Here is a 137706-nt window from a genome sequence, read left to right as displayed (position 1 = left end):
GGAGCTAATATTATTGGTAGAGGACCTAAATGCATGGAATCTGTTTCCGTGGGGTCGTATATATGGAAAGCTACCTGGACTAAGTTGTCGTCTGCCTTTGATGACCGCAAAAGTTTGCGGGGCGATGGGTCGAAATACACTTTGTCAGGCTTTGTTTGGGCCTTTAAGGTAAGAATTTCTATATAATGTTTTCAAAATTATAATTAATTATTTAACAATTACTAATGTTTGTTTTATATTGTTTGTAGATTTGGATATTCGAGGCCTTTCCCGCCATGAAGACATATGCAATAAAAACTTCAAATGATATTCCAGGGCTTCCTGGAAGAGGAAATGTCTGTTGGATTGGGAAGACTTAATACCATATGCGACAATAAATAATGTAAGTTAACAAAACTATCATATATAAACAAGTTATTAATAGTAGACGTTTAACTTTGTTTGAGTTTTTTATATTTTTAGGAGGCCAACATTTCCATTAATGAGACTGACACCCACGGAGGCTGAGCTTGCCACTGATTGGTGACAAGCTAGTCAGCATTTTCTTGATGGCACAAATGATGAGCAACCTCCACTTCCTCCACTTCGAGAGCCATCACCTCACCTAGAGCCATCACCTGATCGACCCGACTATACACCTCTACAACGAGAGCCATCCCTATCCCGTCACATCATCGAGCCTCTTCCCCCATCACCTCATGATAGGCGATAGGCAAAGATGCACGACTTCTATCTCCCTATTCTCCACCTCCACGGGATGAGTCAAGGGAGTTACGTGATGAGGTCAATGCCTTGCATGAGGAGATCGGTACTCTACTTGATAACGATGGTGCATGGCGTGTGGAGTGTCTACTTAGTGGTGAGGTTGCCGCTCTACGTGAGATGGTAGTATCGTTGCAGAATGAGGTTCATACTCTACGCAACGAGGTAAGTTTAAGATTTTCCATATTTAACTTGATGATAAATTTACTCGTAATTTCACTTAAATTAACCATTTCACTTAGATTGCTTAGTAATTTATTCGGTTGCTGCCAAAACTGCTAAACTTTTACTTTAACACTGTGAAGTTAGTATTTGTCTTTGTTTTGTCTTTGGTTGAAAGTTTGAAATATATTTATCTTTGTTTTCACTGTTTAAATATCATGTCTGTTTATTTACTGATATTTGTATTTAATTATTTAGCGGACCGATAAGGTGGATGCTTTACGTCGGGTTTTTCTTGCACGACAGAGTTCACGCATCAGACGGCGTGCACGTGCTATAAGTCTCCGTATACCCCAATAGTGCGAATACACCGCAAGAAGAAGCCCGACTCGCCTGTCATCCCTCAAGAGTCCACTCCTATCGTTGAAGAGGCCCCTATTCCTCGAGAGTCCCCTCCACCGTTCAAGAGGCCATTGTTATCGTTGAAGAGGTCCCCCCACCATTCAAGAGCCCAATTCACATGGCGTCATATGTAGGATTCTTGAGAAACCCTCTGATGTGCCGGACATGAGGATTCAAGTTGGCTCTCGTATGAGTTACCGGCCAGTACCATACCGGTATCTGAAGAGGAGAGGAAACAACTACCGGACATAATTCTGGATAACACCCTTTGGGCTAAGACTGCAGTTGATTTTTTATCTACATGAGCGAAGCCAGGGTGTTTCATGACATATGCAAGCTCAATGATGATATCTATTTGTTGCTTGATCGGTCTTGGTGGGGCGTATTATTAGGGGTCGAAGACAATGGCTATTCGATGGAGGGGTAAGTCTTATATTTTCTTATATTTTCATTTGAATTTTTTGTAAATTATGTAAGTTACTAATATATGTCTTTTTTTGTAAAACAGCATATCGATGTGTGGGTGTCACGTCTTCTAATTAGGAAACTTAAGGAAAATAAAAGAAATACACGATATACAATTATGCCGACGTTTTAACGCCGTCACTTGAAGAATCAACGAGATGAATCATTTGCGTTGGGCAATGGACAAGCTAAACTTTATCCTGCATTGTGGGAGGTCGATAAGGTTAGTGTTATTTTAGATGAGTTTAAAGGTATTCATAAATAAGTGCGCAAATGAATGAATTATTACTTATGATTGCAGGTGTTTATCCCTGTTTTGGAACGTAACCATTGGCTTCTCGTCGAGCTTCAGATCCCATCCCTTAAGGCAATAGTATATGACAGCATGATAAATTACATATCATTGGCTGATTTAAGAGATATTATTAAGGGATGGAGCTCTTATTTGGCTAAATACTTGGATGCGATAAATTATTGGACTCGTTCTGGAAACAAGAAGCCAAAGAAGCTCATATTACAGTTAGCAGAGACGAGACCGCACCACAACAAACGAAAGGACCCAGAGGGGATTGTGGTCCTCTCGTATGCTTGGCGTTGGACCGTTTGATCACATGAAGTATAAAGTATCTACCTCCCACCGATATAGATAGAGCTGCAGTAGGCTTGTGGTTTCGACATTATATGGCTAGATCGATATATACGAGACGCTGCCTACCTGCATCCGCGTTATAAAAATGTCCATAAACAATTGGTATGTTTATAGGATTGTGGTTTGAAAATGTTTGGTTAAGTACCTAGAATTCAATAATTTGTTGTTTGTAGGTTTTAGATGTGTAGAAAGTGTTGTTTGAGCAAATTGGTTTATGCAGGTTAATCTCAGAAGTGAGCTGCGTGAAAATGATGTATGGCTGCAAAAGTTGATTCAATAGTAGAAGTGTTATTTTCTCTAATAATTATTGCTTATTTTTTATTGTTTAATTGATTTGTAAAAGATGATTTGTAAAGTTGATTTGTTTAATTGATGTTAACATAATTCTTATTTGTGCTTGTTTAATTGATTGAAATATAATGGTTGATTTTGTGATTTCAATCTGCATTATGTTGAAGGCAAAAAGTACTATCGCAATGCGAAATGAAAATCGCAACGAGAGAATCGCAACGCGAAAATGAAAATCGCAACGCGAATTAAATTCGCGTTGCGATTTTCATTTCGCATTGCGATTCCCTCGTTGCGATTTTTATTTCGCATTGCGAAATTAGCGTTGTGATTTTCATTTCGCATTGCGATTCTCTCGTTGCGATTTTCATTTCGCATTGGGATAGTAATTTCCGCGTTGCGATAGACATTAAGATGATTGCCTATTAAGTGATAACTGGAACAAATCATAGCAATTTTCAAACTCAAGTTACTAATACAGCCTAACTGAAAATGTTAAAAGTTCACACATAAATCTACATAATACAACGTTTGCATTTAAAATCACCTAAGTTAACAGTCCCAAAAGGTGAAGCCAGTTGTGATTGGGATTTTAAAGATGATTGCGATTTTGATTGCCTTTTTCTTGACACCATATGAGCTTTGGATTTTGATGATGATCCATATTTTGGTAGAGGAAAAGATGATTGTGATGGCACTGGTGATCCACATGTCAACCTTGTATGACCACTTTTCTTGCACCGACTACATGTCGATCTCTTCTCTTCACCCTTAGACGGTATACGATCGTGACTTTTTGGTCGGCCAGGTAGCCTTCTGTCCATGGCTGGTGGAAAAACTGTTTGTAAGTCATCTGGTATGTCCCACTCAGAAGGATGTGAAATAGGGTAGACAATCTCGGCATAAGTCTGTCGATATACTTCTGTAGTGTAGCAATCCATAGCGTATGTGCTTGAATCATCTTGGTTTAGATGAAGAGCAACTTTTATAACATGACCACATGGATAACCAGATGTTTGTCATTTCATACAACTACACGTCCTTGCATTTAGATCGACAAGCCCATTTAAGTTATATCCAGTACTTCAAACAAAGTGTTTGAACATGGTTCAACTCTCCATGACGTTGACTTCACAACACGTTTCGTTATCTTTTTTTCAGTCCATGGTGTAACACGATGTTCTAATGTTCCTGTAAATTTAAATAAATAATACTTAGTAAAATATATAATAAGTTACGAATTCAAAGAAATAATACCTGCATGGTTTCTTTTCTTGTAGTACCACTGTTGAATAGAGGCTCGAAAAAACTCCATTAACATAGTAATGGGTAATTTCCGGGAATGACGACTTAGAGCGTTAATTGATTATGCACTATTAGACGTCATGAAACCATATCTTGCTCCAAGTTGATGTACTCTTGACCATCTTTCAAACCCGACATCTTCTAGTGTTGAGCACACTGAGGCAAAACACGTCTTAAACAGTTTATATGCTTATTGAAATCCACTTCCTGATAAGCCTTTACAGCCTTCTAGTATGTCCATTTGTGCTTTTTTATACTAGCAGACCTTGATTTTAGATTTCTATACAAATGAACACCACAAAGTCCATGAAAAGCATCTGGGAAACCTTCTAACAGCGTTGTCAATTGAGTTGCCCTATCGGATATGATTTTCAGATTGCTAATAGGACCTATGCAATCCCTAAGATGCCGATAAAACCATATCCATGAATCAGAGGTTTCAGATTTGCCACCCCGTAAGCTATTGGCAATATCCCATTGTTAGCATCCATAGCTACTGCTAATAAGTTTACTCCAAGGTATCGACATTTCAAATGTGCTCCATCAACTAATAAACTGGGCGCATGCAAGTAATAACGAACGAATCTACAAAATAATTATACACAAGAAATATAATCATTTAAATGTGAAATGCATGTAACTAACAGAAATGAGTCAACATAATTATATTGATTTACTAACCGCAGCACCAATGGCGATAAACAGCAACTCAAAGCGTCCATCTCTATCTGTTTTGATATGAGTTACTGACCCAGGATTTTTTAGCTTTAAATTGTGACAATAAGCCGGCAGTTGGGCAAACGATGCTTCTAGCGACCCCCTCAACAATTCCAAGGCAAACATTTGGCTCTCCAAGCTTGAGAATATTGATATACTAATCTTGAACCGAGCATTCATGTCAGTCATAATTTCATGTCCCCGATATACCCTGCCATTCAAAAACATTAACTCAGCCAGAAAACCACCCAACACCTTTTTGTTTGGCTGTCTATGGTGAGGAAAAACTTGGGTTCTTGAACATGTATGTTTATCAATAAAAGTCCTAACTTGAAATATTGCGCAATCTTTTATCCTCTTTGCAATCATACGCCACGTACAGTTTTTGTCAATCGTACACCTTGTTTCGAAACGATCTTTGCTTGATTTGTTAATTTTTAGTTGATAGCCATCTTCCACACATTTCGTATACAAAGCTATCTTCAAGTCTTCCTTTGTATCAAAACAATCATATTTCTTGATACGAATAATTTTGTGTAACAATCAACTGCTTTCTTTGCTAACTCTTCCGGTAACTGAAGTAATTCTGGCATATTCCAGTTATACTCCCGTGGCATTTTCTTTTCTTCGGGGACTTTTTCTTCTTTAGGATTATATGAATTACAGAATGGATGTTCAACATGTTCATTCAGTTGTAACTTCCTCATTATCATCAACAACATCTTCCTCGGCAACGGTGTTTCATCATCAAAATTCGGGTATTGAATATCAAAATCATTACACGCAGGGTCTGTTTCTTCTTCTGAAACATCATCAAAATCCGTGTATTGACCAATATCAAAGTCCGGGTATTGACCAAGATCAAATTCGAATACTGACTAGTACTCACAATTTTTTCTCTTGGCTCATCATCGTCTAATTGGTCAATACGAAAACCGGAATTTGGTGCTGAAAGTTGATTTGGATTTGGATTAGAGAAGGCTGTGGGTTTTGAGACCCACTTAGTTGATTACTACCCGCTACTGACCCAACAATACTACTTCTAGGTTCAACAACATACAATGTAACATCATCACTTGAAACATTAATGTATGCAATGAATCGTTCAACATCTTCATTGTCGGTAACAAATAAACTTTACCATTTCTCTGATAAGATAGCCTAAATCCACTTAGGGCTCTAAATTCAATTTCTTTGAAACACGTAACATTAGGGTTTCATAAGTTAACTTCTTTAATGACAGTTTTAGTTGAAGATTCATGGGTAAAGGCATATATTGTAAAACACCATGAACATTCTCCCATGACCCTCCAAAACACAAATCTATCCAAACATGATCAACATTAGATGATTTCATGGTTGTAACTAAACAAACGAGATGTGAAACTAAGACCTGTTGCGGATGGGGAAGGATGTCGTTGGATATAGGAACGGATGTCGCCGGAGAGAGTGATAGATGGAGATGGAATGAGTTGCGATTTAGGGATTTAGGTTATGAGTTGTTGTTGCTGCGTATATATATACACAAAAAATTTGGCTTACGAAACTAAAACCTGTTGCGAACTTTGAAACTCGCATTGCGATTCTTTATTATCTCGTTGCGAAAGTCAGAATCGCGTTGCGAAAGGCAATCATTTGACCATCGCAATGCGAATGCAAATCGCAACGATAGAATCGCAATGCGAAATGAAAAAGGCAACGAGGATTAACATGCATAAACTTTTAACAATTATGAATTTAGGTACTTAACCAAACATTTCAAACCAAAGGAGTATATATGTTAACAAAACTTGCATTATGTGTTTTATGTGTGCACTTTTAACATTTTCAGTTAGGCATGTATTAGTAACTTGAGTTGAACATTGCTATGATGTTCAGTTGTTATCTTATTAGACATTCATTTGACTATCGCAACGCGAAAATGCTATCGCAACGAGAAAATCGCAATGCGAAATGAAAATCGCATTGCGATTTTCTCGTTGCGATTTTCATTTCGCATTGCGATTTTCATTTCGCATTGCGATTTTCTCGTTGCGATAGCCATTTCGCGTTGCGATAGTCTGTTTTGCCTTCAACATAAAGCAGATTGAAATCAACAAATCAACTATTACATTTCAACACAATTATGTACATATCAATTAAACAAATCAAACATTTACAAATCATCTTTTACAAATCAATTAAACAATCAAAAAATAATAATAATTCTTATTTCTTCATCAATTATTGAATCAATGAATAAACAACTTTGTGACCCCGTACATCCATTTCACGCAGCTCACTTAAGGATTAACCTGCAAAAACCAAACATTTGCTCAAACAAGACTTCCTACACATCTAAAACCTACAAACAGCAAATTTTTGAATTCTAGGTACTTAACCAAACATTTTCAAACCAAAAGGAGTATATATGTTAACAAAACTTGCATTTGACTTACCAATTAACAATGGACACTTTCATAACGCGGATGCAGGTAGGCAGCGTCTCGAATATATTGCTCTAGCCATATAATGCCGAAACCACAAGCCTACTGCAGCTCTATCTCTATCGGTGGGAGGTAAAACTCTGTGCTTCCCGTCGTCAAACGCGCCAAGCAAAGGCATACGAGAGGACCACAATCCCCTCTGGCTCCCGGCGATTGCTGTGGCGCGGTCTCGTCTCTGACAACTGTGACATTGAACTTCTTTGGCTTCTTGTGTCCAGAATGACTCCAATACTTAATCCCATCCAAGAATTTAGCCAAATGAGAGCTCCATCCCTTGAAAATATCTCTCAAATCAGACAGTGATATGTAATTGATCATGCTGTCATACACTATTATCTTCAGGGATGGGAGCTGAAGTTGGACGAGAAGCCAGTGACGACGTTCCAAACAGGGATAAACACCTGCGATCATAAGTAATAATTCATTTATTTGCGCACTTATTTATGAACACCTTTAAAAAAATTAAAAATAAACACTAACCTTATCGACCTCCCACCATGCAGGATAAAGTTTAGCTTGTCCATTGCCCAACAAAAATGATTCATCTCGTTGATTCTTCAAGTGAACTGCGTGAAAAGCCGTCGGCATTATTGTATATAGCGAATTTTTTTTATTTTCCCTAAGCTTCCTTATTATTAGTAGACGTGACCCCACGCATCGATATGCTGTTTTACAAAAAAATACATATATTAGTGAATTACATTAATTTTTAAACAAATTAATCAAAATCATATATAAGACAAATATAAGACTTACCTCCCCATCCAAATAGCCACTGTCTTCAACCCCTAATAGCACACCCCACCAAGACCGATCAAGCAACAAAAATATTTCATCGTTGAGTTTGTTGATGTCAGTGTAACACCCTTGGCTCCGCTCATGTAGATAAAAATCAACTACGGTCTTAGCCTAAAGGGTATTATCCACAATTATTTCCGGTAGTTGTCTCCTCTCCACTTCAGATACTGGAAGGGTACTAGGTAACTCATACGAGAGCCAACTCTCATCCATCATGTCCAGAACCGGTGGGGGTTTCTCAATACTTCGATATATTACCCCATGTGAATCGGGCTCTGGAATGGTGGGAGGGACCTCTTCAACGATGATAGTGGCCTCTTGAACGGTGGGGGGGAATCTTGAGGGAGAATAGGGGCCTCTTGAACGATTGGAGGGGACTCTTGAGGGATGACCGGTGAGTCGGGCTTCTTCTTGCGGAGTCTTCGCACCATTGGGGTGAACGGAGACGTAATAGCACGTCCACGCCGTCTGATGCGTGAACTCCTTCGTGCAAGCAAAACCCGACGTAAAGCATCCACCTTATCGGGCCGCTAAAAAAATTAATACATAAATCAGTAAATAAACAGACATGATATTAAACAAAGACAAATATGTTTCAAACTAGCATTGTATTCACCCAAATCATTATTCTATCATAGTTCACAAAATGCTCAGATAACATTCCAGAAGTAAGCACTTATATAAACATTTAAAAGGACAACATATATAAACATTCCAGAAGAAGAATAGTTTACTTTCGCAACACGAAACTTAAAATCGCAACGCGAAATGACTATCGCAACGCGGAAATGGCTATCGCAATGCGAAATGAAAATCGCAACGACAAAATCGCAACGCGAAATGAAATCGCAACGACAAAATCGCAACGCGAAACACAAATCGCATTGCGATTTTCATTTCGCATTGCGATAGCCATTTCCGCGTTGTGATAGTCATTTTCGTGTTGCAAAAGTAAACTATTCTTCTTCTGCAAATTGAAACTTGAATGGATTGCATTACTTCAACCAAAGACAAAAACAAAACCAAAACAAATACTAACAAAAATAGTTTAGCAGTATTGGCAGCAACCGAATGAATTACGAGTTTGAAAAATCTTAAACTTACCTCGTTGCGTAGAGTATGAACCTCATTCTGCAACGATGCTACCATCTCACGTAGAGTGGCTACCTCACCGCGTAATGTAGACACCTCAACACGCCATGCACCATCGTCTTGCGTAAAGTACCGACCTCCTCACGCAAGGCATTGACCTCATCACGTAACTCCCCTAACTCATCCCGTTGAGGTGGAGTTGGAGAACAGGGAGATAAACGTCGTGGTATCTTTGCCGGTCGTCTATCTTGCGGTGATAGTGGAGAAGAGGCTCGATGATGTGACAGAATAGGTAATGGCTGTTGTTGTGGAGGTGTATAGCCGGGTCGATCAGATGATGGCTCTGGGTGAGGTGATAGCTCTGGGCGAGGTGATGGCTCCCGAAGTGGAGGCTGTTCATCAACCGTTCCATCAAAAAAACGCTTACTAGCTTGCCACCAATCAGTGGCAAGCTCAGCTTCCGTGGGTGTCAGCCTCTGTAGAGGAGTGTTGGCCTCCTAACAATATAAAAGCTCAAACAAAGTTAAACGTGTACTAGTAATAACTTGTTATAACATATGGTAGTATTTATGTTAACTTACATTATTTATTGTCGTATACCGTAGTAAATCTTCCCATTGCAAGGTCTGTTTCCTCTTCCAGGAAATAGCCCTGGGAATATCATTTGAAGTTTTTATTGCATATGTCTTCATGGAGGGAAAGGCCTCAAATATCCAAATCTACAAACAATATAATAACAAACATTAGTAATTGTTAAATAATTACTTATAATTTTGGAAACATCATATAAAAATTCTTACCTTAAAGGCCCAAATAAAGCCTGTCAAAGTGTATTTGGAACCATCGCCATGCAAACTTTTTCGATCATCCAAGGCAGACGATAACTTATTCCATGTAGTTTTCCATAAATACGAGCCCCACGGAAACAGGTTCCACGTATTTAGGTCTTCTACCAATTTGATTAGATCATTTGGAATAGGTTGTCTGGCCTTTCTGCCTAAAAAGCCGGCATGCAAAAGAATTAGAAGGCATACTCGGACAACGTCGACGTCATCCATCCGAGTAAAACCATCTTTATTATTCAAAAATCTTGTCAGGTCTTCTACGTGTAGACTCGGCCTCTCCAGCTCAGGAAAAACTCGGGATAGCCATGATGGGCGGGTAATGTGTCTAGTGTACCGACCTACATCATCGTGTCCGAAGCGTAGACCGGTGATTAAGCAAAACTCCTCCCGCCCAAAACACGTATACGCTGGTGGAAAATCAAACCATATCTCTTCATCACGACGTTGTATAGTCTCTGGTAGATCGCTAGTCATGGTTTGAAGAAACAGGTGTGTCAACATCGCATCTCCACCGGGATGTTGTACTTTCAGCCATGGCCCGAAGCATGTATCCTCAAACATTTTTCTTTGTGCAGGTGAAAGCTTCGACGCAATTGTTTGGCCAGGCTGACTTTATTTCTCAAGGTCAATTGAGCCGAATAAAAGTTCTACAAAAACAATAAACATACTAAATTAGATATACCAAAAACTACATGAAGATATACCAAAAACAATAATAAACATAAAGAGTAGTAGTTTATTCTTCAAACTTAAATTTGCAACACTGTGAATTTCGTATTTGTCTTTGTTTTTTGGTTGAAGTAATGCAATTCATTCAAGTTTCAATTTGCAGAAGAAGAATAGTTTCTGAAAATGAAAATCGCAACACGAAAATGACTATCGCAACGCGAATTCGACTATCGCAACGAGAGAATCGCAACGCGAAACTAAAATCGCGTTGCGATTTGCATTTCTCGTTGCGATTCTCGGTTGATTTAATAAGCAATCTAAGTGAAATGGTTAATCTATTATTGAAATTACCAGTAAACTTATCATCAATTTCAATATGAAAAACCTAATAATAATGCAAAAATTTCAAAAAGAAAATAATTAAAAAAACTAACCCTCGTTGGTTGATTTGGTTGATTTTCCATTTCTGATTGTGGGTGGCTCTGAGAGATGGAGATAGACGGATTTCGCCGGAGATGGGGACGGATTCGTCGGAGATGGGTGAGAGAGTGAGAGATGGAGATGGGACTGAGTTGTGATTTTAGGTTTTAGGTTATGAGTTGCGATTACGGGATATACTGTGGACAGTTCAGTGTTCCAATATATTAATATTCGTGTTTGGAATTTAAAAATAAAATACTTGGCCAGGATACTAATGGCGCTTTGAAAATCGCATTGCGATGTATTATCGCGTTGCGAAAGTCAGAATCGCGTTGCGAAAGTCAGTATCGCGTTGCGAAAGTAAGTATCTCGTTGCGATTTTGTATTATCGCATTGCGATAGTCAGTATCGCATTGCGATTTTCCCAATTCGCGTTGCGATTTACTTATTCGCATTGCGATTTTCCCAATTCGCGTTGCGATTTACTTATTCGCATTGCGAATTGGGAAAATCGCAACGACACTGTAGACCACCGCAATGCGTTTTCAACTATCGCATTGCGAAAATGCAACGCGAATTTGCGATAATGGAGATCGCGTTGCGAATTAGCGATCGCATTGCGATTTTGTTGGTCATTTTGGCAAATCCGGAAAAATTTGGTTAAAATCATATATTATATGGGATTTTTGGTCACTGAGGTTATTTTCTCTTATTTTTTTCTTACGCTAGTTTTTTCAGAAATATGTAGTGTTCTTTTTCTTTTTAATTTGATAAGCCCAATAGTTGAGTTTTTTGTTCCACAATTCAAAGTAACAATAACCAAATCCATACAAAATTATTTTATTGCCAAACTAATTAGTAGTTTTAGTTTCACAAAAGTTAAATATCTATGTTTGAGGACCAAAGTGAACTAAAAAAAATTATGAACCAAATTGAAAAGTTTTATCAAATTTAAGGAATAAAAAGTACTCTATCCCTTTCCTTTTCTGTATTGCATTTTGAGTGACTACTATCACAAGAGTAGGGGTGTAAACGAGCCGAGTCGAGCTCGACTCGAACTCAAAAACTTCAAATATAAGCTCAACTCGACTCGAAAATTCGCGAGCCTAAAATTTTCAAGTTCGACTCGAACTCGAAAGAAAATATTGAAACTCAACTCGAAAAGGCTCGAATTCAAAAAAAAAATCAGAAGCTAGATTGAAACTCGAGACTCGAGCTCGATTGAAGCTCGATTTTGAGCTCGAACTCAAACTCGAATTTGAGCTCGGTTCAAGCTCGATTCAAGCTCGAACTCAAACTCGAAATCGAAATTGAACATATCAGCTCTGGCCTTATCTTCAAACTACTATAGAAATCGGGTAACATTAAAACAACCAAAAAATAATAAAAAATTTGATGAAGAATTGGTGATTCAAAACAACCGCAGTCTCCACAAATTCAAGTCTTGATTAGAAAATTTGGATACCTTTCAGAAATGACAAAATTAAGAACATAATAGCTAGCTACTTGCAACAAAATAGAGACATCTGTTCAACGAAGTCTCCTGGCTTCCCTCTCGGACTCGAGCAAGGTGAGAATATCTCCCTCCCTGACCGGTCCCTTAACATTCCTCATAATGAAACGGTTCTGATCATCCAAAAACTTGACTCTCACTTGAGTCACCTGACGTCTGGACCCTGTTCTACCTATTTTTCACCACTACAGCAAACTTGATTTGGGAATCCATCTCTAAATTTAGTTTGATACGTATAAGGGGAGTGGATGTTGCTTCTCTTCTGATTTTCAGAGCGAGGGAAAATAAAATTTAAAAAAAAATACCTTATCCAATACGTGTTCTGATACTCTTTCAGATAAAAAATTATCCATCACAATAATAAAAAAATATTATCCATCACAAACCGTTCATTTGTAACACGACAAAAACATTCAATGGCTGAAGCTAACATTTATACCTTAAATAACAAACAAACATGGCAAACCAAATCCAACTGAAAAATGATAAAAGAGATAATACTTTAATGAGCTTGGATCGAAACTTTAAAGAGACTACTAAGAAAACTCTCTTATTATAAAAGAGACTGCTAAACAAAGGATTCAATTTTCAATCTGGGTTATTGATTTTGTTGCGAGAAAAAGAAAGAAAACTAGCAGTGGCCAGAGAACAGTAGTAAAACCTTACATTCTCGTCGATAGGAGCTAGCCTTTGTCGCCCAGAGTCTTGGGGGATCGTTTAGGCCACGGTGGCTGTGCGTTTCTGCTAGGGCTGTGTGAGTGGACGAGGTTGAAAAGAGAACGACGAGGGGGGAAGTTTTAGCCAGGGAATGTTTGAGGAGGAAATGAATTAGGGTAAAAGTTTTTACCCTAGATATCTTGTTTTAGTGTTCATTCAATTTGTGCTTGTTTTCAATTGTGTCTTGTAATTTTAATTTTTTGACATTGTAATCCCTTAATTGGCTTGTTTAATTATAACCCAAAAACTATAAACTATAAACCCTAAACCATGAATCATAAACCCTAAACCCTATCAAATATTAAGGATGAGATGTCTTAGTTGTATTATAGAATTTTTAATATATTTTTAAAATTTTATAATTATCAATAATGTATTTTTAATAATGTAATTTTAAAAAATCTAAAATTATATAACATTATTTTTGAGCTACTCGAATATCGAGTAGCTCGTTCGGCTCGTTAAGAAATCGAGTCGAGCTCGAGTCGAGTCCATTCGATCCGAGTATTTATCGAGCCTTGATTAAGTCGATCTCGAGTAGCTCGCGATCTGTCTCGTCATTTAAAGCTCTACACAAGAGTACGCTCGTTCTTTATTTTTCTTTGGGTAAATTACAACAATCATCATTGAACTTTACTCTCTCTTGTTTCACTCATTGTACTTTAAATGCGTTCAATTTTCTCACTGAATTTAACACAATTAGCATTTTTGGTCACTTAGTCGTTTTCTCACTAAACGACATTATAAATGAGCTGTTATATAGATACAAGACGACATCGTTTTGGGTGAAAATTTTATTTTTCTAAAACGGCGTCAATTTGACGCCGTTAAATATTTAACGGTTGAGTGACCAAAAATGTTAATTGTGTTAAATTCAGTAAAAAATTGAACAAATTTAAAATTAGTGAATGAAATAGGAGAGAGAGTAAAGTTCATTTTGATGGTTGTAATTTACCCGTTTTATTTTCATATGCTATCATAGCAGATGAGCTAAATTCTAGAAGATTCCCTAGTGATTTAGTAATCAAATATTACATTCAACCAACCAAAATTGACAGTGTACTTAATTGAGCTGTCTATGGGTGACAATCGGTTTTAAAACAATTCTTTAAATCTAGGCTGGTGTTCGGCCAACTCCATGGCCTGTTTTGATTAAATATTTAAAGGTATATTTTGTTAAAATCTGTATCGATTGGGCTTATCCAACTGGATAAATCAGTCAGCTCAGGGATAAGCAAATCATCAGATTCCAGGCAAGAATTAACAGTTCATGTATCCATATTATGTTATAATCATGTTTAATATGATTATCAAAATGCCTCCAAATAATTGAATATTCAAAGTCAACTTTGGTTTGATAAGAATTATGTTTGAATTATATACAAAAATTTTAGATACACGTATGCTTATTACAGGTGATAGTATCTTTTCTAAAAATCTTTAACCATTTGACAATGAACGTTTAAATACCATGCAATCTTTAGCGCCTGAATCTGGGAACTCCAAGAATAACAATTATTCCTTTAATCACTGAAGTAACTTGTTCGTGCCTTGCATGAAAATCTTAGATTTAAAGTGTTAGAAGAAACATATATTACCATTAAAGTTTAGGATAATTATCTTTACTACATTTCAAATTTATATGTTTCACGTTTGATCTGAACTAACATTTAGCATCCAAGTTGATGATAGCTAAGGTAACAACATAATAATCTACATTGTACGATAACAATAATTTGGACATAAATTAGAATGTTTGTATAGTTTATGGACTAATGTAAAATATAGAACGAAGTTTGGCAACATTTAACGGAATTAAACCTAAATCTTTTAAGAAATTCATAAGCACTACGTCAGGGTGACATTTCAGGATTGTGAAAATATAAGTGGAAACGAACAAGCTAGAAAATAATAGAGACGGCTATAAATATAAACATATGCGTGTCCATATGTATCAAAGAAGGATAGTTTCTCAGCTAACGAACTTTCTTTTGGTGTTAATGGCAGAACCCGCCGCCACTCTCACCACCACCGCCACCGCCATGCCTCAGCCACCCAAATCAATGAGCCGAAGGTTCATTGGAGTGAGGCAAAGAGCCTCGGGACAATGGGTGGCCGAAATAAAGGACTCGTCTCGGCGTGTTCGACTATATTGGACATCATGAGCATGGTCCAGTGAGTAAGAGGTTTAAGGTTTATTCTTCAGTGGTGGTTCATCCAACCTTTAGTGGCTACATACACGATGGTAGGGACAATTAAGGGTACATGAACCCGTTTGTTGTTCTTAAATGCTTAAACTATATGCAGCATGTGATATGCTATATATATAGTATATATAAATTAAGCCTTTCTTTCCAAGAAGTGTGTTGTACAAAATAAGTTCCGTAAAAGCATTGCATTGCATTTGCACACTCCTCATTTATGCAATTTCTTTTTATACTTCAAAGTGTTATAATTAGAATCCCTAAAAAAAACTTTATTTATCATTCTTGAAGTTTTTAGAGGTTTCTAAAGTTTCATATCCTCTAAATAGTTACAGTTTTTTGACTTGATTGATATCAATCTCATCACCGATAGACTCTTATATTTAATGATTGAGTCAACTCACTTCATGATCTTAAACTTGACACCTACATGGACTAAGGGTCAATATATAAATCACTGATTATAATTCTTTATTCAATTAAAAAATATGAGTCATTACCATCGGTGCAACCCGAATTTCATTATTAACGGATATGATCTCGTTTTAAAATTTCCTCTTGGTTTGATTGCTATAGTTAATGTAAAGCTGAAGGACACAAAGTACAGCAATTGATAATTAGTTCAAGAAGCTGGAAATTAAAAGCAACTCAGAACAAGGGTATTTTGTGATGCAATGCAATTGATGTGGAAGAACCTAACCTAGAATGATGAGGTTGGAGCCCACAGTTAGTTAATCTTTAATGACATTTGATGTAAAGATGCATGCATGCAGGGTGCCTCAGCTATTTCGTGACAGGTTTCAATATAATAAATCGAATTCCTGGGTTTAATGAGCTTAATTAATTTAAGTCGTATGAAAAGTTGTAGGATAGCTTTTCTTCATACCAATCCAATGCATGTTCCTCTCGGGGTTTGACCTCAGTAGCTTTTCTCGGCTTTAATTTGTCAAAAGACCTTGAGTGAGCAAAATGAATTCTACTAGAAAAATTAATTTTTTTAATTTCGAGTTAGCTTAAGTTATAAATTCGAGTTATTCAAAAAATCAAATATTTGACTAGGTATTTGGATAGTTTTATGATTTAGTCTCTGATTCCATTATTCCTTCAATTTCTCCTTCATTTTAAGTTTATTTTTTCACAAAATTTGAAGTACGTATTCCTAAACAATCGTAGAATACATATGTATTTTCAGTTTCACTTTTTAATAACATTTTTATTTTCAATTTAATCCCTCAATTTTTTTCATTATTTCTTCAACCCATTATTTATTTTAAGTATGTTTTTTTACTAAATTTAAACCACATGTTCATATTACACAATAGAACACATGTAACTTCAATTCTTGTTTTTTTTATACTAAAAATGTATTCTTTTTTATTTAGTCTCTTAACATTTTACTCAATTTGATAATTTAACTGCAATTGTTTACAAAATTTTCTTCCGTTAAAGAGACAATCGTTCTCACCCACTCCGTATAAGTCCATATCTGACTCGGATAGTGTAACGTTGGGGCTAGGGATGTAAACGAGCCGAGTCGAGCTCGAGTATTACTGAGCTCGACTCGACTCGAAAATTTTGAAATGAAGCTCGAATCGACTCAAAAACTCGCGAGCTTAAAATTTTCAAGCTCTACTCGAACTTGAAATCCTGAACTGAAGCTCGTGAGCAACTCAAAAAGGCTCGAAATAAAAAAAAAAATCTTAAACTTTAACTCGATTGAAGCTTGAAACTCAAACTCGAACATGAATCTTAAATACATGAAAAATTTACTATATTTAAAAAAAATCAAAGCATAAATGTTAATATTATTAATAATTTATTTTTAAAAAAATAAAATCTTAATATATTATATTTTCGAGCTACTCAAGAATTTTTCGAGTCGAATATCAAGTAGCTCGTTTCGGCTCGTTAAGAACTCGAGTCGAGTCCATTCGATCTGAGTATTTATCAAACCTTGATCGAATCAATCTCAAATAACTCACGATCTGTCTTATCTCATTTACAATCTTAATATGGGCAAATGTTAACTCTTATCGTTAATCAAAACCACGGTAGCCAGTGTTCAATGTGCGCCATCGGGAAGCTGCAAATTTCTTGTCGGAAGGAGATGACTATAGTATTATATTACAATTATTATCTTTTTTGCACTTTTCCATATATTTCAAATGACCCATCATGATTTTAGTTAATTGTTTTTATTAATAATGTATTAAATAATGATTATAAATTAGCAATTTAATATCTTAAATTTTATCACATGGAAACGGGGCATTGGAGTTCTAGAGTGATCCATGATATTTTTTTGTCGGTTGAAGAAGTAGGTTAGGTATGGTGTCAATTTAAAACATTGTTCCGTTCCCTTTCCTATCCGTTTCGTCAATTTTATTTATTAATGACAATATCTTGACACCAAGTAAACCATCAAAGATGCGTCGCCCTCACTGTAGATGTTAATCTTCGGGTGACCTTAAATTTATTTATATTTTACTCGACTAAAAATATATTTGATAAAATAATGTTTTGTTAAATTTATCTTGTATTAAAAATTATAAAATAGTCTCCTAATTATAAAATATTGGTTTGTCAAATTTTCGGTTATTAAAAGTTATAAAAATTATTATTCGACTATTCACATACTCTAAACTCGTCATTTTTCGTTAAAAAATTAATGGGTGTTTAAGCTTAATGTTAATATGTTGATCAGAATATGATAAAATCGTATTTTTAATGATGTCTAGTGGCACCAACATTGTTTTCGAACACTAGCTTAAAGATAATGTTTCAAGCACTAATTTGATGATAAAAAAAAAAAGACTCGATTCTTCAAGTGCAGCTCAAACAATTTTGAGATTATATTTTATCATAGACGAGTGAACATGTTAATGTCCAACTCAGACGGCTACCGATTTTTTAACAAAAAATGACGAGTTGTAACATATGAATAATCTTTGATTATTTTGTAACTTTTAATAGTTGAGATACAACAAAATATCGTCTTATAATTTGATAATTATTTGATAATTTAGCTTTTTTAAAAAACAAATATGATATTTCTTCTGATTAATAAACTTGACTCGTTTAAATTGCATTTTACGTTTGGGAAATTATTCGATATACAATGGCGGAAATTCTAAAGTTTATAAATATGTAAATTCCAATGTTATTTATTATATTAAAATAGATGTATATTTTAAAATTAAATCTTTAACTTTAAAATTTAAAACTAATAATTTAAAGTTTTAAATAAAATAGACTTCATAAATTTTTTATAGAATTTATCATATATAAAATAATAATTATTTTATGTTTTTGATAATTTATATAAATCAATATTATTTATTTTAAATAAATATAACTTAAATAATTTGAATGGTTGTAATATAGTATTTATAAAAAATCATTAATAATGCACATATAATATATAAATACAACTGCTCGAATTTGAATTCTCTAAAGAAAATAAATTTTATTTTATTATTGATGACTCTTAATGGTTCATTTTGAATGTTTACTTAAATTTTAAATTGTTTGTTTAAATTTATATTATAATAAAATATTTTAAACTTATATAATAATTAAATTTCATCTGTCTTCATATCTATGTAGCCAATAATAACATATTTTTTGTAAAATTACAGATATCGTTCATAATATATTTTTTTCTTTATTACTGAAGCAAAACTGTCTAATTGTAATTCTAAAATTAGTAATGGAAATTTATTGGAGTAATTTGTGTGATTTCATTTGCGTTTATTAAAAATTATCTAATTAGAAGTTAGAACACCTCGGTCGATCAATCATAACAAAATTTCCATAAAAAAAATATCTCTTCACCTTGTCCTCTACTTTGAGGAAAAATTATCTAACATTTTAAATTACGTATAAATAACAAATTGGGTGATTCTTATTTATTTAAAGTTTAATATTAATTAATAATTGATATTTTTTAAATTTAATAGTATCTAAAATCTTATATTTTTATAAAAGATATATTGTGGCTTATGAATTTATTCTATATCAATATAATTTTTAGATTTAGAATAAAATTAATGTGAACTTTTGATCAAACAAAAAATGTCATTGATCGTTACAGTACAGTCAATATTAATATAATAATATACGTTACTAACATAGCAATATACATTATTCGTATGTATATTAATAATATAATAATATACATTGTTGATATAATATATATAGCAATATACATTATTCGTATGTATATTAATAATACAATAATATACATGTTGATAATATATATAGCAATATACATGGATAATGACGTGATAAATGAATTTAATTCATTCTTTTAAAAAGTTCGATGTTGAATTGTTTTTTTTTTTAAATTTGAGTGGTTGTTTAATTTAAAAGATAAAATTATTTAAATTATTAAATGTTTAAAAATATTAAGTATAAAAAATAATATAAAAAGTATATTATTAAAAATAAAAGATAAATATATTATAAAATATAAATATAAATAGGTTAAAAATAAAAAAAAATATTTATAAATTATTAAAAAATTAGACACTTCATCATAAAAGTTGTTGTTGTTGTTGTATTCATTAAACATATATATTTTAGCTGAATAAGTAAAATAAAAAATATTTATTCTCAAAAGTATTTTCGAGAGTTTTTTTTATTGCTTTAAAGTGCAAGCACTCAATTTTTTCAATTGATTTTCTTTTTCATTATTTAAGTTGTTAAGATGAAACATTCTTATAAAATTAAAGGTTGTTACCAGCGTACATTTTATTTAAAGATTAGTCGGTTTAAAAGGTGATGTCAGCATATTTAATTAAAAATATTTTGCTTTATCAACCTAAATATTAAATAAGAAGAGTTTAATTTGTTGTAACGCAATCAGATAATCATTCTTCTAGCAGAAATAAGATGGAAAATCGGAAAAAAGAAACTCAGAGAAAAATTATTTGTTATTTTAGTAATTCGGCTGAAAATATGTTCAGTGAATAATAATAGACTCAAACTGACGTCAGATAATAATTTTTTTTATAAATGATAAATATTTTTTATTATTATTTTGAAGCAACTTATGGAGAACTCTGCATAAAAGGATCACAATTTATAATAGACTGACAAAAATATTATTTTAATTTTAACTGATATCAAATTTGAAATGCGATTTTAGTTAATGGTCTTCCGCTTGTAATAATAATGGATAAACCGACACTCACTTTCCCCATAATCTGTGCTCGTACACGTTGCATCAATATCCAGCATAAACTTCTTTTTCAAAATGGCTCTAACCGTCCCCATATCACACGTGGGAAGAAAAAACTCCACATTGGCCCATCCGTAACGTTAACAAAATACAAGAAAAGAAGATAAATTTACACCGTTCACAATTCAATTAGCTTCTCATTCTTATTATAATAATCGAATTTTGATTCTTTTAATTTAATCATTAATTCTTTTAATTCAGTTATTTTCTTAATGCAAACTCTAACCCTTATTTCAAACCCCACAAAGCATGTAGATCAACCCCATAAGCCTTACACATGAGCCATATTACTATTCCTGACTCCCAAATAACATCTAGTCAAGTATTAGTAAAAAATTAAAAAAAATGGAAGAACAATCAATATCTCAAAAATTTGTATTCTGTTAAGGGTTTTACTTAAACTGCAACATGTGATAGCAATGCATGTAGGGATGGATTAAGGGGTGGATAGGAGCATTCATCCTCCTAAAATTTTAGAGAGTAATTTAAATAGAGATAATTCGAAAGTTTAGTGATTAAATTAAAAATATATACTTTAATAATTAAAATAAGAAAGGAGAAGGTAGTTCAGTATGAATAGTGTAATTTATCCAAGTAAAACCAAATTCAAAATTACATCCAAATTCCAAAATCCCGTCCTAAACCAGATTCACAACCGCACGATCCCCAAAGCTGCTCTGCATTTAAACGCTCCTTGTCTGAAATAAACAACAGCACTCTTGTCCTTCCCTCAACAATACCCCACTATAAACCAGAAAAAAACCCCTCTAAAAAATGCAAAGACCCAGAGAGAGAGAGAGAGAGGAGAAGGTTTGATTTTTGAATCTGATTGTGATCGTTGCTATAGTGTATTTAATATCTTTTATTTGTCTGTTTCCGGCATTGTTTGAGATTGGACTACTTTTAATAAACTTCTTTTTGTCTTTGAGTTTTCAAACTTGAGCTGAGCTGCTGCTTGTGTTCATAGTTTTGGTAACAAAAAGATGGGATTTCTGTTTTTTTTTTTAACTTATAGAAAAATATGCTGATTTTGTAAGTAACACTGCCTTGCAGGTTTCCAATTTACAGTAATTTTTTTCTTTCTCTTTTTGAAATCTGTGGTTTGTTTGGATCCTGATAAACATTAAACATTTCATGTGGATTAAGCTACTGGTATGCTTTGGTGCCTGTGAACGGTTGAGTGCTTTGATCTTCAAGGAAAGCCAAAGCAATTTCAGGTATTCTTCCGGAGCTTTAAATTTCCTTAATATATGTTTGTTTGTGTTCCACCCTTCTGCTAGGAAAATTCTTGACCCTTTGCCTTTTTACATCAAATCATGATATCAAAGATCTTTACCATGATTTTTTCATGGATAAAAGTAAAGTTGGTGTTGATTTTCTTTTTCTTTTTTTTTTTTTTTAATTTTCCAGTCACTTACCAATTTAGTCCCCAAATTTCAGTCCTGTAGAATCCAATTCCACTTGGTTTGCAAAAAGGGTATTCTGGTACTTTCGTGAAATTCATGACTGCTCTTGATTAGGCTGCGATTTATTTAGTAATTAAATAAAAGTAGATTCTTTTTAAGATAATGTATTCTTTTTAAGACTCTTGTCGGGCATCTTTAGGTGCTTCAAGCTTTGTATCTGTTTCCTCACTTATTCATTTTATGAATTTCACTTGATACAGCTGAAGTGATCATTTTGATCAAAATTCATACCAAAAATCATGGGAGAAGGTTCTGGAAATGGCGTTCCGGCTGAGAGTCGGTCGGCCGAGGATTGGTTATCGCACGCCCAAGAGCTTGTTCCGATGGCGCTTGATAAGGCAAGGGAAGTGAAGCTGTTTCCCGGTAGGTGGAAGATGATTATTTCGAAATTGGAGCAAATCCCTTCGTGCTTATCGGACTTGTCGAGCCATCCTTTCTTCTCGAAAAATGCTCTTTGTAAGGAGCAATTGCAGGCTGTTTCTAAGACAGCGAAGGAAGCGATTGAATTGTCGGATTTATGTCTGAAGGAGAAGTATGAGGGGAAGCTTAAGATGCAGAGTGATCTCGATGCATTATCGGGGAAGTTGGATCTGAATTTACGTGATTGCGGACTTTTGATCAAGACCGGTGTGCTCGGCGAAGCTACTTTGCCTTTATCTTTTGTCGGCTCTTCATCGGAATCCGAGACGGCGTCATATGGCCATCTAAAGGAGCTGCTTGCACGGCTTCAGATCGGGCATTTGGAAGCGAAGCACAAAGCTCTTGACAGCCTTGTTGAGGCCATGAAGGAGGATGAAAAGAGTGTACTGTCCGTCATGGGACGGAGTAATGTCGCCGCTTTAGTCCGGTTGTTAACCGCGACTTCTCCCAGTGTCCGGCAAAAGACCGTGACTGTTATCTGTTCACTTGCGGAATCCGGGAGTTGCGAGAGTTGGCTCGTGTCGGAAGGTGTGTTGCCGCCTCTCATAAGGCTTGTTGAATCTGGCAACACGGTTGGTAAAGAGAAGGCAACGATTTCACTGCAGAGGTTATCGATGACTGCCGAAACGGCCCGAGCAATCGTCGGACACGGTGGGGTTCCGCCACTGATTGAAATCTGCCAGACCGGAGACTCGGTTTCACAGGCTGCAGCAGCTAGTACATTGAAAAACATATCGGCTGTCCCTGAGGTTCGACAAATACTAGCCGAGGAAGGAATTATAAAGGTTATGATGGATCTCCTCGAACACGGAATCTTGTTGGGATCTAAAGAATACGCTGCGGAGTGCTTGCAGAATCTCACTGCCGGCAACGAGAGTCTGAGGAGATCCGTTATCACCGAAGGCGGAATTAAAAGCTTATTGGCATACCTCGATGGTCCTTTGCCCCAGGAATCTGCAGTCGGAGCCCTGAGGAATTTGGTTGGATCAGTTTCAATCGAAGTTCTGATATCACTCGGTTTCCTCCCTCGATTAGTCCATGTGCTTAAATCCGGATCGCTCGGCGCACAACAGGCTGCTTCATCCGCCATCTGCAGAGTTTGCAATTCCGTGGAAATGAAGAAACTAGTGGGTGAAGCAGGGTGCATCAGCCTTCTTATTAGAATGCTCGAGGCTAAATCAAACAATGCTCGAGAGGCGGCTTCTCAAGCACTCTCGAGCTTGCTGTCTATCTCTCCGAATCGTCGAGAAGTAAAAAAGGACGATAAAAGTGTGCCAAATCTAGTCCAGTTGCTGGACTCAAGTCCCCAAAATACTGCAAAAAAATATGCAGTTTCCTGCCTTGCATCGCTCTCGACCTGTAAGAAATGCAAGAAGCTTATGGTATCGTATGGAGCAATCGGGTATCTGAAGAAGCTGTCGGAGATGGAAATTCCCGGTGCAAAGAAGCTCCTGGAGAGGTTACAGAGAGGGAAGCTTAGGAGTTTGTTCAGCCGGAAGTAGAGGAAGAAGCTTCTTTTGGTATGGTGTTATGTTTCATTGTCTGAATGAAACCAAGTAGTTAATGGTATGAAACCAAGGTGCTCAATAATTGTTGTATGCTATCAATGTATCAATGGTATGAAACCAAGTAGTCTTCTGGAAAACTATAATAATAATAACTATTATTCGGTAAAATATGAAATAAAATTAAAAAGTTTATATGTATAAGCTTATATTAGTAAAAGTTCTCTTAACACTCTGATCATAGTATTCAATTTGTTAATTTTAATTTTAATTTTAAAATTTTAACTCAAATTTTATATGGTAAACATTTCCAATCCAAACTTAAAATTAATTTAATTTTTCTTAAAAAATTTTAAGTTAAAACTTAAAAATCTCGATATTCAAAAATAAAATTTTAAATTGGGAGTTTCATACGACCATAAAAAATTCTAAACGATTTCAATCCAAACTAAAAACTAATTCAAATCTTTACAAATTTAAGTTAAATTTTTTTTGATCTCAAAATAATTCAAATATATAATAATTAGATATCTCAATATTTAAATCCGTAAACTCTTAAAACAAATTAAACATAAAATAACATAAACTCAAAATAATTAAAACCTTAAATAGTTTATTATTTAAAAATTAAAAATAAATAAATAAATATTTTTTCGATATTTCAATATATTTATAATAAATTATTTTTTACTGATTATATATTTGATAATAATCCATTTTGTAATGCGTCCTTCCATATACGCACTCAAATATTACACTAACCGCCAAAAGAACGGTCAAAGGTTGGTCAAAGATCCGCCGAATATCTCTAATGCAGTCTCTTTTTGAGCCCCTGTAATTGCTTGTAAGATATATAGGCCTTTGTCGTCCTGAAATTCTTCATTGAAGCACATTTTTCAAAACTATTCTTTCATCGAACCGTCTTTCCCGACTATGAGTTCTTATCCAAGGCATGCATTTGTAGTATGTAAAAGTTATTTCTGAAAAAACTCTTTTATATGCAAGAATACTCTGTATTACACCATTTGCAGCCACTGTTTCCTGGTGAAAGTGGTGTCGATCAGCTAGTGGAAATTATTAAGGTGTACGTCGATGGCTCCTTCATTACTCTTTTTTACTTTTCGTTCTGTGTTTCTTTCTTCTTAATATTTTTGCTTTATGCTATCAGAAACTGGGAACACCAACTAGAGAAGTGTCGCAACCGTCTTTCGGTTGTGCCCCGGAATTGGGCTTCGACTTAAAAAATATAGATTGGAGTCGCCACCGATTATTTATTTAAAATAAATAGGTTAATCGGATACCTTATACCTTACCTGATCTGCGTCTTACCAAAGATATGTCAGATTCGGGAGTCGGTTACAGCTAAGGAAGGATTAGCACCCTTGAACTGCCCTTTCGGTACTATATAATTTCCAGTTGTCTTTAATTAAGAAAGTTGTAAATTTAAATTAAAATGTAAAATGCCGATCCAAATTACTTACCTTAGATTGCTTAAATTGTACCCTTAGAAAATCAAGACACATATTAGATAAAGAATGCAAATAAAAACACCTAAGGTAAAATGGAAAACAAATAAGATGAGGAAAATACAGAGTATAAAAATAATGTATATGGTGGTAATAACGATAAAGATATAAACAATGGGAAAAATAAAAAGATATATATATAATAAATAAATAAAACTAAAAACTAAAATAAATCACCATAACCAAATATGTACATGTAAAATAATAAAAAAAATAATGAAAATAAAATAAGAAAATATATATATATAACAATAATAGAAAAAAAAATTGTAACATAATAGCGTATAAAGTAAAACACATAAAGTTAATACAAACATATAATAACATTAATACCATTTATATAATAGCTAAATATAAGAGGGAGGAAAAAATATAATAATAATAGAAAAAAAATAAATAATGTAAATAAATATGATAATAAAGAAGTAAAAAATAGGGTAAAATACAAATGTGTACATATATACATATATATATATATATATATATATATAATATAACACATAAATGAAATAATACTATACTAATAATAAATGTATACGAATGTATAAAAAACTAATAATAGTATAAAATATATATAAATATTATAATGTAATATAAAAAGGTAATTAAAACTAATGTAAATAAATATAATAATAAAGAAGTAAACAAATAGGGTAAAATACAAAATGTGTACATATATACATATATATATAATATAACATATAAGTGAAATAATACTATACTAATAATAATATATACGAATGTGTAAAAAAAAAACTAATAATATAAAATATATATAAATATTATAATGTAATATAAAAAGATAATTAAAACTAAAATCCCGAGAAAGGACTAAAATGAAAGAACTGCAGGCTAGAGGTCAAAATTCAAAGCAATATCAGGGTCAAGATAAATCTTTAGAAGCTGCGAGGGACCAAAAGGGTAGTTTACCCTAATTTATTGCAAAACGCGGATCTGATATAAACGGATCAAATGTTTTTTTTTCATTTCATTTTCTCTTCTTCTCTCGCCCGAGAGCAACCCCATCTCTTCTTTTCTCTGCCTTGTTCTTCAGAAATGAAGAACACAGGCAACATTTTCCAGAAACCAACCGTTGGCCTCCTCGCGCCGCCTCGCCGACCGCCTCTGATCGGCGCCGGCTGCCAGTCATCGGCGGCAAAACCCAAAAAAATTTTACTTTTCCAAAAGCTTTTTGAATTCCCTCTTCAAAAACCGAAAGATTTTTTTAAAAATAGGCCTACCGGGGTGTAGATCTCGAAAACAAGTCTCGAAAAAAAAAACCCATATGGTCCTCGGCCGTTCGTCTTTTTGGTCGTTTCCAAGCGAAAAACCCAGCAACAAATCAACATGCAACGATGAAGCACAAACCAAGGTAAAAAAACGATACCTTTTTATTATCTTTTTCGAAAATATTGACAAGTGCTTGAACTTTCTTGGCTATTGTGTGTGAGTAGTTGTTACACAGTGATTTCGTGTGTGAATCCAGTGTCAGATCTCCCCTCAAATAGTTTTGATTACATGTATTTATAGGGTTCGAATGCCTCTCTTTTTTGTTTGATTCCTAGTAGAACATTAATGCTAACAAATTTGTTGTTCATGGTTGAGAATCTTGCGCCGGAGAACTCGGATTGACCGAAAAAAGCTGCATGAGGCGCGCGAGATGGGGTTTTTTGAGGCAACACTGGAGTGAGAGTCTGCTAAGGTTTGGGAAAACAATCCCTAATTCGCGTCTTGGGCCCCTGTTGAGTCACGTGTCCTTTGCAAAACGGGCTGCTGTAATAATTGTGGGCCTGTAACCAAAAATTAATATGTATAAGATATAGCATAGTACATACATATTATATAGTATATATATACTATAAGTTATAAATGATAGCATGTGTAAATGCCATATGCTCGGACAAAATATGTGTCGACAGCTGCCCCTCTTTGCTCGTTATCGTGCAACGAAAATATAGCAAAGATTAAAAGACGCAAATTTTGTTCATATCGAATGTCCTCTAGTATGGAGTGGAAATCCGACATTTAACTGATTCGTCACTTTGAACTGCAATATGAAATGGCTCCCTCATCATGAGGTTGAGTTGAACTTGCATTGTCTGGAGTCCAATATCCTTCGTTGTGAAGTTGAAATTGGCTCTGAAATTGAGAAATGTTTGTTGACAAGCAGCGGTCCCTTCGTCGTGAAGTTGAACTTGCGTTGTCTGGAGTCCAATATCCTTCGTTGTGAAGTTGAAATTGGCTCTGAAATTGAGAAATGTTTGTTGACAAGCAGCGGTCCCTTCGTCGTGAAGTTGAACTTGCGTTGTCTGGAGTCCAATATCCTTCGTTGTGAAGTTGAAATTGGCTCTGAAATTGAGAAATGTTTGTTGACAAGCAGCGGTCCCTTCGTCGTGAAGTTGAACTTGCGTTGTCTGGAGTCCAATATCCTTCGTTGTGAAGTTGAAATTGGCTCTGAAATTGAGAAATGTTTGTTGACAAGCAGCGGTCCCTTCGTCGTGAAGTTGAACTTGCGTTGTCTGGAGTCCAATATCCTTCGTTGTGAAGTTGAAATTGGCTCTGAAATTGGGAAATGTTTGTTGACAACCAGCGGTCCCTTCGTCGTGAAGTTGAATTTGCGTTGTCTGGAGTCCAATATCCTTCGTTGTGAAGTTGAAATTGGCTCTGGGTAAAACCTGCAAAGATATGCATATATGTGATGTTATGGATGTCATGGTCTTAGGTATGCCTAAAATGTATATGCAACATATGTTATTCTGAGCTCTGGAGAGTTCTCCGGTGGCATGTCGTTGTTGACTCTTGAGCTTGAAGTTCCGATCTCTGATCTTGAATTCTTCAAATGTTTGATGATTTTTTTTTTTTTTTCGAAGACGCTCCTCAACCATCTCAAGCATGTGCATGGGCCTTGATCGGCTTCTGGGTACCTGTACTTTTCAATGAATCTTTGTACAGTAATATGCGATTACCTTTCATAAAAATAAATAAACCATTAGGTTTAAATCTAATTCAAGATGCTCAAAAGGAATTGGAGGAAAGATGGTCTTTATTCATAAGGGAGGAGAATAACAAATAATACATGGCAAACATTCTAGAAAACGAATACACAATGATGTGTAAATGAATGTCTTAGATCTCGATAACGTGGGCACTTCTGAGCTGAAAGCCGTTTGGTGACTTTGAATGCAGCCTTTGCCAAAGGATCTTTGAAAATGCGACAACGTTTGGGAGAGTACAACATTTCTTCGATTTGTTGAGTTCGTAGAAGATTCATGTGCCGGGATGTTTCCACCGTTAATATCCAAATCGCCCTTTCCGGGTTTTCAACTTGGACCCATCCTTGGTTGCAAGACGCCCTTTGCGGGTTTTCATCTTGAACCCACCTTATCTTCTTTCTTCTTTTTCTTTTTTGATTTAGGGCGCCCTTTCGGGTTTTCACCCTAAACATTTTTCTTTTTTTTTTTTTTTTTTTTTCAACTTAAGACGCCCTCTCGGGTTTTCATCCTAAGCGAAGTATTTCTTGACTGCGTCCGAGTTAATGGGATGTGGCAGCTCAGGTCCGTCCATTTCAGCCAGGATAAGGGCTCCTCCGGAGAAAGCCTTCTTCACGACATAAGGTCCTTCCCAATTTGGCGTCCATTTTCCTCGGAAATCTTTCTGGACTGGCCAAATTCTTTTTAGCACTAGATCCCCTTCACGGAATATTCTCGGGCGCACCTTTTTGTCGTGTGCTCGGATCATTCGTTTCTGATAGATTTGACCATGATGCATGGCTTTCAGTCTTTTTTCATCTATCAGATTAAGCTGATCATATCTGGATTGTGCCCACTCTGCATCATCTAGTTTGACTTCTGACAAGACCCTGAGAGACGGAATCTCGACTTCAATGGGTAGCACTGCTTCCATTCCATAGGCTAGTGAAAATGGAGTTGCCCCAGTCGATGTACGTACCGAGGTTCGATAAGCGAACAAAGCAAAAGGCAACTTCTCGTGCCAGTCTTTGTAGGTTTCAGTTGTTTTCTCCACTATCTTCTTAATATTTTTGTTTGCTGCTTCTACTGCTCCGTTCATCTTTGGTCTGTAAGCAGTGGAATTGTGATGTTTTATGTTGAACTGTTCGCAGGCAGCACTCATCATCTTGTTGTTCAAGTTTGTTGCGTTATCGGTGATAATCCTTTCAGGTAGACCATACCGACATATAATTTCTTTCTTCAGAAACTTGCAAATAGTGGATTGAGTGACACTGGCGTATGACGCAGCCTCTACCCATTTCGTGAAATAGTCAATTGCTACGAGAATGAAACGGTGACCATTCGAAGCCTTCGGATGGATTTGCCCGATAACGTCCATGCCCCACACGGAAAAAGGCCATGGTGACGTCATTACATGAAGTGGATGGGGTGGAACATTTATCTTGTCTCCATAAATCTGACATTTATGACATCTCCTAGCATAGTTGATGCAATCACTTTCCAGTGTGGACCAAAAATATCCGCATCTCATTATTTGTCTTGACATCATATGCCCATTTGCATGTGCTCCACAAACCCCATCATGTACTTCTTCCACTATCATTTTTGCCTCTTCAGCATCGACGCACCTTAACAGAACTTGGTTATGGCTTTTCTTGTATAAAACCTCTCTGTCAAGGACGTATCCAGCTGCCAACTTTCTAAGGGTTCTCTTATCGGTTTCGGTGGCTTTCTCTGGATAACTCCGATGCTTGATATACTGCAGAATGTCGAAGTACCAAGGCTTAGTATCTTTCACTTCTTCAATTTGGTAACAATGAGCTGGGTACTCATACGACTGCATGTTAATTGGCATCATTTCAGACTCCCCGCCAGCCTTGAATGTGGCAGCCAAGGTAGCTAAAGCGTCAGCCATTTGATTTTCTTCTCTAGGCACGTAGTGGAAGGTGACTTCGTCGAACTCTTCGAGCAGATCCAACACTAGTTTTCGGTAATCTAACAGCTTTATATCCTTGGTTTCCCACTCTCCTCGGAGCTGATAGATTACTAAGGCTGAGTCTCCATACACCCGCAAAGTCTTTATATTTTGTCCCAGTGCAGCCCGAATTCCCAAGACACAGGCTTCATATTCTGCCATGTTATTGGTACAATCAAAGTTCAGTCTGCTGGTAAATGGGTAGTGACTCCCTTCTGGGGAGACTAGAATTGCCCCGACGCCATGTCCTAGTGCATTTGATGCCCCATCGAAGTGCATTCTCCAGGAACCGTCCGTTGAAATGCTTGCTTCCTCTAAAGATATGGCCATTAAGTCCTCGTCCGGGAAATCAAAGTCCAGCGGCTCATAGCTCTCATCAGTTCTGCTTGCCAAAAAAATCGGATATGGCGCTGCCTTTTACCGCTTTCTGGCTCACGTATTCGATGTCAAATTCAGACAAAAGCATCTGCCATCGAGCTAACCTTCCGGATAGAGCAGGTACACCCATCATGTATTTTAATGGGTCTAACTTGGAAATCAGCCAAGTGGTGTGATACAACATGTATTGTCGAAGTCTTTTTGTAGCCCATATCAGGGCACAACAAACCTTCTCAATAGGAGGATATCGGACCTCGCCATCGGTGAACTTCTTGCTTAAGTAGTAGATGGCTCTTTCCTTCTTCCCAGACTCATCGTGTTGACCCAGAACACACCCCATGGAGTTCTCGAATATGGAGAGATACAAAAACAGAGGTTTTCCTGGGATAGGGGACATCAGGACAGGAGTGTGAGACAAGTACTCTTTTACCTTCTCAAATGCAATCTGACAATTTTTATCCCATGCTCCAGGGCTATTTTTCCGGAGGAGACGAAAGATGGGGTCACATTTGTCGGTTAACTGAGAGATGAACCGAGCTATGTAGTTTAGTCTGCCCAGAAAACCTCGGACTTCTTTTTGGGTTCGTGGTGGAGGTAGATTCTGGATAGCCTTAACCTTATCAGGATCGACCTGTATGCCTCTCCTGCTGACTATAAAGCCTAATAGTTTTCCAGATGTTACCCCGAAGGTACACTTGCTAGGGTTTAGTCTCAGTTGGAACTTTCTCAATCTCTGGAAGAGCTTCCTCAGATTCTTGATATGTTCATTCTCGGTTTGTGCCTTGACAATCATGTCGTCGACATAAACCTCGATTTCTTTGTGCATCATGTCATGGAACAGGGTCACCATAGCTCTCTGATATGTTGCCCCAGCATTCTTTAATCCGAAAGGCATCACTTTGTAACAGAAAGTTCCCCACATTGTGACGAAAGTGGTCTTCTCCATGTCTTCGGGATGCATCTTGATCTGATTGTACCTCGAAAATCCATCCATGAATGAAAAGTAGGCGTTCCCGGCTGTATTGTCCACCAGAGTGTCTATGTGTGGCAGAGGAAAGTTGTCCTTGGGACTGGCCTTATTAAGGTCCCGGTAATCGACACACATGCGTACTTTCCCGTCCTTTTTCAGCACAGGCACTATGTTGGCCACCCACTCAGGGTATTTGGCCACTTGGAGAAAACCGGCATCAAATTGCTTCTTGACTTCTTCCTTGATCTTAAGGAGCATTTCTGGTCGCATTCTTCTCAGTTTTTGCTGCACTGGTTTGAATTCTGGTTTGATTGGCAGTTTGTGAACTACCATATCTGTGTCTAGTCCCGGCATGTCTTGATACGACCAAGCAAACACATCTTCGTACTCCTGAAGTAAGGCTATCAGGTTTTTTCTTGCTTCAGTCGAAAGAGTTGTGCCGATTTTAACCTCCTTTCGATCTTCCTCAGTGCCCAAATTTAAGATTTCGATCGCCTCCTCATGTGGCAGTATTTGCTTTTCTTCTTTTTCTATCATTCTCAACAATTCGGTAGGCAAGTTGTACCCTTCTTCATTATCGCATTCTTCAAATTCCCCAAGACAAATGGTCGATTCAAAATCCACCTCCGGATCAGGGTCATTAGTGCCCACATTATCATTATCTGGGAACCTGAAAGGAGGAAGATGTGTATGTGTGAGAGGATAATATCCCACACGGAATGGTAAAAAACTAACTTTGAGAGTAACTGGAAATGAAGTACTGGAATGAAGGAGATAGAGAATGAATTCAAACATAAAAGAAAAATTTGTTTGCCATGAAAAAAATGCATCTTTTATTAAACTTAAACAAAACATTTATTCACCCTTACAAAAGATCACCTATTGCCCCGGGTATAGGCAAATAGGGATAGTTCGAATATTACTCTGAAAGATTCTTGTAAACCACAGGTAGTTCTTCCACCGACCAACTGCTAGGCACGAACCCATGTGGCGGAAGGCATATCCCGGATCTATCTCCGTTGTCAACCTCTTCTGTGGTCACGACATTAACGCTCAGATCTTCCAGAGCCGTTTCTAACTCGGATGTGGTGGTCTCAAACACATAACCACCTGACTTGAATGTTCTGAAAAGCGGCGGGAATGTCATGGGCTTCCTTTGAAATTCGTTCCCAGTCAATCTGGCCAATCTTCTCTCCCGGTTCTTTTGGATCTCCTTTCTCTTTTCATGATAACTGGGCTGAAAACCGAGCCCAAATTGGTCTAATTTTGTGATAGGAATGACAGGATTGATCACCCCTTGCAAATATTTCCCAAAACCTCTCCCGGTTCTGGCGCCTCGGCCTAGAGTTTGCTTGATCTCCATCCTTGTGCATTTGGAGAGTCGAGGTCTTGGGATTCTTTTTCCTTCTGCCACAAATGTGGCATTCACAAACTCCAAGGAGCGGAACGAACATTCTACCGCTTCCTCGTCTACTTCGATGTATGGAGCCTCCGTGGTCACGCTTGCCACGATATCTTCCTCAGCGTTGATAATTACCAAGGCCCCGTTAATGACAAATTTAACTTTCTGGTGCAACGTGGAGGGTACTGCACCTGCTTGATGAATCCATGGCCTTCCCAAAAGACAGCTATAGGACGGCATGATATCCATCACAAGGAACTCAACATCATAGGTGGCTGGTCCGATGGTCAATGGTACCTCAATCTTTCCGATTACCTCTCTTTTGGTCCCATCAAATGCTCGGACCACATTCTGACAAGCTCTCATATGAGAGGTATCTATTGGCAGCCTCTTCAATGTAATCAAAGGCATCACGTTCAAGGCTGAACCATTATCGATTAAGACACTTGGTAAAGCGTGCCCCTTACAGTAGGTAGTAATGTGTAATGCCTTCGTTCGGCCTCTTCCTCCTGATGGAATCTCATCATCTGAAAACGAGATGAGATTATCAGCTTGAATATTGTTTACCAGTCGATCCATCTTGCTGACTGGTATGTCTTGTGGCACGAACGTTTGATTAAGGACATTCAACAACGCTTCTCGGTGTGCTTCCGAGCTTAAAAATAGTGCTAGCATTGAAGTACGTGTAGGTAAGTTGTGGAGCTGTTCTACAATGTTGTACTCGCTGTGTTTCAAGATCTTGAGGAACTCTTTAGCTTCTTCCTCCTTTATAGGTTCATTGACAACTAGCACATCTTCCTTGAACGGTTCCAGTGGTCTTTGCCCCACTTTACTATTACCTCCTCCGGAAGTACTCACCTGACATTCGTACTTCCATGGCACTTGCCGATTGTCCTTATATTGAAAAGGCCGCGGTGCGGAGATTACCACCTTGGCTGGTGTTGTCACTGTCATACTTGCCTTAGGGGTAATTATCAAAGGGCTACCCCTACCAAATTTTCTATCTGATGATTCTCCGGTGGCACAAACATCTGCTTCCCAAGAATCTTGAATTTCTTCGTAAAATTCCAACTCCTTTCGATCCATCATGAGCTGGACTAACAATCTAAACTCTGGGCAATCTTGCACTTTATGCCCTTCTTTGTTGTGGTAACAACAATGGTTACCATCTTCGTTTTCTATCGTGTCTGAATATGGTGCAAGAAATCCTGCCTTTACCATTTGGCTCCATACCCAAGCCAAAGGAGATTTAACCTCTGAAACACTCAATTTAATTTTCCTGCCCCCTTCGGTAGTAACGGCATTGATTCCTGTCTCTTGATGATTGGGCAAGGGATTCTGGGCGACATTTGGTGCTCCGGAGTTGAAAGTGATCCAATTCTTGTTTCTCATCCGTTGCACAAGTCTCTTGAATGCGAGACAACTTTCAATCGAATGCCCCTGCACACCGCCATGATATTCGCAGTGAGCGCTCTCATCATACCATTTCGGGTAAGGGGGATTTATTGGATTCATAGGATAAGGCGACACTGCATGGGTGTCGAAGAGCTGTTGGTATAATTCTTTATACGTCATGGGAATGGGGTCAAACTGCTCCCTTTCCCTTTCTCTTCTCGGTTCTCTCTGGTTCTGTCTAGAAGTATCGGAGGGTACAGCTGCTGTGGAATTTGAGCTTGAGATCGTAACCCCCTTGTTGACGTTGTAGGTGTTCACATTGTTGATCTCTCGCTCCTTGTTTTTCGTGGAAGGCTTTTTACTGGAGTCTCCTCCCTCAATCTTTCCTTGTTTAATGGCCAACTCGATCATTTCGCCGGCCATGACTAAATCTGAAAAACTCCCCGACGTGATTGCTACCAAATGCCCGAAGTAAGGTGCCCTCAGGGTCTGTACAAACAGCTTTCTAGTTTCCTTTTCATCCAAAGGTGGATGAACTTGCACAGATAAATCCCTCCATCTATGTGTGTATTGTCGGAAACTCTCATTGTGTTTCTTCTCCAGGCTTTGTAACATGACCCGGTCTGGTCTCATATCGTTGATATGCTTATACTGCTCCAGGAAAGACTTGGCTAAGTCTTTCCACGTCTTGATATGAGTTCGGCTAAGCTGGTTGTACCACCGAATAGCTGAACCGGACAGGCTCTCCTGAAAACAATGGATCAGGAGTTGATCATTCCCTCCATATCCTGTCATCTTTCGACAGAACATAGTGATATGGGCTGAAGGGCAGCTATTCCCGTCGAACTTCTCAAACTCAGGAATTTTAAACTTTGGTGGAAGCACCAAGTCTGGAACTAGGCTTAGCTCCAATGCGTCCACTCCATAATAATCATGGTCTCCCTGGACCATCTTTATTTGATCTTCTAATATTTTTATCTTTTCTTCCATCTTTTGGCTTTATCTTCCTCGTCAAAGTCTGGGACATTATAATCATCCGGATGATCATCAGGGATGATTGTAGAAGTTTGTATCTTCACAGCAGGTGCAACTTTTGCTTTGGTAGCGAATGAGTCCCCGGGTAGTGCTGCTTTCCCTTTAGTAGCAGATGCGTCCCCGGGTAATATTCCGGGTGAGAGAACCACTTGCGGGGTTGGTGGTATGGCCACCCCCTCGGAAGAGATGCCCCCTGACGCACTAGCTTGCTGTAGACCTGACAACTTGGCTACGATTTGGTCGACCAAGGACTCCTGATTTTTCTTGATGGACTCAAGAGTACTTTCACTGTTCTGAGCCATCTTATCTTCTAGCTCCTTTTGAAGTCTTGCCATGTGTTCTTCGATCTTCTCTATTCTGGCTTCCATTTGTCTCTTTTTTGCTCGAGTATTGTGCGGGTGATGTGTGTCTGATGCTTGCGGTGGTAAGCTCGGTGTCTGAGACATGTTCTGTTAGTTAATATGAATGTAAAAACATGGAAAATATAAAATAAACAAACATGAAATATAAAATGCAAGAAATGCAATGTATGATGTATGCAATTGGAGGCATTGATCCAGAAAAGTGTTCATTATTATAAATAATCCTTATTCAGACAAAAATGTTTTATCTTTTTAGAGACATAAAAACAGATTAAAGATACATTCGGACTAAATCCTCTAGACCCCGAACAGCTTCCAGTAGGTTGACAAGTCTTCTGCCTTCATCTGTCACTGGTTGAATGCCTTATCGAACCACACCAGCTTCCCTTGCTAGGCCTTGAAGATGACGGGCTGCTTTTTGCACTTGATCCAGGAAATCTCGGATGGTTGCGTCTCGGGCCCTCACCCTACGTTGTGCTTGTTCCCAACGGAAACGCCATTGTAGTCCTCCGTCGAAGGGCACCATCTGAAGCTCGTTTGCTTGCCTGTTGAACCCATCTATAATAGCTTCTAACTCAGCTATCGTCTTGCCATCTTTCTCATGCTGTTTCTCTAAGTTAGCTACCCGAACTCTCAAGTGTTGGTTCTGATATTGACTATCTGCCAAGCGTCTTTGGGCAGTCTTTGTTTGTTCTTTCCAAGCTCTCTCATCAGGCCCCTCGAACTTCCTTTTCAGGCTATGAGCTTCGTCTTTCCAGTATTCAGAGGTTACCTTTAACTTGGAGTTATCCTTGACCTTATCTTGATACCCCTTTCTCAAGTCTTCGAGCTCAAAACGGACTCTTTTTTGTTCTTTTTCCAGTTTTTCTGCCCGATCTTTCTGAGAGTCAGCATCAAGCTTCCACTGATAACGTTCAGCTTCAAGTTCCTTTATCCTTTGCTTCAGCTCATTATTCACGGCTTCAAACTCGGTCTTGGCTATCTCGAGTTCAGAAGGGACATGCCTGAGATGTTCCTCCATGGTCCGGGTGTCATCACAGTCTGGCACAGGGATATTGTCATTCTTTCTCAATCTTCGCCACTCCACATAATCCGGAGTGAGCATACTTCTGGCAGCTACAACATCCATCCGGAATACTTTCCTCCACGAATCGGCTACTTCTTTGATCATCTTCTTATAGCTGTCGCCGTGATACTCAAACTCTGATCTAGCTAACCCGCATGTTGCTGGGACAAACTGACGTGCTCCATATTGTCTAAGTGCTAATAGCGGAGCATACCCGACTGCTCCCCAAAGTCCAAGTAAGGTCACAGTGTCGGAGTCACCACATCGAAAAAGAACATCACTGAGGAATAACCAAGGGGCTCTCCAAACAATATCTCGGTCTTGAAGATGCGTAAAGACCTTCATCCATTTTTCTTTCGAGGCGCCTTCATGCCATTTTAAGGTAATAAATTCACCTAGAGGTGAATAGGTGGTGCTGAAACGGCGGTAGGCAACCCCGTCAGTCTTCCAGAAGTGGCTGTGAATCCAGACTTGAAGGAGCTGAATGCACCCGGTGAATCTTCCTCCGCCAGTTCTCCGGCAATGATTGAGAGATCGAAAGGTCTCAGCCAAGATGGCTGGTGCTGGATTGACTCTTCTCGAGAGTTGTTCGAATAGCTCCACTACGGTGGCATCGATGTATCCCAAGGTCTTTGGGAATAAAATTAGACCATACAGACCTAATGCAAACAGGTCTATTGTCTTCCACTCATCAGGATGGTGCTTCATTAGTTGTTTGATATGAAGCCAAGCGATTCCTTCTCCACTACCCTTACATCGAGCTCGGTCAGTTACCCATTTTTCATCAACTCCGGCAACCTTAGCTAGTGTATTTTTGAAAGGTTGACTTTTAATGTGCTTAAGGTAGGCCCGCTCGAGTTTGATGTTTTCACAATGCAGCAGTGTAGTGTACTCTTCTATGGTGGGCACCATGTCTTCCCGGTTAAAGGTGAAGCAACTGTATCCCGGGTTCCAGAATTGAACCAAGGCTCTAATTAAGGGCTCATCAATCTTAACATGAAGCAAAAGTGCAACATCACCGTACCGTTGACTGAACTTCTGTTTCACCTCATTCTTCCAACTATCCCAGATATCCCGGAGCTCTTGTACGTCATTCTGTTTTAGGCTGATCGAGGCGTAGCTAACCAGCTCTGACACATAGCTGTCTTGAAGACTGTCTCCCTTTTCCTTCTGAGTCTTCTCGGACCATAGTCGTACCTCAGGGTTTTTAATCTCTTGTATTACAACACCTTTATCCATTAATTCAGATTATTTTGTGTGTAATGAACGTCTTTTTAGGGATCAATGGCCTCTTGTTATGATGCAAATGCTAAAAACAAACACAAAGGCAAATGGTTAGTAAAATAAAAATAAATGGAAATAAATAAAAACAACAAGAAATAAATGGCAATAAAAACATAAGAAAAAACAAATGATTAGGAAACAATTGTCCTAGGTTTTGGAATGTGGTTTTGGGGTAGGCTCTATTTCTTCGAAGTCTCCTGGTTTAGGTTCTAAAAACGGTACCCGAGTTCTCCTTGCTGGTGCCCCCTTGGGCTTACCAGACCCTTAGTCCTAAACCCATCACAGGCTTGTGTGGACTAAGTTAAACTCGAGGGGACACATTCCCTTATGTCTATGCGGAGAATAAATTCACACGAAGACATAAGGTATATGAATCCCGAAGGCTACTCGCTAGGCATATGCGGTGAATAAATTCACACGAATGCGTCGCTTTCACCCCCACTTAAAGGGTTCGGAGCTCGGGTATAGAGCCTTTGGATGAAAAAAGTTTGGAAAACTGAAATCATTAGAAAACGGTCAGTCCAACTATTTACTCGAAAAAATATAACCAAAAGTAAGTAATAAGGATCGAAATGTTACCTTAAAGTTCAAACTTACCCTTTTCATTAAAAAGACAACTGGAAATTACCTTAGCCTGACCCACTTACCTGTGTCCCCAGTGGAGTCGCCAAGCTGTCGCAACCGTCTTTCGGTTGTGCCCCGGAATTGGGCTTCGACTTAAAAAATATGGATTGGAGTCGCCACCGATTATTTATTTAAAATAAATAGGTTAATCGGATACCTTATACCTTACCTGATCTGCGTCTTACCAAAGATATGTCAGATTCGGGAGTCGGTTACAGCTAAGAAAGGATTAGCACCCTTGAACTGCCCTTTCGGTACTATATAATTTCCAGTTGTCTTTAATTAAGAAAGTTGTAAATTTAAATTAAAATGTAAAATGCCGATCCAAATTACTTACCTTAGATTGCTTAAATTGTACCCTTAGAAAATCAAGACACATATTAGATAAAGAATGCAAATAAAAACACCTAAGGTAAAATGGAAAACAAATAAGATGAGGAAAATACAGAGTATAAAAATAATGTATATGGTGGTAATAACGATAAAGATATAAACAATGGGAAAAATAAAAAGATATATATAATAGTAATAAATAAATAAAACTAAAATAAATCACCATAATCAAATATGTACATGTAAAATAATAATAAAAAAAATAATGAAAATAAAATAAGAAAATATATATATATATAACAATAATAGAAAAAAAATTGTAACATAATAGCGTATAAAGTAAAACACATAAAGTTAATACAAACATATAATAACATTAATACCATTTATATAATAGCTAAATATAAGAGGGAGGAAAAAATATAATAATAATAGAAAAAAAATAAATAATGTAAATAAATATGATAATAAAGAAGTAAAAAAATAGGGTAAAATACAAAATGTGTACATATATACATATATATATATATAATATAACACATAAATGAAATAATACTATACTAATAATAAATGTATACGAATGTATAAAAAACTAATAATAGTATAAAATATATATAAATATTATAATGTAATATAAAAAGGTAATTAAAACTAATGTAAATAAATATAATAATAAAGAAGTAAACAAATAGGGTAAAATACAAAATGTGTACATATATACATATATATATATAATATAACATATAAGTGAAATAATACTATACTAATAATAAATATATACGAATGTGTAAAAAAAAAACTAATAATAATATAAAATATATATAAATATTATAATGTAATATAAAAAGATAATTAAAACTAAAATCCCGAGAAAGGACTAAAATGAAAGAACTGCAGGCTAGAGGTCAAAATTCAAAGCAATATCAGGGTCAAGATAAATCTTTAGAAGCTGCGAGGGACCAAAAGGGTAGTTTACCCTAATTTATTGCAAAACGCGGATCTGATATAAACGGATCAAATGTTTTTTTTTCATTTCATTTTCTCTTCTTCTCTCGCCCGAGAGCAACCCCATCTCTTCTTTTCTCTGCCTTGTTCTTCAGAAATGAAGAACACAGGCAACATTTTCCAGAAACCAACCGTTGGCCTCCTCGCGCCGCCTCGCCGACCGCCTCTGATCGGCGCCGGCTGCCAGTCATCGGCGGCAAAACCCAAAAAAATTTTACTTTTCCAAAAGCTTTTTGAATTCCCTCTTCAAAAACCGAAAGATTTTTTTAAAAATAGGCCTACCGGGGTGTAGATCTCGAAAACAAGTCTCGAAAAAAAAAACCCATATGGTCCTCGGCCGTTCGTCTTTTTGGTCGTTTCCAAGCGAAAAACCCAGCAACAAATCAACATGCAACGATGAAGCACAAACCAAGGTAAAAAAACGATACCTTTTTATTATCTTTTTCGAAAATATTGACAAGTGCTTGAACTTTCTTGGCTATTGTGTGTGAGTAGTTGTTACACAGTGATTTCGTGTGTGAATCCAGTGTCAGATCTCCCCTCAAATAGTTTTGATTACATGTATTTATAGGGTTCGAATGCCTCTCTTTTTTGTGTTTGATTCCTAGTAGAACATTAATGCTAACAGATTTGTTGTTCATGGTTGAGAATCTTGCGCCGGAGAACTCGGATTGACCGAAAAAAGCTGCATTAGGCGCGCGAGATGGGGTTTTTTGAGGCAACACTGGAGTGAGAGTCTGCTAAGGTTTGGGAAAACAATCCCTAATTCGCGTCTTGGGCCCCTGTTGAGTCACGTGTCCTTTGCAAAACGGGCTGCTGTAATAATTGTGGGCCTGTAACCAAAAATTAATATGTATAAGATATAGCATAGTACATACATATTATATAGTATATATATACTATAAGTTATAAATGATAGCATGTGTAAATGCCATATGCTCGGACAAAATATGTGTCGACAAGAAGAAATCAAATGTATGAATCCAAAATATACCGAATTCAAATTCCCTCGGATCAAAGCAATTCCATGGCATAAGGTATGCTTATCCGATCATCTTCTAATTACCTTATACGTGCACACGTGTTGTAAGAAAAACGGAAATCTTACTCAAAGCAATAATTGGAGATTTTTAACCGGAGAATACCCCCTGAAGCAGTGGATCTCATATCAAGGCTGCTCCAGTATTTGCCAAACCTACGTTGCTCTCCTGTGAGTATTTCACCTTATAGTATTGCTGTTTTCAGCTGCATGCATTTATGCTTATTGGCACTTTGAAATGGCAGCAATTGACTAGCAATGTTGTTCACAAAGTTTCACCTGTGTGTTTGTTTCCCGGCTTTCAGTAGGAGGCTTGCGTACATCCCTTCTTCAATGAAGAGACCCGACTGCATGCTTACTGAACGGCCGAGCTCTACCTCCTTTATTCAATTTCACAGATCAAGGCAAGCTAATCTTGTTTACTTTTTTATCTTTTCATCTTCTTACACATTTCGACTGCAGAACTGGCTGGTGCATCAGATGATCTACGTCAACGTCTTATTCCGGAACTGGCAAGGACATAATGATCGAATGAGACGGCATTTATAGGCATATTGTAAATTGGTTTTGGATGATTAGTTGCCATCACACCACCCGATTTCCTGTTTATTCGAAGTTGACAATGAAGCCAATCACCTATGTATATGTATATATATATCCACATACACTATAAACGAATATGGTGATGAGTGTTGGGGGAAACGGGTTATTTCCCATACGAACGTAGTTTTAAAATTGACCTAAAATGTCAAGATTAAAACCATCAAAGGTTACACAGCGGATAAACCTATCAAACAATTGAATATTGAAACACAATGGAAAAGAACCGAATAAAAAACAATAAAGGAGAGAACACACCAAATTTACGAGGTTCGACGAGAATATCGTCTATTCCTCGGGCACCACACCGAATGATAACTTCACTATATCGCCAATATTACAACAAATGTAATTCTTTGGAATTCCCAAAGTGGGAGAATGAAGAATACAAGAGGAAGAGAGAACTTGTTTTTGGGATGATTTCTAATGGAAATACTTAGGCCTATTTATAGTTGAGTTTCAAGAACAATATGTTCAAAGTTTGGCCACCTACCAAAGAATTTTCCAATGTGTACAAGTTAGCCACCAAATATGAAATTCACATGTTCAAAGTTTGGCCACCAACCAAGATGAAATTTCCAATAAGTTGGCCACCAACCAAGATGAAATTTCCAACTTGTCAACTTAAGTTCTAGACAAATCTAAAAAATCTCCACCTTGGCTTGAAATTACCAAGCCTACTCAACTTCTCCAACTCCCCAAATTTGTAGTGCCTCTAATTGCGCTCACAAGCGCCACACACCCGAAGGTGTTCATACTTTCAGGATGTTAATCAAGTTCAAACAATGATTGAACTTGATTACTGTTACCACCTTGGTCATCATATCTGCAGGATTTTCTGATGTCGCAATTTTCTGAAGTAGAATCTTTCCTTCTTCAAAGATCTCCCGCATAAAGTGATACCTCACGTCGATATGCTTAGTCCTTGAATGGTAGACTTGATTTTTCGCTAAGTGAATATCGCTCTGACTGTCACAATAGAGACTAATGTGACTTTGAACAACTCCCAAGTCTTCCATCAACCCGTTAAGCCAAATTGCTTCCTTTACAGCCTCTGAAACTGCCATGTATTCTGCCTCTGTAGTAGACAATGCCACCGTAGATTGCAATGTAGACTTCCAACTTACTAGGGCTTTAGCAAGAGTAAACAAATACCCAGTAGTTTATCGACGCTTATCCAAATCACCAGCATAATCGGAATCAACATATCCAACAATACACTGACCAAGTGCTTCATCCTGTTCAAAAACTAAACCAACATCCACGGTTTGTTGGAGATACCGTAGAATCCATTTCACAGCTTGCCAATGTCCTTCTCTAGGATCATGCATGTACCTACTCACAACTCCAACTGCTTGTGAAATGTCAGGACATATACACACCATTGCATACATCAAGCTCCCAACTGCATTAGCATATGGAACTTTTGTCATATACACTCGTTCTTCGTTAGTTTTAGGAGATAATTGAGAACTAAGTTTCAAATGAGAAGCCAATGGGATACTTACATATTTGGTATTTTCATTCATGCCAAAACATTGTAATACCTTTCTCAGATACTGCTTCTGTGTTAAACAAAGCTTCCCTCTCTGTCTATCTCTGTTTATCTCCATACCAAGAATCTTCTTGGCTTCACCTAGATCTTTCATCTCAAACTCTTGATTCAACTGAGCCTTTAATTTGTCTATCTCCTTTTGACTCTTCGAAGCGATCAACATATCGTCAACGTACAAGAGAAGATAAATGAAAGATCCATCTTTGAGCTTTTGCAAATACACACAATGATCATATTTGCTTATAGTATACTTTTGCCTCCTCATAAAGCTATCAAATCGCTTGTACCACTGCCTCGGAGATTGCTTCAATCCATATAGCTATTTGTTTAGCTTACAAACCCATTTCTCACAACCACCATCTTTGTATCCTTCTGGCTGTGTCATATAGATCTCCTCTTCTAAATCACCGTGCAAGAAAGCCGTCTTTACATCAAGTTGAGCTAGCTCCAAATTCAACTGTGCTACTAAGGCCAACAATATTCTAATGAAGGAATGCTTCACAACAGGGGAAAATACTTCATTGTAGTCGATTCCCTTCTTTTGAGCGTAGCCTTTAGCTACCAACCGTGCCTTGTAGCGAACATCTTTCTTGTTATGAGATCCATCTTTCTTTACAAATACCCACTTGCATCCAATGGCTCTTTTACCTTTCGGTAATTGTGCCAGTTTCCAAGTGTCGTTCTTTTGGAGAGATTGCATTTCTTCATCCATGGCACTTTTCCACTTATCACTTTTCAAGCTTTGTATTGCTTCTTGGTAAGTGATAGGGATATCATCATCAACAACTGGAAGAGCATAGGCCACCATATCAACAAATAGAGCAGGTCTACGAATTTCTCTCCTTGGCCTTGTAACTGCAAGTGTTTCTGGTGTCTCCAATGGTTCTTAGGTTTGAACCTCTTCATCTTCTGATTCTTCTATTGGAGTTGAAGAATCAGCTACATCAACTTTTGGGATCATCATCTGCTGAAACTCCACCTGTTTTGGAGTATGCTCCACCTGCTGCGGAGTACTACTTGTCTGGACAGCTTCACTTGTTACCTTCTTTACTAGGGCAGATTCATCAAAGGTAACATCTCTGCTACAAATTACCTTCTTGGTGTCTAAACACCAAAGGTGGAATCCCTTCACTCCATGGGTGATTCCCATAAAGAGAGCCTTCTTTGCTCTCGGATCAAGCTTGGATTCCTTCACATGATAATAAGCAGTGGATCCAAATACATGTAAGGAATCATAATCAGTAGCAGGTTTTCCAGACCATACCTCCAATGATATTTTTTCTCCTATCGCTGATGACAGCAGACGATTAATGAGATGGCCATCATATGTCACAACCTCAGCCCAAAATGCCTTGCCTAACCCAGCATTAGACAACATACATCAAACTTTCTCCAATAGTGTTCGATTCATACGCTCTGCCACCCCATTCTGTTGTGGTGTATGTCTAACAGTGAAGTGTCGAACAATACCATACTCATGGCAAACGTCAAAGAATGGGTCACTTTTATATTCCCCTCCATTGTCTGTCCTAAGACGTTTGATCTTTCTACCAGTCTGGTTCTCGATCATATTTTTCCATTTCAGGAAATTTTGAAGCACTTCATCTTTAGACTTCATCGGATACACCCAAACTCTTCTGGAAAAGTCATCTACAAAAGTTACAAAATAATAGTTTCCTCCCAAAGACAATGTCTTTGAAGGACCCCATACATCTGAGTGAATATAATCTATAATACCTTTTGTATTATGTATAGTGGTGCCAAACTTCACTCTCTTCTGCTTTCCCAGAACACAATGCTCGCAAAAGTTCAATTTGCAAGCCTTTGCACCTTTCAACAATCCTTTCTTTGCCAGAATTTGCAAGGATTTCTCTCCAGCATGTCCCAACCGCATATGCCACAACTGGGTTGCGTCCAAATCATCACCTCCGGAAGCTGCTGTAACTGCTCTAATAATTGTACTACCTTGGTAGTAATACAAATTATTTTTCTTGATGCCCTTCATCATCACAAGTGCGCCATATGTGACTTTTAAAACTCCATCTCTCATAGTGACTACTGAGCCTTTGGATTCTAAGGTTCCCAACGAGATGAGATTTTTCTTCAAACTGGGCACGTATCGGACATCCGTCAGAACTCTGGTTGATCCATCTTGATTCTTCAATCGAATTGAACATATCCCAATAGTTTAACAGGCATTGTCATTGCCCATATAAATAACTCATGCATTTAGTTCCACTATATCGGAGAACCACTCCCGATTAGGGGACATATGATAGGTGCAACCCGAATCTAATATCCACTCATCGGAATGGAATGTTGTTGATGAATCAACCAATGATATGTCAGAGTCATATGCATCATGCTCTGTAACACATGCATCTGGAGCAGCTTTTCCTTTCTTCTTCAGCTTCGGACAATCTTTCTTCCAATGGCCTTTCTCATGACAAAAGGCACATTCATCTTTTCCCAGTCTGGACTTCGACTTTGATCTCCCTCTCCACTTTGGCTTTTGACTTTTCGAGCGACCTCTTGCCACCATGGCCTCTGCTGCTTCGTACTTGCTCTCCTTCTTGGTTTTCTTCCTGAGTTCATAACTATACAAAGCAGCAGTTACATCTTTAAGGGTAACATTATCCTTACCATGAAGTAACGTTGTCTCAAGGTGCTCAAATTCATCTGGAAGATATGACAACAACATCAAAGACAAATCTTCATCTTTGAATGTTTCATCCATGCCCAATAAGTCTTCCACTAGCTCATTGAACGCAGTGATGTGTTCATTCATACTGGTGCCTGGTTGATAATCAAATCTAAACAATCTTTTCTTCATGTGGAGACGATTCTGAGAGCTTTTCTTCAGGAATTTTTCCTCCAAAGCTTTCCACATCTTACTTGCAGAAGTCTCATTCTTGTAGTCATACTTCTGCTCCCTGAAAAGACAAGATCGAATCGTGCTACACGCCAAACGAATTATTGTTCCCCATTCTTTCTCCTTCATATATTCGGGCTTTTCTTCCTCAATGGCGATGTCTAGACCTTGTTGGAATAAAGCGTCTAACACCTCGCCTTGCCACATGCCAAAATGACCGGATCCATCGAACTACTCCACCAAGAAATTTGCATTTGACATCACCCTCCTCACCGGTCCAGATGAAGAGCTTGATGTCTCAACTGATCCGTATTTTGGCATTTTAATTCTAACGAACAATATTCAATATCACGAACTGTATCTTTTCAGCAACGGAACCACCAGGATAACCTCAACCGAAGCTCTGATGCCAATTGTTGGGGAAAACGGGTTATTTCCCACACGAACGTAGTTTTAAAATTAACCTAAAATGTCAAGATTAAAACCACCAAAGGTTGCACAGCGGATAAACCTGTCAAACTATTGAATATTGAAACACAATGGAAAAGAACCGAATAAAAAATAATAAAGGAGAGAAAACACCAAATTTACGAGGTTCGACGAGAATATTGTCTACTCATCGGGCACCACACCGGATGATAACTTCACTATATCGCCAATATTACAACAAATGGAATTCTTTGGAATTCCCAAAGTGGGAGAATGAAGAATACAAGAGGAAGAGAGAACTTATTTTTGGGATAATTTCTAATGGAAATACTTAGGCCTATTTATAGTTAAGTTTCAAGAACAATATGTTCAAAGTTTGGCCACCTACCAAAGAATTTTCCAATGTGTACAAGTTAGCCACCAAATATGAAATTCACATGTTTAAAGTTTGGCCACCAACCAAGATGAAATTTCCAATAAGTTGGCCACCAACCAAGATGAAATTTTCAACTTGTCAACTTAATTTCTAGACAAATCTAACAATGAGGTATGCTAGCCAAATAGGTTTTTGGGTCCTTTTCTCATGTATATATACGTGCTCTGGCTGTCGTATATAGTTATCTTAGTAGCACTCATTATTCATAAACCCAGAATTTTCAAACAGAAGATTTAGAACTTCTTACATTGTATAAATTTCATACTACCATTACTTCAGAGATATAAAATTTCCATGAAATCTGCTGCTAACTTGTGTACTCTAGAGAACATAAAATATTTGTTTTTAAAAAATAGTGGTTGAATTTTCTCTGCTTTTTTCGGAGAAATCTCTATAAAAATATGAAGAGCTTGAAGAAGATGAAGGAAAATGAATACTCGACCTGCCACGGATAGAGGAAGATTTATTCAATTATATAGTTTGGTGTCCTAAGATATGGCACCCATGGAATTTTCTGTTTGATTGCATTGAAAGGCTCAACGTAAAAGAAGTACTAGCAAAGAACTGTTGTTATTCTTTAAGTTCTTAGATTTAAGGATTAGAAATGTCAGATATTCGATACCAAACCGTTGAGAGTTATATATTCAATGCATTCGGTTATTGTTCAATCATCGTAATAAATAAGAACAGTGATGAGAAATACTCCTATATAAAAGCATAAGGAAAATCTCATAGAACCCTGGGATCTATTAGTCTACCATTTTTATTTTCCATTCTCACTATTTAAGAAGTTCAGTTTCATCTTTCGTGACTTCCGATAACCTTCATTTGTTCTTTCATAGAATCCAAATAAATGTTTTCTGTTATCAACTGATTTTTTGTTTTGCATCCCCTAACTTGAACGTAGATCAAATAACAGCCTCTGCAGATCGTTGTTCTTGACCTGCAATTTCTCTTAGGTAGCCCAATCATCAAATATCCCTTCCCCTTTTCGCTCATTTATTGTTATTGTTATTCTTTTCTTTCCATTATGGTGTACTTTTTTTAGTTCTTTATTAGATCTAATTACTTTTGTGGTCAGAGATTCAATCCATCGATCGATTAAATTTGGGCAAAAAAATGGGAGGGGGAGAGCATGGGCAAGGGCATGGACCATGGAGCTGAGGATTTCAGGAAGAAGGTGTGGAGCATGTCCGGAGGTCCATACTGCCTCCCCAAGCACTGGCGTCGCAACACTGCCTTTGCCATGTTCGGCGTCTTCCTCATCTGCATCCCTATTGCCGTGAAATCAACCGAGCTCGAGGTTTATTAATCCTACCTCCCCCGCTGTTCTATCTTTATTACTGTTTTTAATCGCTATTTAGAAATAAAACCTCTGTTAGCACTAACTAATTGAAATTGTTGGCTCTAAGTTTAAAGCATTTTGAGATGATTCGAACTTTTATAAAGTGTTCATGCTAAGTCTTTGGTTATGGATGTGGTCAATCATGTAGTCAGGGACGAAGCCAGGAAAAAATGCCCGGGGGGGGGGGAATTAAAAAAAAATTCAAAGACCAAAATACATTTTTAACATTGTATTAATTTAGTTTTACCGTTTTTGAATGGATTAAATTCTAGGGTTATCATTTTAGTGGGGGGATATAATTTTACCATATAATACTTTAAAAAGTTACAATTTTGAAGGGACTAAATAACAACTCTACCGGTTATGGTTGATATAAAATTTAGGTAAAAGCTTGAGATTTGATATGTAAACAACGATAGAAGTGGATATGAAGGTCAATCATGATAATCCCTTTTGAATAAGGCTATCAGTTATCTGTGTGATCGTTCAAACATTTAGTTGACTGTTTTTGTTAAATTTTGTCTTGAAAAATAGTTTTGATGTTCATTAAATTTTCTCTCGGTTTCATCATAACCCATAAATGATGTCGAGAAGCTCGAGTTTTTCTCGTAGCTGCTAGATTGACAATTATTCTTGAATGAATAGCAATAGACCTAATGCTTCCCGGTTTTATATGATTATATGATTTATGGCTTCGTGTTGTCTCATCCGATATCCACAAGTCGGCTTCCTCAATGACATTTACTCTGCATGCTTGTATGTTAGAAGTAGACTATATCTACGCCTTCCAAGATGATCAATTTGTCATTGGCAGAATGTTATGTTGTTTCTTCATCAAATTATTGAATGAAATGCCCATATTCATATTGCTTTAGTATGCACTTTTTATCTCCTTAAGTGGTCCTATGGTCTCAGCTGATCAAACTAGTTTGTGTAGAAATTAGATGTATAGAGCAATGAGTCGCTTTGAAACTTTAACTAAATCGGGTGATTTCTTCTGAACATGCATGTCTTTATTTATCCCCATACCTTGTATTACCATATCAATATGTCATTTTTGTTGCAGCAACGGCCTCATGAGCCTGTTCGTCCGATTTCTTCACAGCTCTGGTGCAAGAACTTCGGGAACAAAGATTATTGAAGTTTGGCTGGGGCCGTTGATGAAAGTACCAATGGCGCTTCAAACCAGCATGAGTTTGGCCCAGTTTAGCAAACATGTACTTGTTTATTTGCAGTGGATTTGATAACTTTATCAATAAGTTGTGTTGAGCTTGTTTTGGTTTCACTGTGATATCGACAAATCTTGAAGTTAGCTGATTGTAAGTTCTGATGTTTTTGTTAATATCATTACAATCACGTTTCAGTTGTTTTTGGATTATTTGGTCCCGTCAAGATTCCCAGAAGTTACAGATTAAATAAAATGAGTTGGGATTACCAGAAGTTCTCACATCAGAGAGAACATTTTATTTATTTATTCGTCACATCTTAAAGCATCCACTTTGTCGATGCAGATGCACATCTCACACTACTGTCTCTTATTGTTTTGCATTGATTAGTTAGCTCGTGTCGAAGAAATTTGATCTTTAGTCTTGTTGAGTTGTTCCTTTGCATCTAAAATATTCAAAGATACGCATGAACATTAAAAAAAACAAAAATCAGGAAAACTGAAATAACCATTCTACTAGTAGACTAATGGATCATTTTTCGAAGGATAAATTATGAATGCTGCGCATATATCTTAAGAGAGGGGGTAGGATCCATTTCATGACTAATTTTTTTTACTCTACATCTTTTCAGATAGTTGAATGAATAGAAATAAATGAATAGTATCGTTTAGACGATTATTAGTATACCGTTTCTATTATTATATATGCATGCCCATCTCGTCCAAAGCTTCAATTTATTTTTGAATGGTGCCATACTTCTTGTCATAGGGCCTGCAATTAAACCTGGAACCAAGTGGAAAAGCTAAATATTAATGGCATAATGCAGAAAGCCAAAAATGTGTCTTACTCATCCAAACATTGAATAAGCTCTGTTTGTCCATACCATATAATAGAATCAGTGAAAACAAATTTTCTTTAAAAGAACGTACTTGTAATTTTTGATAAGTATTCAGCGAATAAAAAACCATTACACTAGATAACAAACATTAAATTTCATTTAAGCAGAGTAGAGTAGACGCATTACTTGAACTACAGTTTACCTTAAAAATCATTAGAACTGGAATTGGGTGGGGTGCGCCAGGCCTAAGCAATAGTGCAACACTTGGGCAACGCTCGAGGGCACCAGTAGCAAGCTACTGTAGTGAGCCCTCCCCCTCAAAAAATAAATTTAATATCGTGTGGGCCATTGACCCACGTATCAGATATTAAACTGATAAGAACAGATACTACACTTGATCTTAGCCAAAAGGCCGAGAAAGGTATGAGTTCTCCAGTCCAACCCGGCTTCTTTTAAATGCACCTTCTGGCCTCGTTTCTTTATATTCTAAAGATGTGGGATAGGACAATACAATATATTCAGCGCCCTCGTTGTAAGTGAATTGCTCCCGGGAACTAAAGGCTGAACGGAACAGAACACCTTTGATTTTACAGGCAATTCATTGGAGATGATCTTTCTCCTTCTATTCATCCCCCCACAAATCTCCGTCTTCCATTTCTGGTTTCATCTTTTTTCTTCATGTCTATATGATCTTAAAAATAACAGCTAAAAACACAATATTTGAAATCGATCTCTTTGCTTTTAAGATTCACAGTTTAACTTAAACATGAGATTCGATATTAAAGATGTATGCCTGTGCTTTTGTTTCACTGTTTTAACTCGAGATTTCCGATATCCCGTCAAAAAATCCCAGTCAGAAAATTTCAGTTTATCCCCACCTTTTCTCTGGTTCTAAATTTCCATTTCTTATCATAAGAGTGTGGCTTTTATGTTTTTCAATTTTAAAGCTTTGTAATTTTGATGGCAGGAGGAGGAAAATTAATAAACTTCAATGGCTGTCAGAAAACCTGGTTTGATTGCTTTATTTGATGTTGATGGAACTCTTACAGCTCCAAGAAAGGTACTTAATCTCCTCCTTAATCCCCTAAATTTTGGTGATATGATTTTTGGGTTTTTGAATTTAAGTGGAGCTCTTGGCATTGTATTTTCTTCATTTCTTCTTTACCGTTGAGTGTATCATTGATTTGGAATGGTAAATAGGTGGCTACTCCCAAGATGTTAGAGTTCATGAAGGAACTGAAGAAGGTAAATATTGTAATTTTAGAAAGAAAAAAAAAAGACATTTTTGGAAGGGAATTTATCATGTTTTATTTCAATTGTAGGCTGTTACTGTTGGAGTAGTGGGTGGATCTGACCTCGCTAAAATATCTGAGCAACTCGGGGAATCAGGTTTTCTTCAGCTCTAGACATTGTACTTGTAACTATGAAATGTTGTTCTTTCATTGTTTCTCTATGTTTGTTAACCATAGTTTACATTTTCGATGTAGTTGTTGTTAATGACTATGATTATGTATTTTCTGAAAATGGGCTTGTTGCTCATAAAGATGGAAAACTCATCGGCACCGAAGTATAACTCACAGCATGCAATGTCTCGGTCCATTTAAGGTGATCTACATTTCTCTAACGAGTCTCTTTTTCCGGTTTCCAGAGCTTGAAATCGTTCTTGGGAGAAGAAAAGCTTAAGATTAGATTTCCCCCCTTCTTAGATGTGATCATATCCTATTGAAGATCTATAAAGGATTGCATAATGAAAAATCTCAGGATATACTGTTGTTAGGATGCCATTGACTTCTATTAGCAATTTATGATTAGTGCTTCTGATGTCTACCTAAATGTCCGATTAACGATGATATCGAGAACCCCTTCTATCTTTATGCTCTTCTTTATCAAAATTGAATGTGGGATGACTAGAGTATCCGATTTTCACATAGTTCAAGTGCTGTTTGAATGATAGGTCAAAATACTGCATCTGCAGAGAATATATTGACGTATGTTCTCAAGTATTTGCTCATAGATTGCAAATGATTGTGCAGGAATTTATAAACTTTACACTGCATTATATTGCTGACTTGCATATCCCAATAAAAAGGCGAGGAAGAACGAAGTTCATATCTAAGTCTAGTTGAACTCCATGCATTTTCTTTTTATCATTTGTGCTAAATAACACCAGCCCTTTATCAACTTTTTGTTTAGGGGCACATTCATAGAATTCCGAAGTGGGATGCTTAATGTATCTCCAATTGGGCGAAAATGCAGCCAAGAGGAAAGGGATGAATTTGAAATGTATGACAAGGTAAATATACCGTATGGAACTTGTAGTTTTATAGTGTAGATCTTATAGATGTATGCTTACACAAATACAAACGCTTTGCTTCCAGGTTCACAACATCCACCCGAAAATGGTTTCGGTGCTTAGAGATAAGTTTTCTCACCTCAACTTGACATTCTCAATTGGGGGACAAATAAGCTTTGACGTGAGCAACACATACGATTTGCAGTTAAACATATTTGAGTACTGGTTCATTGAATTGATCATTGCTGCGTTTTTCTCATAACAGGTTTTCCTACTGAGTTGGGACAAAACATACTGCTTGAGATACCTTGAAGAATTTAAAGAGATTCATTTCTTTGGTGACAAAACTTACAAGGTTGGTTTCTTATTCGATTCAAATCTTACGATCACCATGCTCTGCAGTTCAGACCACATAGATATACTGTCATCACCCTTTGGTCATCGGCTTTCTTTCAATCTATACCTTAATTATGTTCACATAAGTTTATGTGCTTTCATGTGGCCTAACGATATTGCCTCGGTGTTTTGTGATCAGGGGGGAACGATCATGAAATTTATGAATCAGATAGAACAGTAGGACACACAGGCCAGTTATGCATTGAAAGTCCACATTACTCTAAAACACAGCAAAATTTTCCAAAACATTTATGCCAATGAAAGCTTCAGGCTTATTATTACTATTTTTGCAGTTGCCAACCCTGTGGATACAGCGGAGCAGTGCAAAGCACTCTTTATGAGCAACCCTTGAACAGCTGAAACTTTGCTCTTTGATATACCCATTTTCCGTACCCTGTGTTGGCTATCAATGTATGTGATTTCATGAGTCACGGTTAAAGTTTGCAAGGAATTACCAACGAGGTTGGTTCAAGTGATAAGTAATTTGATATTGCTTAAGTAAATTCTCGAGTTCGAGCCTTTGTGTATACAGCAAATCGACTCACCCATTAAAATCAAGTATGCAACCTGGGTCGGTCTAAATTAATCAAAGTGAAACCTTAGAACCGGAGGATAACAAAAAAAAGAAAAGTTTGCAAGGAATTGTTTTATCGCCATTCTTTTACTACAAATAAAATCTTTGAGGGAGCCATATTTACTTTTGGGTTTCTGCGATTTAATAATTTATTTACCAAAAGACGAACCATAAAAATGAAGGAATTTTTTTTACTGATGAATTCGGAAAATAGTAATGAATGGTACATTTATATTTGTTTTATTACATAAATTATATTTTCTTTAAAATTGAAATTTTTATACGCAATTGCAACCAAAGAAAGGTTCGTTAAAAAAAACAAAGTTTAAATGCCCCATTGCCTCCTTACTATATTATTTGTAAGTATTTTTGGGACGTTTTGCCTCCTAAAGTTTAAAGCGTTATCTCGTTTGTCATAAATTGTTAATTTCGTCAAAAACATCATGGGTAAAATACATATTCAGTCACTCAATTATTTTTATGGTTCTGTTTCCGTCACTTAATTATTTTTTCTTTCAAAATAATCATTAAACTTAAGTTTCTATTCCATTTTAGCCACCTAATTTAATTGCACGTCTTCTTCTTCTTCTCTCTTTCTGGTTTTTCCCCTTTTGTTTAATCTAAACAAGGTTTAGATTACTTCAAACTCCGAAAAAAAAAACTAGCGGCCACTGCATAAGTTTCAAAACCTGAAGTTGAATGTTTACGGAACAGGTGGATGAAGAAATGAAATTTGGTAAAATAGACTTCTTTTATGATAGGGGAGAAGTGAGAACTGCTTGCAGGCCTCTTGAAAGGTTCCGCCATTGATGATACCTCCGCCATGGAAGCAGTTTCAAAGTGTCCAAAAATCTTGAGGAAGACAGGCTAGAATTTTCCCCAGAATTCTTCAACTTTTACATGAAATAAATACCCTTTGGGTTTTCCTCTTTGTTCATTCATTTGCAGATTGCTTGTTTTTATTTTATTTGAATATGTATGTTGCTTAAATAAGCAAGTTCCATTGGCTTGAAACAAAAGCTTCTTTTTATGTTGTGTTTAAATGAATCCATTCAACTAAAAAATAACGAAGAAATAATTTTACACCAGTGAGTGTCTTCAAGTAAAGCCTGCAAGCACCATATCATCGATATAGACGAGGATAATAATTAACTCATCAACAGATCCTTTGGTAAATAACTAATCAACCTGAGAAGAGAACGTTCAAGAAATTTAGCTTCAGAGGCGTTGATTTGGATGCTCTCCTTGATATGTCCACCGATGAGCTTGTCAAGCTCTTCCCCCCTGCTCGTGCTCGTAGAAGGTTCCAAAGGGGTCTCAAGAGAAAACCGATGGCTTTAATTAAGAAACTCCGGAAGGCGAAAAGGGATGCCCCAGCAGGTGAGAAACTAGAACCAGTGAGAACCCACTTGCGGAACATGGTAATTATACCCAAAATGATTGGAAGCATAACTGGTGTGTACAATGGAAAGACATTTAACCAGGTTGAAGTCAAGCCTAAAATGATTAGCCATTACCTTGCGGAATTTTCCATTTCGTACAAGCCAGTTAAGCATGGTAAACCTGGTATCGCTTTAGATTAGTAATTTTTAAGTATGTCTTTCATTAATTTTTAGTGTTTAAACGTGTCAAGATCAAATATTACGTTTTCTTTAATAAATTCTTATATCTTAAAAATTTTAAAAATAAATTAGAATTGAATTTGATGACTAAAATGGTATAAAAACTTAAGTTTAGTGATGATTATGAAAAATAAAATAGTTGGACGACTAAAATAGGATCGTGAGAATAGTTGAGTGACTAAATATATAATTTACCCATGATATTTTTAACATAGTTAACGGTTTAGGGCAAACGGGATAACGATTTAAAATTCAAGGGGCAAAACATCCTGAAAAATACTTTAAGGGACAATTCGGTACAAATGATGTAGCTCAGGGGGCAATGGAGCACTTAAGCCTTAAAAAAGTTCTAATGTTTGATTAACTAGTTATTTTTGTTGGTAATACAAAGATATTTATATTGGGTATGAACCATTTGGCGTTGTCTCATTCGATTCATATGTATTTTTTTTAAACAAGACCTTCCTGATAAAATATTATTTATCAGAGTTTATTTTACCATTTATAGCCGTTACAAAATATTTAATATATTTTATGGCCATTAAAATAATATTTATGACAATTAATTATTTTGTATCTGCTATTTGGTATTTTACCATTTACCCCTATATTGAATCATAAATGGATGTGGATGTTTAATTTTTTTTATTTCGTATGCAGTTCAAGAAAAATCATCCTTAAACAAATTGTTTGTTTTAGAAACACCCTTCTTGGTTTTTATAAACCTATTCAGAGTATCTTTTTGAGTTTTGAGAGAAGAGTAATACCATTAAGTCCACTCCATCTTTCGGGTGCACGAAATTTGGAGAGTCATGCTAACTTCAGGAGGTCATTCGTCCATTATAAAGATTACACACATCGAGACGAATTCGCTTCTAAGGCAGTGATTAATACCATAATACGGTTAACCGGTTCTTTGTTTAAATTATTTTATTTAATATTTTACCATTTTGAAGGGACTAAATAACAATTCTACTGATTATGGTTGATACTCTTACTCAAGTCTGAATAACATAAGCTTTAAAATTTCGGTAAAAGATTGAAATTTGATATGTAAACAATGATAGAAGTTGATATGAAGGTCAGTCATGATAATCCCTTTTGAATAAGGCTATCAGCTATCTGCGTGATCGTTCAAACATTTAGTTGACTGTTTTTGTTAAATTTTGTCTTGAAACATAGTTTTGATGTTCATTAAATTTTCTCTCGGTTTCATCATAACCCATAGATGATGCTGAGTTTTTCTCGTAGCTGCTACTAGATTGACAATTATTCTTGAATGAATAGCAATAGACCTAATGCTTCCCGGTTTACATGATTATATGATTTATGGCTTCGTATTGTCTCATCCGATATCCACAAGTTGGCTTCCTCAATGACATTTACTCTGCGTGCTTCTATGTTAGAAGTTAAACTATCTCAATGCCTTCCGAGATGATCAATTTGTCATTGGCAGAATGTTATGCTGTTTCTTCATCAAATTATTGAATGAAATGCCCATATTCATATTGCTTTAATATGCACTTTTTATCTCCTTCAGGGGTCCTCTGGTCTCAGCTGAAATAACCATTCTACTAGTGGACTAATGGATCATTTTTCAAAGGATAAATCATGAATGCTGCGGATATATCTTAAGAGAGAGGGGGTAGGATCCATTTCATGACTAAATTTTTTTAGTCTACATCTTTTCAGATCATTGAATGAATAATTTATTCTACATCTTTTCAATGAATAGAAATAAATAAATAGTATAGTTTAGTCAATCTATATCTTTTCAGATCGTTAAATGAATAATTTATTCATCTTTTCAATGGAAAAAAAATGAATAGTTTAGTCGATCATATCGTTGAAAGAAATAGACGATTTTATAAGTATACCGTTTCTATTATTATATTGCATATGCCCATCTCGTCCAAAGCTTCAATTTATTTTTGTATGGTGCCATACTTCTTGTCATAGGGCCTGGCAATTAAACCTGGAACCGAGAGAAAAAGCTAAATATTAATGGCAAAATGCAGAAAGCAAAAATGTTTCGCTCCTTATTCAATCAAACTTTGAATAAGCTCTCTTAATGTCCATGCCTTGGATAATAGAACCAGTTACATGAAACAATGAACAACAAAATTTCTTTAAATGAATGTATATTAAATTTCATTAAAGTTTAACTCAAAAAGCATTTGAACTGTAATTGGGTAGGGTGCGCCAGGCCCGAGCAATAGTGCAACACTTGGGCGACGCTCGAGAACCCTAGTAGCAAGCTACTGTGATGGGTTCTCCCCCTCAAAAAATAAATTTAATATCGTGTGAGCCATTGGCCCACGTATCAGATATTAAACTGATAAGAACAGATACTACACTTGATCTTAGCCAAAAGGCCGAGAAAGGTATGAGCTTTCCAATCCAACCCGGCCTCTTTTAAATGCACCTTCTGGCCTCGTTTCTTTATATTCTAAAGATGTGGGATAGGACAATACAATATATTTAGCACCCTCGTTGTTAGTGAATTGCTCCCGGGAACAGAACAGAATACCTTTGATTTTACAGGCAATTCATCGGAGATAATCTTTCTCCTTGTATTCATCCCCCCATAAATCTCCGTCTTCCATTTCTGGTTTCATCTTTTTTTCATGGCTATATGATCTTAAAAATAACAGATACAAACACAAGATTTGAAATCGATCTCGTTGCTTTTAAGATTCACACTTTAACTTAAACATGAGATTCGATATTAAAGATGTATGACTGTGCTTTTGTTTCACTGTTTTAACTCGAGATTTCCGATATCCCGTCAAAAAATCCAAGTCAGAAAATTTCAGTTAATCCCCACCTTTTCTCTGGTTCTAAATTTCCATTTCTTATCATAAGAGTGTGGCTTTTATGTTTTTCAATTTTAAAGCTTTGTAATTTTGATGGCAGGAGGAAAATTAATAAACTTCAATGGCTGTCAGAAAACCTGGTTTGATTGCTTTATTTGATGTTGATGGAACTCTTACAGCTCCAAGAAAGGTACTTAGTCCCTTAAATTTTGGTGATATGATTTTTGGGTTTTTGAATTTAAGTGGAGCTCTTGGCATTGTATTTTCTTCACCGTTGAGTGTATCATTGATTTGGAATGGTAAATAGGTGGCTACTCCCAAGATGTCAGAGTTCATGAAGGAACTGAAGAAGGTAAATTTTGTAATTTTAGAAAAAAAAATGACAATTTTGGAAGGGAATTTATCATGTTTTATTTGCAATTGTAGGTTGTTACTGTTGGAGTAGTGGGTGGATCTGACCTCACTAAAATATCTGAGCAACTTGGGAAATCAGGTTTGCTTCAGCTCTAGACATTGTACTTGTAACCATGAAATGTTGTTCTTTTCATTGTCTCTCTATGTTTGTTAACCATGGTTTACATTTTCGATGTAGTTGTCGAAGTGTTATCGAAGAAATAATTTTACATCAGTGAGTGTCTTGAAGTAAAGCCTGCAAGCACTATATCATCGATATAGACGGGGGGAAAAAGAATCGGCCATTTTAGATTTAGCCAACTTCCAGTCAACAAGAACACAGCATCAAATAACTTCTCCTCATCCATCGCACAGTTATTAAATATAATAACATTCCTGTTCAATCAAATAGACCAGATAAATCCAAAAAAACTCATAATCCAAATCGGTTTTACCTCCGTTTTAAGCGACTGCAGATGCCAGCATAACATTAGGGATTTAACGGATCCCTCTAAACAATCAAACAATGACAGAACAAATGATTGATGGATTCAACTTCACTAGAGCAGTAGGCACAAAAAATGTAATTTGAAACCTGTACCCCTCGTTTCGATAGTTCCCGCACAGTCGGAATTCGTTGTTGGATTACCTTCCAATCAAAGGCTTCTATTTTATATGGAGCAAGATTCGACCATACTAACTTACAAATCGGATCCATGGCTGCACCTTCACTTGCTACGACCAGACAGAACTCTTTGGATGAGTAGGAACCACTAGCCGCCCCTGCCCAATTTAGATGATCCTGTCCATTCTCACCCTCCACAGCACAGTTTAGAACATTCATAAAATTATCCATGATAGTCATTTCTCACTCGAAAAGAGGGGTCTTCTAAGCTCAATGTTCCAAGACCACGCACCACTTCTTATCGAACCAAACTCCTTAACTTTACCACTCTTCTTAATGACAACTCCAAAAATTCTTGGAAACGCTAATCTCAGGGAGGGGAACTCAGTCCAAGCATCCTCCCAAAAATCGACTCTACTGCCATCACCCACCACGCAATATAATTTGCTAGAAAAGGTATCGTCTCTTTTTAACAGGGGCGGATATATTTCTCCATATCTACGATAACTTGTGTTTTTGGATAGGTCTCCGCATCATCAGATTTGAATCAAAATCATATTTTGCATCGATCACATTTCTCCACAGACAAGAAGACTCATCACCGTATCTCCATAACCATTTATTTAGAAGAGCGCGATTCTCTATTCTTACATCACAAATACCCAGTCCTCCTAAGGCTTTAGGTTTGGTAATAGTATCCCATTTCACCCAATGAATTGACCTCTTTTTCGCAGCTCCCCAAATAAAGTTTGCCATACACTTGTTTAATGAATCCGCTACTGCTTCTGGTAAAAGGAAAAGGGAGAGATAATAGACTATTTTCTGAAACGTGAACTTCTAATGGGACTATACGAGAAGGGTTTTGAAAGACCATCTCCTATTCAGGAAGAGAGTATTCCCATTGCTTTATCTGGAAGTGATATTCTTGCTAGAGCCAAAAATGGAATTGGGAAGACTAGCATTTTGCATTCCTGCATTGGGAAAAATTGACTAAGATAACAATGTTATTCAAGGTTAGATACAATCCACGAATTTTTGTTTTTTAGAAAATTGTGTGCTTCTTTATCATCAACTATAGGCATAGCTAAATGGTAGTGGGTACTGCAAGTAGGATTTTTTTTCTATTTCAATTGTCTATTGCTCTTCTAGTTGCTTGATTCTTGTCAATCCAATATTGATTAGTCCTAGTGCCATTTTTTCATCAGTGCAATAATAAATTTTCTCATCTCTCTTAGTTTGTGATACGAGTCAATTTTACATCTCACTGTGTTTATTTCATGATTTTGCTTTCGCTAAAGAAGTTATCAGTGCCTAACTTGGTTTATGATTTTACACTAATTATCTGCTCGTTTTCTTGTTTGAACCGAATGCGTTTTATTTGCATAGTTGTTATACTTGTTCCAGCACGGGAACTTGCTCGTCAGACATCGCAAGTTTGCAAGGGGCTCGGGAAGCATTTACAAATTCAAGTCATGGTCACAACAGGAGGTACCAGTCTAAAGGATGATATTATGTGATTATATCGGCCAGTCCATTTACTGGTTGGAACCCCTGGAAGAATTCTAGACCTTACTAAAAGGGCGTTTGCATTTTGAAAAATTGTTCAATGCTTTCATGGATGAGGTAATTATTTGGTAGTTTCTCTCCGTATGTTGTTAAAAAGGGTATTGCGTGTAATAATTCTTACAAGTGTATTACAAAAGAAAACAAGATACTTGTGGATTGTTGAAAATATTTGAATCTATTCCTTGTCCTTTTTATCTTGATTTTAACTTTATAATCTGCCAAATCTGATTGTGTTTTTCATTTCTTTCAGGTAGATAAACTTTTTTCTCCGGAGTTCCAACCTTCTATAGAGCAACTGATACAATTTCTTCCCCCATATCGTCAAATTTTGATGTTTTCTGCTACATTTCCCGTTACTGTTAAGGACTTCAAAGACAGATACCTAAAATCACCTTATATTATAAATCTTATGGATGAGCTGACCCTGAAGGGTATTATTCAGTATTATGCAATGTCAAATTTTGGCATTGTACTTGTAACTATGAAATGTTGTTCTTTCATTGTTTCTCTTTGTTTGTTAACCATAGTTTACATTTTCGATGTAGTTGTTGTTAATGACTATGATTATGTATTTTCTGAAAATGGGCTTGTTGCTCATAAAGATGGAAAACTCATCGGCACCGAAGTATAACTCACAGCATGCAATGTCTCGGTCCATTTAAGGTGATCTACATTTCTCTAACGAGTCTCTTTTTCCGGTTTCCAGAGCTTGAAATCGTTCCTGGGAGAAGAAAAGCTTAAGATTAGATTTCCCCCTTCTTAGATGTGAGCATATCCTATTGAAGATCTATAAAGGATTGCATAATGAAAAATCTCAGGCTATACTGTTGTTATGATTAGTGCTTCTGATGTCTACCTAAATGTCCGATTAAGGATGATATTGAGAATCCCTTCTATCTTTATGCTCTTCTTTATCAAAATTGAATGTGGGATGACTAGAGTATCCGATTTGCACATAGTTCAAGTGCTGCTTGAATGATAGGTCAAAATACTGCATCTGAAGAGAATATATTGACGTATGTTCTCAAGTATTTGCTCATAGATTGCAAATGATTTTGCAGGAATTTATAAACTTTACACTGCATTATATTGCTGACTTGGTAAATTACATAATCAGTCACTCAATTTTGTTATGGTTCTATTTTCTTCACTTAATTATATTTTCTTTCAAATTAATCACTAAACTTAAGTTTCTATTCCATTTTTAGCCACCTAATTTAATTGTATGTCTTCTTCTTCTTCTTCTTCTTCTTCTCTCTTTCTGTTTTTTTTCCTTTTGTTTAATCTAAACAAGGTTTAGTTTACTTCAACCTCTGGAAAAAAAACCTAGCGGCCACTGCATAAGTTTCAAAACCTGAAGTTGAATGCTTACGGAACAGGTGGATGAAGAAATGAAAATTGGTAAAATATACTTCTTTTATGATAGGGGAGAACTGTTGCGGAAGACGCTATCGGATAGAGCAAAATCGCAACTGATAATTTGAGAAAATAAAAATGAAGATAAAAGAGACACAAAATTTACGTGGAAACCCCCTAAATAATATAAGGTAAAAACCACAGACAACGGTAGAAGAATTTCACTATGAGAAAATAGGAATTACAACTTCTCTCGATCTACCAAGGAGAAAACAATGATAATTCTCTCTTGATAAAAAGGAGAAAACAACTCTCAAGAAACTCTCTAAATTCTCTCTACTATTGGAAAAAAGCTAGAATGCTTTGGGATGGTTTTGAAGCTAAATGAGCTAGGGTATTTATAGTTGAAGCTTAAGGACTAATTTGTAAATACCCTAAATTACAATGACTAAAATTGAGATTTTACCATTCAACTTTTTCAACCAAACTTTCGGTGGAATTAAATGTTTTGTTTTTTTTCTTCAATTATCCACCGAAAGTGGCCATCAATTTGGCCACTTGATTTTTGTATTTTCAACAATCTCCCACTTGAAGATTTGATTGGAACAAACATATCTTCACACCATTCTTTGTACCTTGTACCTTCATGTTGCTTATGTCTCTGACAGGCCACAAGAGGATCGACACCAGGTAAATTTATCAACATTTATCGCATTTGTCATGAAATTTGCTATGTTGTCTTTGGTATGGATCTTCTGCATATCTACCGTTCCTTCTTCCACCTTTTCACGAATGAAATGGTATTGAACTCGTATGTGCTTTATCCTTGAATAAAATGATGGATTCCTTGCAAAATGCAAGGCGCTTTGACTGTCACAAAACAGAGAAACATACTCTTGATTGTTCCCAAGCTCCTTCAATAGCATCTTCAACCAAATTGCTTCTTTACTGGCTTGTGTAGCTGCTACATATTCTGCCTCTATTGTGGATGTAGCCACAACTGACTGCAATTTTGAAACCCAGCTTACAACTCCACCAGCAACTTTGAACACATATCCTGTTGTAGATTTGCTTTTATCCAAATCCCCTGCATAGTCAGAATCTACATAACCATTGATTAGTAAGTTTGATCCTCCGTAACATAATGCAACATTTGAGGTCCCTTTGATGTATCTAAGGATCCTCTTTACTGTATTCCAATGCTCTTTGCCTGGATTCGCCATGTATCAACTAACCACTCCCACTGCTGATGCATACGGTACTCGAGACATCTTCATCCTCTCTTCTTCACTACTAGGACTCATACTGGAGGATAATTTGAAGTTAATAGGAAGAGGGGTAGAAATTGGCTTACAATCTTGCATGTTGAATCGTGACAAGATCTTCTTCAAGTAATTCTTTTGTGAAAGCCAAAATTTCCTATTACTTCTGTCTCGGTGAATTTGCATCCCTAGAATCTTGTTTGTTGATCCCAAGTCCTTCATTTCAAATTCCCTAGCCAGTTGTGCCTTCAATTCTTCAATATGATCTTTGTTGGGTCCTGCAACCAACATGTCATCCACATACAACAGTAATATAACAAAATCGTTATCACCAGACCTCTTGAAATAAGCACAAGGGTCTGCATTAAGTCTGTTGTATCCAAGGCACATAATGAATGAATCAAATCTCTTATACCAATACCTCGGTGCCTGCTCTAGACCGTACAGAGATTTGTTCAACCTATAAACCAAGTTTTTCTTTTCTTTTTCTTCAAAACCTTCAGGCTGGAGCATGTAAATCTCTTCTTCAAGATTTCCATGAAGAAAAGCTGTTTTAACATCTAGCTGCTCTAGATGTAAGTTCAATGTAGCACACATTGCCAAAACTACTCGAACTGTTGTTAGTCGAACCACAAGAGAAAATATTTCTTTGAAATCAATACCTTCTTTTTGAGCATATCCTTTGACCACCAGTCTTGCACGATACCTCTCAACTTGATCATCACCATTTCGCTTGATTTTGAAGACCCATTTGTTACCAATTGGCTTCCTTCCTTGTGGTATTGGCACAAGGTCTCATGTATTATTTTTATGAAGGGCTTCAATTTTTTCTTGCATCGCCATCATCCACAATGAAGCATCTGAATTGTTTATTGCCTCCTCGTATGTTGATGGCTCACCGTCCTCTGTTAAAAGGCAGTATGCCATATTTCCTTCTATAACATAATCTGAGTGCCAATTGGGACATCTTCTCACACGATCTGATTGACGAGTTGTTGGAGCTTCAGAACTCTTTGGTTCTTGTTCATCATGTGCTTGTTCTGCTTCAGAAGAATCTCCTTTTTCAACCTCCTTTTCCAAATGTATCTATGTAGTCTCTGACTTTTCAGTGTTATCATCGTCTTCTGTTGAAAACATTTTTGATATTTCGATATAACAAATTAAGTTAAATGAATTTTAAGATTTTACAAATGATTTTACAAATTTATATTCGATTTAATTAACCGAGTATCAAATTATTACTCCAAGTTTTTCAAGATCAATTTTAATCCTTACTAAATGTGTAAAATTGTGATTTGTACTTAAACTATTTTTGAAACAATTTTCACAAAGTATTTTGAACCAAAAACAAGCCTTAAATCAATTATTCAAAGGCATGCACCGATGCATAAGTCCATGCATCGATGCATCGATGAATTAATTGAACATCGAATGCATTCCATGCACCGATGCACTCTCCATGCATCGATGTACTCTGAATATTTTCAAAACATCGAATGCATTTGATGCATCGATGCACAAGCCATGCATCAATGCACCAGGCTATTTTTCAAACATCGAATGCATTTCATGCATCGATGCACACTTGGTGCACCGATGCATCAAGTGTTCCAGCGGTCAAAATATTTGAATTTTACACTGATGCACCGATGCATTCTCCATCATGCATCGATGCATGAGACGCTCCACCCAGAAAATTAATTGTTTTCACACAATAACGGCTCTATTGACTCCACTAATTATCACCAACGTTCAGAATTAATTCAAGGAGTATTTAAACAAGTTTAGAAGCCATTGATCAACAACAAGAAACATCAAGCAACTAGAATCAAGAGAGAATCAAAGAAAAAGCATCAAACCTCAAGTTTGAGCATTTCAAGCCTATTTTTCATCCAATATTCATTTGCTTTCAAGAACACTTTTATACTCAATTGTATTTATCTTTGAGTGTTCTTTTCTTTGTTCTAGAATTGTGCAAACATCTTACCTTGTGAGGTTTTCTTGTAAGTTTGCAAATTTGTAATCTTCTCTTTGGGAAAAAGAGTGTTCTCAAGAGTTGGGGTATACTCTTGAGGGATTTTGTAAGGTTATCTCTTTGGCCTCAAAAGAAAGAATAAATTAGTGAATTTGTTGGAAAATCCTTAGTGTGGATAGCTAAGGTAGTGGACGTAGACTTTGATTGAGAAAGTCGAACCACTCTAAATCGCTGTGCAAATCTTTTCAATTTTCTGCAAAAGCTTCCACGAAATTTTTAATTGCCAATTCACCCCCTCTTGGCTAATTCCGTCGATCGATTAACTCAACAATTGGTATCAGAGCCTAACTCATTTGAAGGTTTAATCGCCTCTTGAGTCGATTCGGGAAGAGTTATATCGATTATCAAAGTCATCAATGGCCTCCGCTTCAAACTTCGACTCCGGTCTCGATTCGATGCCCGTCAACAAGCCTCCTTTCTTCAATGGGGCTAATTATGCATATTGGAAGAATAGAATGATGTACTTCATTCAAGCAAGTGACAGGGAGCATGGAATGCCGTAGAAGAAGGATACATCAAGCCTCTCACTCATCCAAGGTTGTGGAGTGAAGGAGACACAAGAATGTTCTAGCTCAACTCCAAAGCCATCCATATTATTTTTTGTGCTCTTGGACCAGATGAATACGGAAGAGTTTCATCGTGTACAACCGCCAAAGAAATATGGGACAAGTTTCAAGTCACACATGAAGGTACATATGAGGTAAAGAAATCAAAAATTAGTATTCTAACACATAGCTATGAAAATTTCAAGATGAAACCAAATGAAGACATCAAAGCTATGACGGATAGATTTTCAACGATTGTCAATGGTCTTAAATCGTATGGAGAGATCATCTCAAATGAAAAGCTTGTGAGGAAGTTAGTCTACTCCCTCCCAAAATCATGGCAATCAAAGAAGACGGCAATCATCGAGTCTAAAGACCTATCATCCTTAACTCTTGAAGAACTTATCGGTTCACTCCTAACTCATGAGATGATGCTTGAAGATGAGGTGGACCTTGATAAAGTTGAAGAGACACCAAAGGAGAAGGAGAAGAAGAAAAACATTGGAGTTGCTCTTAAATCCACAAAAGATGAGAGTGATTCTAATAATGATGATGATGACGAGGAAATGGCATTATTTGCCAAACGGTTCACAAAAATGATGAGACCTTACCGAGGAAGAAAAATCAAACGAAACGAAGGCCTCAAAATGAACCAAAAGAGAAGGACCCAATCATTTGCTATGAATGCAAAAAGCCGGGGCATGTCAAATATGATTGCCCACAATTGAAGAAAAAGGGTCAATCAAAGAATAAGCAAAAGGCTCATGTGGCTACATGGAGCGATGAAGAAAGTTCCGATGAAGAGGAACAAGAAGTAGCAAACTTGTGCTTGATGGCATTCGGGGAAGATTCTAAGGTAACCTCTAACTCATCCGATTTTGATGATTTATCTTATGATGAGTTATTTGAGGAGTACAATGGGTTGGCTTCGGATTATGAGAAATTGTTTTTAAAATATAAAAATGATGTTTCAAAATTGAAAAATGAAAACAAACTCATATCCAAAACCAACAATGATCTTGAAAGTAAAATTAAAGATTTGCAGATCAAACTAGAAGAATTTGAAAAGAAAAATTTAGATTTGCAAAATTTACTTTCAAAGGTCAATGATGATCATCAAAAGAAAATTGATGATCTTAAAACTTCTTTTGATAAAGTTGGTACAAAACATTTTGAAAAAGGAGAAAATTCAAAATCCAACTTTGTTAGAAAAAGTTTTAGAAACTACAATCATAGAGGTCCCCAAATAACTTTAAATGGAAAAATTGTTAGAAGTATGTGGGTTCCTAAAGAACTCATTACTACTAAAGATAAAGATATCCTACACAAATGGATACCTAAGGGGACTAGGATTTTGGAAACTAATGAATATGGACCCAAAAGAATTTGGGTACCAAAAATCAAAAGTTAATCTATGTTTGTAGGGAAAGGAGCATTGCTACAAGGCATGGGAAACAAATTCAAATTCATGGTACCTTGATAGTGGATGCTCAAGACATATGACCGGAGACAAAAGCTGGTTCGTTGAGCTTAACGCCAAAAATGGAGGAGAAGTGACTTTTGGAGATAATTCAAAAGGTCACATTGAAGGTATTGGTACAATAGGTAATACCTCTTCCATACAAATTAAGAATGTTTTATATGTGAATGGATTAAAGCATAATCTATTGAGTATTAGTCAATTATGCGATAAAGGATTCAATGTCTTATTTGAAATTAATGGTTGTAAAGTCATTGACATTGCATCTAATCGGATTATGCTTGTTGGTCATAGAATAGGGAACATTTACATGGTGCATTTAGATTCTATTGATATGACTAATTTATGCCTAGTTGCTAAGGATGAGCATGATAGTTGGTTATGGCATAGGAGACTAGGACATGCTAGTATGAGTGTTTTGCAACGGTTAATTCAAGGAGACTTAGTAAGAGGGTTGCCTAAGCTTAAATTTGATAATGATAAAATCTGTGATGCTTGTGCTAAAGGAAAACAAAAAACGAGTTTCTTTTAAATCTATTAATGATGTATCAACTAGTAGAGTATTACAATTGATCCATTTAGATCTTTTTGGGCCAACTAGGACTACTAGCTTGGGTGGAAAACAATATGCATTTGTCTTGGTAGATGACTATTCTAGATATACTTGGGTTCTATTTTTAAGTACTAAAGATGAAGCATTAGAACATTTCATCACATTTTCAAAAATAATCCAAAATGAAAAGGGTTACTCTATAACTAATGTTAGGAGTGATCATGGCACTGAATTTGAAAATCTTGGATTTATTGAATTTTGTAATTCTAATGGTATTAGTCATAATTTTTCAGCACCTAGAACCCCTCAACAAAATGGAGTTGTTGAGAGGAAAAATCGAACTTTAGAAGAAATGGCTAGAACCATGCTTTGTGAAAATAATTTGCCAAAATATTTTTTGGGCGAAAACCACAAATACCGCTTGTTATGTTGTAAATCGAGTAATGATTAGGCCAATTTTAAAGAAAACTCCATATGAAATTCTCAAAAATAAAAAGCCTAACATTAGCTATTTTCATCCTTTTGGATGTAAATGTTTTGTTTTAAACAACGGTAAAGAAAACCTTGGCAAATTTGATGCTAAAAGTGATGAAGGAATTTTTCTGGGTTATTCCTTAAATTCTAAAGCTTATCGTGTATTTAATAAAAGAACTTTAGTTGTAGAAGAGTCTATACATGTTGTTTTCGATGATAATCCCCTTCCGAGGAAGGATTCTTCTGTTAATGATGATGTAGGTATTGTACAAGCAAATGACGTTAGACATGACGTTGGAGAATCATCATCAAAGAAAGAAACAAAAGATGAGGAAACTCATGATCCCCTCGAGAATCCAACCAGTGAAGAAAGGGAAGTATATTTTCCAAGAGAGTACAACTATGTCAAGGATGGTGAAATTATAGGTGATCCATCCAAAGGGGTAACTACTCGATCTTCTCTTAGAAATGTTTATAACTATGTTGCATTTATTTCATGCATAGAGCCTAATAACATCAAAGAATCATTAAAAGATGAACATTGGATTATGGCTATGCAAGAAGAATTAAATCAATTTGAGAGAAGTAAAGTATGAACATTAGTTGAAAAGCCTAGTAATAAATCTACTGTAGGTACTAGATGGGTTTTTAGAAATAAGCTTGATGAAAGTGGTAATATAGTGAGAAATAAAGCTAGACTTGTTGCTCAAGGGTATACTCAAGAAGAAGGCATAGACTATGATGAAACATACGCTCCCGTAGCTAGGATGGAAGCAATTAGAATGTTATTAGCATTTGCATGTTTCAATGAATTTAAATTATATCAAATGGATGTTAAAAGTGCATTTTTAAATGGTTTTATAAAGGAAGAAGTGTACGTGGAACAACCTCCAGGTTTTGAATATTCAAATTTTTCGGATCATGTTTTAAAATTGACAAAAGCTCTTTATGGTTTAAAACAAGCTCCTAGAGCTTGGTATGAAAGATTGTCAAAATTTTTAATTGAAAAAGGTTTTTCAAAAGGAAAGGTTGACACTACATTGTTTTTAAAGAGAAAAGGTAAAGATTTATTAGTAGTTCAAATTTATGTTGATGATATAATATTTGGTTCTACTAATGATGTTCTTTGCCAAGAATTTTCTAAGCTAATGCAAAGTGAGTTCGAGATGAGCATGATGGGAGAGCTCTCATATTTCTTGGGACTCCAAATCAAGCAAAGGAAAGATGGCATCTTCATTAATCAAGCTAAGTATGTCAAAGATATGCTCAAGAAATTTGGATTGGAAAATGGGAAGCCTTATGCCACTCCAATGAGCTCTTCTACAAAGCTTGACTTAGATGAAGGAGGTAAATGTGTGGATGTTAAATTATATAGATCCATGATTGGCTCATTACTTTATCTAACCGCAAGTAGACCGGATATTATGTTTAGTGTTTGCTTGTGTGCTAGGTTTCAATCATGTCCTAAAGAATCACATTTACTAGCCGTTAAGAGGATCTTTAGATACCTTAAGGACTTTCCTAGTATAGGTCTTTGGTATTCTAGAGACTCTAGTTTTAGCTTGCATGCTTTCTCTGATGCGGATTATGGAGGATGCAAATTAGATAGGAAAAGCACCTCCGGTACTTGCCAATTCCTTGGAAATATGCTGATTTTTTGGTTTTCAAAGAAACAAAATTGTGTTGCATTATCTACCACTGAAGCGGAATACATTTCAGCCGGTAGTTGTTGTGCACAAGTTTTATGGATGAAACAACAACTTTTTGATTATGGAATTGAAATAGGTACCATTCCTATCAAGTGTGACAATACTAGTGCTATTTGTCTCACTAAAAATCCCATCCAACACTCTAGAACTAAGCATATTGAAATAAGACATCACTTCATTAGGGACCATGTCACTAAGGAAGATGTAGTTCTAGAATTTGTTGATACTTTACACCAATTAGCGGATATTTTTACAAAACCCTTAGATAAAGAAAAATTTTGGACACTTAGGAGAGAATTAGGTTTAACTGACCTATCTTCACTTAGTGTTTAAAATATTTTAGCACTTTTAAATAATATTGAAAAATGCTTATAATAATAATTTTTGATTGCATTCTTGCTATTAGTTAGGGGGAGTTAGTGATTCTCTGTTAAAATTAATTTTATGTTCAAATAAAGTTTGAAGATTAATTTGATTGATTGAACATAATTTTTTTTTGATAAATGAGTTGCCAATACCATTAGAGCCAAATTATTTAGCATTTTAAGTGTTTAAAATGGATTTTTTGGCATTTTTGTGCTTCATACACTGATGCATTTAACAATGCATCGATGCATCCCTTTGAATATGCATCGATGCATAAGACCATGCACCGATGCATCCGTCGGGTTTTAGGTTTAAAATCCTCATCTTCTTCATTTTTCTCAAACCCTAAACACTAAAACATACGGCCATTCGACCCCTCTCTCTCTCTCCAAAATCTCTATTTTTGCTCAAAATCTTCGGGAAAACATCGGATTCTTCAAGATTTTCATCCTACAAACCTGCTACACTCATTAAATCGCGCAAAACATCTCCTCATTCCCCTCAATCCAAATTTTTCAAGGTATTTTCACAAAAACTCTATTTCATTAAATTTTTGAACTTAGGACTAGTTTAGATTAGTTCTAGTTTGAAATAATTATCGGGCATTGGCTATATGATGATTCTAAACTAGTTTCTACAATGAATTTCATCAAAAACACATAATTTTTCAAAATTAAAATTTCGAATTTAAAAAAAAATTAAGTGATAGTTTTGATTTAATTGTGTTGTTTTCATGAAAACTATACATATTATGATATTATTTTAAAATAGTTTTCAAAACTTTGCCCATTAGGATTATGTTAGAGAACCTTGAATTATTGAGGACTCATTTGAGTTTTGGGATTGATTTTTTTGCATACATGTGATTTTTAAATTGCAGGTGATATTTCTTTTCCGATTTCCCTAACCATGTCTAATCCCAAACGCCCTAGGTCATCCTCGAGTCGGTCTCACCAAAACCGTCCTCCCGCTCCTAGACCTTAAAATCTATCCAATATTCCTTCATCCCTCATTAGTACTTGTTTTAACATGCCTGAAAACCGTAGGAATGAATTGTACTCTAGGTACATGAACTCCTTCCAATCCTATCGTATTAGGGAAGAGCGTATTCCTTCTCTACAAGCTATGATAAAAATTGAATTTGAATACCTCTCAATTCTTCGCCGATGGAAGTTTGATAAACTCTTTTCTCTTCAACCCATCGTCTTTCACCAACTTGTCTGCATCTTTTATTCCAATGCGGTTTGTATTCAGAACACAACTCAGTGCGGTACTATAGCGATTAGATCCTATCTTTTAGGATAATATATCACTATTACTTCTGAATCTATCGCATCTCATTTTGGTTTAGATGAAGAGGGTTTATTTAATGAGAATGAAGATGTGGAATATCCATATCTCCCTAATGCTAGTGTCAGTACCTTTAGGTCTCACCACGATCGATTTCTTCACTTAATGATCTCTTGGTGGTTTAGACCATCCGCAGGTCGGTACTCCACACTACGTACTACAGACTTATGGTGGATGCACTGTATAAAGAATAAAAAGAAAATCAATTTTCCACATATTGTCTTTAGCGCGCTTGTCGATATCATAAATAGCATTCCCTCAAAGCATGTAGAAACCCTACCTTATGGTTGTCTACTAAGCAATTGGTTTATCAAACTCGGCCTAGATGTCTCCCTTGACAATCCTATCCCGCTCCAAAACCCAATCAATATCACATCCTTAAAGAAATCGGATTGGAAATTGGATGAGAACACCGGACTATGGTCTTCGACCCAGTAAGCAAACCCGGGAGCTTCCCTTCTAGTCTTCTCTTGAAGTTCGAGCTCATTATCTCCTCCCGATCCTCCGATGGAGTAGACTTGCTTGTCATGTTTCTTGTTTTAAAACTTGGATTGATTTTGATTTGTGTGCTTTGTTTGGTACTTGAACTTGATTAGTGTTGGTGGTTTGTTGAGGATGCTTGAACTTATTATATATTTGGTTTGACATTTTACGCTTTCTGTTATTAATTTGCATCATTAGAAATTTATGACCAAATTATGCCATTTCACATTTTATTATGAATATTGTTTATGAAAAATATGGCTAATCTCTCTTTGATTGTGATCTTAGAAGCTTATTATTAATAAATCAATTGGCTAACGTTTTATAGAGTCTTTTTGATTTAACAAAAAGGGGGAGAAAATTTAAGATGTGCTATAGTAAAGGGGGTAAGTTTTTCAAAAATCGATTTCAAAAATAATTTCTTAAACAATCTTAAAATTACTCAAATGTTTTGTATATCAAAAAGGGGGAGATTGTTGAAAACATTTTGATATTTCGATATAACAAATAAGTTAAATGAATTTTAAGATTTTACAAATGATTTTACAAATTATATCGATTTAATTAACCGAGTATCAAATTATTACTCCAAGTTTTTCAAGATCAATTTTAATCCTTACTAAATGTGTAAAATTGTGATTTATACTTAAACTATTTTTGAAACAATTTTCACAAAGTATTTTGAACCAAAAACAAGCCTTAAATCAATTATTCAAAGGCATGCACCGATGCATAAGTCCATGCATCGATGATTAATGAACATCGAATGCATTCCATGCACGATGCACTCTCCATGCATCGATGCACTCTGAATATTTTCAAAACATCGAATGCATTTGATGCATCGATGCACAAGCCATGCATCGATGCACCAGGCTATTTTTCAAACATCGAATGCATTTCATGCACCGATGCATCAAGTGTTCCAACGGTCAAAATATTTGAATTTTACACTGATGCACCGATGCATTCTCCATCATGCATCGATGCATGAGACGCTCCACCAGAAAATAATGTTTTCACACAATAACGGCTCTATTGACTCCACTAATTATCACCAACGTTCAGAATTAATTCAAGGAGTATTTAAACAAGTTTAGAAGCCATTGATCAACAACAAGAAACATCAAGCAACTAGAATCAAGAGAGAATCAAAGAGAAAGCATCAAACCTCAAGTTTGAGCATTTCAAGCCTATTTTTCATCCAATATTCATTTGCTTTCAAGAACACTTTTATACTCAATTGTATTTATCTTGAGTTTTCTTTTCTTTGTTCTAGAATTGTGCAAACATCTACCTTGTGAGGTTTTCTTGTAAGTTTGCAAATTTGTAATCTTCTCTTTGGGAAAAAAGAGTGTTCTCAAGAGTTAGGGTATACTCTGAGGGATTTTGTAAGGTTATCTCTTTGGCCTCAAAAGAAAGAACAAATAGTGAATTTGTTGGAAAATCCTTAGGTGGATAGCTAAGGTAGTGGACGTAGACTTGATTGAGAAAGTCGAACCATGGCTAATTCCGTCGATCGATTAACTCAACATCTTCTTTTCTTTGTAGTTTATCTTCTACAAAGATAACATCTCTGCTGATGATCACTTTACGGGCAGTGGGATCCCATAGGCGATACCCCTTGACTCCATCAGCATACCCCAAGAATTTGCATTTCCTGGATTTTGGATCCAGCTTTGAGATTTCTTGGGAGTTGTACATCACGTACACAATACTTCCAAATACATGGAGGTTTGAATAATCATCTGGTTTACCAGTCCATATCTCCATTGGTGTCTTCAGCTCTATTGCAGTTGATGGAGCTCGATTCACCAAATAACAGGTGGTATTGACTGCTTCTGCCCAGAATGATTTTTCTAGGCATGCATCCCTCAACATTGCTCTTGTTCTTTCTAACAATGTTCTGTTCATCCGCTCTGCCACTCCATTTTGTTGAGGAGTGTTCGCCACTGTGAACTGTCTTTTGATGCCTTCTTTCCTGCAAAAGTCATCAAATTCTTCGCTTGTGTATTCTCCTCCATTATCTGTTCTGAAACACTTGATCTTATTTCCAGAATCAAGTTTCACCCGCGCTTTGAAGTTTTTGAAAGTGGAAAACACATCTGACTTCTTCTTAATAGGATACACCCAACATCTCCTGGAGTAGTCATCAATAAATGAGACAAAGTATTTTGCTCCGCCTAGGGATGTAACTGGTGCTTGCCATACGTCAGAGTGAACCAATTCTAGAACACTTTTGCCTCTAGAATTTGATGTGTTGAATTTCAACCGGTGCTGCTTACTTGTTATGCAATGCTCACACAAAGGAAGTGATACATTTGTTAAGCCTGGAAGTAGCTTTTGCTCCACAATGACTTTCATTCCTTGTTCTGACAGGTGTCCAAGTTTCTGATGCCATAGCATTGCAGAATCTGAACTACATGAGGCAACAGAGGCTTCTGCTTCTATCAAAGTCTCTCCCTTCAGCATGTACAAGTTTGATGCTATCTTTTCACCTTTCAGCACCACAAGCGCTCCACATAACACCTTCATGATTCATTTCAGTGTTTCAATCTTACTTTCATTATTATCCAACAATCTGTAGGATAATAAATTTTTCTTCAGGCCTTTCACGTGCCGCACATCTCGAACAACTTTAATTGTTCCATCATACATCTTCAATTTGATGGTTCTCACGCCAATGATCTCTAAGGCATGATCATTGCAACTATACACAGATCCTCCTGAGACAGGTTCATAATGATGGAACCATTCTCTTCTTGAGGTCATGTGATATGTTGCTCCCGAATCAATGAGCCATATGTCTGCATATCTCTTTCTACCTTCCACGGTGGTTGAAACTTCACAGCATAGAGCATCTCCATCATCTGAAGTGTTTGCAGTATTGCCTTGTGGATTGGAGTTTTTATTTATACTACAACAATCATTCTTCAAGTGACCCTTCTTTCCACAGTTGTAGCACTTTAAATTCTTCTTGCTTCTCGACTATGATCTACCATGTTTGTGACTGCTGCTTTGGCCACGTTATGTTGATCTCCCTCTCATCGTTGTCAACGCTTCTGCTTGTTGCAGATTTACTTGTCTACATTCCTTGTTCTTGTGCCGATTTTTTTATTGTAGAATAGCAGCTATAACGTCATCGAAGACTAGACTGGTGACATTACTGTTTGTCAAGTTGATGATGAGTTGATCATACGAATCCGGTAGACTTTGAAGTAGAAGTTCAGCACGTTCTTGTTCTTCTATTTTACAGCTTAAGGATGTAAGCTGAGAAAATAAAGTGTTCAGTGTATTTAAGTGTTCCGTCACTGAAGTAGATTCTAGCATACGGAGAGTGTACAATTTTCTCTTAAGAAAAATTTTATTGTGCAGCGATGTGGCCTCGTACAATTTGGTGAGATGATCACATATCTCCTTAGCTGTCTTCTTCTCCTCGATGCTTGACAATACTTCATCTGCTAATGCTAGATGAAAGTTTGCCATAGCATTCCCGTCCATTTCGATCCATTTGTTGTCATCTGTGAAATCCACCGGCCTTTCACTGATAGCTGCTAGACAATCGTCTTTCCTCAGGATGGCCTTCATCTTCAATTTCCACAATGAGAAATTTCTCTCCCATTGAATTTTTCAATATCAAATTTCGTTGTCATAGTTTCTTTTACGGATAGCTCCCACTATTTCACTATCGTGAATAGTTCTTTTGGAACTTTCAAAGAATGGGTAATAACTTCTTACTTTCTTATGTTGGAGGATCCATCTTTTGGTGGCAACCACAAAGACAATAAGCAGATATTACACACTCAAATCTGGCTCGGATACCAATTGTTGCGGAAGACGGCTATCGGATAGAGCAAAATCGCAATTGATAATTTGAGAAAATAAAAATGAAGATAAAAGAGACACAAAATTTACGTGGAAAACTCCTAAATAATATAAGGTAAAACCACAGACAACGATAGAAGAATTTCACTATAAGAAAATAAGAATTACAACTTCTCTCGATCTACCAAGGAGAAAACAATGATAATTCTCTCTTGATAAAAATGAGAAAACAACTCTCAAGAAACTCTCTAAATTCTCTCTAGTATTGAAAGAAATCTATAATGCTTTGGGATGATTTTGAAGCTAAATGAGCTAGGGTATTTTCAACAAGAACTGCTTGCAGGCCTTTTGAAAGGTGCCGCCATTGATGATACCTCCGCCATGGAAGCAGCGTCAAAGTGTCCAAAAATCTTGAGGAAGACAGGCTAGAATTTTCCCCAGAATTCTTCAACTTTTACATGAAATAAATGCCCTTTGGGTTTTCCTCTTTGTTCATTCATTTGCAGATTGCTTGTTTTTGTTTTTATTTGAATCTGTATGTTGCTTAAATAAGCAAGTTCCATTGGCTTGAAACAAAAGCTTCTTTTTATGATGTGTTTAAATGAATCCATTCAACTAAAAAATAACGTAAATCTCCAAGGTCTCTTAGCTTGAAGTGTTATCGAAGAAATAATTTTACAGCAGTGAGTGTCTTCAAGTAAAGCCTGCAAGCACCATATCATCGATATAGACGAAGATAATTAACTCATTAACCTAAGAAGAGAACGTTCAAGAAATTTAGCTTCAGAGGCGTTTAAGAAGATTCCAAAGGGGTCTCAAGAGAAAACCGATGGCTTTAATTAAGAAACTCCAGAAGGTGAAAAGGGAGGCCCCAGCAGGTGAGAAACTAGAACCAGTGAGAACCCACATGAGGAACATAATTATTATACCTGAAATGATTGGAAGCATAACTGTTGTGCACAATGAAAAGACATTTAACCAGGTTGAAATTAAGCCTGAAATGATTAGCCATTACCTTGCGGAGTTTTCCATTTCGTACAAGCCGGTTAAGCATGGTAAACCTGGTATCGGTTTAGATTAGCCGTTTTTAAGTATGTCTTTCATTAATTTATAGTGTTTAAACGTGTCAAGATCAAATATTATGTTTTCTTTAATAAATTCTTGTATCTTAAAATTTTTAAAAATAAATTAGAATTGAATTTGATTGCCAAAATAGAATAAAAACTTCATTTTAGTGATGATTTTAAAAAATAAAATAGTTGGGCAACTAAAATAGGATCGTGAGAATAGTTGAGTGACTAAATATGTAATTTACCCATAATGTTTTTAACATAGTTAATAATTTAGGGCAAACGAGATAACGATTTAAAGTTTAGGGGGCAAAACATCCTGGAAAATACTTTAAGGGACAATTCTGTACAAATGGTGTAGTTCAGGGGGCAATGGAGCACTTAAGCCTTAAAAAAATTCTAATGTTTGATTAACTAGTTATGTTTGTTGGTAATACAAAGATATTTATATGGGTATGAATCATTTGATGTTGTCTGATTCGATTCATCTGTATTTCTTTTTAAACAAGACTTTCCCGGTAAAATATTATTTATGAGAATTTATTTTACCGTTTATAGTCGTTACAAAATATTTAATATATATTTTATGATCATTAAAATAATGTTTATGACAATTAATTATTTTGTAACTGCTATTTGATATTTTACCATTTAGTCCTATATTGAATCATAAATGGATGTGGATGTTTAATTTTTTTTTTATTTCATATGCACTTCAAGAAAAATCATCCTTAAATAAATTGTTTGTTTTAGAAACACTCTTCTTGGTTTTTATAAACCTATTAGGAGTATCTTTTTGAGTTTTGAAAAAAGAATAATACCACTAAGTCTACTCCATCTTTCGGGGTATACGGAATTTGGAGAGCCATGCTAACCTCGGGAGGCCATTCGTCCATTACAATGATTACACACATCGAGACGAACTCGCTTCTAAGACAGTGATTAATACCATGATATGGTTAACATGTTCTTTGTTTAAATATATTTTATTTAATATTTTACCATTTTGAAGGGACTAAATAACAATTCTACCGATTATGGTTAATACTCTTACTCAAGTCTGTATAACATAAGCTTTAAAATTTTGGTAAAAGTTTGAAATTTTTTATGTAAACAACGATAGAAGTGGATATGAAGGTCAATCATGATAATCCCTTTTGAATAAGGCTATCAGCTATCTGTGTGATCGTTCAAACATTTAGTTGACTGTTTTTGTTAAATTTTGTCTTGAAACATAGTTTTGATGTTCATTAAATTTTCTCTCAATTTCATCATAACCCATAGATGATGCTGAGAAGTTCGAGTTTTTATCGTAGCTGCTAGATCGACAATTATTCTTGAATGAATAGTAATAGACCTAATGCTTCACCGGTTTACATGATTATATGATTTATGGCTTCGTATTGTCTCGTCCGATATCCACAAGTTGGCTTCCTCAATGACATTTACTCTGCATGCTTGTATGTTAGAAGTTAAACTATCTCTATGCCTTCCAAAATGATCAATTTGTCGTTGGCAGAATGTTATGCTGTTTCTTCATCAAATTATTGAATGAAATGCCCATATTCATATTGCTTTAATATGCACTTTTTATCTCCTTAAGTGGTCCTCTGGTCTCAGCTGAAATAACCATTCTACTAGTGGACTAATGGATCATTTTTCAAAGGATAAATCATGAATGCTGCGCATATATCTTAAGAGAGAGGGGGTAGGATCCATTTCATGACTAAATTTGTTTAGTCTACATCTTTTCAGATCATTGAATGAATAATTTATTCTACATCTTTTCAATGAATCGAAATAAATAAATAAATAAATAGTATAATTTAGTCGATCTATATCTTTTCAGATCGTTAAATGAATAATTTATTCATCTTTTCAATAAAAATAAATAAATGAATAGTTTAGTCTACATCTTTTTAGATCATATCGTTGAAAGAAATAGATGATTTTATCAGTATACCGTTTCTATTATTATATGCATATGCCCATCTCGTCCAAAGCTTCAATTTATTTTTGTATGGTGCCATACTTCTTTTCATAGGGCCTGCAACCTGGAACCTGGAACCGAGAGATAAAGCTAAATATTAATGGCAAAATGCAGAAAGCCCAAATGTACTCATTCAATCAAACATTGAATAAGATTCCTAATGTCCATGCCTTATATAATAGAAACAGTGACATGAACCAATGAACAACCAAATTTTTTATATTAAATTGCATTTAAGCAGAGAAGGGTAGTCGTATTACCTGAACCATAGAAGCATTTGAACTGTAATTGGGTGGGGTGCACCAGGCCCGAACAATAGTGCAACACTTGGGCGCCGCTCGAGAACCCCAGTTGCAAGAAACTGTGATGGGCCCTCCCCCTCAAAAAATAAATTTAATATCGTGTGAGCCATTGGCCCACGTATCAGATATTAAACTGATAAGAACAGATACTACAATTGATCTTAGCCAAAAGGCCGAGAAAGGTATGAGTTCTCCAGTCTAACCCGGCTTCTTTTAAATGCACCTTCTGGCCTCGTTTCTTTATATTCTAAAGATGTGGGATATGACAATACAATATATTCAGCACCCTCGTTGTTAGATAATTGCTCCCGGGAACAGAACAGAACACCTTTGATTTTACAGGCAATTCATTGGAGATAATCTTTCTCCTTGTATTCATCCCCCCACAAATCTCCGTCTTCCATTTCTGGTTTCATCTTTTTTTCTTCATGGCTATATGATCTTAAAAATAACAGATACAAACACAAGATTTGAAATCGATCTCTTTGCTTTTAAGATTCACACTTTAACTTAAACATGAGATTCGATATTAAAAAGAGATTTCCGATATCCCGTCAAAAAAATCCAAGTCAGAAAATTTCAGTTAATCCCCACCTTTTCTCTGGTTCTAAATTTCCATTTCTTATCATAAGAGTGTGGCTTTTATGTTTTTCAATTTTAAAGCTTTGTAATTTTGCTGGCAGGAGGAAAATTAATAAACTTCAATGGCTGTCAGAAAACCTGGTTTGATTGCTTTATTTGATGTTGATGGAACTCTTACAGCTCCAAGAAAGGTACTTAATCTCCTCCTTAATCCCTTAAATTTTGGTGATATGATTTTTGGGTTTTTGAATTTAAGTGGAGATCTTGGCATTGTATTTTCTTCACCGTTGAGTGTATCATTGATTTGGAATGGTAAATAGGTGGCTACTCCCAAGATGTTAGAGTTCATGAAGGAACTGAAGAAGGTAAATTTTGTAATTTTAGAAAGAAAAAAATGACAATTTTGGAAGGGAATTTATCATGTTTTATTTGCAATTGTAGGTTGTTACTGTTGGAGTAGTGGGTGGATCTGACCTCACTAAAATATCTGAGCAACTTGGGAAATCAGGTTTGCTTCAGCTCTAGACATTGTACTTGTAACCATGAAATGTTGTTCTTTTCATTGTTTCTCTATGCTTGTTAACCATGGTTTACATTTTCGATGTAGTTGTCGAAGTGTTATCGAAGAAATAATTTTACATCAGTGAGTGTCTTGAAGTAAAGCCTGCAAGCACTATATCATCGATATAGACAGAGGGAAAAAGAATCGGCCATTTTAGATTTAGCCAACTTCCAGTCAACAAGATCGCAGCATCAAATAACTTCTCCTCATCCATCGCACAGTTATTAAATATAATATCGTTCCTGTTCAATCAAATAGACCAGAGAAATCCAAAAAAACTCATAATCCAAATTGGCTTTACCTCCGTTTTAAGCGACTGCAGATGCCTGCATAACATTAGGGATTTAACGGATCCGGGGGAAACTCGATTAATCTTCCACAGTCTGCACCAACGCTGCCACACCCTCCAAACAATCAAACAATGACAGAACAAATGATTGATGGATTCAACTTCACTAGAGCAGTAGGCACAAAAAATGTAATTTGAAACCTGTACCCCTCGTTTCGATAGTTCCTGCAGAGTCGGAATTCGTTGTTGGATTACCTTCCAAAAAAAGGCTTCTATTTTATATGGAGCAAGATTCGACCATACTAACTTACAAATCGGATCCATGGTTGCACCTTCACTTGCTACGACCAGACAGAACTCTTTGGATGAGTAGGAACCACTAGCCGCCCCTGACCAATTTAGATGATCCTGTCCATTCTCACCCTCCACAGCACAGTTTAGAACATTCATAAAATTATCCATGAGTCATTTCTCATTCGAAAAGGGGTCTTCTAAGATCAATGTTCCAAGACCACGCACCATTTCTTATCGAACCAAACTCCTTAACTTTACCACTCTTCTTAATGACAACTCCAAAAATTCTTGGAAACGCTAATCTCAGGGAGGGAACTCAGTCCAATCATCCTCCCAAAAATCGACTCTACTGCCATCACCCACCACGCAATATAATTTGCTAGAAAAGGTATCGTCTCTTTTTAACAGGGGCGGATATATTTCTCCATATCTACGATAACTTGTGTTTTCGGATAGGTCTCCGCATCATCAGATTTGAATCAAAATCATATTTTGCATCGATCACATTTCTCCACAGACAAGAAGACTCATCACCGTATCTCCATAACCATTTATTTAGAAGAGCGCGATTCTTTATTCTTACATCACAAATACCCAGTCCTCCTAAGGCTTTAGGTTTGGTAATAGTATCCCATTTCACCCAATGAATTGACCTCTTTTTCGCAGCTCCCCAAATAAAGTTTGCCATACACTTGTTTAATGAATCCGCTACTGCTTCTGGTAAAAGGAAAGGAGAGATAATAGACTATTTTGAAACGTGAACTTCTAATGGGATACGAGAAGGGTTTTGAAAGACCATCTCCTATTCAGGAAGAGAGTATTCCCATTGCTTTATCTGGAAGTGATATTCTTGCTAGAGCCAAAAATGAACTGGAAGACTAGCATTTTGCATTCCTGCATTGGAAAAAATTGACTAAGATAACAATGTTATTCAAGGTTAGATATAATCCACGAATTTTTGTTTTTTAGAAAATTGTGTGCTTCTTTATCATCAACTATAGGCATAGCTAAATGGTAGTGGGTACTGCAAGTAGGATGCCTTTTCTATTTCAATTGTCTATTGCTCTTCTACTTGCTTGATTCTTGTCAATCCAATATTGATTAGTCCTAGTGCCATTTTTTCATCAGTGCAATAATAAATTTTCTCATCTCTCTTAGTTTGTGATACGAGTCAATTTTACATCTCACTGTGTTTATTTCATGATTTTGCTTTCGCTAAAGAAGTTATCAGTGCCTAACTTGGTTTATGATTTTACACTAATTATCTGCTCGTTTTCTTGTTTGAACCGAATGTGTTTTATTTGCATAGTTGTTATACTTGTTCCAGCACGGGAACTTGCTCGTCAGACATCGCAAGTTTGCAAGGGGCTCGGGAAGCATTTACAAATTCAAGTCATGGTCACAACAGGAGGTACCAGTCTCAAGGATGATATTATGTGATTATATCGGCCAGTCCATTTACTGGTTGGAACCCCTGGAATAATTCTAGACCTTACTAAAAAGGGCGTTTGCATTTTGAAAAATTGTTCAATGCTTTCATGGATGAGGTAATTATTTGGTAGTTTCTCTCCGTATGTTGTTAAAAAGGGTATTGCGTGTAATAATTCTTACAAGTGTCTTACAAAAGAAAACAATATATTTGTGTTTTTCATTTCTTTCAGGTAGATAAAATTTGTCTCCGGAGTTCCAACCTTCTATAGAGCAGCTGATACAATTTCTTCCCCCAGATCGTCAAATTTTGATGTTTTCTGCTACATTTCCCGTTACTGTTAAGGACTTCAAAGACAGATACCTAAAATCACCTTATATTATAAATCTTATGGATGAGCTGACCCTGAAGGGTATTACACAGTATTATGCTTTTGTGGAAGAAAGACAGAAAATCCACTGCCTAAACACACTCTTCCCTAAGGTTTGACCGACCTTACATAAATTTTTATCCAGTTTTCTCTTCTTTCCATTGTTTGAAATATTTATATATCTTCAGCTGCAAATAAACCAATCAATCATTTTCTGTAACTCGGTGAATCGGGTGGAACTGTTGGCCAAGAAAATTACAGATCTTGGGTACTCGTGCTTTTATATCCATGCAAAGATGCTCCAGGACCATCGAAATAGAGTATTTCATGATTTTCGCAATGGTGCTTGCAGGAACCTTGTTTGTACAGGTATGTGTCCGCATAAATTTTCTACTGTAGCCATCGAATGAAGAATAATTTCGTAACGGACTTATTTCTACTTGCCGCAGATCATTTCACAAGGGGTATAGATATCCAAGCTGTGAACCTTGTTATAGATATCGCAAGTTGCAACGTTCATCGAATTTTTTATTTGCTAACCCCTTTCTGAGTAGGTTGGTCGATCGGGAAGGTTTGGTCATCTTGGACAACGCCACATTCTTATTCATTGCAGTGTTACGTGATAGTTTTCTAATAGGTATAGGATTGAACAAGAGCTTGGGACTGAAATTAAGCAAATTCCTCCTCATATTGACTAGGCTATTTACGGTCGGTGAATTTTATCCGGCGGTGGTAACAATGGTGATCAATCACTCACTTGAATAGTTTCTGGAGTGAACGCAATAAGTCATTTCTTTTTTTGGTGGGTGTTCGGAATGTGCCTATGTTTTAATCTCCTGCAATTTAAATATGATGATTACTGATGATGTACAATTGTTTCTATAAACTTTGAATGAATTATTATTTAGTGCACTGTGAAAAGAATATTAAAAATATTCTTTTAAACACGGCCTTTTTACCACTTTAACTGCAATCATTGAAAATTATTATTTCTCTAACCTTTGAATGAATTATTATTTAGTGCACTGTGAAAAAAATGTGGCCATAAACACTTTTGAAATGGTGACAGTTTATTTCCCTTTAATGCACGTGGTTTTATTATGAAATAAAAAAAATTAAACTTCAAATATTATTTATTTAATTGTAATGTAGATTTTTTTATATTTTAATTTGTATATTTTTACAAATATATTAATGTCAATTTACATTCTATATATATATTTTTTACAAAAGGTTCATGAAAATTTAAGAGGACAGTTTGTTTTTACAAAAACATTTATCATAAGTTATAAATAATTTATAAATAAGAATATCCTAATACTTCAAACAATTGTAAATTACTATTTAATATGAAACTCGGTTAAAATTTTAATAAATAGTATTAATAATTCGGTAATTTATGGAGTGATTCCGACTTTATCTAAGTCTCGCTTCTCATGACATTTGAAAACTAGGATTTTGAAGCACAAACTACGTTATTTAAATGATTAAGGAATTAATGCCATCTTTCAAAATTCGAGCATCGTATAAGTATCAGATTACGAACGTTTATTATCACAAGGTTGGATTCATCATCAAACACTATTCTATGATTATTTAATTTTATTTTTTGAAGAATTGGACTGCTATTGAAATTGAAAAGCCTGGAGGTGAGAAACTTTTTGACTGTGTGATAAGAAGTTTGGTAAATCAGATTGTTGTGTGCATTTATTAGACGGCAATTGAAAGAAACTACTCATAACCATTTTCCAGGTTTCCTTGCACCTTACCCGACAACTTAAATGCCTACTACAATTCGGCAATTTTCCCTCAATAACACCCTAACAACGAAATATTATTTGTTAGATATTTTTTTTTTGACAAAACACAGATTATGAGGCACGTCTTCATATAATTTTGTCAGAGGTAACACCAAGGTGAAAAAGCACGAATCATAAAGCGTGTCTTCGCTTGGAAATCTGACACGTACAGAGAAGGCACAGATCATGAGGTGCGTCTTCCATTATTCACTTTGAATTATTGTGCACTCTATTATCACTTAAGCCTTAACTCTTTCAGTTATTCACTCATCCCCTACCCTATAAATACCCCCGAATGCAAACATCAAATCACACCAAAATTACTTTCGCATCATTCCTTCTATCAAGTTAAGTAGATTTTGTTATAGTTTTTAGAAGGTAAATTTTTTTATTTTTTTATATTTATTTTATATTTAATTATTTGACCAAAGTTTATTTTACTAATTATTTTGTATTAATTTTTGCGGTTGTAAAATGGAACGCGGGATCATATCTAGAGATATTTTGCCGATACGGTAACAATATTAAATTATGTTATTTAAATTATTGTGAATTTTTATATTTTTTTAGCATTAGTTTATATTTTAATTAGTATATTTTTTTTATTTAATTAGGTGTATTTCTGCTATTGTTTTTGCAGATATAAGACTTTCAATCTTTCAAACTCTCAAACTCTTAAAATGAGGCGTATTTCAGCTATTGTTTACTATGATAGAGAATTTTGGAAAGATGAAACTGACGTTGTCTTCGCATCAAATCATTCAGTCAGAATATCTTTAAAGAGAAACATCACTCTTGAGAAGATGATCACTAAAATTTCAAAGAAGGTTCATGTTGGAAGTACTAGAAGACTGTCCTCCATTCAGTATAGATTTCCAACTGCATTATTTTCGTTAACTTATATACCGTTGGAACTCTCCAACGATGACAATGTTGCTATGATGGTTGATGCTCAGAATCAAAATTCAGATGTTGATACACAAATGTATGTCATATTTGTTGAAGTGTCTGCAGTTTGTGGTATGTCATTATGCTCTCATTATGGGCTTGCTCAACAAGTTGATTAAGTTGACAACCTAACTCAAGTAATGTGTAATGATTTTAACTCGTTAATGGGAAATCCACATCTCGATATCATCCCATCAAGTTCAATGGGGAGACATTCATCAACAACTTGTTACGATCTCCACCGAGGTTACTCCACGAACAATTCATATGGCAACATCGCTTCCAGTTCAAGGGGAAGACATTCATCTGCCAATTTCTTTGACCTGGATATGAAGATGCCCTCAACACAACAATCTATTCAGTACCTATTTGACACGATGCTTACAAGTTCCAGGGGGAGGCATTCAACTGCGAGCTTCTTCGACCTCAATATGGAGATACCCGCGACACAACACTCAGTTCAAAACCCGTACGTCACGATGCCTTGAGGTTCAAGGGGAATGTATTCAACTACCAGCTTGTTCGACCTAAATATCGGCATCTTAGTGAGTCAGGTGTGAATAGTGTTGAGACTGGACTATTCTTTGAGCCAGAAACATTGTAGTTCAACATGGACTCCGATGATGATAATGATATAGATGAAGTTCCCAAAAATATGGTATACACAGAACCTCTAATACACATGTATGAAGCTGACTATGGTACAACGTACGGGCCAGAATTTATATATATGCCTAATATTGGTGACTACAGATTTAACTCATCAGTCAATGATGGTGAGTTATATATCGGAAGGGAGTTTCCATCCAAAGAAGAATCGATGATTGCAATTAAGAATTACAATATTCGTAATTCTATTCACTCTAGAGTCGACCGATCAACCACCAAAAAATATGTTTCTTATTGTGTCCAACATGATAACAGATGCAACTGGATGGTTCGTGTATCGAAGATGAAGAGGAAAAACAACATATGAGAACTAATAGTATACAAAACCATCATGCCCATGGAGTCTGTGGGTCCACTGTGGCAGCCACCCTATGTCCAACATTGGTACTGTATCTAACATATTGTTGCAAATTATCATGGAAAGTTCAAGAAGAATTATGAACGCTAATTACTTGTGCACATGGGTATGTCAAAATGTATAATTTCATTTCTCAATCATTTTCATTTTTTATGGGAACTTAACCGTAAGTAATACATTTGATGCTTAGGTTACGAACTATTACCTCAAACATTTGAGTTCATGCTTCAAGATTTGTGATGAAAAAACGAGCAAGGGTACGATTACATCAGCCTCATCAACAAAAAAATGTTGGACAAATGCATACGATGGTGGATATCGATTTGGACACATGACGACCAACTTGGTTGAGGCTATCAATTTGGGGCGCCATTTACCAGTAAGAACTTTGGTTAAAACAATTTATTTTTGTTTGGGAGTGCTTTTTGCAAAGCTCGGGGGACAACTCTAACTTAGATGCAAAACAACCATACTTATCCCTCAAAATTAGTTGCATATCTACAAAAAAGAATTGCAGCATCAAATGGAATGTCTGTAACAAGCTTCTCTTGAATCCATGAATTATTTCGTGTCATAGAAATGCCACGACCTCTTTAAGGGATTGAAGCTAACTCGTTCAGGGTTAATCTACAAGACATGTGGTATGACTGTGGGTTTTTTTAACCTATGATGTATCCATGCTCCTATGTCATAGCAACTTGCTCTTATACCCGTCTAGAGTATAACTATTTTGTTGATCACGTATACTGACTTTCAAAACAATGTATAAGGACTAAAACAAATATATGTAATTCTTATCAAAATAATATTTTAATTATATAACAATAATTAACGATAAATAATAAAATTTAAATGTATACCTCTGTACCAGCTTGTTGACCAATGAGCAACCAAATTTCTTCCAATTCGTCTTGTATATCACGGTGATATTTCCTTATAGATGACCACCTATTCAGTGTTAAAAAAATCATTATATACTCAAAAAATTATTGATATACAAACTAAATATTGAAATTACCTCAACAATAACATGAAGACTAACGAGTTTTTCATGACCGAACATAAAAAGGGCATGCAATACCACGCCCATGATTGTAGAAGAATGAGACATTCACCGATAGTATTTTTTCGATAATCAGTTGCTCGACACATTTCTTTATACAAAGATGTCAAAACTGCAGATCCCCAACTGAATGAGCTGGCAACTCCAAAAATCTGCAAGATGACACAACCACATACAATGAACTTGGTTGTGAGATTTATTGGGCATCAAGATCCATCCTATGAGTTGCAATATGCACGCCCATACAAATATTTGAGCCTGAGGAACAGAACAGTCATCGCTCAACCGTTGAAAATTTCTAGCCAACCATGATAACGATATTCAACCACCGTTGAAATTAAGGGGGATACCTCTAAGATATTCCTCGTACAAGGAATGTCAATCACCATCCGCCACACTAGAAATAACATCCCCATCTACCGGAAGCCCCAAATGTAAGGAAACATCCTCCAACATAATAGTGCACTCCCCACACGGAAGATTGAATGTGTGTGTCTCTGGTCTCCACCTCTCAATCAGTGCAGAAATAAGATTACATTCAAGGTTACAGTGCCCTTCATATTTCACTATGTAACTGAATCCAACCTCAGCTAAATACAGCCATACACGACTCAGTATCTATAATTTAGCGTTACGAATAAATGGATCTAATATACGATCATTCACCTAATTAAATAAATAGTATATAAATTAAAATATAAACTATTATTAAAAATAAATAAATAAAACATTCATTATAAATAAAATAATAGAATTAAAAATTATTATTGTATCAACAAAATGACTCGATATATGATTCTCATCTAAATGCAGCAACTAGCCTGCCATTTTATAATTACAAAATTAATATTAAATATAATATAATATAATATAATAAAATAATAAACTATTAAATGATTATAATATAATGAAAAATTTTAGCTTCTAAAAATGATAATTATATTTACTTAGAAATTGATAGAATGATATAGAGAAGGAAGAAATAAAATGTTTTTTTTTTGTGTGGTATAAGTGTTGGATGAGGGGCTATTTATAGGGGGACGGGGGGTTGGACGATATTTAAGGCGGGACTGTTGGGATTTAAATGCAAGACGCGGATTATGATTCGCGCCTTCTGTCACGTGTGTGATTCCTAGCAACGACACGCTTCATTATCCGCGTTTTATCACGGTTACGCCAGCTCGGATAGAACCCTACGATGGCGCACCCCATGATCCGCGCTTTGTCAGAAAATATGCTAGATCAATAATATTTAGAGAACGGATATCTGATAGATAATATTTAATTGTTATGGTAAATTTTGGGTAAAATTACCCTACAATTCCTCCAATATTTTTATTTGCATTTTCAACCTTCACTTTTATCCTTATGGCACCAACACCTCCCTACTTCAAAAAGCCTCTTTTCTGCACCGCCTTTTTGTTGTTTTATTTTGTGCAACTTTATCGTCCTACAGTTTAATTTAAGAATAAAAAATAAGATTGAAATGTTATACAAAATTATAACATTATCGGTTAAATAAAATTTAAAATGTTAATTTTTTAATATTTTTAGTTTAATTGAAAAATATTATAAAAAATGAATCTAAAATGTTATGAAGAAAATTTAAAATCAAAAAATATTAATAAAATGTTAACATTTAAGATTGCGTCAAACAAAAAATATTATATTTTTTATAACAATTTATGTCGTGCCCTTCCTTAATCTTATATTAGGTTATCTTTCCTTAAATTTTACCTTTATATAATGTATTAAGTCGTCCCGAAAACAATTTCCAATTTTGTTATTTAATTTAAAATTAATTAATCACAAATAAAAATAAAATATGCCAATGTTAGTATATTACTTAACTAGTTGAAAAAAACTATTATAATTAATGATATTTATAATATATAAATTTATATATTATCAATACATTAAATATAAGTTTATATAATAAAAGATTAAAGCGTAAGCAAAATAGTAAAAAGGGGAAAACAAGACAATAGAATAGATATTGGATACGGACACATGACATTCACAGTAACGACATCTTTCGTCCATAAATCGAACTCCAAAACACCACATTAAGATATCTTTCGACCGAACTTATCTTAGCTTGGCGTGCTGTTTGACTTTGTACTGACCTTATTTACTATCCCCTTCGTTACTGAAAAGATTTACCAATGGCATTTTTACTTTTTTTAGTTGTTGTTCCGGTTTTAAGATTTCACGTGTTGTATACTTAATTTTGATAGGTAAGTCTATCAAAATAGATTTTTTGTATATGTAAATATTTGAATTCGAGACAATACTTAAACAATATTAAACTACTTATCACTTGAATTAATCTATATTAGTATTGATATTTTTACTTTGCAATGCATGAAGGGCAAAGACACTATATAGTTCTTTCAATTTGATTTAGTCGAAAATTAAATTAAAAATATCGCATTGATTGATCTAAATTTAAATGCAATCAAATCAGATACTTAATTATTGAGATAATCATAAAACATCAATTTAAAGATTAAATTATTAATAATATCACATATGAGAATTTTATAGCATTTAAAATTATTAAAAGAGGTTTAAATAATAAAATTTACAAATAAAGGTAATAATCGATCATCACAACACGATATCTTAGTAACCCAAACTGCGAACAACAACAAAAAAACATGTTGAAAATAATTTCAAAGACACAAACAAAAACACTTGTAAAAAACGTTTTCAAATAACATATGAAATTATAAATGTAAACATAATATACACATTATTTTATGCCATATAATAATGGCAAAACATTTGAGCAAAATTTTATATACTTAGAAAAATATTGTATTATTTAGCAAAACGTTCGGTAGTGTATTATTAGTCTATGAATATTTGGATCTCACCTCATTAACAAGTATCGATAACAATATAATAACAATAATTGTTCTCTTCAACAAATGCTTGTACGTATTGAAACATCATAATGGCCTATTGAAACAATCAATAACATATCTTATCCATTAATATGTTGGTTGAGTGCTCGGTTAGAGTCGAAATCAAAAATTCATTAATTTTACATAATATATTTATACAAATCGAAATCAAATGGAACAATGACACAAATAAGAATTCGATTTTGATTACACTTAAATAATCAAAGCTCGTATTATTCTTCGTATTGATGGTGTAATATCCCAAATCAGGGTAAGTGACTAAATTGTAAATTTTGAAAACTATGTGCTCGATTTCGAAACAAGTTAAAAGTTCAATAACTTAAATAGGAATAATTCCTTTTTGGATTAGATGATAATTATAGAAATGTTGAAGGGTATAATAGTAATTCCACAAGAAATATTTTTTTCCTCCTTTACGTAGGATATAACACGTGGAAATGAAGAGATACAAGGTTCTAGTTTCCAAAGTTCTCTTCTTCTCCTTTCTTCTTCACGTGTGGAAACCAAGAGCAAAGGTAAGATTTCTTGTTGGTTGATATTTAACTGAATTTAAGATTGAGTTATGATCATTAGATGATAACTAAGCTTAAGAAAAGCTTATGTTATCTTAAAATCACAAGATGAGGAGTATATGAAGAATTTAAGAAAGGAAGTAGAAAAATGAAATCTTGGAATAGAGTTCATAATAAGCATTGGAAGTGAGATTTGACTTGTCATCAAGCTAATTAAGGGATATGAAGTGTTATAATTAGATTTAGAACATGTTGGAATTTGAGTGAGATTCTTAAATTCTATGTGGAGGAATGGATTTTGAAGTTTAAGAGATATTGAATGGGTATTAATTAGTTTAAATAGGTGTATGAGAGTTAAGAATATAAAAAGGGGTGAAATATGAAGAGTTGAGAGGATTATGAAGGGATTTTCGTGCTCAAAGTATCATTTATGGGATATGAAGTGTTATAATTAGATTTAGAACATGTTGGAATTTGAGTGAGATTCTTAAATTCTATGTGAGAATGGATTTTGAAGTTTAAGAGATATTGAATGGGTATTAATTAGTTTAAATAGGTGTATGAGAGTTAAGAATATAAAAAGGGGTGAAATATGAAGAGTTGAGAGGATTATGAAGGGATTTTCGTGCTCAAAGTATCATTTATGGGTTGTGTGCATCGATGCACATTCAATGTGTACCAATGCACTCTCAAATAAATGAACATCGAATGTCATTAGTGCATCAATGCACCCCCTTAAAATACAAACATCAAATGGGATTTGTGTACCGATGTACAGGTAGTGCATCGATGCACACGTTAAGGAATGCATCGATACACTATAGAGTGCATCGATGCATACCTTCATTAAAAGATAAAAATAGCTTTCTTTTTATCCTAAGGAGTGATAGTTTATAATATATCAATTAGAATACTGATATGGATCCATGTATGATTATGTAGATACAGAGCTTAAACAAGTTCCGAAACTTGGCAAGTAAGATCGATCAAGGAAAGGATAACAGATCGGTATTGACTAGTGAGGCCAGGTGAGTGCGTATTATTAGAATATACGTATTGTATATGGAAATTATACTTGTGACAAGCCTGTTTCCAATATGTTGAATATATGACTGTATGATTAGAAGTATGATTATGTTTGATATTACGTGAATATGCTTAGTTCGTATTACATGTTATGTGGTATGAATTTATATGATATGTGTTATATGGAAATGATTTATGTATTATAGGAAAATGCTATATGAGTTACATGAACCTGAGATATAAATTATAGGACCACGAACTATGTAAAATACCAATGACTTATATGATAACAAGAAGAAGTGACTATATAAACATGTAAGATAAATTATATGGGAAAGATTTATAGGCTTAAATGAATTTATAATAAATAAGATATATAGTAAAAATCTATGAAGCCATAGAGAGATATTATAGAAGCTTTTGATGATAATTTGTTAGAAGACTTGTATATGTGATAAGTTATGTGAAATTGAACTAGGTAAATATATGAAATTAGTAAATAAATGATGGGAGATAAGTAATTATGTAAAACATGGAGTTATGGTGTGTGTGTGTGTGTGTATATATATAGACTATATGAAAATGAGTACATGATATTAAGTATAAGTTATTTATGGAATTAAGACTTGCGATGAGTCTAATTCTAATATTAGATTACATGAGTACACGAATACAAGCATGTAGTGCTATGATGCTTATGTGTACATGAGTATATGCATATGTCTAGATGTTAAGTGCATCTTTATACATGATCTATATGAATGCATGTGTATGTGATAAACCATGTGAACTAATATAATTGACTTATGTAATCAAAGGGAGAAATGAAATAAGGTATATGACTATAAGATATGTAATAATAAGTTATATGATTATATGATCATAAAATATAAGACATGTGACAAGAGATGTGTGATTACATGAAAGTATGATATAAGCTATGTGAAAGTGATATATATGACTATTTGTCTATGTGAATACACATATATATGATATGATATATATGATAATGAGATATGAGACTCTACGAGAATATTACACGATCTACGTGACAAGAAGTTATGAGATTATATGCCTATTTGATACGAATGTGTGAATATGTGACAAACATAAATATTAATGCTCATGTTATATGTCTTGAGAGCTAGAGGTATAATTGGCATGCCAAGAGTCGAGGGTCTACGCGGTTCTTCGAGACATATATGTATTCTTTGGAACATGTATGAGGTCTTTTGAGATACATATTTGGTCCTTAGCATATGTATATGATTCTTAAGGAATTTTCTATGTGGTCTTTATGGACATCTTATATGGCACTATGGTGCAATTCTACGCGGCACTTCGGTGCAATTCTACGCGGCACTTCGGTGTAATTCTACATGGCACTTCGGTGCATTTATATGAGTTGTGGTGACAGCATTAGTGCACAACCTCTATAGACTCACATACCTATAGTTCTCACATGTGTACATGGGCCATTAAAGATATAATATGCAAAAATTCTATGTGATGTTATATGTTTGTTAGTGATGTGATGTTATATGATATGTATATGTATTAAAGATAAGAAGAAGATGATAATATAAAAAGGGAGAAGCGATGATAACATATAAAAGATTATGAATGTAAATGATGATATCTGTGTCTATGTGTAATTAGTACATCAAAGAATATATGATTTGGTATGGTATATATATGTATGTAATTATGTTTTTTAGGTATTATGAGCTTATTAAATTACTATAATTCTATGAAGCGTGTAGAGTAGGAATTAGAGTTGAGATTTTATATTTAAGTGTTAATGCCTCACTAAGTCATCGACTTAGCGTGTGAATGTTTCACACGTAGGTTTCGAGAAGAGGAAAAATGGATCGAAGATGAGCTCATCAGGTCAGCATCTCCTTCCTGAAGTTCAGATCAGAAAAATCTTGAATTATATGCATTTTATGAAATGTAGTTGGCATGTAAGATAAAAGATTGGTGTCGGATACGCTTTGATAAGTTTTGTAAATCAATATGTTTTACACAATAGCAATTATTTGATTTATTGAAAATGTCGAACTGAATTTTTATTTAATTATTTTATTTTTTGTCAAAGTAAATGATTTGAAAAGTCAATGTGACACCTCGGACTCGTATCCGGGTCGGATATGGGTTGGGGGTTTTACAGATGGCTTGTTGAATTAGTTTAGATTTCTCTCTTTGAAAGTCCCAACAATTTCTTGACCTTCAAGAAACATGATCCAAACGATTTCAATAGTAATATAGTTGTTGTTATTCTTTGAAATCTAATGTTCGAGCACTAAAAATGTTAGCCTATCAGTGTTTAATATTAAAAGTTTAAAAATTATATTTAAATAAATATGCATACCCCAAATTAATAAAAAAATATACTGTTAATAAATAAATTCCCATTTTATATAGAAACAAACCTGACACCTAAAATAGAGTATCAATGAATTTAAACTGGCGATTTTCCCAATATATCACCAGTGAACAGTATATTTCCCGATCTAACACTGGTCAGATTATATTTCCCGATCTAACACCCTTAGCAGTAAAGTGCGCCCCCCTGCATCGCGCTATACGGTGATCTGGCATACACGTGGGTATAGCGCGACCCCTAAAGCGCGTTATACCTGGATATCTGACACGTGGGGTATAGCGCGATGCAGGGGGCGCTATACCCCTAATTACCCCCCTCACGTCCCCATCCTCCCTATAAATACCCCCATACTCAATCACTTTTATCACACCAAATTCTCTCAAATTCTCTAAATTTCTCTCAAATACTCTCTTTTTAAGGTATATTTTATAATATTTTTACTATTATATTTTTACTTTATTTAATATTTTACTAATATAATTCTTTTGCAGATATATAATGGAAGGCAGTCTACTTCGCTTGGATGGAAATCATATATCTCTACACTTTGCTGATACGGTAATATTTTAACGTTTTTAATTTAATTTAAATTATTAGTAATATTTAGTTATTTATTTAATGCATGATTATTAGATTAAGAATTAAATATCTCGACACTTTGCTGATACGGTAACATTTTAACGTTTTAATTTAATTTAAATTATTAGTAATAATTAGTTGATTTATTTAATACATGATTATTAGATTAAGAATTAATTTTTGTAATTATTTATTTTTAGGAGAAGGACCGTGTGTTAGATCATTTTATTAGGAATCTTAAGTCAGTGATACCCAGCCATGTCTTGCCGTATTTAATAGAGACTGCAGCTGATAGGAGGGTTGCTGATGCCGGACAAATTGCACAACCTAGTTCACTGCATGTGGTTGCGACATCTTAGCGACTTTCGTCTCGCCGGATCATTTAGTTGGGGCTCGACAGTTTTGGCTTTGCTGTACAGGGAGATGTGTGGAGCCACTGACTACAGGCGTAATGCTATCGACGGATGTCTCCTGCTGCTGCAGTCTTGGGCATGGTATCGATTGCCCTTTTTATGTCCCGTTGTGAAGAAACCATTCGTATTTCCACTACTTCTGAGGTAATTATAAAACTGATTTTGTATATTAATAATTTTATATAGCGTATAACAAATTTTTGTCATTGAATAGGTGGTCTACTGATAGGAAAAATCATCAGGAGCTACATGATGATTTAGAAAAGATTAGGGTGCTAATCGATCAGAAGGCTGGCAGACAGGTATGAATTTTAATGTTTAAAAATCGATTTTAGATTATAATTATATAATTAGATTATTATTTTGATAAAAAATTATATATTATTTGTTTTAGTTTGAATGGGTGCCATATTCTACTGATGATGTGAGGGCGGTGATCCCATCTGAGTTGAGGGGTCCATTAGATGTTTGGATGGCGATGGTCCCTCTGATCTGTTATGCGACCGTCGAGTGACACTCCACTGATCGCGTGCTCTGGCAGTTTGGTTGTTTTCAACCAATTCCGGAAGAACCTCACAATATGGACGAGTTGCATAGCTTAGATAGACGCAGCAAGACATATATAGATTGACTGGTGAGGAATCATGGGTGGGTCGTGTTGTAGGAGGATCGACATTGGCGCCTTCACCGTAGAGAGCCCATTTTTGATGACCTCTTGATGTATGCTGAGGATTATTATGAGTGGTTCAACAGTAATGGGAACCGTTTCTACTTCCCGAGGATGCACGAGGGCAGACATTTCCACGACGTCGATAGAGACGTTCACCGACACAGCACCATCGTCCCCCGACTCGTGGACGGAGAGCATATGCTTCCGGTTCATCCTCAGCTGCACAAGCAGGACCTTCCCAGTAGCCACCGCAGCCATATATGATGCCTCCATCACCTTTCCATTACCAGATGCCGCCGCCGCCGCTTTCACCTGGTTTTATGACCCCGCTACCGCCACCGTCACAGATGACCCCTCTTGGAGGCTATTATGGGTATATGTTTGCAGATCTGACATGGGGTTCATATGTTGGATATTTGGCGGGTTCAGCCTCATCACCCATGGCCGCAGCACAAACACCGCCTCCTGTACACTTTTCACACTTAGCGATGTCTGGGTTTTATGAGTTTTCCCAATTTTCGCAGGCCGATGGGATAGTCAGTCATACACCTCCAGGGTCCTTATTCTACGGAGGTGCTTCATCGTCATCAGCTCCTCATCAACCTAATGTACCAGCGCAAGACGACGACGACGATGATGATGACGACGATGATGATGACAGCGAGGAGTCAGAACAAGTGATACGAAGAAATCCTCCTCGAGACTGACAGCCACCGCCCTGCGGAACACATTCGCGTCTCAGGCATCGATAGATTTTATTTTTATTATATTTGTATTTACTTTATTTTGTTAAATTGTAATTTTTTATTATTTCTCATTTAATACTTACTTTATTTTGTTAAATTTGTTGGACTTTTTAATGTATTTCAGTTCGTTTTGTTTATTACCATTTAATATCAGTTATTATAATTTGGTTATCATTTACCATTTAATACTTATTGTTATTAGTTTGTTAAAATTTAATGATTGTGTTTGTTTTTTTAATCTTCATCGGTGATTATCAAATGACATTAACTTGAAGTAAATGCAAATTAAAGTACAAGAATTATTATTTGATAATAAAATACATCATTTCCTCATCAATTGTTACTTGATGACAACAGAAGTGGACATGTTTTTCTAGTGTGTCATGGGTTTCTATAATGCCCACATCTTCTGTCTTGTCTAGGTCTTTCTCTAATATCCATATCGCAATGAATTCGGTTGGATTTTGGACGACCACGCTCTCTCAATAAACTCGAATTTGGTACAATCGGAAGCCAATCTTGAATCTCATCAGGGTCTTTGTCATTACCTATAGGGGGAAACTCAAATTCGTATACCTTAAAAACTTCAGATAGTAGGTATACAGGATCCACAAAATGGTTATAGTCTTGACGTGTATGCGAGCAAGCTGCTATCACATGAGAGCATGAATACTTCAGAGCTTGAAAAAACCCGCAGTTGCACGTTCTGTCCCTTAGATTTACTCTTAACGACACAGCTTCAATCCCTTGAAGAGGTCGCGTCAACTCTGTGACACGAAACATTTCATGCCTTCTAGAGAAGCTTGTTACAGACATTCCATTTGATGCAGCAATTTTTTTCTGTAGATCTGCAACTAATCTAGGGTGATAGGCATGACCGTCTTGCATCCAGGTTTGAGCTTGTCCCCTGAGCTTCGCAAAAAGCGCCCCCAAACGAAAATATGTAGTCTTTACCAAAGCCGCTACTGGTAAGTGACGTGCACCCTTTAAGGTTGAATTGATTGCCTCTGCCAAGTTGGTCGTCATGTGTCCATATCGATATCCACCATCATATGTGTTCGTCCACGTTTCTTTATCGATGAGGCTGATGTAATCATATCCTTCCTCGTTCTTCGCCCGCAACTCTTGAAACATTGATTCAAATGTTCGAGGAAGTAGTTCGTAACCTGATCAAAAAATGTATAACTTACTAACTTGATGTCTTTACAAAATTAAAACGATTGAAAGAAAATAAACTTGCTAAGTTTCACTTACACATGCGCACAATTAATTGACGCTCATCATTCTTCTTGTACCTTCCATGGTAGTTCGCGGCAATGTGTCGAAGACAATACCTATGTTGGACAAAGGGTGGTTGCCACACTGGACCCAAAGACTCCATTGCTGCTTTGATCCTAGCTCCGCGATCTGAAATGACACAGATGTTTTCCCTCGTGATAACATGTGCCCGTAAATTTCGGAGGAAAAAAGCCCAAGAAGTTGTATCTTCTTCTTCGACAAGAGCAAAAGCAACTGGAAGAATGTTGCGATTGCCATCTTGGACAACTGCCAATAATAAAACTTGCTTGTATTTTCCATACAAGAAAGTCCCGTCGATCTGGACCACAGGCTTGCAGTATTTGACAGCATTAACGCATTGTGGGTAACTCCAAAAACCTGATAGAATTGGCATCGATCGCGAATAACTCGATCATTATAGTATGCATAGGAGGTTTTGAAGTCCACAATTATCCCAGGATTCAACGTCCGCACCAGCCTAAACCAACCTGGAAGTTCATTGTAAGATGCATCTCATTCGCCATGAAGTTTGACAATGGCATTTTGTTTTGCCAACCAAGATTTTTTATAGGAGACAGTGTACCCATACTGCGATTGTATAGCTGAAATCAACACTGCAACAGCTATATGAGAGCTTGCTTTGACCATGGCCATGATGGCTTGGCATATCACTTCAGAGTCCAAGTTGGGATGATCTTGGTTGACCTCTCCAGCACAACATATGTGAGGACCGTTGTATAATGTTAGTTCTCATCTGTTGTTTTTCCTCTTCCTTTTCGATACGCGAACCATCCAATTGCATCCGTTTTCACGCTGGGCATAGTAGCATACATATTTTTCGGTCGTGGAGCGATCTACTCTGGACTGAACAGAATTACGGATATTATAATTTTTGATAGCCATCATCGCTTCTTCTTTGCTTGAAAACTCCATGCCTAAAGATAACTCACCATTATTTATTGATGAGTAATACCCATAGTCACCGAGATGAGGCATATCCGCAAATTCTGGCCCGTACATTACACCATAATCAGCTTCATACATGTGTGCAGGAGGGTCAGTTTGTGCCATATTTTCTAGAACTTCATCATCATCGGAGTTGAATTGCGGTGATTCTGGGCGAATGAATAGTCCAGTCTCAGCAACATCCGCACCAGGCTCACGAAGCGGTTCTTCTGGTGGAGATGATGATTCCTCCATGCTCTCCACATTTAGGTCGTAGAACCTACTACTTGCACGCCTTCCCCTTGAAATGGAAGGCATATCGACATTGAGATCGAAAAAGCTCGCAGTCGAATGCCTCCCCCTAGAGCTTGAAGCCATCGCGTCAAATGGAAACTGCACAGATGGTTGCGTCGATGGCATCTCCATATTAAGGTCAAAGGGATTTGCAGATGAATGCCTTCCCCTTGAACTGGATGCGATGTTGTCATACGGATTGTTTGTCGACCTACCTCGGTACATACCGTAAGGAGTTGCGGATGAATGTCTCCCCATTATGGCATTAAAATCATTACACATTACTTTCGTTGGGCTGTCAACTTGATCAACTTGTTTAGGCAGCCCATAGTGGGAGCTTAATGATTGACCCCGAACAGCACGCACTTGAACAAAATGTGCATACATCTCAATAGCGGCGTCTGAATAATTACTTTGAGCTTCAACCATCATTTCAACATCATCATTGTTCGAAAGTTCGAACGCTGTATAAGTTAATGACAACAATGATGTTGGAAATCTATATTGCAACGACGACACTCTTCTACTACTTCCAACATGAATCTTCCTCGAAATCTTCGTTATCAGCTCCTCAAGAGTTATGTTTCTCTTGAATGATATTTTAACACGCTCATTTGATACGAAAACAATGCCGATTTCATCTTCTCGAATTTCACCAACATAATAAACAATAGCTGAAAGTCGCGCCATTATTTGAGTTTAAAAGTGCGGCACTATTATATCTGCAAAAAAAATGAAACAAACCTGATTTAATAAATTATATATGAACGAACATATAACACAATAAAAATTTTACACATCAACGTAAATAAATTAAATAATATAATTTAATATTATTACATGCACCGCAAAACTATTTCGACGTATGCTTCCGCTTTCCAATTTTACAAACACAAAAATTAATTAAAAATAATTAGTATAATATTTTTTCAAATAATCATAATAAACAATAAATATAATAAAAAATTATAACAAAATTACCTTATAACGAAAAATCGCACGAACTTCTAAATAAAATATGAGAAGATTGCCAGAATCATTGACTCGTTGACGGAATTGTTGTATTAATTTATAAGTTGAGAGGAGAGATGTGAGAAACTTAACCGGCGGATAATAGTATTTATAGCGAGGAAAGTTATACAAAACGCGGTACTTGCCCCGCGCTATATAAAATTATGTCAGGAGTAAAGGTATGTCGCGGTACTTGCACCGCGCTATATAAAATTAAAGGTATGTCGCAGTACCTGCCCCGCGCTATACCCCTACGTGGCGTATAGCGCACTGCAGAGACCGCGCTATACCCATGTGTATGCCAGATCACCGTATAGCGCGGTGCAGGAGGCGCGCTATACCCCACGTGGCGCCAAATCATCGTGCAGGGGGCGCGCTTTACTGCTAAGGGTGTTAGATCAGAAAATATTATCTGACCGATGTTAGATCGAGAAATATATTATTCACCGGTGATATATCGGGAAAATCGCCATTTAAACTAAGATTTACGTAAAAAAATCTTATAAGAAAAAATCACCAACATAAGAAAAGAATTTCATACGTAGAGAAATACAAAATCCGTTACAATTACATATAAAATCTTATTTCCTATTTTCTATTTATAATGATAGAAAAGAAAGGAAAGTTACATAGATAATATTATTCTAATTGAATTTTTTTTATTGGTCCTGGTCAAATATATAAGGTTTAGCTAATTTTTCCCTCGTTTTCTCACTAAACAAACAAACGAAAAGAAATTAATGCGACTGAATTGTGCATCATGGCGATGCATGTCATTTTCATAGACATTACTCCCCCTCTTTCCTCGTTAATGTTTCAATGTCCTCTGAGAGAGAGAATCCCATCATTAATGCTTTCCTTTTCACCTCCACTGCACTCCCCCTGGTTTCTTTTCAATTTTTTTTCTCTACTGTGCAACTCAAAACAAGGAATCCCCTGCACTCCTCACTGTTGTTTTGTCATTATTTTTTCTTTTTATGATGGTTTCAAGTTGTCTTCAATGTTTTATGTTGTATTTTGTCAACCATTAATGGTTGCAATGTTTTTGTATACCGCATATTGATTGAACATAAAAATAAAAGCATAGGCAGCAGCAGAAGACAGCTTGAAACTCACTGATGGACTGATCTTTCTTCGTATTTATTTACTTTTTGATTTGCCTAGATAAGATCAAACTCGCACTTAAAGCATCTCCCTGTCCTTCTCTCTCGTGTTGCACCTCTTTGTATGTTTTGACTTCACTCAGGACTCGGTGAGTTTTTCTCAAAAAATATGGGTAGGACGCCATGTTGCGAAAAGAAGGGGTTGAAGAAAGGGCCATGGGCACCTGAAGAAGACGAGATCCTCGTGAATTACATAAAGCAACACGGCCATGGAAGCTGGCGTTCTCTTCCTAAGCTTGCAGGTTTGCTTCAGTCCAAGAAAACCCTTTTTCTTGGTGTTGTTCTTTTGTGCTTTAAGTACTTTTCGGATGTTTATTTGTGTCCACTAAAGCTGACACTCGCAAAGTGCTAAGATTTTTAGTATAGACTTCAGGGTTTACTGATCTTTCAAGTTCATGTCACTGTTTTGTTTAGATCTATTTGTTTTTAACCAACGTTTCTTCATCGACAGGTCTTCTTCGCTGCGGCAAGAGTTGCAGGCTTCGATGGACGAACTATCTTAGGCCGGACATAAAACGCGGTCCCTTCACCATTGAAGAAGAGAAGCTTGTCATTCAGCTTCATGGCATTCTTGGAAACAGGTATTCCCTTTTTGTAATTAGCTTTGTTTGGGAATTTTGGTTTTGTTTTGAATGTTTGTTGAATTTCCAAGGTGGGTCGCCATTGCTGCTCAACTGCCGAGAAGAACGGACAATGAGATCAAGAACCTATGGAACACTCACCTCAGGAAACGCCTACTTTGCATGGGAATTGATCCACAAACTCACAAGCCCTTTCCCCCTTGCGGCGGTCCGATCTTAGCCGCGCCTTCGTCTCCCGCGACTCGTCACATGGCTCAATGGGAGAGTGCTCGACTCGAAGCAGAGGCTCGCCTCTCCAAAGAGTCATTGCAGCCTAATTCTCCCGATTATTTTCTTCGGTTATGGAATTCAGAAGTCGGTGAATCGTTTCGTAAGTTGAACAATGAACACTCGACTGCTTGTCGAAGCTCGATATCGCAGACGTCTTCATCGACGAAATGCGGATCGGTTTCGGCTGTTACGGTCGATGCCTGCCCCAACGCAGCTGGTTCCTCAACCCCTGCAAGCAATCGAATCGACGAAACCGAGGAACAAATCGACTCGTCCGATTCATGTTGCTCGGAAGATTCATCGGACACTGCACTGCAGTTGCTGTTGGATTTCCCCATTAACAATGACATGAGCTTCCTGGAAAACTGTTGACAGATTTTAGTGGGACAGCTAGTTTTATGTTAAGGTTTTTGCCTGACCTTTCTCCTATGCTATTTGACTAAACCATTCAAGGCAGTTTGTTTTTATATATAATACAATATTAGCATATGAATCCCGTTACCCACTTGTTTCCCTAGAGACACCAAATATTATTCCTATTTATTATCACTTCTATTAGTGGTAGACATTTGAAATCTTTAACTCCTTTTAGACCCAAAATAAACAATAATTTATGAGTTAATTACGTAATATGTCCCCAAACTATTATCCTCATTTTAAATTAGTCTTTAAACCTTTAAGAATTCCAATTTCATTCCCAAAATCTGGCTCTCATTCTAAATTAGTCTCCAAACTTTTGAATCTTCCACTTTCATCCCCAAATTCATCCACATATGTAATTATTTTTAACCATAGTTTAACCTAAATTTTATTTTTCAAACATATAATAAAATAATTTGGACTAATGGTTTTATTAACAAGGAATATGATTAATATATACGCACAATTTGATATGAAATTAAAATATTTAAAAAGTTTAGTGACCAATTTAGAATAAAAATTATAATTTGGAGATGAAACATAAATATTTAAAAGTTTGAAGACTAATTTGAATGATAGTCATAGTTTAGGGAAGAAAATATAATGCTCAAAAGTTTAGGGACCAATATAGAATGAGGGCCATAATTGAGGGATGTATGATGCAAGTAACTCATAATTTATATATGAGACAAATATTAAAATTAAACATGGATTTTACTCAAATATACAATATAATATGTAAATTTAATTTGAACTTAATTAAAACATAATTTTGATTTTAATTAACCCTATATATTTTAAAAGTAATATCCATATATAACATTATATGTATAACCAAAATTTATATATAATTTCAATATTTGCCATTAATATATATACGCACGATTTCTTCATCAAAGGCATGGTGCCAGGAAAAAATTAGCCCAATTAGACACACGGCTGAAAAAATTAGCCCAATTAGATAATCGAGTAAAAATATTGGGCCATTAAATTACCTTCAAAATAATTTGGGATCTACAACAAATGTTATTGAGCAGGACAAATTCACTACGCACATGATGAGTTCGTTCAAATAATATTTTTTTATTTAAACTCGTCACATCAAACTGATAATTTCTAATAAAATATAATTTTTTATTAGATTTTATCACGTCAGAGTGATAAATTCCAATAAAAGAATATTTTTTTATTAAAACTCGTCATGTCAACGAGACGAGTTCTAAATAACAGTAATAAATACCGTAATTTTCAAAATATAATATATGATGTCGTATTAAACTAAATAATTAGTCCGCCTAAGCAAAAATCGTCCATGGTGCCATTGCAGCACTATAGGAGCATTACAGAGAACAGCAAATGTAAATTAAATACCAAGGACACTCCTAATATATACCTGAAATATATGGGATAGTCTTTTAAATCTGAATTCAAATTGTAATATCTATATTGTTTTTTAACGGAAGTAATTAATTTTATTTAAAATAAAAATATCATAAATTACAATCAAGATCGTAATTTAAGTAAATAATTAGAAAATTTTCCTATAATTATTCAAACAAAATAACAACCTAAGATCATAAGGACCATACGAGAAAATATTAAAAATCTAACAAAAAAACTCGAACAAAAATTAATACAAATAGATTTGATCACGTCGATAAGCCAACCATAAAAAGGGATCAAGATATTGAAAGACCACTGACAAAATCGCAAATCAGACTCGAGCGACATGAAAAGTTATCCACGATAGTAAAACGGTATCCAAATCCCTCCGATTGTCCAAAGCAGGGAAGATCAACAATATATCAGATAAATGACATATTGATCAGTCGTAGCGACGTCAAATCAACCTTTAAAAATAAATGAAAAAAAGTCAAACGATTGAAAAATATACAAAATGACAAAAGAAACGTCTCACAAAGGAATATAAAAACGTGTCATAAAGGCAAATAAAGGCAGATGAAAACGTGTCATACAAGCAGACTTACTGAAAATAAAAAAAAACAAAAGAAAATAGAGATACAACATAAGAAAGGAAAAAGACAATAAAAAAATGTCAACGGTCGACAACCAACATTAAAGTTGGTGTTGTAGCGCCGCAATCCAGTTAGACCTGAAGACATGAATTACAATGTTACACGGTATTACCGAAATAGTGACCTAAAATTTTATTTTAAAACTACTTGTAAATCTCTAAAATTTAGACATTCATAAAGTAATATAAAAACATAATAATAAATTGGGTTTACAAATAATGGAGAGCTCTCAAAATACATCCACAAAATAATACAAAATATTAAGTTTCAAAAGAGTTACGACTGAATACATAACAAGGTTCATAACAGTACATGCCCTCTAAAGATGACTCAAGACGTACTCTGAAAGGTCTCTAGAAATCTTCTTTGTTGCACTAGAATATCTGATGACGATAGTTCCCCACAATTTGCCCCTAAGAGCCCGCACATGGAAACACATTCTGAATGCCAAGCTTACGAGGTCAACGCCTCACGAAAAACTGTACTATATTATATGCATTTACTAAATGAAATGACAAGTGGCATAGGTCTGAGTATACAACTACTTGGATGTTAATATGTGGTTGGCATCATGGTGCGACTGAGGGATTCTGCATCTCGGAGCTCACACATCCTCTAGCACTCTCGAAGCACCATCGGAAACATGCACCCACCGACTTACTCCGTCGAGTCTTGGGGCATCTGCACCCAGTAGGCTGCTAAAGTACTGTGACATTGACTTGGATCCACTAATTGTCGTATTTATGCTAAAAGAAACTCGAGTTTCCTGATTGTTTCTCGAGCATCAAACAAGGCTAGTTTTATGTAAACCTAGCCATATTTTGTTTCTACTATTCTGAAATTAATTATTGTTCTCGCTTGAAGTCTTATTTAAGGATATACTGAAGTGTTGGGGTACCTCGAGTCTAATTCCCTTAAAAACTGACATTTTATCCAAAACAAACTGAAAACATCGATACTAGCCCAAGAGTATCGATACTCCTGCAAAAGTTTCGATACTTTCTACAAGTATCGATACTTTTAGACATTCTGGATTGCCTAGTTTCGATATTTTCTGGGAGTTTGGAAACTATGACCCAAATTATCGATAATCTTGCCCAAAAACTCACGATTTTGCCCAAGAAGAAGAACAAGTTTAGATACTATCCCTCTAGTATCGAAACTCAACCTACAGAGAGCATAAAATAGGAGCAAAAACTCATATTCTACTATCCTAAAAACCTTAGGGAGGTCCCTAAACATTATCAATGTTTTATGAAGATACAAAGGAACACAAATAAGGTTTTAAACATGTTTATAACTCTAAAACATGAAATCTACCATGGGAATGTTTCAAGCTTATGCAACCTACTACATTTATCTAAATGACTTGCGCATAGTATAGTTGAGTCAAAAGTGAGTTACCTTTGATGCTAAAATGTTGAAAACACCCAATACTCAACCAAGAGTGAGTTTCTCATTCCCTTTAGCTTTGAAGTTTTCTCCAATCTCTCTTACTAGACAAACATCAAGGGATAGATTACTAGCTGAAAGAAATGGTTAAGAAGGTAATAAGAAAACTTCCTAAACATGTGGATTATTGAAAACAAGCTGAAATCTTGAAAATTCTTAAACCCCACAAAAATATGTTCTTGGCTCTCTTGGTGAAATTGTGAAGTTAAGGGTTCAAAAGAAAACTCTAAAGATGCTGAATTCACTCCTTACCTTGGTATTGCTGAACTAAGGTTGCCAGGTTCCAAAGTTATCACCTTTAACTTGCTTAACTTAGAGGAGAATAAGAAAGAAGAAGAAAATTTGGAGAGGAAGAAGAGATAAGGAAGAGTTGAGAAAAATAGGGAGTATCAGACGTGATCTCACTAAGCAATTAAAGATTTCAGCCTTTTGAAATTTTAGAAGGTTTAATTGTTACCTTAGTCTTCTAATTCTGACTGTAGATTAAAAATGTCCTTTTTAACTCCTTATTGGGCTTACCTCAAGCCCAATCCACTTTAATTTGGGTTAAAACATCTTACAAGTTAGAAATTAACCCAATGTCCATCTCGGGTTAGTCCAAAACTTCTAACTCGGGATTCGGAGCGTTACAGGTGTCGTCGTCGATCAATAAAGATGAGAAAAAAAGATAAATTGTAAACCAATGAGAGAAAACGTTACAATCGATTATATCTATATTATTTTTTATATCGAATCTATGGGTTTTTATATAGAAAATAACAAAAAAATAATAATAAGTGTTGCAAATAAAGAGTAAAAAAGTGTAGTGGAAATGGAATCAGCGCGATCTTTGATGATGTCCAAGCTGAGCTCGCTAAGATCGGTTGCTTGCAGCTCAAATTGAATCCCATCCAATTGTCGTTTGAATTTGTCCTTCGAGTTTGCATATAACATCTTGCTCCTCACCCTTGACGTATCAGGTGCCCTATATCCATATTTCCACCACACAATAACTCACCATTTTTCTTTTTCCTTTAAATCACAACAAACAAGACGATCGAGTGTGTTCGGTTTATAGAAATCTTAGTACCATGTAAAGAAGAAAATCTTGGATTTCTGACAATTCTCGTCGGTAACGAAATCGTAATCGAAGACAGCGTAACGACATTGATTTTCAGGCAAGGCCTCGATGAAATCTTGGTAAGTTTCTCGAGGACCTCCCACTTCCTCTACCACCACCTCTTGTGTCGTCTCGTTGATCTTGTACAGAATGAACCAATGGTTTCACTTCGCTTTTCCAAGAGCTTGCACTCCTCACCCACAGCCATTACAGACAATGAATTTGCCTAAAAAATGCAATATGTGAAGCCAAATTCCAGATAAAAGAATATATCTACATTACAAGAAAAACTCATCATCTCAAATATCAATCAAACAAACCTACAAATTTATACTAATTCTCGATAAAATCTATAAAAACAATAATAATTTAACTACACGCTCTAGATCTTAAGATTTCGACGTTTGTCAATTTTTTTTTTAATAATATCATCTCATTTATGCTCTTTAAAAACTCATTTTCACTATCATTGTCCTTTCATCATTAATAATAATATTAAATAAAATTGAATGATGGAGAGAGGTTTGGGGGCATACCATTTTGATCTCCAATACAGATTGAGGAAAGGAAGTGATAATTGGGTTTTGTTTTCTTATAAATTATTTAGGAAAAGTACGGTGAAAGCTAGGTAGGGGACGAAAGATTTTTGGGAAATAAAGGTTAATTAGAGAATTCCGTTTGCTCGTCAAACTTTTTATTTTGCCACGTTGTGTGGTGCGATTTAAAGATCCATAAATATTTTTTTGAGAAATTATTTATAGGGATTAATGTTTCTTTAATTTTAATTGATATTAATTAAATTTTAATTAATATTAATTAGACTTAATGATCATCTTTGTCCATGTAGTAGACTTATTTTATCGTATTCACTCTTATTGTATTTTTGCATTAATTTAATTCTCAAAGTTATTTAATTGTATCATTTTATATTATATCTCTAACTTTAAACCCTAAATCATGAGTCCTAATTTAGGTGTTTGGGGTTTATGATTTAAATGTTATGGGTTGTGATTAAGGGTTTAAGGTTTATAATTTAATGTTTTAAATTAAGGGTATAGTACAAAATGATACAATTAAACAATTTCAAAGATTGAATAAATACGAAAATAATAAAATAAGTCTATTACAAGGACGATAATTATCTTTTTACTTATTAATTAGTATTATAAAATGAAAAGTACATATCAATGGTGATGGGATAATATTCGTTGATAACGTTTATAATTTAAGGTTTTAAGTTAAGAATACGATACATAATAATGTAATTAAACAATTTTAAGAGTTAAATAATTACGAAAATATGATAAGAGTATAAATAACAAATTAAATCTACTACATTAGCAAAAGTTAAACAATTTTGAAAGTTAAATAATTACAAAAATATAATAAATAATAAATTAAATCTACTACAATAATAAAAATTATCATTTTTCTATTAATTATTATTATAAAATGAAAAGTACAGACCAATGTGGTACACAAGGTGCGTAACAAATTCTAAAACCGTTATAAATAAAAATTTAAGTATAAATCAATATCATTATTAGACATCTAATCTTCCACGTAATTCGCCGTTTTCTTAATAATATTTTAATTTTTATTTGGGTAAAATACATATATGGTCCTATAACTATAGAATATCACTTTATTAAGTCTTTTAACTATTAAAAATTATAAAATAGTCCTTCAACTGTAGGGAGTTTTTTCTTGAGTCACTTGACTATTAAAATTACAAAATTGTCATTTGACTATTCATTATGTTCCAAATTCGTCATTTTCCTTTAAAATTTTGACAACAATCTGAGTTGTACATTAACTTACTGATTGAGATATGATAAAATCTTATCTCATAATCTCAAACAACTATCATATCTCAGTTAGGATGTTAACATCCAACTTAGATGCCTTTTAGTTTTTTAACATAAAATGACGAGTTTGAAACATAATGAATAATCAAATGATCATTTTATAACTTTTAATAGTCGAGGGACTCAACAAAGCAACCCCTATAATTGAGGGACCATTTTACAACTTTTAATAATCAAGTGAATCAATAAAATAATATCTTATAGTCGGGGGACTATTTATGTACTTTACCCTTTTATTTTTAAATATATAAACGTTTTCAAACTTATATCCTTTAAAATATTACAATAATAATAATGTTTATGGAACTAAAACTCAGATTACTAATTAACTTATTTAACCTATGATCTTCTCGTAGGATCAAATTTGTTTTTCCTGAATATTATTAAAGTAAATTAAACTATTAATAATAAAAATATCTTCTATATATAAACAGAATTATTCCCACTTGAGAAGGGTACCCATTACTAGCTTTGATAATATTGGAAGGTGTAAGATATTTCAATCCAAAATAATAAAGACTTATTATGTATTTAATTTAAAAATTGAGGGAAAAGAAATTTTATTTTTAGTTAAATTTAATCTAATAAAAACCTAAAATACTATTAAACCAAAAATTTTGAATCCGCTCTTTGTATAATTATGCCCAGTGTGTATATATTAGTCGTAGTCTATGAATTATAACAAATTTTTTTAAGTAATTTCGGTGATTAAATTTTATCAAAAGTTTTATAATAAAAGAATAAGTACATTTAATTGATTGGTCAAGTTGTTAATATTTGTTTTCTTATATTTCGTTAGGTCATGAGTTATAGATCCATTAAGATCACTCTCCTTCTTTTCTTTAGATAGGGAGGGTCAAAATACCTGAACCCGACGTGTCCTGACCCAACCCGACCTTATAGGGACAATGTTTTTTTTTAATTCGGGAGGGATAGGGCGGGGTGGGTTATATGGTATAAAATTTCAAGGCGGATCGGGACCAGATTTAAGATGAAAAATAACCAATCCAACTCGATCTGATTAATATATATATATATTAATATTTTAATAAATTTTATTTTTATATTATTAAAATATATTATTTAATTATTAGAATATAAATTTATTATAAAATATATTAATTTAATCATTTAAAATATAATAAATAATTATAAAATATTATTACATATATATCATTTTAATTATATTAAAATATTAATATTCATATCAGGTCGGGCTGGAGTTTTAATTTAAAAATCAAGAGAAAAAACCCTAAAATTCATCGAGGTGAGACGGGTCAGTTTAGGTATGTATTTTTGGGTCGGAGTCGAAGCAGGAAAAAAATCGACTCGCCGCGGCTCGTGCCCGTCACTATCCTAGAGTTTCTCTTTCTTTTTCCTCTAAATAGAATAATGATTAGATTTAATTTTTTAAATTTTTTACGGTAATATATTTTTAAATATAATATGAGAACTAAACTATTTTCTCATTATTAATAGATTAAATTTAAATTTTAAATATAACATAAATTTTTTATAGATTTTTGATCGATTTAGAATATGATAAAATTTTAGAGTAAATTATGTATTTAGTCATTTATTTATTCTCATGGTTTTTTTTGTCATTAAACTATTTTTCTTTAAAATTATATTTGATGTTACGGGTTTTTTTCATTTTGACCACTTATCGTCAAAAAATAAATAGAATTATTGATGTGATAAAAAAATTAAATTGTTTTCATTGATCTATGATATTGCGTTATAATGACATATCATCGTCATTATTAATTTTTCATAGAAAATGATCAAAATGAAATAAAAAAATAACATTAAATATAATTTTAAGAAATATAATATAATGATTAAATATGTAATTTGTCTAAAATTTTAATCAACTTGAAACGTTATTGTTGATGGGATTCAATTATCTAATCTTATTAAATATTAATTATAACACAGACCATGAACTTCAGTCAACGCTGAAAGGGACCCTTTAACTAGGAATTTTGCATTATTCACGTTTGTTATTTTTCTTAAGCTATAGACTTCTTATTCCATTTTGCTTCTCAATTTCGTGTTGATCACATTCAAAAATCTGAAAATGATGGGAAAGAGGAAGCATCACATTGATTTGAACCATATATATATATATATATATATATATATATATATATATATATATATATATATCTGATCGCACAGTTGTTTTTCTTTTCTAAATAGTTTAAGGTAATTAATAAATCAATATTTATTTAAAATAATTTTTTATTATTAATTACATATATATATTCTACAATATAATTTCTTTTAAATTTAAAATTTTAAAAAATAATAACATTTTTAACCAATAAGACTGTTATAATCTTATAATATTTTCAAAAACAATATTCACATTAAATTTTTTAAAATTATAACTAATAATATTTATTTAACAAAATAATAATTAAAAAAATCTTAACTGATGTATTATACCTTTTATCTTGTCTGTTAATTGAAAGTAAATTTTGAAAATATTGTAGGCGACCAATTCTTAAAAAAAAGGATGTTTGAGAATTATTTTGATATCAATACTATTTATTATAATTTATGTGAAACTTGTCAATAAGATAATTGATGAGTTTTAAATTTTAATATTTTATGAAATTCGACACTCCCCATAAAATTACTATATATATTGTAACAAATAATTTAGATATAAAAAATAATTATCAAATATATGTATTTTTGAAGAAGAAAAATTCTGGGCTGGAATATTTAACTTTATTTTTTTAAATGAAAAAGAAATTACAAATTTCTAGCCAATCATCCAATTTTCAGGTAAGTTGTCACAATATTTTAATGGACGCGCTAAATCAAATTGAAGATTATTCAGCGGCGGGGGGAAGATAATTCAACGCGTGTCAATAAAGTGAAGCGCGTATAGGTAACGGACACATTGGGGAGTGTTTAAAATTTAAAACCACGCCAACATTCGTATCGTTGTCGTATAGGATTAGAAGTCCTAAAAAGGAAAACAAAAAAGTGACGTTGGAAAGTGATAATTATATGGTCTAACTTCATTATCAATCCCTGTATCTGTACATATTTAAAATTTAATTCATTACTTTCAATGAAATCCTTTTTTTTATTTATTTATTAAAATTTAGATAAATACAAGATATTATATATTTAAAATCTCACAATTATTTGATAATAAATATTTATATTTTTACAAATACATTGTTGGAATACAAGATTTTAAGAGATAATAATAATATCTTTATCACTAAATTCACTTAATTCGTGTATCAATAAAATCCTTTAAATTGTACTATTAACGTATTTTCTTTTAAATATTCTTCTTAAGAAACTATTTTTTAATGTGCAAAGACTGCAGGAACTGGGAGCAGAAATATCCCTATGTAAATTTAAACAGTGAACCCTTTTTTGGTTATGATTTTTCTTAAATATTATTCAAGTTAGACGACTCTCCTCACAGTCAACCAGTATTTTCTGATTTTTTTCTTTTTAAATTAATCTCCTTCTCTCCTAAGTTTCATAGTAGGCTCCATCATTTACGGTTTTCCAGCTTTCTTTCGCTTTACTAACCAAAGCTTTCAGCTTTTTAAACGAGACGTCAGTTTTTGTCTCTTCAATTTTCTAACTTTTTTTCGTAAGGTTCAATTATCTTATATTTTATTGTTTACTTCAGGTTTTTTTCAACCTTTTGAGATCAGATTATTGGGTGTTCTTTCAATTGAGACCTGAAAAGTAAGTTGATTCTCTCTCTCTCTCTCCTTTGTTGAATCTTAAAGGAAAAAAACAAACAAATCAGAGAAGCTTTGTTACAAGTTCCTTAAACCCAGTAATTGTTTCCCATGAAACAAACTGAGACTGAGCTTGGTAGGTAAAAGGTTTTCTAGAGTATATCCTTTGTTTCTGGAAAGCCAAACAAAAGGTATTTGGAAGAATACCACATATTCTCCCCCCTTCCTGGATTTTTGAGATGGAAACGAGATTCTTAAGGCTTTAAATGATTCTTTGTGTATATACAATATATATATCTCTTCTGTCAGCTAAAAGTATGGTAGCTTCCCCCCCCCCCCAAATAAAATCTTGCTTTAGTTTGAGAAAGATTCATGGGTTTATTTCCCTTTTTGATCTCTGTGTGGAATCTTAACTCGCTTTCCTTTCGCTATTTTATAATTTGACATGATAAAAATAAGATTCTATATTGCCCACTTGATCCAGAATTTGGAGAATTTAAATTGAAAAATATAAAGTTATTTATATAAAAAAATTATATTGCAGTTTATGCTAATTCTGATTCTAGTGTGTTCTTGTTCTTTTCCTTTGTTATTGTGTCCTTTTTGAATTTCCAGTACTTTCATCCTTGCTTCTGCTGTTGAACTATTAGTTTTTCTTCTGTTCTTCAGGTATTGATTAGTTCACAGACGATTACGGATTCCGGCTGAAGTGTTTTCTGTGTTCTGCTTCGATTGATTCAAGCCATGAGTTGTCTCAAGTTAGGGGTGGAGGTGGTGAGCGCCTATGACCTGTTAGCCAAAGATGGGCAGGGTTCATCCAATCCCTTTGTGGAGCTCGAGTTTGATGGCCAGAGATTCCGCACCACTACTAAAGAGAAAGATCTCAGTCCAGTTTGGAACGAGAGTTTCTATTTCAACGTCTCTGATCCGAACAAGTTGTCGAGTCTCCCTCTTGAAGCCTATGTTTACTGCCATAACAAAGCTAACAACGCTAAAACTTGTCTTGGGAAGGTTCGCCTCACCTCAACGTCGTTCGTGCCGTATTCTGATGCTGTTGTTTTGCACTACCCTCTTGAAAAACGGACCGTTTTCTCTCGTGCTAAAGGAGAGCTTGGTTTGAAAGTGTTTGTTACTGATGACCCTTCGGTCAAATCCTCGACTCCTCTTCCAGCCATGGAGGAAGCAGTCCCAAATTCATTTCCCAAAGAGAAAAATGGTAAAAGACACACTTTCATCATCTTCCAAATGCGAAGCAGTCGGAACAGCAGCAAAAGTTTCCCCCAATGCCTCCGCAACAACAGATGAATTATGGAGCACATGAGATGAAATCTGGACCACCACCATCAAGAGCTGTTCACATGTTCCCAGGTTCATCATCTCAACCACTTGATTATGCTCTTAAAGAGACGAGTCCATTTCTCGGAGGAGGACGAATCGTTGGAGGCCGAGTCATACGAGGAGACAGACCAACTAGCACCTATGACCTTGTTGAACAGATGAGATTCCTTTTTGTGCGAGTGGTGAAAGCCCGAGATCTTCCTTCAAAAGATGCGACTGGAAGCCTTGATCCCTTTGTCGAAGTGAAAGTTGGAAACTACAAAGGAATCACAAAGCATTATGAGAAGAAACAAAATCCAGAATGGAATCAGGTGTTTGCCTTTTCAAGGGACACGCTGCAGTCATCTGTGCTAGAAGTAGTTGTCAAGGATAAGGATTTGGTGAAAGATGACTCTGTCGGGTTTGTGAGATTTGATCTCAATGAGGTTCCCACGAGGGTTCCACCTGACAGTCCATTGGCTCCGGAATGGTATCGGCTGGAAGACAAGAAAGGAGAGAAAAAGAAAGGGGAACTGATGCTTGCAGTTTGGTATGGCACGCAGGCTGATGAGGCTTTTCCAGATGCGTGGCACTCGGATGCTATTGCTCCAGGTGATAGCACTTCGGTTTCCCCAACATACATCCGTTCAAAAGTTTATCACTCTCCAAGACTATGGTATGTCCGTGTCAATGTAATTGAGGCTCAAGACCTTGTTCCAGCTGACAAGAACAGTTTTCCTGATGCATATGTTAAGGTTCAAATTGGTAACCAGATCTTAAAGACAAAACCTGTTCAAAATCGAAATATGAATCCAATCTGGAATGAGGAGTTTATGCTTGTTGCTGCCGAACCCTTCGAAGATCATCTGATTTTTTCAGTTGAAGATCGTGTGGGTCCTAATAAGGATGACGCCATTGGAAAGGTGGTTATATCATTGAACTCCGTTGATAGGCGTGCTGATGATCGAACTATCCGTTCCCGATGGTACAATCTGGAGAGGTCGTTTTCGGATGCTATGGATGGTGATCGTGCAAAGAAGGATAAGGATAAATTTCGTAGTAGGCTCCATGTTTGCGTTTGTCTTGACGGAGGATACCATGTTCTTGATGAGTCAACTCAGTATAGCAGTGATCTCCGGCCAACAGCAAAGCAGCTTTGGAAACCATATATTGGTGTTTTAGAACTCGGAATTTTGAATGCTGATGGACTTCAACCAATGAAAACGAGAGAAGGAAAAGGTACGTTGGATACGTATTGTGTTGCAAAGTACGGCCACAAATGGGTACGAACTCGAACCATAGTCAATAGCCTGAACCCGAAATATAATGAGCAGTACACTTGGGAAGTTTATGATCCAGCCACGGTTCTCACTGTTGGAGTCTTTGATAACTCTCAGATTGGAGGTTCTGATAATAACAGAGATAATAAAATTGGAAAGGTGCGGATTCGTATATCTACACTTGAAACTGGTCGTGTTTACACACACACCTACCCGCTGCTGGTTCTTCACCCTTCTGGTGTCAAGAAACTTGGTGAATTACATTTAGCAATACGATTTTCATCGACATCGATGGTTAATATGATGTTTCAATACTCGCGACCCCTTTTGCCAAAGATGCACTACAAAAGGCCATTGAATGTGATGCAGCAGGACATTCTACGACACCAAGCCGTTAATATTGTGGCAGCTCGGCTTGGTCGGGCCGAACCTCCTCTCAGGAGAGAAGTAGTTGAATACATGTCTGATGCAAATGCTCACCTTTGGAGCATGAGGCGCAGCAAGGTAAACTTTTTGCGGCTGACATCGGTTTGCTCGGGATTATTTGCAGCTGGAAAATGGTTTGGTGAAGTTTGCATGTGGAAGAACCCTATTACAACAATTCTGGTGCATGTGCTATTCGCAATGCTCGTTTGTTTCCCAGAGCTGATTTTACCTACGGTTTTCTTATACATGTTCCTCGTAGGGATATGGAATTATCGTTATCGGCCGAGGTACCCTCCTCACATGAACACAAGTCTCTCTTGTGCCGATGCAGTTTCTACTGATGAACTGGATGAAGAATTTGAGTCCTTTCCCGCATCGAAAAGCTCAGATATAGTTCGGATGAGGTATGATCGTTTAAGGAGTGTTGCAGGGAGGATTCAGACCGTTGTAGGTGACATAGCTAGCCAGGGTGAGCGTCTTCAGTCATTACTGAGTTGGCGGGATCCTCGTGCCACAACTATATTTGTGATATTATGCCTTGTGGCAGCCATTGTTTTGTATGTCACTCCATTTCAGTTGATTGCTCTTCTTTCTGGGTTTTACATAATGAGGCATCCCAGGTTCCGCCACAAGACACCTCCACCACCAATCAATTTCTTTCGTCGTCTGCCTGCAAGGACTGATAGTATGCTGTAAATAGGTCATGGGGTGTTTTGGGACCGTCGGTTTAGACTCGGGTTGTGTAGAATGGTCATTTTTTGTTGTTGCATGTCTTTGGGGAATGCTGATGCAGCTTTAAACTTTATGCGACACAATGTATGAACCGTTAGAAATTGTCACCATATAGTGACGCCAGTTTTATGAATTTTGGTGTTCTATTTAGAGATTGCAAAAATTCTCGAATCTATTGTGTTCGATCCTCCATAAAATCGGAACATAGAACGTTGCTTGCGATTGTTCAATTTATAATTTGTCTGAATGTATCGTATAAGCTTAAAGCCGAAAAGATCATGTTACAATGTCGTAATAAAAAATAAAGACAAAAGCCATGGGCTGCCTATAAAGAGAACTGAAGCATGGCATTACTTAAATTGGAGAAAACCTCCGTTGTCCGTCATTGCGACGATCAAATTTAAGGAGATTTCATCAAGCCAAAAATCAGGTTGCCCGTAGGACTTTCGAATTACAATCAAATTTGCCTTCAACAGCAAACTATGTACATTGCTCATGAAAGTATTAGAGGTACGAGTCATCCTCGCATTAGGTTGATGTCGACGTGGGTATTACACATATCCATCGTTCGTGAACCAGGCCATACACCTGCAGGCGAAGTCGGAATCAGATTTTGACTTGGTGAAATGCCAGACAGAGATACTAGATTGTCCGCACTCTGATTATCCAAGTCATTTAGACATTCTTGACCTTCTGGTTTCTTGTTCTTTGTCTTTGCACCACCCCATATAAAACTTCAGACGATCACCTGGTTCATTCATAGAAGGCAGAATTAACCCATAGGTCTAAACCTCCACGTAGAGAAGAGATACAAATAGAATATTAGTTATCATAGCAACGGAGAGTCACCTGAACCGGGCTTGCTGCAATGAGTGTCCCTCCAATTCCTCCACCAATGACGCGGCCATCAGGAGTGGCAAGGGAAACACTTGGACAACCAATTCGATTGCAAGAGCCACTATTTCGGTCAGCAGGTAGGAGCCTGACAGACATAATATCTCAAATCGCCCCTACAGATATCAAAACAGACAAGTATATAAGCTTTTAAACTAAGCATCAAGACAGGAATTTCGAAATGAAACATAAAAAGAGTTGATATGTAAGAATATTGGACAGTATACACAGTCCAAGTATGCCTTCTCTAGAAGGCAAAATAGGCTTATGCTACCTAGCACTTGTGATTACTATTTTTTTTTTGTAGTTATGAAATGGAAGGCGAGATGCTGCGATTAGATGCAAATCATATTTCGAGTAATTTTGTTAATATGGTAAAAATATTAAATTATGTCATTTTGCTAATGTTTATTAATTAGGAAAATGATCGTATGTTAGAATTTTTTATTTTAACAACAAGATAAACACATCGTGTCGTATCAACGGTATTTATCTGATTCTGGTTTTGGTTACATAGCCAAAATTGTTAGAGGCTGTAAATTTGAACCCACCCTAATTTTGCACTAATTGAAAGGTGGAGACCATAGACACATATGTTCTATCTGTCTTGTGGGGAGTGCACCATTAATGGCAAATAATTTGTAATGAGATCACATCATTAATGGTAAAATTTACCTCCTAATGGTATGTCATCAACTTCAATGAGGAGACACTCATCAGCAACTACTTATGATCTTTACCGAGGTGGCTCCACGAACAATCCATATGGCGACATCCCTATAGTTCAAGGGGAAAACATTCATCTACCATCTTCTTTGATCTCAACATGGAAATGTCATCGACACAACAGTCTGTTCAATACCCATATGACACTATGCCTTCAAGTTATAGGGGAAGACATTCATCTGTCAACTTCTTGGATCTCAATATGGAGATGTATTGACACAACAATCTATTCAAAACCTATGACACAATGCCTTCAAGTTCAAGGGGAAGACATTCATCTGCCAACTTGTTCAACCTGAACATCAAATTGACAGAGAAACCCTCATCTCCACCAGAAGAACCTCTTTGTGAGTCAGGTACGGATGGTACTAAGATAGGATTATTCGTTGAACTCGAATCACCACAATTTAACATGGACTCCGATAATGTTGCAGATGAAGTTTTCATAAATATGGCACAAATTGAACCTCCAACACATATGTATGAAGCTGACTATGATGCAATGTACGAGCCAGAATTTCTGGATATGCCTAATGTTAGAGATTATGGATTTAACTCATCAGTCAATGATAGTGAGTTATATACTAGAATTAAGCTCACAAAGACGAAGCAATGATTGCAATTAAGAATTAAAATATTCACAATTCAACTCACTCTAGAGTCAATCGATTCACTATCAAAAAGTATGCCACTATATCTAACATGATAACTGATGCAACTGGATGATTCATGTATCAAAGAGGAAGAACAATATATGGGAACTAACAACATACAAAGGTCTTCATACATGTTGTGCAAGAGGGATCAACTAAAACCATCCAAACTTAGACTCTAACATTGTTTGCCAAGCCATCAAACCCATGGTCAAAGTAAGCTCACATATAGCTTATTGCACTGTTGATTTTTGTTATACAATCACAATATAGGTACATTGTCTCCTACAAAAAAGCATGGAAGGCAAAATAGAATGTCATTATAAAACTTCACAGCGAGTGGGATTCTTTTTGCAACAAGTTACCCACTTGGTTTAAAGTAATTCAAAGACTGAATCTTAGGACAAGAGTTCAAAACTCGCTATGCTTATGAGAATGACCGAGTGGTTCGAGATCAATGTCAATTCTACCAATTTTTTACTTACCCACAGTGAAATATTACAAATCGGTGCTCCAAATTGATGGTACATTATTGTGTGGAAAATACAAGCAAATTTTATTATTGGCAGTTGTCCAAGATGGTAACCATAACATTCTTCCCGTTTTATTTGCCCTTGTTGAAGGAGAAGATACAAAGCCATGAGATTTTTCCTAAAAAATTTACGATTACAGTTGTCACGAGGGAACATATTTACATTATTTCAGATTGTGGAGTTGGGATCAAAGCATCAATGAATCTTTGGTTCAAATGTGGAAACTCCACATGTTCAACATTGTTAGTATATCCTATATATTGCTACAAACTACCATGAAAATATAAGAAGAATGATGAACATCTACTACTTATACACATGGGTATGTTATTTTTTTCAATTTCATTTCAAACAATTTTATTTTATTTATTTCTAGTTCACACTAACTAGTACATATGGCTTAAGTTACAAACTCTTACTTCAAAGGTTTGAGTTTATGTTTCAAGAGTTATAAGGAAAAAAATGAGCAATAATGCAATTACATCATAGCTATCAATAAAGAAATGTGGACACGTGCATACGATGGTGAATATCGATATGATCATATGAAAATCAATTTGACTGAGGCTATCAATTCAACCTCAAAAGAGGCATGTCATTTACCTGTAACTGTTTTGGTTAAAACGGCGTATTTTCATTTGAGTAAGATTTTTGTCAAACTCTGAGGGACAAACTCTTACTTGGATGCAAAACGACCATTTTTATCACCCAAGATAAATAGTAGACCTACAGAAAAAGGTTACAACATCAAATGGAATGTTAGTAACAAATTTTTCTCGCACCCATGAATTATTTTGTGTGACAGAAACGCCACGACCTCTTCAAGGGATTGAATCTAACTCTTTTAGAGTTAACCTACAAGAAAGGCGGTGTGATTGTGGTTTTTTTTCTTCAAGTTCTAAAGTATTCATACTCCCATGTCATAACAACTAGCTCACATTCCCATTTGGACTATAAAATTTATATCGATCTCGTATACAAATTTTCGTAAGTATTCAAGGTATATGAATTTGAGTTCCCCCATAGGTAATGAAAATGACCCAAATGAGATTTAGACTTATCTTACAATTATATCATATTCGTTGTTATTAAGGGAGTTAGGTCGTTCAAAATCCACTCAAATTTATTGTGATATGAATATTCGAGAGACGTCAAAAGAACATAAAAGATGTGAGCATTACATAAACCTAGACCACAATAGAAAAAAATATACATCTTTTATCATCACTTATTTGTTGACCATTACTTATGTAATTGCATTTTCTAATATTTCAATTTATATGATTCTTATACTTTCAATTTATGTGATTTTCTTTTTTTTCTTTCTTTTCTTTTACAAGATGTGACTTTCTTCATTTTTTTTTATAATTTAATGTTTAGGGTTCATTTTTTGTTTAAGGTTTAGTAACCTTAAATAAAGAAAACTCTAAACTATTTTAACATAAAACCCTAAATCACTCAATCAACTTAAGGCGCTCAACCAACCCTAACCCTCAACCAATTTAGGGTTCATTATTTTCAATTTAGAGTTTAGTTATTGTGATTAAGACTTTTAATTTTAATCTAATCCTAATCCATTTGAAGAAAAAAAACCCTAAATCACTTTAACCTAAAACCCAAAACCATTTTAATATAAAAAACCCTAAATTGCCCAGTTAATCTTAACCCTAAATTGATATTAAAAACGGTATTAAAAGAGCGTGCCCTACATCGCGCCTTCCACCGTGACACCATATTAGCAGAAACCCATAGAAAGCGCCCCTGCAACGTACCTTTCATCTACCTCAGCAAGGCGCGTTTCACACAACACTCTTCCATCTTATTTTGTAAAAAAAGATGTTGGTTTAGTACATATTCGAAAATGGTTTTAAATTGATAATTTTTATTATTTTGAATATTTTTAGATAAAATTACCGTTTAATCTGATATATATTTTTTCCCAAAAGATCGAAAATCATTAAAACTTTTCATTAATCCAAAACTTTCTTTGAGGCAAAGTCTATCGACTCTCTTTCACCGTCTCAGTATTTATGATTCAAGAACACAACGATAAAATTATCGAATTCGGAGATGGAACCAAGGGATACGAGAGGGGATGATTTTAAAATTTTTTGGTATAATAAACTTTTTAAGTTTAAATATTTGTTAAATATTTTTTTTAGTTTTTTAATATTTAAATTTTAATATTCAAGTTGATTTATTCTTTTATGAAAATATTGAATAAATTACACGTATTATATTTTAGTCATTCAATTTTTTTTAAAAAAATTATGCTAACGTTATATTTTGATCACCTCACCGTTAAAAAGTTACAAAACTGCTGGTGTAATATTTTTTTTATTTTTTCAATGATAACGCGACATTATTTTATAATGACATGTCAACATCACCTTTAATTTTTTAACTACAAATGATCAAAATAAAACCAAAACTAAAAATTTGAAATAATTTTAAAAAGTAAATAATTAAATGATTAAAATGAAACAAAAATAATAATTAAAATAATGAACGTATAATTTATCTAAAAAATTTACTCCTCTTAATATTTGATTTTAATTTCCTTCTCGAAAATTTCTAACAACCAAGAATCATGGGTTCCTAATAACAAATAGAGAATTGACGGCTTCGGACAACATTTCTTGATGATTCAAACAAATTGTTTCGTGGACTCCAAATTACTTCCGTAGTAAAAGAATTGTTTGTTATTTCTAAGGATCCGTGTAAAAACATCATATATATCAGGAGTGTGAGCGTTCAAAAACTCTATATATTGAGCCCGATTTGTTTCGAAAAATTTAATGCTAACTCGACTCGCTCAAAAGTTATATTCCAAGCTGAGTCAACACAGACAAACGAGATTAAAATTATCAAGCTTATCATATATTACTACAGTCAATTGTGAAGGGACTTGAGCGCTTTTTTTTGGGGGGGGGGGGGATTCGGTTCAATTGTTAAGACAAATAGGTTAAGGTAAAGCTATAGCATAGATCGTAAAACTCAAACAATAGAGATGAGTATCTGTCAAATTAAAAGGGTAATTGCGAAATTTACTAAAAGTTTGTTCTCAGGGTTTAATCTCTTTAACAAGAATATATATCCTCTAAATTAAATAACCATGAAGCTCAACATGAACGAACCGAACCTCATTTGTCGAGCTCCATTGCTTGAGCTGCTTTGGCTTTAGCAGCTTCAGTTAACTTGGTCTTCAATTTCCTCTTCCCTACCTGAAACCCGCTTCCACCGTTCTTCTTTTTCTTCCCATTACCATCAACCTGCACTTACCCAGAATTAAAATGAAATTTGTTAACCAGTGAAAGAGTAACAGTCTCACCTTATGAAGCTCAACTGAACGAACCGAACCTCATTTGTCGGCTCCATTGCTTGAGCTGCTTTGGCTTTAGCAGCTTCAGTTAACTTGGTCTTCATTTCCTCTTCCTACCTGAAACCGCTTCCACCGTTCTTCTTTTCTTCCCATTACCATCAACCTGCACTTACCCATTATATAAATCCTTAAATAAACAGAATTAAAATGAAATTTTGTTAACCAGTGAAAGAGTAACAGTCTCACCTTCATCTTATTCTTCTTTGCTTGAAGCTTCTTAGCCTTCTTCTCCTCTTCTCTTTCTCCCTAATTTTCCAAGATAATACAAATCATAAATCACTTCAAAAATAAAAATCAGAGAAAGATGAGGAGTAAATTGAAGAATTTCGTACTTCTGATCGAAATCGTGTTGTCTTTTTCGACGAGCTAAACTATTCTTCTTCGACATACTCCTCTGTTGTTCCGCCTTTGAAGCGACTGTTCTTTCTTCCTCTTGTTTGCCTAAACCCTAACCTCACCTTTATTTGAATTTTGAGAAGGCTAAAGACAACAAGTCACTGGACTACATCAAAATAATGTTTTTGGGCATTCAAACTTTTAAATGTTACAAATAATTATTAAACTTATCAAATTGATACAAAATGGTCCATGTAATATATTTTTTTTCAAGGAGCAGGACTTTTGGCATTTCCGAGCTACTGCAAATGTAAGTTGGAGTATCAGCAGAATCTTAAAAACAAGGGCTGAAGCTTTTCTAATTTTTTCAGCCGGTTCACCGCATATTAGGGAAATTTGGATTTTGGTTCGATTCAAAGGGCAAAATGTTTCATGGCATAAACTTATTTGGTTTCCATTGCATTTCCAAAGTTTAGCTTGATAACTTGGATGGCATTACTGAACAAATTGCCTACTAGAGACCGCCTACTTCGAATGGGAATTACCACAGACAGTCTTTGTGTTAATTATTGCAACTTACGAGACAAGGGACCATCTCTTTTCGCAATGTCTCTAGCAGTGGAACTCTGGTATTCAATTTTGAATCTTAATGGGATGAAGATCACTTACTTATCATGGGATGAAATGGTTTCAAAGACATGTTCATCATGGAAAGGGAAGTCTCTTCTTACTTCCATCTTGAAAATTTCCTGGACTGCTTTTATTTACTCTCTGTGGCAAGAAAGAAACCAGAGAATATTCCAAAGACGTCGTAGAACGATTGATTGCTTGCTCAAAGAGGTTAAAGACGTTGTTGAAATTCGCCTTAGGGGAACAAATATTAATAGACTAGATAGTACTAACCTAATACTTTGTAATGCTTGGGGTATAGTCTAACCAATCATTTTGTAGGCTGTAATTTTGATTCTTTCATTGTTGATTGGTGGATTGTTGTAACTAAACCTTGAGATGGGTAATAAAATCAAAATTATCCAAAAAAATAATATTTTTTTGATAAATTTAATGATATTTTTGTAATAGTTTGATAGTTTAGTTTTTTTTAGGCTGATATCACAAATAATACCTAAAATATATTATATTCTTTATCTAAACATCTAAAACATTTTTTTCAAGTAAGTATCTAAAATTATCATTTTAATTAAAATACGTACATAACTTTTCTTCCAACAAGTGTCAAACGTTAATGGCCAAAATTATTATTTGTGCTAACATTGAGAATAATTTTATTAATAAGATCATTTAATTATATAAATTCCAATTGTTGTGTAAAAAACTTCACATTTGAGGTAAACTTAGTAATTAGTTTTTTTATTAAGATATTACAAATGGTATATTTCTAATACTCTCAATTTATAATAACATTCAATTACTCTTGATGTAATCACTGGTACTCAAACTCTGAACCTTTAAGAATACCAATCATTTTTTAACGGCTGAGGTAATTCGGTTTGCAACTTAGTTATTGTTTAGTGTTTTAACTTCATAAAATAATTTTAGTTTGTAAAATGTTGGTGGTTTGTATCTTAAATTACTCTAGTGAACCTATCAAGTGACATTAATGGTGAAAAGGAGTATTGTTTTCTTTAGAAGTCTTAGGTTCGAGTAGTTATATCTGTAAAATGTATACACATCGTTAATCATTTAAAAATATAAATAAATACTACTTTATAATCACTTCGAATATTAAAAAAAATAGTTGATGTAATGTTTTATGATCTCATGTACGTAAGTTTCCTAAGTTTAGAAATGCTTGTAATTCTAAGCCTTTTGTGTGGACTTAAATTCTTATCTTGTCTGATTCCATGTAAATAGTCAAAGTTTCTCTACTTTGTTATGCATAAATTTACTAGTGCTAGTAATATTTATAATACTTACTATTCCAATGGAAATACTTTTATTGTTTGTGAAATGCATGATTAACAAATGAAAGACAATAATATCGTTTTCTTAAAAAAAACAAAATTGAATTTTATTTAAAATTAAACCTATTCATAATTGGCTTGAATGCAAGAGATTGTTTGATTCTGGTTTAGCTTAGTTTTAAATTGTTAATGGGGTCGCAAGCAAGCGCTCAAACGACACCGTTGACTTGTTTAGTTCTAGTGGGCCTGGTTAATACGATCAATTCAACTCGACCTGAAAATATACGTCTTTCACTCGATTCGATCTGATTTTGATAAAATTCGAATTTGACTCGACTCAATCCGAAATAATATAATATTAAAAAATATTATTTTTATTCGATAGAAATAAAATTTAATTGAAAGAAAATAATATATAAATAGATATTATTATTATCTCTAAATATATAAGATAAAATTATATCATTTTAATATGATTGAATCGAATATTTTATCCTAACACAAATCTAACCTAATCAAACATAATATTAAAAATTCAACTCCATTAGGTCGAACCGGATCAAACTCATCAAGTCCGTGTCATCCCTAGTTTCACCGCTCATTATGTTAGAAGATTCAAAACGAGCTAATGAGCTAAAAGCCAAACATAATAGGGAAGAGGCTGGAAAATTTTCAAATTTCAAAACCCTAACGTCCGACACAAGCTCTCTGCGAGCAAACTCTAATCTTCTCCTTTAATCGATGGCACTAAGAAGCAAAATCAAAACCCTGGATACCCCGCATCGGCGATCAACGGGCTGAATCGGATCCCGAGTCCGAAGGACTTGGAGGAGCTGGAATCGGAAGTGAAGAAAATGACGGAGAGATTCTAGAATACAGAGCTACTATACCAGACCAGCTAAAGAACACTCTCGATTCAATTCTTTCTAATCAAATACCCAATTTGGCCCACATTGATGATGGGTTGGAGTCTGGACCATCCGCAGGTACGATTAAAACCTCAAATCTTTATAGTTTTTTTTTTTAAAGAAAATTGGGATCGATAGATCCTTCTTGATAACTGACCTAGGTTTTGCTTTCAAAGATTCAAAGATGAGAGATGAACCAAGGACGGACGAGAAGATATTAGTCAAAGGCAAAATTCCGAGCAACATTTCAGCAATGCCGGTTGTTTTGGTAAGGATGGAGTGTATTTCCAGGATCGAGAAGCTAGGCTCTTGCAATGGAATAATCACATCCTGGTTTTAACAGAGGAAGTTGGTTGAATCAATGGAGGTTTATTTGTAAATTTCGCTTGTGAGTTTTCGCCCTTCCCCAATTGCAGGTATGGTTTATGGTGTAATTACTTGAAGATGGTTTTTAATGTGTGTCTCAGTTGGTATTTCATAATATTATGTTACATAGGGAGTATCGTCGGCTGTAATGCATTTCCCTCTTATTTTCTCAATTCTACGGGGGGGTTTTGTTTGTAAGATGTAGAGCTGTTTGCGGTGTAATTATTGTTAAGACTAGTTTTAGAGTTGAGATTTTGCAAGACTGTAACTTGTGGAAAACATTATATTATTGAGCTGTAATAGACTGTAACTTGAACTTGAAATGAACATTTTATTAATGGAGTCATAAAACTTTTTTTTATTTATTAGGGTAAATTACAAATTTGGTAATTGAAATTTACACTTTCTCTCTACTTTCTCTCTTATTTCTCTCATTGTAATTCAAATATTTTCAATTTCTTCTTTGAATTTAATATATTGGGTTTTTATGGTCACTTGGTCGTTTCTTCAATAACGCGTTAAAATGGTTTTTTATATAGATGTCAACTGTATCATTTTGGTGAATTTTTTATGACATCATTTTAATGTTAATTATTTAACAACGGAATGATAAAAAAAATCCAATTTATTAAGTTGGTGAGGAAATTAAAAATTTTTAAAGTTCAGTGAGCAAAATAGGAGGATGAACAAAGTTTAGTGATGAAATTTGTAATTTATCCTATTTAACCTCTGTGTTGGAAGACTGGGGGTGGGAGGTTTGGTTATCTTAAGCACTGCTTCTTGAGATAAAGGTAAAACAACCCACAAATCATCAAAACAATCATCAGGGGAGCAAAACTAGATTCTAAGTCGAAAATTTTGTTTTTTTTTATTTTCAAGTTTTGGTTCAGAAAAGTTTAAAAAATTAAAACGACTTTTTTTATCTTTCGTTGTTTTGATTGTTTCGTGATTTGATTCTTTATTTTTTTTCTTTAATTTTTCGTTCATTTTAAGTCTATTTTTCATTAAATTTAAATCATACTCTTCAACCATAGTAGAATATATGTGTAAGATTGATTTTTCTTTTTCTCAATAAGTATTCTATTTTTTGTAATTTAATCGCTCAATTTTATGTTAGATTCAATTTGATATTCTAATTGTAATTTTTTAAGTTCTTCTTTCTATTGATACCTTGTCCTCAAATTCCTTATTTAAAAGTAGCATGATATATATTATAAAATTTTATATGATATTTAATTTATTAAATAACATTATAAGTTTTATTTGTACATACAAAATAAAAAATATATATTATATACTTAAAAAACTTATTTAAATTAAATCAATTAATATCATAATATTATAATTAATTATTGTAATATCGTAATGTTAAATATGATTATTATAAGTTTAAGATGTCACATCAAATTATTGAGGTAACTATTATTTTTATTTTTATTTTCATTTTCATTTTAAAACATAACATGACTTAGAATATAAACATCTATAAAAATTATAAAATATCTATACAAATAAAATTATGTGACGCATAATTTAAAATAATAATATAGTATAAAACTCTCACTTGAAAATAATAATTAAAAGGCAATCTCTTGGTTCTTCATTGGCCCATGAACTTAAAGAAGGAAGCTTTTCAACACATAGGGCGCATCCCTGAAACCCAATAAAACCATGGACCGAATCAGTTGGTCCATTATTTTAAGTAAGTAGGAAGAAAGTATATGTGCATCATTCCAGATTGCGTAGTTTCCGGATAGCCAACTCACAGTCTTCAAAACAAGCAAAAAATTTTCATCCATGGCTTAGCAGGTACAAACAAGCTCTCTAGCCGATTCATCCATGGCTTTTCTTCTAATATTTGTCTCTTCTTTTCCTTTGCTAATTTTCATCCAACCGCTATCAGAAGGGTAGCTGTAGAACATAACCCAAACCCCACCCCTGAACTTCTCCAATCTTCACTTACCCCAAATCCTAGTACTTTTCTTTGCTTTCTTGAATCCCCCCTTTATGTTTCAAAGTTTATCCTTTTTGTTTTTAATATTTTCTTTTCACTTTTATTGGAGCTTTTATGTGGGTAACTTTTGTTTTCTTGTAGTTTCCTGTTGATCAGCTAGGATTCCTTCATCTTCTTTTGGCTGATGATTGGACCGACTTGGGATTTCAGAGCCTACTAGTAATCCCCTTCGAATGCTTCCTTTGACTACTTGAATCACTTTATAAAACCAGTTTTAGCTGACCGTAAGTTACCCTTATAAAATTTTCCACCATTGATTCAGAAAAAAAAAACCCTGTTTTTGTATGTGTTTCGTGTTACTTAATCTTTAGATTGATCCCTTGCATGTTATTAAATGTGTTTGATTCATAGGGGAGCCCCTGTCAATCGCCTGTTGCTGTCCCATCATTGAATGTGTTTACTGTTTAGCCTGTGCTCGTTGGGTATGGAAGAAATGTCTATACACTGCAGGCCAAGAAAGCGGGCACTGGGGTTTAGCCACAGTGGAAGAATTCGAGCCGATACCACGCCTGTGTCTTTTAATTCTAGCTGTTTATGAAGATGATCTTCATAACCCTCTTTGGGCACCCCCTGGAGGCTATGGAATCGATCCTGATTGGGTTTTCTTAAGAAGAAATGACCAAGAAACTCAAGGCCGAACTCCACCTTACTTTGTTTATTTGGATCATGATAACGCTGATATTGTCTTGGCTGTTAGGGGACTTAACTTGGCAAAGGAAAGTGATTATGCTGTTTTGCTTGATAATAAACTGGGGCAGACAAAATTTGATGGTGGATATGTGCACAATGGGTTATCGAAGGCTGCCAAGTGGGTTTTCGATGCTGAGTGTGAGGTTTTAAGGGAATTGGTTAAGAAGCATCCTAGCTACACTTTGACATTTGCAGGTCATTACCTTGGGGCGGGATTGGTGGCCTTGTTGGCGATGGTTGTAGTTCAAAATCGTAGCAAATTGGGAATCACGGACAAGAATTGGATTATATGCTATGCCATTGCGCCTGCTCGGTGTATGCCACTCAACTTGGCAGTTCGATATGCAGATGTAATAAACACGATAGTGCTTCAGGTAAATTTGTCTTACTATATATTGTTAATTTGTATGTATTTGTTGTATATGTGGACTTGATCTTTGACTTCAGCCTGTCAAATTTGGTTACGAAGTTTAGGGCTAGATCAACATACTCGAATGTCTATTGATAATATATTGTAGGCTTAGATCCTAACATGAGCCATTGGTAGAAATAGGAAAATAGTTTCGTTATTCCAACAAAATATTAAAGCTCACATTCTGTTTATTGTAGTTGATGCTGGAGAAAGACGGGATAATGCGAGTTCCTGCAAAGCAGAAAATGGCGCGGCAAGAGTCTCTTGCTCGAGAACATAGTGAAGAGCACAAGGCAGGCTCTTCATAGAGCAGTTGCTTTGGATATCCCACAAGCTTACTTGCCTTCCACATACGTAACGTTCAGTGAGATGGAAGAAGCTGAATCTTCTGGTGGATCTAGTGAGAGGTTTCCGAGTTATCACCTCGGAAAAGATTTGAGAGTTGAAAAGTAAACCGAGCTCACAGATATGTTCAAGAAATGATTTCCTTTTCTTTCCCATGTGCACCATGGTTTATTGCTTGATTGCCATGATATGGAATTATTAGAAGAATGGTAAAAAAAAGTTATGTACATAATAGGCAATTTATTTTATCCCAGTAAGCATTCATGATTTAATCTTGATCAAAACATTCCATACCGATTTCATTTGTACAAAAAGTGTTTGTTATATTAGCTAGGAATACACTATTCCCTAACATGCAACAATTGTCTAGAGTTGAATGAAAATGGTACATATTTTTAAGCGCTTTCCAACGCCTTGCTATACCTGTAAATCGAGAGCCGCTTCCCCTGCAGTGAAGACTTAATAAATTTTATATATAATATGAGAAAAATATTGTGTAAATTTTAATTAAATTAGTGTATTTATAATTATTTAAAAAAATCAAAAAGCATCCTAACAATATTTTTTATTAAACTAAGGTGATTTGTTTTTTGGTACACTTGAACAAAGCAGTAAACTAGTGTCTCAGCTGGTGCTCCTGGTTCTTATCCGCTCCCAACAACGTCTGAATTTCAGGTGGAGACAACTTTAGAATAGTGGAATCATCTCCTTGTAGAAGTGCGAGATTCTCGCAAGTTTATCGACGCATTTGTTTCCTTCACGCCAGATGTGCCGAACTTCAACCACCCATACTTCCTTAAGGATGTCTAAATAATCATTTACCAAATCTGTTTCAGAGGCGTCAACCATTTTGTCTCCATTAAAGAGGTCCACAATCCATTTTGCATCCATCTCTAGGATTAGGTTTCTAAGCCCTAGACTTTTCGCTAACAAGAGACCCTGCAGAGCCCCCCAAATTTCAGCGAGCGAGCTATTAACCCTCCCTAGTCTAAGCATGAATCCCGCTTTCCAATCCCCATTGCTATCTCGAATCAGACCACCTGCAGCCGCCAGGCTAGAATTCATTTTATACACACCATCAGTATTTAGAATCCAACCCCCTTCAGGAGGTTTTTTCCATTTAACCCAACAAGGATCATTAAACATCCTGCTATGTGAGTTTAACAGGGTTTTATCTACATCCATTGCAAGCCGTTTGGCATAGGTAATCACTTGAGAGGGATTCATTGATGTTTCTTTAAAGATCATTTCATTCTTGCTCTTCCACAGTCCCCAAATAGTAGCCATGAACAAAGGTCCCCATTCTAATCCATCGAGCCCGACTTTCTTAGAAAGACAGTTTGATTTCAGCCAATTCTTGAAATCCATCGAAGTGAATCGGCTGTCCTGTTCCGTAGCATTTAATTCTTCCCAAACAAATTTAGCAATGTTACACCTTCGGAAAATGTGATCGATTGATTCTGTTACATTTCGACAACTTTTGCAGTTCGCATATTGTGTCATGTTCTTCCTGCACCTAACCTCATTTGTGTTAAGTTTGTCTAGGTATGACAACCAAATAAAGAACCTGATTCGTTCGATGGTTTTAGTTTTCCATACCCACTCAAGATTTTCCCCATGTTGACCACCCATCTCCATATTAGAAATTGAGTGGTAAGCTGAACTCACCGTAAATTGCTCATCCTTGGATAAGCCCCAAGTAATTTCATCTCGTTCATGCGGATCGGTTAGGACTGGAATCGGAACTCTTTAGATTTCCCTCCTTGTTTCTTCAGAGATTTGATGTTGGATTTCTCGGATATTCCAAGTTCTATCTTCATCAATATATCTGGCCACCTCTTCATTTCTGCTTGGATTGTCCATTAAAGGATATGAATTTTTCAGTGGTTCTTTTCCTAACCACCAGTCCTGGCAGAATTTTGCTTGAATACTTGATTTTATTTGCCATTTTCTCCCTTGTTTAATTAAGTTCCGAGTTCGTAGCAAGCCCCTCCAAGTGGAAGAGTTGTTTCCACTTGAGTCTACCTCCAAGAATTCCTTATTTTTAAGATACTTCCCGGTAAACACTTTACACCAGAGATTTTCTTGTCTAGTGAGGAGTTTCTAACTGTTCTTTGTCATAAGAGCGATGTTCATTAATCTTGCTTTACGAATTCCTAATCCTCCCATCTTTTTTGATCAACAAACTTTATCTCAGCTAACCAGATGATTATGAGCATACACTGTGTCTCCTCCCCACAAAAAGTTACAATTTAGGCTATCCAGCTTTTTACAGACCGAAATAAAAAGCACGGATGTCTGCATCGTGTGTAATGGCACAGCACTGGAGACGAATTGAATAAGTTTTCTTCTACCCGCCATGGATAGAACTCTTCCTTTCCAGCCTGCCAATCTTTTAATGATTTTCTCAATGAGAGGACCATAGGTTCCTGAATTAACCCTTTTGTGGATGATAGGAACTCCCAAGTAAGTTCCCAAGTTATCCGTAAGAGGGATGCCACACAAATTACTTAAGTAATGAGCTGTGTTAGAGTTAATATTTGGGGAGATAAATAATTTTGATTTCAGAAGATTTACCTCAACTCCAGTTGCACGGCTAAATTCATTTAGGCAACTTCTCATGTTTTGCATTTGATTTGAATCTGCTTCTGTAAACAGTAAGAGATCGTCCGCAAAGAATAAATGGCTTAATTTAATTCCACCCCTCGAGCTCTTAAACGGTTTCCATGTACCCCTTTCTTCTTTCTCCATGATAATGTGGGAAAGTCTTTCCATAACTAATATGAACAAGTACGGTGATAGCGGATCGCCTTGACGTAGACCTTGCTTTGGATTCAAACTCTCGGTGATTTCCCCATTCCAAAACGGTTCAATTGTACAGGAAGTAATGCAGAACATTATAGTCTCAACCAAACTCTCAGGAAAATTAAAGTCTTGAAGGGTTTTCTTAAGAAATTCCCAGCTAACATTATCAAAGGCTTTCTGAAGGTCTATTTTAGCAATCACTGCACCCTTCCTTCCTTTGAGTTTCATCATCGAATGAACTGCTTCCTGGATGATCAAAATATTTATAAAGTAATATATGTTCTAAATATGTTCAATCACCTTAATATAGTCGTTGGTGCTCAAACTTGTGACTTCTAAGAATAAAACGATTCTTTTAACCATCAAAGTAAATTGATTCATACTCTTAACAAAAATTCAAACATACTTTTTGAACATAAAAGTATTAGGTGGACTTAAGACTTATTCAAGATGGAAGACTAAAATGTAACGGTGTTAATTACAAAATCAAAGTACGTCTAAAGAAAGTCGATTCCAATCATTGGTGGAACAGGATCTAGCTAAGTACAATCGATGTCAACATATATTTATGATTCCCAAAAATAAGTCCCCCTTTTAATTTTTTATGCTTATTATCTGCGTTGGTACCTTCAGTTAATAATTATGGTATTATGGGACTTTCTCTTTCGCCGCCTAGCTTTCCTCAAAATTCGTTCGGTCTCTTCCTTTGCTTCCTCTATCGAAATGTTTGTTGTGCCATCTTTAAAAAAATCTATGTTAAAAAAAAGGATGATAAGAGAAATTAGAACCTTTACACAGCAGCAAGTTATAGAAACAGATATCCATGTTATCCAAACTATTTGGATTTTTTCTCATTTTAAGCATGTTAGTGTTTGAAATCATCTCTCGGTAACTAATAAGCAGAAACTGAATCATGTAGTCTCTGATTTTGTTAAATGGGTACTACCTGTTTCCTTGCCGCTAAGCAAGCAGGAAAACCCTGCATCAATCTCTTCATCTGATTCAATTAAGATTCTGTATGTTTCCTGAATTGAGGATTGGCCCTTCAATTAAGCATAAACAACTCAAGGCAGCAAATAGGCTAAAACAAACTGTCAAATGGGGAAGGAATGCAAGTCCGTGCAACTTATTATTCGTGCAAATCACTTGCCTTAAAATATCCTCAAACAGGCCAGCACATCTCCATTAGAAAGCTTGAAGAATAGTAGCCAGGGGAAAAGTGGAGGAGAAAAATAAAAACAAAGGTGGAGTAAGAATTACCTGTTCAACAGACGAAACTCCTTTACTCTTGTCGTTTTCTTTGCGGTATGTCCTTTCATTTGTAGCAGGTTGCTTCATTTTTACATATTTCCAACCTCCTTTGTCTACCTCTGGAGCTAGAGAGGTTTGCTCATAAACCTTTTGAGGCACAGCTTGTCTAGAAGCAAGAGAATGTATTAGAATTTTGAAGTGAAGACAGTAACAGTAGAGCCAATAGTCCGAGTATTGCGTACTTCTTATCTGATAATGGTTTGGTTTGTGGAGTTGTACAACAGTCGGAAAACTGAATGTTGCGAATAAGAAAGTTTTACTGAGAAATTCTGTTGTCATTACATGATTTCTTTAAAGATAAATAATTATTCAATGAGAACATAAAAACACCTTAGGTGGAAGACCAGAAGCAACTGGACCATTTTGGATGAGAGTCTTCACATTGCCAGCGATTGCCTGAAGGTTCCAATACAATGATAATAAAATGCTTTACAAGCTGAGAAACATGACTGACAGAAAATGTTTGAAAATACAGAACACCGAAGTGTTGTTTATATTGGGAAAAGGAAATGATGATTTACTTGAAGGGAATTTCATGCCATTCAAGACCACAGAACTGAATGTATCATTTAAAAGTCTAAATGTTCTATGCATTTTGGAGTTAAACTCTTACAGCATATACGTACCTTTATTTCTTTGGTGAAGGAGTTGCAAAGCTCGTTTTGTAGTTTGATTAAAGAAGCTTCCATCTGTTCTGGTAAAGTAGAAAGCACGAAGAAGATGTTTTGTAACTTGTCACCATATACAGCATTGTTTAGTTGATCTGATATAGCTTTCATGCTGCCATCAAGACTGGCTTTGATATCTTCTTGACCCTTGTTCTGTTTAACAAATCTCAGTTGTTTTAAAAATTTCTATATTTATGCATGCTCATAACAAGGGTAGTCAATTTACAAAGTAAAAGAGGACAGTGATGTGTTATTAGTTACCATTAGATGTAGAGAGGTATCTTCAGCAATCAACCTCTGCCGCATCCCTTCCACTGAAAAAAAATTGTAAGAAACTTCATTTAACTAATGGAAAACTAAGTTTTATTGCCTTACATATAATTATATGTGTTGCTAATGTTATTCCATATCTTTTAAGTTTGGGTTTCTTATTTGTATTAAAGTTGTTTTTTCCTTTCTTTTGCCTAATCACAGGCAAGGTTGTTCATATCTAGGTTTTCTATACATGGGGACTGTTAAGTAGCTTATCCTATATTCCAGGTATTGGATACTCTTATATCAGAGTTGGGCTCGCCACATATAACCAATTTGTTTTGGGTCAGATGATTCAACATTGTGTACTAGAATTACGAAAGGTAGAGCTTGGTTTCTTCTTTGTTTACATATATCCTAGAATGACGAATGACAGGCATATAACAACCTTAATGGTTATAACCATGGCACAATCTTATGCCAGGTATTGGCACAACAAGTTATTAAGGTGAACAAAGGAACTAAATGACTCACTTTCCAGCAACACTTCTTTTGTTCCTTTGTTCACCTGCATTACATCACTTTGAACAGAATCTAAGATCATCCCAAATCTGTTCAATGAAGTTTCAATCACTGACATCCGGTGCTCAAGTTCTTCTGAAGTTTGACCTAGTCAAGCAAATAAAAAATTCAGCATCCATCCATTGCTGTACTATAAAAAAATGCAGTGCAAAAGCTTCATTAAATGTAAGATCATTAAACTGGTGATACTAAGCGTAGTAAATAACTAAATAGTAATCTTACATCGATGCTCTGGAGCAGAAACAGAATTCCATTTGCGCACAGTGGAAGATCTAGAAATCGGCACTTGACTATCTTCTCTTGTGAATTTGTTTGGAACCAAACAAGAAATCTTGTTGGCAACATTCTCTCGCTCTTGGGAACCAAATCTCTGCAGAAATGAAGTGCAAAATGCATTTTTTTTCATAAGAAAAAAATAAGGAGAATTATATGCAAACTTGAATGCTGGAAAAAAGCAAAAAAAGGAGATGAGATTTAACATGATCAGTTGTCACGATTTCATCGAGTGAGTTTTGTGAGATCTGAGAAAACAAGGCATGCTGAGAAGAAATCCCCTGTGAGATCGATTGTTGTGATGGCTGTGATCTAAGCTGTGATGATTGCGGTACACTCGGCGGCAGGCTTGATCTCCTTCACATATATTAAATAAACAAAGAGGTTCAAATTTTAAATTCAAACTCCCAGTTCTTAGATGATGCTAATCTCGAAATTGTCTAGACATGATTTTCTTTGTAAAATAAAATTTTATTAAGTGATTCTTCTTTCCCTAAAAGAAAGTACGGAAAAACATGAAACTGGAAATTTGAAAGAAAAAAACTCCCTCAGTCAAACATGTCTTCGAACAAGAGATTCCTTTCTGTAGAAAACGAAATTAGAAATAGGATCACCGGCTCACCGTTACACTTCCGTATAGCAAGAGAAAACCGCATAATAAAATCGATTAAGCTAATCACAATTTCGTAATAATAGCAAAGTTTCACGAATTAAATACTTTTTTGCACGCACTTTCTCGGGAAACAAACGATAAACATCTAAAGTGAAAAGGAACCTTGTATGAGGAGGAAAAACAGAGATGGAGCCAAGATCGCAGGCTTTGTTGATCTTCAACTTCATTTATTCCAGAATCGATTAAATCCTTTAGAGCGAGGAATTCAAGCCCTCATTTAAAGAAGTGTGGTCGTTGGAGTTGGAATTTCGATAAAAAAAATTAGAGAAAGAGGATTTAGATACAACTTAAAGTGAAAAGCTCTAACAAGAAGAAACGCCGATGCTTAAATAGGAGCCATGGATGATGGCGGGAACCCGAAAAAGTCAAAAAGTAATGACCTGATGGGCCGGAAGCTTGTTTGTTTGGGCCCGGATTCCCGGGCAATTTGATCCGAATCCGTATCCAGAATCTTACCCATCGACCCAATTGGACCCTGCTCAAGTTTTTTTAAAGGTATAATGCTAAAATTAACCCTGAAAAGTTATTAAAATCATCATTTTGGTCCTTATGTTTTAGAATATTTTATTTTGGGATAAAAATCCCTCTATGGATAAAAACCGTCAGTTAACAAACGGTTGACA

The 137706-nt window shown here is 35.3% G+C and overlaps 5 protein-coding genes, 4 long non-coding RNA genes, 3 other non-coding genes and 5 pseudogenes across 12 annotated transcripts; 9 read left to right on the top strand and 8 right to left on the bottom strand.

Annotated features, from left to right (window-relative positions):
• Positions 1–5809: 5809 nt before the first annotated feature.
• Positions 5810–12812, bottom strand: LOC120121180 (annotated as a pseudogene).
• Positions 12813–21731: 8919 nt separating this feature from the next.
• LOC120121183 (armadillo repeat-containing protein 3-like) lies at positions 21732–24324 on the top strand. The gene is made up of 2 exons (XM_039140609.1): positions 21732–21953; positions 22403–24324. The coding sequence occupies exon 2, from the start codon at positions 22442–22444 to the stop codon at positions 24122–24124; it is 1683 nt and encodes a 560-aa protein (XP_038996540.1). The 5' UTR covers positions 21732–21953; positions 22403–22441; the 3' UTR covers positions 24125–24324.
• A 22589-nt stretch (positions 24325–46913) lies between these two features.
• On the top strand, positions 46914–55577 carry LOC120121195 (40S ribosomal protein S15-like; the record flags this gene model as incomplete). The annotated part of the gene is made up of 2 exons (XM_039140616.1): positions 46914–46946; positions 55191–55577. Coding segments are annotated over 2 exons (420 nt in total), but the record flags the coding sequence as incomplete, so codon positions are not given.
• On the bottom strand, positions 49957–51227 carry LOC120121179. Its single transcript, XR_005515964.1, has 3 exons — positions 50934–51227; positions 50581–50676; positions 49957–50338 (listed from the first exon to the last, which is right to left on the bottom strand). It is a non-coding gene; the product is annotated as an uncharacterized LOC120121179 (long non-coding RNA).
• LOC120121198 lies at positions 50961–51156 on the bottom strand. The gene has a single exon (XR_005515969.1). It is a non-coding gene; the product is annotated as a U2 spliceosomal RNA (small nuclear RNA).
• On the top strand, positions 51516–53772 carry LOC120121169 (annotated as a pseudogene).
• Positions 55578–57808: 2231 nt separating the features above from the next.
• LOC120121197 lies at positions 57809–58004 on the bottom strand. Its single transcript, XR_005515968.1, has one exon. It is a non-coding gene; the product is annotated as a U2 spliceosomal RNA (small nuclear RNA).
• A 1782-nt stretch (positions 58005–59786) lies between these two features.
• On the top strand, positions 59787–61779 carry LOC120121194 (annotated as a pseudogene).
• Positions 61780–79376: 17597 nt separating this feature from the next.
• LOC120121182 lies at positions 79377–80009 on the bottom strand. The gene is made up of 2 exons (XR_005515966.1): positions 79775–80009; positions 79377–79585 (listed from the first exon to the last, which is right to left on the bottom strand). It is a non-coding gene; the product is annotated as an uncharacterized LOC120121182 (long non-coding RNA).
• On the bottom strand, positions 79807–80002 carry LOC120121199. Its single transcript, XR_005515970.1, has one exon. It is a non-coding gene; the product is annotated as a U2 spliceosomal RNA (small nuclear RNA).
• Positions 80010–80494: 485 nt separating the features above from the next.
• On the top strand, positions 80495–80903 carry LOC120121181. Its single transcript, XR_005515965.1, has 3 exons — positions 80495–80589; positions 80719–80763; positions 80840–80903. It is a non-coding gene; the product is annotated as an uncharacterized LOC120121181 (long non-coding RNA).
• A 478-nt stretch (positions 80904–81381) lies between these two features.
• LOC120121193 lies at positions 81382–84040 on the top strand (annotated as a pseudogene).
• An 18150-nt stretch (positions 84041–102190) lies between these two features.
• On the top strand, positions 102191–103355 carry LOC120121192 (transcription factor MYB17-like). Its single transcript, XM_039140615.1, has 3 exons — positions 102191–102374; positions 102584–102713; positions 102785–103355. The coding sequence occupies exons 1-3, from the start codon at positions 102242–102244 to the stop codon at positions 103353–103355; spliced, it is 834 nt and encodes a 277-aa protein (XP_038996546.1). The 5' UTR covers positions 102191–102241.
• A 10928-nt stretch (positions 103356–114283) lies between these two features.
• LOC120121178 lies at positions 114284–117468 on the top strand (annotated as a pseudogene).
• Positions 117469–123130: 5662 nt separating this feature from the next.
• Positions 123131–123759, bottom strand: LOC120121185. The gene is made up of 2 exons (XR_005515967.1): positions 123713–123759; positions 123131–123416 (listed from the first exon to the last, which is right to left on the bottom strand). It is a non-coding gene; the product is annotated as an uncharacterized LOC120121185 (long non-coding RNA).
• A 592-nt stretch (positions 123760–124351) lies between these two features.
• LOC120121191 lies at positions 124352–130803 on the top strand. Its single transcript, XM_039140613.1, has 5 exons — positions 124352–124787; positions 126540–126770; positions 126869–126973; positions 129424–130136; positions 130372–130803. Exons 1-5 carry the CDS (start codon positions 124352–124354, stop codon positions 130480–130482), a joined length of 1596 nt encoding a protein of 531 aa, XP_038996544.1. The 3' UTR covers positions 130483–130803.
• A 3124-nt stretch (positions 130804–133927) lies between these two features.
• Positions 133928–137353, bottom strand: LOC120121190 (putative recombination initiation defects 3). The gene is made up of 10 exons (XM_039140612.1): positions 137186–137353; positions 136617–136767; positions 136360–136507; positions 136090–136224; positions 135565–135617; positions 135262–135456; positions 134966–135031; positions 134585–134824; positions 134271–134349; positions 133928–134063 (listed from the first exon to the last, which is right to left on the bottom strand). Exons 1-10 carry the CDS (start codon positions 137248–137250, stop codon positions 133954–133956), a joined length of 1242 nt encoding a protein of 413 aa, XP_038996543.1. The 5' UTR covers positions 137251–137353; the 3' UTR covers positions 133928–133953.
• Between the last annotated feature and the right edge of the window lie 353 nt (positions 137354–137706).

The sequence above is a fragment of the Hibiscus syriacus genome, unplaced genomic scaffold (genome assembly GCF_006381635.1).
Source record: "Hibiscus syriacus cultivar Baekdansim isolate YM2019G1 unplaced genomic scaffold, ASM638163v2 tig00110361_pilon, whole genome shotgun sequence".
NCBI lineage: Eukaryota > Viridiplantae > Streptophyta > Magnoliopsida > Malvales > Malvaceae > Hibiscus > Hibiscus syriacus.
Note: the sequence above shows the minus strand (reverse complement) of the source record. Positions and strands in the feature narration are given on the sequence as shown.

What these genes read in the sequence shown, in the direction of transcription:
- LOC120121191 (XM_039140613.1), top strand. Translation starts at nt 124,352, where the DNA reads ATGGCATTACTGAACAAATTGCCTACTAGAGACCGCCTACTTCGAATG. An exon ending in GGAGTCTGGACCATCCGCAG is followed by an intron (nt 126,771 to 126,868) that starts GTACGATTAAAA and finishes TTGCTTTCAAAG; the next exon opens with ATTCAAAGATGAGAGATGAA. An exon ending in TAAACACGATAGTGCTTCAG is followed by an intron (nt 130,137 to 130,371) that starts GTAAATTTGTCT and finishes TGTTTATTGTAG; the next exon opens with TTGATGCTGGAGAAAGACGG.
- LOC120121192 (XM_039140615.1), top strand. Translation starts at nt 102,242, where the DNA reads ATGGGTAGGACGCCATGTTGCGAAAAGAAGGGGTTGAAGAAAGGGCCA. An exon ending in TTCTCTTCCTAAGCTTGCAG is followed by an intron (nt 102,375 to 102,583) that starts GTTTGCTTCAGT and finishes CTTCATCGACAG; the next exon opens with GTCTTCTTCGCTGCGGCAAG. An exon ending in CATGGCATTCTTGGAAACAG is followed by an intron (nt 102,714 to 102,784) that starts GTATTCCCTTTT and finishes TGAATTTCCAAG; the next exon opens with GTGGGTCGCCATTGCTGCTC.
- LOC120121183 (XM_039140609.1), top strand. Translation starts at nt 22,442, where the DNA reads ATGGGAGAAGGTTCTGGAAATGGCGTTCCGGCTGAGAGTCGGTCGGCC.
- LOC120121190 (XM_039140612.1), bottom strand. Translation starts at nt 137,250, where the DNA reads ATGAAGTTGAAGATCAACAAAGCCTGCGATCTTGGCTCCATCTCTGTT. An exon ending in GTTTTTCCTCCTCATACAAG is followed by an intron (nt 136,768 to 137,185) that starts GTTCCTTTTCAC and finishes ATATATGTGAAG; the next exon opens with GAGATCAAGCCTGCCGCCGA. An exon ending in AAATCGTGACAACTGATCAT is followed by an intron (nt 136,508 to 136,616) that starts GTTAAATCTCAT and finishes TCATTTCTGCAG; the next exon opens with AGATTTGGTTCCCAAGAGCG.